At 36.6% G+C, this 114,591-nt stretch overlaps 2 protein-coding genes across 3 annotated transcripts; one reads left to right on the top strand and one right to left on the bottom strand.

The window, feature by feature from the left end:
• Nucleotides 1-9,595: 9,595 nt before the first annotated feature.
• LOC149835835 (uncharacterized) lies at nucleotides 9,596-31,945 on the bottom strand. Of its 2 annotated transcripts, none has more exons than XM_090008781.1 (5): nucleotides 31,665-31,933; nucleotides 22,425-22,591; nucleotides 12,053-12,122; nucleotides 10,123-10,192; nucleotides 9,596-10,047 (listed from the first exon to the last, which is right to left on the bottom strand). In XM_090008781.1, exons 1-5 carry the CDS (start codon nucleotides 31,834-31,836, stop codon nucleotides 10,017-10,019), a joined length of 510 nt encoding a protein of 169 aa, XP_089864907.1. In that variant the 5' UTR covers nucleotides 31,837-31,933; the 3' UTR covers nucleotides 9,596-10,016. The 2 variants fall into 2 exon arrangements, with proteins under 2 accessions (XP_089864907.1, XP_089864906.1); XM_090008780.1 differs by having other exon boundaries at nucleotides 9,648-10,039; nucleotides 31,665-31,945.
• Nucleotides 31,946-45,177: 13,232 nt separating this feature from the next.
• LOC149835834 (Pseudouridine synthase family protein) lies at nucleotides 45,178-107,675 on the top strand. Its single transcript, XM_090009661.1, has 17 exons — nucleotides 45,178-45,315; nucleotides 49,560-49,954; nucleotides 73,513-73,633; nucleotides 73,730-73,850; nucleotides 74,174-74,250; nucleotides 76,252-76,446; nucleotides 76,565-76,636; nucleotides 77,306-77,374; nucleotides 77,493-77,573; nucleotides 77,649-77,768; nucleotides 77,918-77,992; nucleotides 78,074-78,154; nucleotides 99,478-99,551; nucleotides 99,633-99,693; nucleotides 105,279-105,334; nucleotides 106,986-107,183; nucleotides 107,296-107,675. The coding sequence occupies exons 1-16, from the start codon at nucleotides 45,232-45,234 to the stop codon at nucleotides 107,065-107,067; spliced, it is 1,764 nt and encodes a 587-aa protein (XP_089865787.1). The 5' UTR covers nucleotides 45,178-45,231; the 3' UTR covers nucleotides 107,068-107,183; nucleotides 107,296-107,675.
• The last annotated feature ends 6,916 nt before the right edge of the window (nucleotides 107,676-114,591 follow it).

Genomic DNA, 114,591 nt, shown 5'->3' with positions numbered 1-114,591 from the left:
CAATGCTTCTCACAAGCTGAGCCGAGCTGAACCTTGAGCTACTCATCTTTTATGCCAGCCCTAGCAAAAGACATATTTTTCTTAAACAACACATTAATGTAACAGATTAGCCTAGGCACATTTCAGCTGGGAATACCAACGAGGTAGTAGTATCTCAAGTGGTAAGCGGGGTCCTGTGTCAAGCTAAAATTTTGAGTGTGTCACTGCACCCGATCCCCCAACCATGATGGAGGGATCAGGTGCAGTGGCACATTAGAGTGTGCAATATGATTTCACGGGGCTCATGCACTTTTTTTTTCTTTTTTAATTTTTATCCAAAGCAAGGAAACAGGAAAACCTCACCTTCTCACTGGTTCATTGTCATTAAACCCCATGTCTTCATTGCCCACGCACTCATGGTTTTGGACTCATGACGTCCTGTCAATTTGATGACTATTCACAAGTCAGTCCAACCAAGTAGCCCTACTAGGCAGTTCATGATCTTGCACTCACACACCTTGATCAAGTGAGATTTGTGGTGAGGATTGAATACGACTGATGAATGGTCTCACCCGCTCTCAAGTTTTTGGGTGCAAAAAGACCTTGTTAAATGTTCAGCGACTTACTTTTCTAGTTTTTTTTTTTTAGAAAATGACCATACTGTACAGCTAATTTGACCAAATTTTTAAAAATTATATAATTTTTTATATTCTCCAAATATCCAAAATCGAAAATATCCAACATCATTAGAACCTTTTTACCCTTCGCAACTATGAATTTAAGCCTTTTTACAATAAAATTATACCACACATCGGCTATCTCCAACATCCACTTAAATACATAATTACAAGGTTTTTTATGTGAATTTAGACCTCACAAACATCGCATAAATTTATTTACAAAAATTTGGTGAAATAAAACTACCAAAATCGCAAATATCCTATTGTTTCGCATATATGTCAATATTTTGCATAAATATAATTGTAAAACACCTCTTGCAAATATCATACTTTTTCGCATATACTTTTCAAAATCGCATAAATTTATGTGCAAAACTCTAAACAAAATTGCAAATATGATACTTAAATATTTGCAAAAATTTTATTACATGCATTTTTCTCAATAGTTGTGATTTTATCGAATCATATATATACACATTTTTGTTCGAGGGTTTTTTCTTTTCATTTTTGTCTGCAAAGAACTTTTTTGTAAAACCCTTGTGGTAATTCATTTTGAGGAGGTTGTGGTATCATCATTGTGATTCATTTTTTCATCTACAGGTTCAAAATGCGAGTTTCATACAATATATACGTGGGTATTTTCATGCGTATTTTTGCTTAATATGACAACCTACAATCTGAGGTGTGAACGGATCTATCTTGCGACCATTCAATATCCTCATGTGTATTTGTATTTGGTTGTTGCTATGAATGTTTTTTGTATGTTTTCTGGTGTTGTACTCAATGTCTCTAGCCACCGGATTTAACATTTAGGGCTTACTATGTTTATGGGTTTTTGCATAGAAATGTATATATTGTTGTAAATGATTTATGATTGTTTGTTTATCCTTTAATTAATATTTGTTGTTCTTGTGTTAGTGTAATGTGGATAGGGTTCAGTGTACACAAGTATTGAAATGGCTAAAGTATACCATCATGGTTGTTGTAGGCAGTCAATGATGGCATTTAAAAGAGCTAAAGTACATTACCATATGCCAAATTAAACTAATTAAAAATCATTAATGGTCACCAAAAATATTACCTTTAAAGAATTTATGGCTTTGATGTCTCTTAAAACTAGATATGCAGCAGACTTATTATAACATCTTGATCTGTGACCTTTGGAGTTCAGGTTCATGGGTATAACTTTTCAAAAAGAAATACCAAAGTAGCGCACAGAAATATGGCACAATTTTTTTTTTATTCTTTGATCAGACTAGATCTAGGCTGCACCCAGATCGAGTATGTCCCTTAATCCAACCCGACTCAGTTTGGGTTCTCACCCAAGGCGGTTCGGGTTGGGCTGAGTCAATCGGGAAATGAATTGTGAATGGTTGAGACGGCTTTTCATTCCTTTATTTCCCCACTAGCCCAACCATCAAAGGCGAGACGGAGGGTGCCCACCCTCTGTCTCGCCCCTTCTAGTTCATAGCAATGTCACCGATAACCACGGTGGTTGGTGACAACTGAGACAGAGGGCACCCCCCCCTGTATTGCCCTCTCTACCCCTCATACTAGAGGTGCAAGCTAAGACAGAGGGTGATTCCCCCCTCTGTCTCTCCCTCCTCACTCTCTCTCTCTCTCAATGGGGCATCGCCGGCAACCAACCTTCTTGTCGGTGGCTGCATGCCCCTTTCTCGCCTTCTCTTTCCTCTCTCTCATCAAATCAATAGAAAGGAGGTTGTTACCTATCAGTGGTGTCTCCTTCGATTGGCGGCAGCCCTTTTTTCTCTCTCTCTCGTTCGCTTAAACTCTCTCTCTCTCTCTCTCTCTCTCTCTCTCTCTCTCTCTCTCTCTCTCTCTCTCTCTCTCTGATCTAGTATGAGCAAGGAGACGCATGTGAGGGCTCTTGTTGAGCTCTCATGGTGGGTGGGAATAACTCTCCACCTCCCAAAAATCATGGGGAGGGCAAGGTTTATCCTCACCCCCTCCCGTAGGAGAGAGGGGGAGGTGGTTTCTCATTTGGAGGAACCATCTCTCCCCCCCACCCTTTTTTTAAAGTTTTGTTTTTTATATTTATCCTCTCAGCATAGTCGGGTCTGGTTGGGTTCGAGCCCACATGACTTGGCCAGGCTGAGTCTTACACTTATTGATTCTCTAGTCTACTTATTCTTCAAATAACCAAGAAATGTGGATAAATGTTAAGGAGGAGGATGTATAATCGATTTTAACCAGTAGTGATGTTTACTTTAAAGTCTCCAAAGTTAATGAAGAAGCAGTTAAACAAGGAGTAGTTGATCAATAGAATGATGTGAATCACGTGAAAAATGTGCATGTATCTCAGGCACCATCTATCGAGTTGAGTCCTTTGCCCATTATCCAAACATTGGATGATATTAATATTATACATAGAAAAAGAAGTGTCGGTGATCTTCATCATAATAATTTGAATGACATGCAGCCTTTTCGGGTATACGATAATGTTAGGTACAAATTATAATTTTGATATAATTTATGGTTATGATGTAGGTATGATAATGAATATGATATTTTGATGGTTAATCTTGAATCTTGGAAATGCAAGAATGATACATGTATAGAAGCAAATGAAGCGATAGATACAATGAATTTTGATTTAATTGTTTCAACCGAATAATCAATTAGTGATAACATCAATCATGTTGATAGTGCAGAATCAAATGATATCGATAATGATGAGTATACCATGTCGATAAGAGACCACAAAGACATTAATGACATTAGACAAATAAGGGCAAATGAAAGTGTTGCACCAATGGCATTAGAGAATGTGAATCCTAAGTTTTCGTTCAACAGGTTTTCATACAATAAAGAGCAATTAAAAAGCATTGAAGCAGAGACAACTAATTTGTATGAGCAATTGTATAATAAAAAACTTAATGATTATGAATAATTTCAATGGATATCAACACATTCAAATGATCGAGAAATTACTTTAGGCAAAAAAGTTTAATGATCTCTAGCACTACCACAAGTTTTTGAAAGATCATGTGATCAGGAATAACTGTAAAGCAAAAATCTTAAAGAGCTGCAATAATAGAGTGATGATCGTATGCACGAGAAACATTCATATGATGGTTGATTGCCCCTAGAAGATTCATTTCACACAGGTACGCGGAGTAAGTTTCTTTCAAGTGAAGAGATATGATAACGAGCATACATGTGGTGGATCATTGGACAACCTTGTAGTGAAGAAAGTGTCTTCCAAGTAGATTTCAAATATTATTCACAAACACATGCACGATAACCCAAAGATAACTCCAAGAAAAAATATAAATGATATCAGTCATGAAGAAGGTATGGAGGTTACTTACAAACAAGTATGGTATGGACAAGAACACACTAAGGTTGCATTATATGATTCATTTGAACGGTTCTTTAAGATGCTTCTCACCTATTTTAATCATCTGATGAATGCTAATAGAGGATCACTAAGGTATATTAAGATCGATCAAAAAGACCGATTTAAGTACATGTTCTTATCCTTCTGGCCAAACATCAATGGGTTTTTAAAAGAATGCCCTTCAGTCCTTATGGTAGATGACACATTAAAGGAAGATACACGGGTATATTGTTATCGGTTAATAGTATTGATCCTTGTGATGAGATATTTCTAATAGACTTTACAGTTGTTGATAAGAACTCTAAAGTGTCGTGATTATGATTTTTAGAGGTATTAAAGCACGAATTAATATGCTTCGATGAGTTTAGATAGAGAGAAGTATTAACTATTATCTCGGATAGGCATCTAGGTTTAAAGTATGTTGTCTCCCACACACAACCTACATGTCATGTTCGATTTTGCATAAAGCATTTGATGGAAAACTTTTTGAAGAAATTTGGTTCATCACTTAGTGCCCTTTGGTAAAGTGCAGCTTTAGCAACCACGAAATAACATTGCATTTATTTTCTTCACAAAGTTAAGAAACAAAGCACAGACGTATACAATTTTATTGTCACTGATGTGGATCTGAAACATTGGACTAACTATCACTTTCAAGCAAAAAGATATGACTACCTAATATCTACTATACCATAGAGCTTCAATTCATAAATTATTGTCATGCTTGACAAGCCCCTAATTCAACTTATTGAAAAGTTTTATCTTATGTTGATAAAATTGTTTGAGAAAAGAAAGATTGTAGGGCAGCATGTGATAGGCATTGTGGTGACAAAGGTAAAAGAAAAGTTAGTGGAACTAAAGAAAAGGCACAACAAATATGTGTACAAGTAGTGCATTGACTCTGACAACCCTACGAAGCCCACAACCAATCTCATGGTTATAATGTTGATATACAGAGGTGCTTGTGCTCGTATGAAGAGTGGCAGGTTAGAGGGATTCCTTGCAAACATGTGATCACATGAATTTTGTATGAGGGCAACCTTTTAGAGGATTACTGATATAAGTTCTTCAAAGTTGAATCATATCGAGTTGCATATAATTAATATTTATTTTTCGCGATGGCGGGTAATGTCTCCTATATTGCTTCACCTACTCTTATAATTGTCTATTAACCAATAGTGGTTTCTAAAGGAGGGTGACCTAACGTTAATAGACGGATAACAGAACAGAGGGATATTGTGCCATGCAAGTGCAGTGTATGTGATGAGTTTGGCCATAACAAATGACACCACAAATAACAGTAGTGATATATATTTAGTATTATTTAATAAATTACTTATTTGTGTGTATATCTAATATTTTTTAATTAATTACTTATTTATGTATATATCCAATATTTTTTAATTAATTATTTCTTTATGTATATATCTAGGTAGTTCGAGATGTATGATCGTACACGTTCTTACAAAAGAAAGAGATTAAAAAGGCCTTAAGTTTCGAAGAGCATGGAACAACCGATCGTACATGAGGTATAAGCAATATCTCAAATCATGTTTGTATATTTGATATTAATTATATATAATTTATTTTGTTGTTAAGAACGGATTAATGAGAAAGAAAAAGCTATAGAAGAGAACACCCCAAAGCCAAAAAAAGTATGAGTTTAGCAAATAAACTCTCTTGGCAAGTGACTTAAGTGTTAGTTTTGCATGTTAATTTGTTTATTTTCTTGTTATGTTTGTATGTAATTTTGTTTATTTTTTTGTTACCACACTTAATTTACTATGTAGCATCTAGCAAGATTCATAGAAAGACTCCAAGTGGCTCACAACGAGGATATGAAAATAAATAATTTGTCGAAGTTCCTTTACCTTACACCTTATTTCTCTATGAGTTATAAAAGTGATATTTATATTATTTTACTATCGATTAATAAAAACTAACTGGTAAACCTTGTATGTTCATAATAAATAGTCGCAACTAAAGGACAGCGAGATAGGGCAATCGATTGCTTGGAGAACAATGACTTGTCATATCATTTTCTTGATGCTAACAAACTATGTTTTTACACAACTTTGAATAGTTATAAATATTTTTTTACACACACAACGATGTTACAGTAGATTTATGTTGCAGCTCTTAATTAGTTTCAACTGGGGTAATGAGCACTGGGTTCTTTGAGAAATGGACATGAATGAAAAGGACTTCAGGCTATACAATTTCACGCTGAACACATATTTAGTAAATAAAAACCTCAAACAAATAGTATGATAATATAACTTACTCAATAGTGTACCCACTTTTTTTGTATGTTTGTTATCTCCTTTTCGTAAATATATGTTGCAGGTTCAGTTTTTTTAGTACAATTTTGGTTCAATTATTATAAAGATTGGACAATGTAGAGGATGGAGGGTTTTCCTCAACAAGAGAACGAGTAATTACTTTGCATTTGTTTGTTAATTTATTTTGTATATGTACATGTTTTTCACTTGATATTTTCTCATTTTACAGGTATGATTATGGTATGTTTGTTATATAGTATATGCAGTACTAGGGCAGAAAATAAAGATTGAATTTTATGCAGGTATGTGTTTATATGTCAGTTGTTCAGCAGTTTGATATGTTCATTGTAGTTAGTTGTTTGCTAATAAAAGGTTATTTTCAGCAAGATGTCATAGATATAAGGAACTGCATAATCAAGTCCTATAAGCACACGAAAAAGTGGAGACATCAGTTAGAGAGGTGTCGAAAGAGTTTGTCCAGCTAGTTGAGATGTGGACAATTATGCACCTTTGTAATAGATCAAGTTAAACTTATATTTATAATTTCATGGATCAAGTTAAATTTTGTAATTGAATATATTGAGCTAAACTTTGATTATAACTTTGTAATGAAGCTCATGTATTGAATGTAACTTTGTAATTGTTAAACTTCGAATTATCTTATTTCATGCAAACCAACTGTATTTAGTTATATGTTAATTATATTGACTTGTCTATACATGGAGAAACGGTTTTGCAAAACTATCCAATTTTTGCCAATCAATAGGATTTTCGTAAATATACTTCACGAGATTTAAGAACGAGTATGTGAACAAGTATGATTCGACAAAATTTACAAAAACTAAAAATATCGCATATTTGTTATAATTTTACAAATATTTAAGTATGATATTTGTGATATCTGAAGATTCGCAAATAACTTCATGCGATAGCATGCAATATATGCTTAAAAGAAAGCTATTTGCGAAATTAGTGGTAAGTATTCGCAAAAAGACTTAAATTCACAGTTGCTAAGGATAAAAGGGTCCTAATGATGTTTATGATTTTGGACATCCAGTGAATATCGAAAATTGCAAGGTTTTTAGATAATCGGATTAAATTAGCCATATAGTACGGTTATTTCCGAACTTTTTTTCTCCTTTCAGTTATCTCGATAAGAGGCTATTTAAATTCTATAATTTCTGCACGATTCGTTTCTGAGAATTTAAGTCTGACCATGTCGAGTCGCAAATACTTGGGTCTGAGGTTCTGAAACCTGCAGTTTGCATGAACTAAAAGATTTTGGAAGGAGCCCACCCAACATATGGGGCCCAATCATAGTGACAACGATTTAAAACAGGAAATAACTGCACTGAAAATCTCATGAGAAATTGATTTCTTTTTGTTTTCTTGTGTTTTCATCCAAAATAAACAAATTAAAAGATTAAAAACAAAAATATGTGAAAACCGAAAAAATACCGCAAGCAATAAAACAACCTATTGTCTCTTGCAACATAGCCGGTAAAAACAAAATTACACTAAAATGTTATTATCACGATATTTTGAAAATATCACAATATCTTGTCCATTTAAAACGGTGACCAAAGCATCACATTTCCTTTTCAATATTTTTGAAGTATCGCCCGTATTTGTTACCATGGGTTCAATCATACCATATGGTGATTATATTATACGGTTGACCACTGTTTTTTGACCTTTGACGGAGCTTAAACTTAGATGACCATTTGACTAGCTGTTAGTGCACATCTAGGTCATCCAACATCTCAGAACCCGATCATGAGACTCATGGTTTGTCTGAGAAATGAGACTCGTTTGTGTTTGGCTTGTAAAGGGCTCGTTTGAACTCATGCAAACACAGATTATAAATATTCAGCTCTGGTCATAGGAACTCGTTAAACTAGTACTAACATAGAATATAGATGGTTCAAGTGTTTGATTTGCAATCAATAAGTTTATATCCTTTGCTTAGAGCATAAAAACAGTGTATCATTTCATAAATGGGCTACTGGGTTTAGTAGGTTTGGAGACCAATTTCTATTATTTTTAACTTTAAAAAATATATTTTTAATGAGCCAACTCGAGCTCAACTCATTTAACTCCAAGATCACCATGAGCTCGAACGAAACTCGGTTCACCACAAAAATGGCCCAAGCTTCAAGAGCTTTGCTCAGTTTATTCGGCTCATTTACCGGCCCTGCATATGTCAGATAATTTACCAAAAATAAGACCTTTCTCAAGTTAATTTTCTTTGGGGGCATTTGGCTGCTAGGCCGAATTTTCCTAAAACATGAAGGGCTTGATGATGGCATTCCTAAAGTAACATTTTCATAACGCCATTTTGAGACCCCAAAATTTACTTCTGAGAAAATAAATTTCGACACCCCCATTTTTTTTCCAGAGACTCTTTGCAGAATGATGTTAACTTGTTACCCTTTCTCACCTCAACATCCGAAAATCGTAGCTGGCCTGGTAGATACAATTTTGAAAATACTGGATTCTTTGTTACAAAAGCCCATGAAATACAGGCGCCACCGCTGATGCGTCCCCGTCATTGTTGGAGCATCACCAAAAAGAAGCTACGGATGAAAAAACCAATGAATCCAAGTTCCAATTGTTACATGAAGGGGAGAGAACTCCCTTTCCCAGGAAAAAAAGCATACAGCTAGAAAAATCACCCCATACCGCTTTTCTTGCAAGAAGTGGCTTCCCTACCCCTCCTGGTGGAAAAGTCATTTCATACGAAATGGCCGAACCCCATGGAAAAATGCAAACCTCACTAGACTGCCACATAGGGCGTGCATGGGCCCCATGTTTCCTTGCAAGGCTGTTTGTTTTTCGCCTGCAGGAAAGGAAAACATAAGAAAATGGTTGCCTTTCTCATGAAGCAAACGGGCCCTAAAAGACATTTCACATCCCACCCGTGCCCTCAAAGAGGCCATCTCCAATGCGCTCAAGGTGGATTGTAGAGAGAGAAAGGTCATCCAAACACCAGTTTTTTTGCTCGAGAATAAAACCAGTTTTCGCAGTTTGGTTTGCTGTAGTTTTTTCACAAACAATTCGCACCTGGTTTTGTTAGGAAACCTGACCCGACTGACACTATGATTCAATAAAAGCATTACGGATCCTATTAACTAAACATGTTAGATTCAGTTTTGGACTTTTACTTCCAAATATGAATCTGATTAGCAAATCTGAATACATGTAAAACCATATTCAGCCATATATATGATTAGGTCAGAACCAAACATGTTGGACTCAGAACAGCCTGCATTCAAACTGCACCCGACCTGTGCAATTCGCCACTAACTCGTATTATCAAAGGATTAAGCAGAAGAAATGCAATTACAAACGTGAAGGCCCTACATAAATCATGAAACACTTTGACAGATCAAATACATAGCTGAAAATTTACTTCAGATAATATCATCCACCATAACAACTTGGTTTAAATAAACATTGCATTTCAAAAATGCAAATATGAACAACAGGCATCAGTATAGTATTGAAAGAAAAGCTTGGCTGGAATAATGGTGCTGCAACTCAGGCAGGAAGTCATCCCCCGGGGGCTTTGGGAGTAATTATTTACTGTACACTCGTCCAATAAAAGGTGCACCTGCTACTTAGGCCGCCTACGGTAAGGATAAAGAATGTCATCAAGACTATCCTTGATGTGGTTGCCTACCCTATACAAGTTTCTGACCACACTAGAAGCAACTAGGCTGCCATTTCTTGTGAACCTGCAGTACTGTCTGATAGATTCAGAATCTTATGCATGCACATGGCAAACTAGCTTGGCAGCAGAATTTTCATTCATGTATACCTGTTCAAGAATTCATCTCCAATGGAGTGTGGCGGCTTGTATGTTCGAGGCTGAGAAAAAACAGGGGCATCTGATAGAAAAATTAAGGGAAAAAAATTAGGTTCATATCGGCATATGGATGACCAAAGGGCTTTGTTTTTTTCATCATTCCACTACAACTAGGTCTTCATGGTAGAGCCCTATGTTCAATGAACCACGCAGCTTAGAAATGCCAATGCTCATCTCATTTAAATGCAAGAAATGGCTCAGATTATGATCCAAGAGTCACACAGTATCAACACACTTACTTCTAGAGACAAGCTAGAAAAATACTAGCAGAAAGATGCAAGAGCAGAAACTATATACAAAGAAAAAGAAACAAAAACGGTGGTCTTAAGACAAGCACCAGCTGCTGCATTTCCTGACAGAACAAAACATGTCAATCTTTCCAACAAACATGATTGGCTCCAGGTCACAGTAAAACATACAGCCTACTTATTCTGAACTCATGCCTTGCCTTTTCCTTTTTTATCTTGCCAGTTATCAATCAAATTCCAATGTAGCATCAATAAAAAAATACAACTGGAAAATCCCTGTAATGGTCATTGTTGTATAACATAGAGAAGATTTAGTTTCAACATATAGGAACCCCAAACACAAAATTTACAGTAGCAAACAAGACTAATTGTGAAGATCGCAATGATGACATGAAAGCAAGGGTGGCATTTATAGCTCACCAAGAAGATTACCAGATACAAATCAAAATACAGTTGTACCAAAACAACTATTGCAATCCTGACAATACGCACCATGTAAACAGAATGGCATGGTGACAAAGCCTGGTTTTAACATATAGAAATCACAAGTACCAAATATAAAACTGCAAATCGCTAAAAACTGTAAGAGCCCAAAAGCAAAAAGGATTTGCCAAGGACACCACAAAAGAATGGCCGGAAACAAATCAAACCAAACAATTCTAAAAGAAAATGCAAAAATTGGTAGGCAGATAAGACACAACATTGAATTTTGAACATTAAAATTACAAGTCTATTGGTGAAACAAAAATATTGAGTCTTGATGAGAAATTCAAAATCATCATAAAACCTAAACTACATCGTTTAAGCTTGAAGTTTCTCAAAACAAAGTTAGACCAAACAAAAAGTGAGAAGGGGAAGAAGGTAGCCTATCAAAATGGCACCAAAATGGTTGAAAAATCCTCCTATATTAAAGTCATTAATATTTCATTAGGAGGGAAAGAAAATGAATAAACTATAAGCATTACTCTTAAGTCAGCAGACAAACTGACTTAATCTAATATAAATACAAACAAGCCTTCACAGAAGTTAAATTTAAAAAGTTGTTCAAATCAAAGAGTTCAGGGAATTAAAAAAGAAAAAGAACACCAAGATCAACTAAAACTTTAAATTTAAAAAGTTGTTCAAACCAAAGAGTTCAGGGAATTAAGAAAGAAAAAGAACACGAAGATCAACTAAAACTCCATGGGAAATCTAAAAATAAAGTATCTCTAAAGTTATAAACTGATTAAAATTTGTGTCAAAAGACAATTTTACCTATTTCAAAAGAAAAAAGAGAAAGTTAGAATATAAAATGACAGGGAAATCCCAAATATGTTAAAAAGAACAAACTAAAATTTTGAAGTTCCAATATTTTAACTTCATATTATGTGTCTGTGAGTTTGGATGCAAGTAATTCGTTTGTTTGCATGTTTATCCTTTTTTTTCATTTTTTTATGATATATAAATCTTTATAGTTTATTTAAATTACTGCACCAATTATAATATTACATTTATTCACTACACAAAAGTATTTCAAGGATGAGACAAAAACATGTTTAAAGAAGCATGAAACATACAATGAATGAAAATAGAATGTGTCCGGTGATGAAATAAACAAAAAAAAATGCAGATAACTACTGAGTGATTTGCTCTACCTTCTTTGTTGCTATTGTTAATGTGAGAAGGAAGACGCTCAGTATTTGGAGCTGGTTTGTCCACCAAAAGCTGCAAAACAAACTTCAGCCTTATTACTTTTCAAACTTTAGAAATAAATAAAAGCTGAGACAACATGAACAGCAAAGAAAGAGACATGTTAACCTCCAGAGTCACAAAGCCATGAAAGAGTATTATAAATGAAGAACGCCAAAATTCCCAAACATAGCAAAAAATTCTAACATAAAATCAATAATAAAAAATTTGAATAGGAAAGAGTAAATGCAAAGAAAATAAAAAATCTGAAAAGCTATTCATCTGTAAGAACTTAAAAGAGGGAAACAGAAAACCACAATTTTACATGATCTATGTCACATGGGTACGGGTACGAAGGGTACAACACGGCAAGTTTTGAAATATATATACATATATATAATAACATTTTAAATGAAATAAATAAATAATAGTTTAAATGTGAAAAGGAAAAAGGGGTAAAATGATTTTTTTAAATAAGAGGGTATTTTAAAAATATGTGTGTGTGTGTTTGGAAGAATATAAAAGGGAAGGGGGTACTTTAACCCAATGTTGTCTTTATCGTACCGTATTGTATGATACGGTACAATATGTATTGTATCAATGCAAGAGATCGATACGATTGTACGATAGAGTGCTTGCATACCGTGCTTGAAGACTTAAAAATGGGCAAAATCGTGTTTTTATGTTTTGGGGGTTTTAAAGAGCTTTTGAGGTACAAAACTCTCATTTGGATAGAACATAGTAGATAGCTTCTCACGCACCCTAGGAGCCGTGAGAGTCGTGAGACCGTTTTAGGGGCCGATCTTTGCAAAGGCGAGAGGGCTTTGGTGATTTCGTCAAAAGTACATTTTCACCATTTTTTTCACCCAAAGAAGTAGGTTAAGGTAAAGAAGTGCATTTTCACCATTTTTCCACTCAAAAAAATGGTTTAAGGTAAAAAAATATTTATTATGAATAAAATTAAAAAGCTATCCTCTAAAAAATTTCTGCCTCGGGGGTGTTTTCCCCCATAACCCCCCACCACCTTACCGCAAAGTCAGATCTACGAAAATTAAAGATTTATATCAAGGTATAAATAAAGCTCCGCACTCCTCCAACAAAGATGGCATCAGATGACCCAACATGGCAATAGAGCATGCAAGTAATAAGTGAAAACCGATTGAAAATAGAGTTCAACTATTGCCATAATATTTTTGTTTATGTAATATGAAAGTATAAGTCCTATGACATGTTCTTAATTGCAAGATATTTAATATTTTGCATTATTCTTGTAAGATAGTTGATGTTTGATGATGTCTTATGTAGCTCATACAAACATAAATACTTCATATGTGATTTTATGATTGCATTTTGTGCATTTTATCATTGTTTCGGGTGTCATGATATTTTATAATTTTTGCTGTTTTTTTTATTTTTTTAGAATTTAAAAAAAAAATCAAAATATACATTTTTTTACGATACGATACACATCTTATTTTGGAACCGGCCGACACAGGTTTCAATACGCTACATACAACCTTGCTTTAACCCCCATTTCCACCGCCTCCCTCTCTCTCTCTCAAGTCAACACCCAAAAAAATGAAAAAACTAGTGTTTGGATCAAATCGAGATTGGACCCGACTTGGCGCAGGATTGGACCCAACCCGGTGCATACCCGCACCGCGTCTGGTACCCGTACCAGTGTCCTGCCATGTCGACATGGGTACGACGGGTGCAATGGAGTGTCGTTGTGACAGATGGTGATACATTTTTTTATGGACTAGATTTACCAAATAAAATTAAAAATTTACTAACACTGAATTACAATGAAGACAGTACAACAACAACAACAACTACGCCTTCATCCCAAAACAATTGGGGTCGGCGATATGAACCAACAAAAAAAATCCTTCTGGGTCTTCCACATGAATCCTTCTCCTCCAATCATTTCTATCCAATGCCATGTCCTCGGTGAGATTCAAAGCATTCATATCCTTTCCTATCATCTCCATCCAAGTCTTCCTAGGCCTACCCCAACCTCTTTTAACTAATATATTTTCTCATTTCTCCATCCTTCTAACTGGAGCATCATTAGGCCTTCGCCGAATATGTCCAAACCACCGTAAACGATTCTCTCTCATCCTATTTTCAATGGGTGCAACGCCTACCTTCTTACGTATCTCCTCGTTCTGAATCTTATTTTTTATTGTATTTCCACACATCCATCTCAGCATACGCATCTCAGCTACACTCATTTTTTGAATATGATGTCTCTTGGCAACCCAACATTCCGTACCATATAGTAAAGCGGGCCTAATAGTCATCCTATAAAACTTTTCCTTCAACCACAATGGCATTCTACGATCGCACAAAACTCCAGTTGTACTTTTCCATTTCATCCACCCAACCTTTATCCTATGATTTATATCTCCATCAATTTCTCCATACTTTTGAATGATAGATCCCAAATATTTGAAACAATCATCCACCAGTATTTCTTGCTCACCAAGCTTCACTACACTCCCATCACTACTTCGTTGCTTACTAAACTGACATTCCATATATTTTGTCTTACTCTTACTCAACTTAAAACCTCTTGCTTCCAATGTCTGTCTCCATAATTCTAACTTAGCATTAATCCTAGCTCTAGACTCATCAATCAAAACAATGTCATCAGCAAACAACATACACCACGGCACATTTTCTTGAATTGATCTCGTAAGCTCATCCATCACAATAGCAAATAGAAAGGGCTTAAAGCAGATCCTTGATGTAAACCAACCGTTATAGAAAAATTGGTTGTCACCCCTCCACAAGTGCGGACATTGGTTATTACTCCTTCATACATATCCTCAATTATACTAATGTACTTGAGAGAAACACCTTTCTTCATCATTGTCCACCAGAGAACGTCCCTAGGTACTCTATCGTATGCCTTTTCCAAATCAATAAAAACCATATGCAAATCTTTGTTCCTTTCTCTATTTCTCTCAATAAGTTGTCTAAGAAGATGTATAGCTTCCATAGTTGATCTTTCATGCATAAAACCAAATTGATTCTCCGATATCATGACAACCTTCCTCAACCTAGACTCAATCACCCTCTCCCAAAGTTTCATAGTATGACTCATGAGTTTTATACCACGATAGTTTGTTCAATCTTGTATATCACCCTTATTCTTATATAGAGGCACCAAAGTACTCTTCCTCCACTCATTACGCATCTTATTTGTCTGCCTAATCTTGTTAAAAATATTTGCCAACCATTCTAAACCTTTCTCTCCCAAGCATTTCCAAGACTCGATAGGTATACCATCTGGGCCAATTACCCTTCTTGATTTCATTTTCTTTAAAGTCTCTGCAATTTCTTTCTTTTGAATCTTACGCATGAAGTCACGATTCATCTCATGAAAAGGAATGGACAAGTCTCCAAGATCGTGGGCATGACTTTCATTAAATAGCTTATCAAAATAATATTTTCATCTCTCCTTAATCTCCTTATCTTTGACTAAAACCCTTTATGTTTCATCTTTGATACATCTAATCATACCCAGATCCCTCAATTTCCTATCTCTCATCTTTGCAAACCTATAAATATCCTTCTCGCCCTCTTTGATATCCAACTTGTCATAAACATCCTTATATACCTTATCCCTCGCGTTTCGAACTACTTTTTTAGCTTCCTTCTTTGCTATCATATGCTTCTTCAAATTCTCATTATCACGACTCTTAGATTTCTATAACACTCTCTTTTAACCTTAATAGCTAATTTGACATTCTCGTTCCACCATGATGTATCCTTACCTAGCGGTGCACCGCCTTTAGACTCACCCAATACCTCTTTAGCCACATTTTTCATGCCACCCGCTATCTTATTCCACATTGATTTTGAATCTTCCTCGAGGCACCAATCAGCTTCCTTAACTACCTACTCTACAAGCATTTTTTGTTTAGCTCCTTTTAGTGCCCACCACTTAATTCTAGGATCTATCATATGTCTATCCCTTTTGCGGCATTGTCTAATTCTAAGATCTAAAATTAAGACTTTATGTTGTGTAGCTACACTTTCTCCTAGTATAACCTTACAATCGATGCAACAACCCCTATCTCTCTTTCTAAGTAGGAAAAAATCCATCTGACTCGTATTAACCCCACTTTTAAATGTTACTAGGTAAGGCTCCCTATTCCTAAACCAAGTGTTTGCTAAGATCATATCATAGGACAAACCAAAATCTAAAATCCTTTCTCCACTTTCGTTTCTTTCTCCTATACCATAGCCTCCATGGATACTCTCAAATCCATCCCTACTAATGCCTACATGTCCATTAAGGTCACCGCCGATGAAAATCTTATCTCCATGAGATATCCCTTGTACTACTCTGTCTAAATCTTCCCCAAATTGACGCTTAATGGAATCATCTCAACCTACTTGAGGTGCATAAACACCAATAATGTTAATGATATTCATACCTAATACTAATTTAATAAGTAAAATCCTATCACCCTTCCTACGGACCTCAACTACATTATCTATAAACTCATGACTAATAACAATCCCTACTTCATTCCTATTCCTATTTATTCTTGTATATCAAATCTTATATCCCCAAGGGTCTATCACTTTTGCCTTCTCACCTACCCATTTGGTCTCTTGTAAACATAAAATATCAATCTTTCTCCTACACATAACATCTACTAACTCTACCAACTTACCAGTTAAAGACCCTATGTTCCAAGTGGCTAACCTAATTTTATGGTCTTGAACTATCGTCTTTACCTTCACCCGTCCAACAAAGTGAGGGAACCCTTGCCTATTTGACACCACACCCGGGCGCCGGTGTGACGCATTGCTTCCGGGCGACGACCTAGCAACCCTTTCCCATTTATCACTGCCTCGGGGCCTATAGAGTATAGTGCGTCGCTCAGTAGGGAACGCCCCAACGAAATTCTTATATTGGTTCATATTCATAGGGTATGACTAAGTTTTTTTTATGCTGGCTGTCACTGGCCTACCGCAACCCTCCTCCTTTATCCGGGCTTGGGACCGGCAGTGTATAACTAAACAGTTATACCAATTACAATGAAGAGAGTAAATTTAAAATTTCCAAACAATCCAAGGAGCATCCTCAACAAAACACTAATAAAGGTACGCACTTTAGAAATATATTCATCTAAGAATGGATGCCAAATTACTTCAAGAAAGGTTGACAGGTGGATAGTATCTCGGAGCATTTGTAAGAAACAAAAATTGTGAAGTACAGACAAACTCAACCAAAAATATAATTTAATTCTGTGATTTCTTAGAACATTCAAAGAATATACTCAATGAGGCCAATCAGGGCCAGATCCATTGGATCCAGTGGGTTCTAAAGCAGAAGGGATCAATTCTATTAAACAGGCAGAACATTTTCCAAGACTAACAACTTTGAGTTAATGATTATGTTTAAAATAAAAAATGCTAGTGAAAATTCTTATTTCCCTCATAGTGAACACATCATATTTGCCCACTCCAACAATGAAACAGCCAATTGAAGTGCATGTGCGTGTGTGTAGAGAGAGAGAGAGAGACCTAATGACCATTGAAATGTGTTCTTCCTAGAGTTACACCAATAAGTAACAGCAGTTAGCAATTTAAGAGCACCAGGATGACGGCCTAGACATTATTCTAGTGTGATAACCTACAAGGGATGTTCTTCAAACCTTTTCTTTTGAAAGAGAGAGGAAGTTCAAAAATATCAAGGATGTGTCAGGTAAGTCATTAAATCAGTTATTCAAATGCAAAACAGTGTTAGACGAAATCATCTGGATGAAAATCAATTTGTACCATTATTGTGCAATTAAAGTCCAAAAGAGGGGAATGCGAAATAAGGCCAATATCAAACCAGATAGTTTATAAGCTACATGAGCAACTGCCTCTCCATGCTTTACCTCTTTACCTCTCATGAAGTTCCTGAAGCACAAGCTTCGCAAAGATGAAATACTTGTGTAAGTCAATTAAGAACCTATTTAAAAAATGATTGCAAAGAAATATCTACTAAAATCCAACCAAAAGTTCGATTAGACTGTTAGAGTTATGGATCCAGACCTGGATCCAAAATCAATTTCAGCATCAAATGTGAAACCACATGTGGCACCATACCAGAAGTCTCCTGCAGATTCTATCACAGCATCAAATGTGGAACCACCCAACAAGACTCAAGTGATGTCACCTAAGGATAAGCAAGAGTAGAATCAAATGTGGAACCACCCAACAAGACTCAAGTGGCACCACCTAAGGATAAGGCAAGAGTAGCATCAAATGTGGAACAATCCAATAAGACTCGAGTGGCGCCACCTAAGGATAAAGCAGGTGCCCCAAAATGTGGAAGTAGACTCCCACAAATATGTAACGTGGATGTTGATCCTCATATCAAATGTAATCAGTTTACATATAGAAAACCCCCACACACGTTAAGAGTTGAGTGTGTGTAAGGGACTCTTTGTGGACGTAGGTGCTGTTGCACTGAACCACGCTAACTCTCCGTGTCTTTCTCTCTATCTTTTTTGTATTGTGTCTCTCTCACTCTATCTCCTGAGCTCGTTTATGGTATCAGAGCCATCTACAGGATCGCTCCTCAGTTATCCTAGGATCACACGTCACGTTGAAGAACAATGGCAGGATCCCCTCCAGCAGCCTCTTCTCAGATAAGTTCTGTCTCACTTCCTATGTTACCTGCTCCTACCAGACTGCAGTACTTTCTAAGTACTAAGTTATATATAGACCATTTTCTGTTATGGGAATCGCAATTCACTCCCCTTCTCCTGTCTTATGATCTGTATGGGTTTATCGATGGATCTAAGAAATGTCAGGACAAATATGATTTGTCGAGTGATGGGAAAACCCAAACTATGAATCCGGAATATCTGAGACATGACCAGCTCCTTATCAGTTGAATTATTTCATCTCTCTGAGTCCATCCATGCTCAAGTTGTCGGTCTGAAGTCTTCCTATGAGGTATGGAATGCTCTCAAATTTTTTTCTTGCTCAGTCATGTTCCAAAGTTTTGCAGTTAAAAGAACTGCATAACCTAAAGAAGGGCACTAAGACCATAAATGAATATCTCCAGAAAGCTAAAATGTCTCTCATCAGCTTCATGTGGCCTCACGGCGATGAAGATATGGTCCTACACCTTTTAAGAGGCCTCTCTCAAGAGTATGCGGCTTCTAAAACACGAAAAGAACCTGTGACTGTGGATGAACTTCACAGTCTACTGCTGATTGAAGAAGCTTCACTTAGTGATATAGACCATGATGATGTGGTGTCTAGTCCATCTGCAAATTTTGTGCAACACCAACCGCTTGGTGGCCAACCTAAGCAGTACCAAAAATAATAATAGAGGTATTGGTCAGCAAAGAGGCAGGGCTAATGTCGGATCTCAGTTGGGAATGGGAAAGCCCCATTTCCCGTAGGAAAATGTCGGCTAGAGTGAGAAATTTCCGTTGAAATTCTCTCAAAATTTGCTTGAGAGTCCAAAACTCTGCTGAAATCTCACGAGCAAGGGGCTAGGGCTACCAAGAAGCCTCAGTAAGTATTTTCTTCCATTCCTCTTATTTTATTTGCTTGAGAAATATTGTTTGTGCACATTTTCTAACCCACACTTCTTTCTTTGTTGGTTTGAAGTTTGAACCTTGGTGGGCCCACCACCTTGGCTTCTCACAGGTGCTCGAAGGTGTTCAAGGAAGCTGAGAAAGACAATTCCCACGAAAGAGTCTCAACCTTGATTGGGTTATATGTCACCATTTGGAAAGGAACGGCTGGATCTCCTACCAGAGAGCAATCACATAATTCTTGATACGGAAGCGAGTTTGTAAAAGAAAAATATTTGTAAAAACCTTTTAAAAATCAATAAAATTTTGTTTTGTGGATGTTTCTATCTACAAACCCTTGATTTGCATAACATATCCTAATCCTAGGCAGTTAGCCCAAGCCCCATCAGTGTCCATTTTTTATGAAAATCCACCACCACCATATGCACACTTGATTTAGATATGCTAGTTTGTTGAATGCCTAGTTCACCTTTATCAATAGGTAATGTGACTCCCAGATTACTATGCGAATACTACAAGTGAGGATGTTCCCATTCCAAAGGAAGTTATGCGTTATTGTTTCAATCCTAATGCTCATAATCCTTCTTCCATTTCTCTCTAGAGCAAAGCTATACAAGGTTCCTTGGCCAAAGGTGTTTCAAGATATTCATAGGAAGAGAATATCCTTTCCAACCAAGCATTTAGTGCTTCTCGTTACACAAACAAAGGCTTCATATCAAGCAATCCCATTTTTTCCAACAAGCCTACTTTTCCAATACAACACAATTCGGACATTCTGAAAAGTTGTGACAGATTATATTGACATCACGTTATCAATGACTGAAATCAGCATACAGCAAAAATTTACGGAAATAAGAAAAGAAAACAACAAATAAATGACTCAAAGCACCAGCCAAAGTCATGTTTTCCCAGACAGCCCCAAGATACCATCTTTTTCCTCTGTAACATCTCAAATTTTTTAAACCATAAATATTCTTAGTTCATCAATACAACCCAAATCTCCCATCTATTTGTAGCAGCATTATACTTATTTTGTTGTTTCTAACCAAATCTTACATAATCTGCATAATTCTCAATGATTCCATTTCCTGACCACGGTCTAGACATGTAGCGTAGGTACTTCTACCAGCCACTCATACCCGCTTTGGTACTCAGGTACTTCAAGTATGGGTCAACCGAGTTTTGGACTTGACTCGACCCATTTTATCTATTTCACGATCCAATCAACATTTAGATAACATTCAGGATCAAAAGAGTCCAAGGTTAAGTATATACTTTTTAGTATTAATTGTTAGTTAATTATATATGTTTTGGACCTTCAGTTCGTATCCACATTCCACAGTTTACAACTTCATGTGTAGCACACTTTGTAAAATATAGTATAGTTGGGCTTTTTTCTATGTTTATGTGTGTGTTCTATGTGTAGCACACTTTGTAAAATATAGTATAGTTGGGCTTTTTTCTATGTTTATGTGTGTGTGTCTATGTGTAGCACATTTTGTAAAATATAGTATAGTTGTGTTTTTTCTATGTTTATGTGTGTGTCTATGTGTAGCACATTTTGTATAATATAGTATAGTTGTGCTTTTTTCTATGTATATATATACCCATCCTTTTAGAAAATCCCATGTTGTGCCCTTCGCACCCGTGTCTTACCCTGCACCCGCACCCGTACCTGTGTGATATAGGGTCTAGTTATTGCCACCTGTTCCAATCATAATCTATGTTTTCCTCACCTTACTAAGATATTACCTTCATAGGAATGTAAGCATGAGATGAACTTCTAGGCTTGGCTCATTAGAGAGAGACTTCATGATGTCATAAAGCAACAGATACTGAACATCTTTTGTGATTTTGTAATTTGAGGATAATCATCAGGACTAAATAGCTTTACCTTGAAACATTTTACATGTTTGTGCAATGGGATCTCGTGTAAACTGGAAATTTTGCTACGCTATCACCTTTCTGTCATAAATAGTAGCAGAAACTACTACAACTCAAACTGGACTATTTTAATCTGTGATTGGAAGCTAATGCATCATAGTATTACTATTACCTTTCTCTAATTAATAATAATGTAAAATTAACTAGTAGTTTTGATCAAATGAATGCAAATGTGAATAGTCAACCTTGAATGTAGACCAAAGAAGAAAAGCCTAAAGATACTTAAGAAGTAACTTGACACACTCAGGATAGTCCACCGAAGTCAACCTGGATACTCAAAATCATTGTTGATGCAGTTTAACCCATGTTGAGAATTTGAAAAATTAAATATTTCTCTTTGTGTCATGTCCATGCAACCAGAGGAATCGTCTAATTGAACCAAGAACTTACTCGGCTCATGGAAACTCCTCATAAGTTGAATCAAGTTTTTGAATGATCTTCAGAAGAATTTGAAGTTTGAACTAGTTGTCACTAGGAATCATCCAATCAAACCAGGAAGGTACTCAGCTTAAGGAAACCCCTCATAAGTTGTGTTTTGTAATATCTTCAGAAGAATTTGAAGTTTGAAATGGTTGCCACTATTATATAGCTATAATTTAGTGGTAAGCAATCTTATCCAAAAATGATAAAAGAATTCCTTTGTTAAAGAGAATGCCATGGTCTCCTACAGCAAGAATTAATAACAATTCAGTCTACCATGTATGCCAAAAGGCAGAACTGAGCACTCAATTTAGTTTATCACTAACATGAAAAAGATCAAAATTCAGGACATCCTTTCTTAGGAAAAGCATTCAAGATAAAAGTAACCAAGTATCGTTTAGATAATAACCTCAATACCAACACAAAAGGGCAGCTCTGCATGATCTCCCGGTTGTCCAGACGGATTGTCTTTATCTAAGTACACAGAGTAGCCAACACATGCATACTTAAAGTCTGATAAGCTGCGGCCATCTTTAGAAGCTTCCATCTCAGATTCGCCAATCACATAACTAGGCACTGCTCACAGAAGTTGGAAATCACATAAATAGCAGAATGTGATAACAATAACAGACTATCTTCTTAAAAAGACTACAGTAAGCAACTCATTATATGAATGCACATAAGCATATACGCCTTTGAACACACACATATGCGGGGCATTTTATTTTAATTTGCATTATGGAAATATAGTGTTTGTGGGCCTATAAACAATTTTCTAGCAAAAGAATTCTATGAAACGAGCTAGCAAATCCACTTGACAGCAGTGAAAAACAGCCAAGTATTAAGTCCATTACTATGCAACAGAATCTAGTAAAAATTGCGAGAAACGAATTCCATAAAATATAAAGTATAAACCTTTAGCCCTTTTCAATACATAAACAGACCAAAATAGACAAATTTTCACAAAGATATGTTTGCAACATAATTTTTAAACAAAAAATGCACAGCCTGGACGTGTCGCAAAAGGTTTGCGAGTAATGTTCCAAACTTCCAAGTACACACAGATTCAACTCTCAGGGATTTGGGTCTCCAAATACACTAACGATGAGATGTAGAACATCCTGTATGAACAGTACACACAACTATGCATTGAAAAAAAGAAACAAGCAACTCATGACTAGCCAATTGTAATGAAATGGTGGTAGTAAAAACAATGTCACTAAGGGCTTACAAGCTTATAATCACAAAAGTGCAAAAGCACAACCCAATGCCACTAAGGGCTAACAAGATCGCACTCACAATGTGCACAAGCACAAGTCCACTAAGGGACAACACAAATAGCTAACAGAGGGAAAACACGAGTAAAAAAATATAGATCTTTATTGAGGAAATGCTTGAGTAAAAAGCATAAAAGAATAGAGGGGAACACCCCCTATATATATACACCACAAGGAGAAGAAGAGGGGCCATTGGGAGCTCCCAATAGAGTCGTTGGGGGGCAGAAATATGACTGTTGGGAATCCCAACGACTCTATGGTCATTTTGACCATAGAGCCCCCAATGGTTTTACAAAATAACAACAAATAAAAAAAATTAATAAATTGTTAAAAAATTGTTTTATTACATGTATATATAGAGATATACATCCAATGTATACATATATTTTAACACTTATCCTCAAACTTACAGTGAAATAACCAAAAGTTTGTTAAGGATGAAAATAAAACGAGGTGCAGAAAGAGCTTTGGTGAAGAAATCTGCATGATGGTATTCTTATGTGACATACGGCAATGTATACATAGTTCCTCTCAAATATTCATCTATGACATAATAGCAATCCATCTCAAAGTATTTTGTACGCTCATGGAAGGTGTGATTGATTGTAATGTAGATTGTACTTTTTTTATCACAACACAACTTCGAAGAAGTCGAGATGATTGCTCCCATATCTTTGAGAAAACTTCGCAACCATACAAGTTTCATTGTTGTCATAGTCATTGCTCGATATCTGGCTTCGGTTGAGGACAAGGATACCTTTTGTTGCTTCTTGCATCTTCATGAAATTAAAGAATCTCTTAAAAAAATATAAAAACATGTAGTTGAGATTCTATCATTGGGATTTTCTCCCCAATCAACATCAGTATAAACAAATAAATTCAAAAAGAAAGACGAGGATAGAAAAAGCCCTTTAGTGATGGTTTTATTGATGTATCTGATAATTCTTAACACAACACTCATGTGGACAGTAGTTGGAGCATACTGAAACTGACTGACAAAATGAATTGCATGAGTTATATCTTGTCTGGTGATGAATAAGTGAGTATCCCGATCAGCTAACAATAGGGTATAGGATCTTCAAGGAGAGTCTCATCTTCAAGATTTAATTTAGCATTAATCACTTCTGGGGTTTCTACTTTCTTGTCATCGGAAATTCCAGACTTGGCGTAAATATCAGCAGTAAACTTCATTTGAGACAAAATGTACACTTTGAGAGAATATAACTTCAATGCCTAGAAAATATCTCAAATAACCTAAGTCAGACATGTCAAAATTTTCTTTTAAAATATTTTTAATATCTCTAACTCATTGTTTGTCACTCCCAGTGATTATCATATAGAAGTATGACTACTTTGGTATTTATACTTTTAATAAAAAGAGCATTATCAGTATAACATGAATGAAAATCCAAAGAAGACATGACACTACTAAATCTATCATATCAGGGCTTTGGAGTCTATTTAAGACCATACAAGGCCTTCTTGAGTTTAAGAATTTTACCATTTTTAATCCTAACACCCGATGGAGGGTCCATATAGACCTCCTCACTTAATTTCCCATTAAGAAAAACATTTTTAACATCCAATTGATATATAGGCCATTTTTTAATTGAAGCAACTGCTATAAGGGTCCTAACACTAGTCATTCTAGCTAAGGCAAAGGTTTCCTCATAGTCAATCTCCTATTCTTGAGAATATTCTTTGACGACTAACCTGGCTTTATATCTTTTTAGGGTCCCATCACTCTTGGTTTTAACCTTAAAACCCCATCTGCGTCTTATAGCTTTCTTCCCTAAGGATAATGAAGTTACTTTCCAAGTATTAGCCCTTTTAAGAGCATCTAATTTTACATTCATTGTTTCAATCAATGTGGAATATTTTTAGCATCATTATAGTGTAATAGTTCATAGTAGGAATATAAGGATATTAAGCATGCTATATAATTTGGTGTCAAAGTATCATATAATACAAACCTACTAGGTGGAATAGAAACTCGATTGGATCGTATAAGTGGGGTTACTTCTATAGGGGAATTATGTGTATCTTTTTCTAAAACACTTGGAGGATTTATTTGCTCCCGTCGGGTGTACACTTATATCAGTTTATCAACAATATCATTACTTGATGGTAATTCAACAATTTCAGCATCTAAATGCTTATTATTATCACCATTCCTACTCAAAGAATCATCGTTTGAAGAAACATCACAAGAGGTTAATTCTTCTTGTGGCAAAAAATCAAATAAAAAGTTATAATTTACTACCTCTTTTTCCTTAGTTTTCTCAAGTCCATCCTCATTTTCTAAAAAGGTCACATCCTTAGAAATATAAAGTTTGTTATTCTTGAAGTCAAAACATATATAGCCTTTTTGGTTTACACCATAACCCATAAAGGCACATTCAATGGCTTTTGGGGATCATTTATCTCTTTTATGTAAGAGAACAAAGCACGTGCAACCAAAAATTCTCAAACGTTTATAATTGAGAATTTTTTTAAACAATGTTTCGTATGGAGAAACATTTTGCAGGGATGAAAAGGGTATTCTATTTATCAAGTAAGTTGATGTTAGAACGGCCACGGACCAAAAACTTTTTGAAATATTTTTAGAGATAAGTAGGGTCCTAGCGGTATCTATGATGTGTATGTTTTCTTTCGGCTAACCCATTATGTTGAGGAGTTCTTAGACAAGATTTTTGGTGACAAATTGTATTTTGTTTTAAATAATTTTAGAATTCATTGGATAAGTATTCTCGTCCGAGTCGGATCTAAGAATGGACATATTGCTTTGAAATTGATTTTTTATAATCATGTGAAACTCTTTAAAACAAAAAAAATACATCAAATTTGAGATTAAGAAAGTAAATTCACACATATCTAATCAAATCATCAATAAATGTAACATAATATGAATAACCTCTTTTTTATATGACCATGGAGGGCCTCCAAACATCAGAATGCACTAAGTCAAAAGGTCTTTTAGAGACATGTTTTATTTGGAAATGGAATAGCTTTCATTTTTTCGAAAATACAATCTTTGCAAATAAAATCTTTCTCATTACAAAAATTTTTCCCCAAAGGGAAAAGATACATTTTTTAATAGCTTGGATGTCCAAGTCTCTTATGCCAAGTTTCAATGTCTTTATCTTGAACATAGTTACAAAATGATTTTGAAGAGAGATTTAAATAAACCATGAAGTAAAGATCTCGCCTATGGCATTGCCCAATCTGCTTCTCAGACCGAAGATCCAGCACTAAGAAACCCTTAGATGAAAATGAGATTTCATATCCATGATCGAATATTTGAGAAACCGAAAAGATATTTAAATTTAAATTTTAGAACAACCCTAACTTTTGAGACACAAAAGTTTTGAGAAGAATCTAAGGTTTCAATACTTTTAATTTGCAAGAATGTTTCATCGACGGTAGAAACATAGGAACTTTTTGAATTAGCGCAAATATTAGATAGACTATTTTCATGTGGAGTCATATGAAAAGAAGCTCATGAGTCAAGGATCCAAGAACACATACCTGGAGGAGAGGAAGATGTTATCGCGGCCCCTGAAGTTGATGGAGACTTAAGTAGTTGTTGGAGTGCCTCCAATAGTTGGGTAAGTGAAAAAGTGTTTCCTCTTCTAACAGATTCTTCTTTCTTTGATATAGTCTCATCCACGAAAGCTACTTTGTTTTTGGACGTATCATTAAGTTTTGGACAATTTGGCCTTATGTGTCCAAGTTCATGACAATTGTGAAAAATGGCTTTCCTATACCCACCATTATAGTTATTTTGCCTCCCAAAGTGTGGAGGTTTGTAAAATTAAACATAATTGTGAGGTTTAGAGACGGCCAGTACTTCATCTCCCCCTTTAACCATACCAAGATGAGTTTCTTCTTCGCAAACTTCGGCAATCGCATCTTCCAAAGGAAGAGCTTTAGTTCTAAGGAGGAGAGAAGATCTTACTAGATCAAACTCGGGCCTAAGCCCATGTAAAAATTGAAAAAAATGTTCTTTTTCATTTGTTCTTTTCTTAGCACTACATCTTCACTACCAATCCATTTGGGTTCAAGAAGAGATAATTTGTCTCATTGTGGGCCTAGAGAGCTAAAATAGTCACGAACGCTTATTTCACCTTGTTAGATTATTTGTATCTTGTCTTGCAAGAAAAATTGTCTAACAAGGTCTTTTTGGGTATACATACCCTTTAAAAAGAACTAAGTCTCATTCGCTTTACGAAATTTGGCAATGTTGGCATATATCTCGAGCTCAACATTGTTCATAAACCATGCAAGAATCTTGGCATGGTAAATTTATCAATCATCTACCTTAGTTTAATGGTCTTGAATGAGTTTCACACGTGCATCACCTTCTAATGCTTTCTCTCGATCTTCTTCTCTTTTGGTGAGCTTGAGTTGTGGTTCCGTAATAGTATCTAAGACATACCCTCAAAGTTTTTTTCCTTTGAGATTGTTCTCCATAGTGGATGCCCACATTATGTAATTTGTATCATTTAGCTTGAAGGAGAAATCGATTTTGTGTTCATGCTTCATTTTTTAATCACCACGAACACGATCACTTTAAAGATGTTTTTTCTCAATAACCTGATGGTTCTGATACCGTGTAATGAAATAGCGGAAGTAGTAAAAACAAAGCCACTAAGGGCTAACAAGATCACACTCACAATGTGCACATGCACAAGCCCACTAAGGGATAACACAAATAGCCAACAAAAGGCAAACACAAGAGTAAAAAATATAGATCCTTATTGAGGAAATGCTTGAGTAAAAAGCATAAAAGAATACGGAATAACACCCCTTATATATACAACACAAGGGAAAGGAGAGGGACCATTGGGAGCACCCAATATAGTCGTTGGGATTTTTGACAGTTGAGAGTCCCAACCAGTGTTGTGAGAGGCGTACGCCTCAGAGGCGAAGCGTAGGCTCAACGCCTCGCTTCGCCTCATCGCATTTACAACCTTGCTTGAGAGTCTCACGTTGTGAGAGGCGTACGCCTCAGAGGCGAAGCGCAGGCGTTGCCTCATCGCATTTAACAACCTTGGTCCCAACAACTCTATGATCATTTTGACCATAGAGCCCCCAATGATTCTCTAAAATAACAAAAATAAAGGAAAATAAAATGTTAAAAACCAATTTTATGACATGTATGTGAAATGACTAAAATGCCCCTATAGAGCATTTACCAATATAACTATATGTATGTATATATAGATAGATATATACATACATGTATACATATATTTTAACAACAATCAGCTAACCTCAGTTTGGCCAGGAGGTGCTAGCTCAAAGAATACTCTCCCAAGAAAGAAAGGAATAGTTTAGTGATATCAAATTTGACAATGGAACTTATTGCTTATTATAATAGCCATTTTTCGTTATAGTTTATTATACAGCCATTTATTTTAGTGGTTAAAGTCATATCCACCACATATCATGATAATTGGATTTTAAAGGATTTAAAGAAAAACATATTACAACCTGTCATGTGGTCAACCACACCCATGGTCATATCTGTCCAAAATGGACTTGGTCAACTCTGATCGAGTCCATCTTGGACCCCCAAAAAAAAAAACCTATTAAAGGGGTACCTCAAGCTCCCCCATTAAGAAAAATAGGGAGGGGTACCTTGAGCTCCCCCCATTAAGAAAATAAGGGGGGTAGAGGTACCTCCAGCCCCCAAAGTTTATATATATATATATATATATATATATACCCTCCCTCACCCCCGCACCCAAGTTTTTTTAAAGTGCCGCATCGCCGCACCCTCACCTATGTGACATAGATTACAACACATCATAGTTGGCAAACTCGGCAAGTCAACTCGTGACTCGGCCAAGTTGACATGTATAGACCCCTAACCAACTCAGAAAAATAGTAAAACTCGGTTAGGACTAAACTCGACCAAGTTGGCCAAGTTTTTTTAGGCCCGGCCATGTCAGCATGAGTCTCATTTACCTTTTTTGTTTTTCAACAATAAATTTAGCCACTTTTTTAAGGCATCGCCCCTTCACCAAGTCTAATTAGGCATACAATTTAACCTTCTTTAATGGCTTTTTTTGTGGTTGCATGTAGTTTACGTATTTTCAGGTAGTTTTACTTTCTAATTATTTTGTTTTAATAAGCTTAGTCACCGTCCCCGACACCCAATTAAGCATGTCTCTTTTTTCTTCTTTAACTATCCACCGTCCCCCACACCTAAACACTACTCTTTTTCATTTTTATTTCACTCATGATTTTTTTTCTCTTTTCCTTATCGTATTTATACCTATAAATATAGCTTGCACTTTTTTGTAACCAAGAAACATTAAAAGTTTGAAATTACATGTGTTTTTCCTATTTTATATATATGTATATGAGAAATCCATATTTAAAATTAATATACTGGGTTTTTGTACTTATAAAATTAAAATATATTTTTATTTAAATTAACAAATATATGTATATTATATATTTATATTTATAATTATATTCCACATACATAAACACTTATATATTTTTTTGAGTTACATGTATTATTATATATAATGAAAACATACTTATATGTTATTTTAATAATAATACATGTAAGCTTGTATTACAAATTGCATATTTATCATTTATTAAATAAATTAAATAAAAACCATGACTCACCTAAGTCACCGAGTTGCATATGACCAAACAGATACTGAGTCCCGAGAATGCTAACTATGCAAGACATTGGGAATCTAAAAAAGTTCATCATTTGTAATAGTACCTTTCGAAAATTCATTTTTCAAGAAAATGGTGATCATCAATATTTTTATTTCTCACTAAAACAAGTCAAGATTTTCACAAGATAAACCACTTGTTTTTAAAAATTTTGGGAGACGAACCCCTTGTTTAGATGATTTTATAAATTGCTCCTTGCTATTTATACTTATTTTAAATAGCAAGTTTTGGTGTTTGGATTTATTTATTTATTTTTCTTTTAACAACTTTTTAAAAATTAATGAGAAGTCACCCCCTTATTCAGAAACCGAGTGGGGGCACCTTTCTTTTTTTTTCAACTACTTATTTTCTTCCACTCCACCCCCATCACAAATATCACCACCACCACCATTACTTCACCACAATCAAAATCACCATCACTACCATTATCACCACCTACCACCAGCACCACCACCACTACAACTATCATCATAATCACCACCACCACCACTTCTTCACACCATCATCTCCACAACCAACACCACTACTTCTTCACACCAACATCACCATCACCACCACCACTTCTTCACACCATCATCACCACACCCATCACCACCATTACAACCTCTATTACCATCACCAACACCAAAATCACCATCACCAATCACTAATCACTAATTTCTTTTTCTTCTTCATTCTAATTTAAATAGTTGGTGAGCCAAACATTCACTTGTTTTAGACAGAGAAAGCTGTGGTTAGGCACACCCCTACCAGTTATACAACCATACCATGGGTTTCGAACTTGCAACGTCCCAGCACAAGGTGACGTGCACTAACTGCTCCTGCCAGACAAAAGGAGCCCCTGTTGGTAAAGCCAAGCATTCACTTAATTAAAAGTAAAGGAAGGGTTTTATTTATAAATTTTGATTTAATTTATGCATGTAAACAATAAATCTAAAAATCCAAACAGGGCCGAAGTATTGCCTCCCAATTGTTCCTCTGTTGGTTAGACATTCACGCTATCCATTATCAAGCAGCCATATGGAGTATAAACAAAAAAGTAAAAGTGGTCATTTAAAAGCAGTAAAGCACCAAAAGCACAAACACTAAGATATGAACTTTTTTTTTCTCTATCACGAGCCAAAAACTCGAGATGATAGCGTTCAATATCATGAACAATAAAATCTGGCTCCCAAGAGGAATTCTTATATTAAAAAAGGAATGCCATATATGATATATGGCTAGAGCGCGGTAGCGCCGTGGACTAGCCTAATGTTCCATGATTCAAGATCGGTACCCCCAAATTTTAATTTTTGAACCAGGAAAGTCCATGGAATCGTGGCCGCATTCATGCATCAAAAAATGCCAGATCACGAATACTACAATTAAAATTAGCATCACCAACAATCATGCATCTCACATAAACATGCTCCAACCTGAAATGATAAAAAGAATCATTAGGGGAAAAACAAATAACACAAAAGCAACCACTCAGAATCGAAAACAGGAAGACACACAAATAGCAACATCACGAGACAAACGAACAATTTACAGAAATACCAACAAGCGGAAACAGGAAGAAAATATCAAAATTCGAGCCCACGAGCCAAAAAGAGACTAAAACAACCCAATTCATCAACCGCCCACAACAAATGCACATACATACATAGAGAGAGAGAGAGCCTGACCTTGAGGGAGGGCTCTGCTGACCCCAACGCAGAGCGGGTTTCCGTGGTTGGATTTCAAGAGGGAGGAGTAATAGAGGCAACCCTTGCATGATTTCCCCTTGTGGGTGCCCGCGGTGGGGTTGGGGCTGCGGCCTTCTCCCCCCTCGTCCGCCCTCTCTTCTTCTTTCCCCATTTTCTTCCTTTCTACCGGCACCCAACAAAACCACCAACTCTGACGAATTCCAAGAGGAAGATTGTAGGGTGTTGATGGGTTGCTCTCTCTCTCTCTCTCTCTCTCTCTCTCTCTCTCAGATGGTGAGAATTTAGGGGACGGAAAATGACATTTTTCAGGGGAGTAGTGCTCGTCTGTCCTGTACCTTTTGCATTGATCCAGTATTGTACCTTGAGCCCGTACCAGGTCATTCTTTGCCATCTTGAAATTTGGACGGTCTAGATTTTTGCCTTTTTTTTATGGGTGGCATCTTTCACCCGTTATGGGCCCATGTAGGGGTGTCAATGGGTCGGGTTTACCCAGACCAAACCCAGGTATGGTAACAAATAATAAGACCCGATTATGACCTGGGTCGGGACCTGAAGGTCTGATTAATACATGGATCCGAGTATAGTTTGTGAAATTTTATACCAGACCCGGGCCGACCCGAGTTCCCTGCAAATTTTCAATGTAAAAATGATAAAAAAAATTTATTATTTTATCGTGTGTGGTCCTGGTCTGGTTCATGTAGTTCTTATCGAGTTCAGGTATGGTTTTTCTTAGAGTAGACTCAATTAGACCCAAGTCCAAACCCGATATCATACCCGAAAATCTAATCCAAGTCTAGTTTCACTTAGGTTCAAACCAAACCCGACCCTTTGACACCCCTAAGCCTATGTAAGGAACTAGATTGGATGGTGGGGTCGTTCTCGTGCTGTCAAGGGGTTGGATTGAAGCCGAATTTTCAGGTATGGATATAAAAAGTAGTGACCCCAAAAAAATTTGGGTTGATCCGAACTCAATCTTAATAATATACAAGTTAGGTTTGTGCTATGAAATTTGCTAGGTAGTAAACTCGACCCTACTTTTTTTGTCAAGTACTTCACTTACTATATTTTCGTGACAAGGAAAAATCAAAACCCGATAATTTGTTGTTTGGGTGGGTTTGAATACCCCTTTATGGGTCGAGAATCTGACTCGTTGACAGCCTTAGGTAGTTCTAAAGGAAAGCGGGATCAAGGGTACCAGGTAGGGATGTCAGTGGATCGGATGATAACATCCAATCCCATGGGATTCGATAAAGGAAATCAAATCCAATTAAATATCACAGTGGGAGGTAGGGATGCACACCGAACCAAGCCCGCTCGGTTAAAGCTTGGCCTAGGCTTGTTCACTTTGTTAATGAGCTGAGGTTGAACGGGTGTATGAAGCTTGGATGAGCTATCAAGCCGAGCTTAAACGACAAGCTCTCTAAGTCTTGATTCATTGCAAACCCAATATATATAATGTCTTTACAAATAATTTCACTTGTGCATATAATGGATGGGGTGTTAGTCTTTTTTCCAATGTGTTGGATTCAAATATCATCTTTTGCGCCTTTTTTGGCTGAGAATTTTTAGTATGTATACAATTGTTTCAATGATCAAAAAATGTGCTTTGATTTAACACTGGGTCACTTGTTAACCTTAGAAAGGTTAGGGGATCAAATCCCTCTTTCACAAAATTTGTTTTTAATAGATCTTGTTGAAGCTTGGCTCGGCTCGAGCTCGGAACTGAGCCGAGTTCGGACAATGCCTTGCAAGCTCGGCTTTGAGCTCAAGCTGAGCTTGAACAAAGTCATTTTGAACCAAGCCAAGTTCGAACAACCCAAGCTTGGCTCAAACTCGGCTCGTGTGTATCCCTAGTAGGAGGTCCCTTGATGTCGTTCATCCATGCGACCATGGCAATGACACTTGTGAACATGAATGTGATGTTGAGCACCTTTTTTTTAATAAGAAAACAAAAAGCAAATTAACAATTTTTTTAAGAGGTTTGTGAAAATGACCAAATGACATGTTTTAATCGTGTGTATGTATTTGTTTTCTAACAATAATTTTTCAATCTAAACATCCCTTTATCTTTTGTGAAAACAATGTTTTCTTATAGTTGGCTTTTCCAACAGGTGTTCTTAAAATTTTCAATAAATAGCTGAATAATAAATAGCTGAATAATAAGCTTTCCCAAACTAAACGTTGTGAGGTACAAAGAACCACCTTCTAAGTTTGTCTGAGACAAGAAAGCTAAGGTTTGGAAGGAAAGAAATAACGGATGCCTAATTGGAAGAGTGCATTCTTCAAATCCTACCGAAGGCGAAAGGTACTACCTTGCATTGTTGTTAAATCATATTGTAGCACCTAATTCATTTGATGACTTGAAGACTATTAATGAGCTACATATAATGTAACGCCCCAAAATTTTAACTTAACTGTAACGCCCCAAATTTTTAACTTAAAAAATTTGAATACATTTTTTTTTAAACAACAACAGAAAAGCTTTATTAATCCCTCAGTCAAATAATTTGGGCAAATTATTTGACTGAGGGATTAATAAAGTTTTTTTGTTGTTGTTTAAAAAAAAAATTTATTCAAAATTTTAAAGTTAAAAATTGGGGGCGTTACAGTTATGGTATCAGAGCAGGATAAGAATATATGGTTCACGACCTTCCAGCGACCCTGCAAGAGCTTTGTAAGTAAATAGAATTTGAATTAAATTATTTTTATTGCTTGAACAAATTGTTTGGTTGCATGAATATCGAAACCCTAAATATATTGCTAGGAACACAATTAAATTTATGTTGTGATCAAGTTAAATGGAGAAACTTATGATATAATGTTTGCTCGACTAAATAACTTGAGAAGCTAGGTGTGACGATCTTCTGGATTCATTGAACAACTTGACTAGGGTGGTGACATGACAAACATCAACGATACAAGTCTTAGGGAACGAACTGCAACAATTGTTGCAGAGAAATAACCACACAAAAAGATGTGGCGGTCGAAGGAGGAAGTATAAAAAGGTGTCCAAGGAGAAAAGTTTTGTACTGGTTGGACAGAAGAAAAGGTGCCAGGAAGGCTACCAGAACCGCCAACAACAAAAGAAAGCGCTACACTCACTCGCCCAACGAATTTGTCGACGATGCAATCAAACTCATTCTCTCAGAGTTTGCCCTATCTATACATGCAAGTGTTTTAAATCCAGACAATCAAGACATGTTGCAAAGTTTTGCCCAAAGTACCGTCATAAGGAACAAGTTTGCATTCGGGACACGAGTGTTTGTTTTTACTGCAACAAGACAGATCACTTTATTCGTGAGTGTCGTAGGAAGAAAGTTGATTCAAAGAAGCAAATCGTAGTGAATAACTTCACCAGTAAGGCCTCAAACTCTGTGGATTTCCATAATACACATGTATGGGACGAACTCCTTCCAGGTAACATAACAACGGAGGTGGAAGATGCTATTCCAAAATTCAGGAGCACGAGTACTGCGAATGAGTACTTCAAGCAATCCATAAGCTACCTTGATGAAATATGTTTGAATGCATTGGGGGCTGAAGAAGGAAACACTCTGACAGGGTTTTGGCAACCAGAGAAGGTTAGTTTCACTAGTAGTGACAACAACAACCCCAACTCCAAGTCCGAATAAATGATAAGGAATTTCATTTAGCAACTAGAATAAATAGATACTTGGAGAAGTTTACTATTTATGTTCTTTAGAAATAAAGATGAATGTTTTGGATGGGAATCCCCATGGAATGGCTATAAATCTTAGCACCTAGATTTGATTAATGAGAATATTTTTTATCGTATGCATGGATAACTAAGATTTGTAGAAGGTAGAATTCACTAATTCGAAATTGAATCCTGAAACCAACACCAAACTTTAGATTAATCCTATCAAGAATATAGGATCTGACGAATCGAGATAAGATATGGCTTAAACCCTAAATCATATAGGAGTCAATTGGTATAATTAGGTCATATATCACTTCCTATAAAATAAAGGCTACACTACTATGGATTGAGAAGTGGGTTTTATAAGATTCTAAATACAAAAAAATGAGACCCAAGGATCAAATTCAAATTTGTTTGAAGTTTTCATTAGAATAACACACATACTACGGTCCCTTGTATAGTGATAAAGATACTTTAATCCAGTTGTTTAGTCCGTGTAACGAATTTTGAGGATGATTTTTTTTTAGGGGGAAAGGATGTAAAACCCAAGAATTTTAAGGAATTTTTAATAAATAAAAATGAGCATTTGCATGACACAATAGGATTTTTGTAATATTTAATGCGATTTCGATGCTCATGGGTTAGTTAGAGTGAACCCGATAACGAATACTAGAAAGGGTAATTGGATCCGAACCTTAGCGGGATCCAATGTTCTAACCTGATTTGCAAGGCAAATGTAGGAAATTCGATGGTTTCAGAATGATAGCATGAGATCCAAAGCACATTTAAGATGAGAGAGTGCAAGATTGGAGCAAACGGGAGAAAAATCCACGTATGTAACGGACGAGATCCGCCAACGGAGGAAAACATCTCAATAAGACATAAAGGGAATTTCTTTACAAAAGTAAACAACAACTGGTGTTGTGGTAGGACGCATGGTTGTAGGGAGCCATAACCCAAGTTCAAAACTCATGTTGTGCCCACGTAAGATGAAAAACATTAATCCACGTAAGATGAAAAACTCACCATGAGTTTTGAACTTAGGTTATGGCTCCCTACAACCATGTGTCCTACCACAACACCACAACACTACTTGTTGTTTACTTTTGTAAAGAAATTCTCTTTATGTCTTATTGAGATGTTTTCCTCCATTGGTGGATCTCGTCTGTTACATACGTGGATTTTTCTTCTGTTTGCTCCAATCTTGCACTATCTCATCTTAAATGTGCTTCGGATCTCACGCTATCATTCTGAAACCATCGAATTTCCTACATTTGCCTTGCAAATCAGGTCGGATCATTGAATCTCGCTAAGGTCCGGATCCAATTACCCTTTCTAGTATTCGTTATCGGGTTCACTCTAACTAACCCATGAGCATCAAAATCGCATTAAATATTACAAAAATCCTATTATGTCATGCAAATGCTCATTTTTATTTATTAAAAATTCCTTAAAATTCTTGGGTTTTACATATAAGGCATTCAAAGAAAGTGTAGTTGTATTGGGATTACTTAAAAGATGATGATGGCGTGATAAAAAGTATGAAAGAAGATATTGATGTTAGAAGATTTTAGACATGGGTAAAACATGATTGGTGTTGAAACTCTAAATAGTGTTGTATAGTATTAATTACTATTTATAAATGAATAATGACAGCATATTAGATTATGATTTGCCCTCTATGGTTGAACACATGTCAACAAAAGATGTTTTTGGTAGAAACATATTTGCTAATATTAATATTGATATTTTAGATGATCAAGTTTTATTACGATATATTAAATCTTGAACAATTAGTTGCATTTGATGTGATCATGTAAGTTGTAGAACAAAAGAAATATAACTTGTATTTTGTAGATGAACCAGTTGGTATTGTTGAATCTTTTTTATACTGAGCACTATAATTTTAAGTGCTAAGGATATGATGGTAATTATAATTGCATCTGTTATTCCAAATCTGTAACAAAACAATAATTTTGTAGAAATGGAGATCTGAAGCCTAGAGGCATGTTCTTAAGATCGCTATCTTTAGAACTTCAATCGCCCCACTTCGGGAACTTTGAAGAAGCGAAAAAGGGTTTTGTTTCGACTGAGTTCTCAGGATACAACTAGGCTTGAACCTCAAGATAGTCACTGCTTCGCAAAAACAAATGATCTCTCCCACACCAGAACTCTGCAAGCCAAAACCGGGAAGAGATAAAGGAGAAAATTGGAGAGTCATAAATTTGTATCTCTAAAAGATGAAAGAAGGAAGATATTTATAGATTTCTTAGAAAGATCAGAATGTTTTGCGATAAATGAGATTAATGGCCATAAATCTGACGGTTTGAAATAAGAACGAAAAAGGTCCTTGAACGGTCACCCACCTTTGACTGTGCTCAAAGGCCTTCAAAACTGTCCAACAGTCACAATGCACCATAAACGCATATTAAAGCTTTTAAAAGGCCAGACAATCTGAAAACTGAAAGGTCAAAATGAACCTTTGCACCTCATACGCACATCGCACCGCTGCGAGCGTGCGAAGTGCAAAGTGCACTATCAAAACATTACATTGCGCCTCAAGCGCACTTGCACGCCCACGTGTGCGCAAACAGCACGTCCGTTCTTGCACGATGTGCAACAACGTCCGCAAGCCACCCCAAGACACATGGATTACCAAAGTAAAGAATAAAGAACAAGCCCTCTATTTAATCCACCAGAAAGACTTATTTCTCTTAGATATGTGACTAAACTTATTAAAGCACTTTTGGTGGGAACAAAATCACCAATTTTAAAACTTTTCTAACAGCATCATCTTGGGTCGCTGCTATTGTTTTACCACATGGTTGTACTGCTTGTTTTAATAACCTTTATAGGTTGTTAAAACCTCAATCTGTGGGATATCTAAACAACATGGATTTGCAGCTGCTTTGAAAATTGTGACGAAACACCTATGGTTGGTACACTTTTGAAGCATTAAACAAATCTTTAAAAGATATCTTATATTGTTTATGGTAAGAAAGTTATTATTTTTTGAGGTAAATTTTGACATGTATTATAAGTTGTTCCTAATGCACTAAATAGATAAATAATTAAGCAATCACTTTGTGGATCTAAAGTGTGGCCTTATGTGTATATTGAGGTTATCAAAGAATTGCGAGTGATTACTAATGTTGGGTTTATAAAATATTTTCTTAATGCGAGAAATGGTTTCAATAAACTAATAGATGAAAACTTGATTCTTGTATTAAAAAGATTGTTGGTAGATGTTGATGACGATTTTATTGGATTATGCAGACTTATTGATGTTGTTTATGAAGGGATTGAAACAAACTACTTTGACCACCAATTGTTAATATATCGTAGAATTTTGGCTATAACAAATAAAAATATTGATCTAATCAATGAACAAATGTTGACCCGATTTGATGGAGATAAAATAATATATTATAGCTTTGATAGTGTTTTTGAGAAGAATTAGCATTTATATTCGAAATAATTTCTAAACACTTTGAATCTATATGGGTTTTGGCTGCCTAAACATGTACTAAATAAATGATGTCTAGTTGTGTTATTATGAACTTTTAACTCAACGGATGTTTGTGTAATAGAACAAAGTTAGTATGCCATAATTTTAATACAAATGTAATTGAAACAGTTGTTATGACTAACTCGAAAAAGGAAAAACATGTGTTTAAATAAAGAATAACTTTAAATATTGAATAAAACATTAAAGCAAATGTACCGTTTATGCAAAAGTAATTTTCTATTAGACTTGCATTTGGTATGATAATAAATAAAGCATAATGACATGATCTCTAGAGTTGGCATTTGTTTATCAACGCCAATTTTTGCACACGGGCAACTATTTGTTGCATTGCCACGTGACAAAGATTTTAAGACAGTAAAGATTTATGTTGGCAGATACAAACAAAATTATGAAAATGAGGTGTATATTGAAAGTATTGTTTATACTAGAATTTTGTATATTTGATAATTGCATTGTATTTTTCATTTAGTTCAAAATAAATGTTTTAGAAATTATGCAACTTCTTCTATGACGATGAGGTCATTGAGAGAATGTGTTATGAGGAATGGGACGACTTACATTATGTCCAAGATGGTCGTTCAAAGCATTGTAAACTTGCGTTTATACCTTTTTCTTACTATTTTAATTGAAATGTCTATTGTTTTGCAAGGAAGTCATGTCTCTTGTGTTGTTTTTATATGTTGACACTTTCACTTTGATCATTATTAACAATTGGCGCAGTCTATAAAGTTAGAAACTGTGAAACCAAACCAACAACTACTGATTATGTTTATTTTTTTGTTCAAGTATTACTGTTGTGAAGTTGAGTGATTTTTTATTTAATCCTCCACAATGTAAATACTCTTTTGTTGCATTTGATCCACTTAAAAGTTATAAGGACAAATGTGTTGTGAAAGGTACCATTTTCCACTTTTTAACTATGTATTTAGTGTATACAACCATACATGTATGAATTATGAACCTCTTTGATCTAAAACAAATACTATAGGTTTTGTATTGCAAGTTGAGTCAATAAAGAAATCAATTCAGCAGAGAACACAGTACAACAACAACAACTACGCCTTCATCCCAAAACAATTGGGGTCGGCGATATGAACCAACAAAGAAAATCATTATGGGTCTTCCACATGAATCCTTCTCCTCCATTCATTTCTATCCAATGCCATGTCCTCGGTGAGGTTCAAAGCATTCATATCCTTTCTTATCACCTTCATCCATGTCTTCCTAGGCCTACCCCGACATCTTTTAACTAGTATATTTTCTCATTTCTCCATCCTTCTAACTGGAGCATCATTAGGCCTTCGTCGAATATGTCCAAACCACCGTAAACGACAATGGGTGCAACGCCTACCTTATTAGATATCTCCTCGCTCCGAATCTTATCTTTTATTGTATTTCCACACATCCATCTCAACTACACTCAGCAGAGAACACAGTAGCGAAACATAATATTGAGAATGCAATCAGGTCGAGTTTCTTAGCACTGGTGATTTTCATGCTGGCCAAACAATGCCTTTATTCATAGCACACAGACAGGAACTCTGCGTAGGTCGACTTCCAGCCGTATACTCGCGCGGCCGCCCAACAGCGCAGCAACAGCCAGGGAAGGTAAACAGTGGGGTAAGGGATGGTCGATCTTTCTTCACTCATGTTTCTCTCTTAGGATTCAAAGGTACACAAAAACTGCTCAATCAGTTTTTTAACAACTGGGGTATTATAAGGAGGATAAAGGGCATTCATTGGAGAAGAGAGGAGAGGTGGAGAGATGTTGGGGAGCAGAAGAAGGATGTGGAGATGAAGGATGATGTCTGCAGGTGAAAAGAAGGACGAAGGAGAATGATGGAGGAGGGAGGTGGTATAAAGGGAAAAGGCGGAACAGAGAAGGGGGAGGGGATGAGTCAACCTCCCTCACTCATCCCATTTTCCATAGGCGGGTCTGGGTTTGGGATCCGACCCGCCTGAACCAAATTTGGGCCTAAGAATTCGTCCAGGCTATTTGGACGGATCTTGGGTCCAGGTTTTCACAAAATGGGTCAAAAAAATACAAAATAAGCTACCCTGTTCCTGCATACACCATCTAAGCTCAAAATAGATCCTAATGGTCATTGAAACCAATCCTATGAAATATATATATATATATATATATATATAGTACAAATCTATGCAAAATATCTTGGTTATGATCGAATACGCTTCAGGTGGCTTCCGGGTTTCTCACGCTTGGTCTTCGTACTCGATTTCAGTGGTATGCTTTCCTAGAGCGTGTCTTCAACACACTTTCCTCAAGGTCTTCTAGATGTCCTGCATCAACTACCCTCGCTCACTATTCCATTCGCCCAATCGAGATGAATATATCAACTGAAACACCGCTAAAAGGGTGAGCCACCTCTCCTCTATCAAATGGGTTTTCAAACATGACAAGTACTTGAGAACCAAATTTTAACTGTTTTTGCTGGGGCAAAGCCTACAAAAATGGAAAATTACGACCTCCGAGGTCACCTGTCCAAGATCATTATGCCAATATCTGTCATGGAACTAACAAGAGTGTCATCTGAATATTGCAAAACATTAGAGGATATTTCAAACAAAGTCAAAATCCCTCCCTCTACAGAACCAGAGAGTTTGGCATCATTGCGGTCCCAAGTCATGACCCAAGTGCTTATCTCCTTTTCATATGAAAACGCTCCAAAACCTGTGTTTCACCCCCATACAAAAGCTCTACATATCATCGTATCAAGGGATTTTTTATTCTTAACTGTCTAGTGTGTGTGTGGTGGTGGTGGGGGGTGGGGGTGGGGGAACTCAATATCACCCTTTCAGAATTCAGAGATCACTACATCCAAATTAGTGGTTACAATGGGAATGTTAATTTTGGAAGTAGAAATTGGTTCAATAGCTCACCAAACTCTATTTCATGTTGTGGATATTCTAGTGTCCTACAACCTACTGTTGTTTAGATATAATTGTATAAGAGTAGGTCAAGATCTCATTGACCATCCCATAGTACATCATACATATATATTTCTCAAGCAAACAAAACATACAAGTTTAAAACAATTTATAACATTCGTAGTATGCATCAAACACGATTTACACACATTCCTAGTAGTTATATGTGCACCATGTATCAAATTCATACAAACACACAAAACAATATAGTATGCGTAAACCAAAGTATGATAGCACACATTGCGTACATATTATACATTTATAAGTGCATGGGCATTCAAATCCACACACAAGTGTACCTGCAACAAACACACTCCATATTCCGCTAACTACAATCATGATCTCCGAACTACAACCACAAGAGTCCTAGATATCCACAATTAAGTTAAGTATGTAAGATAACTTGTATTTGCAATTTATTTAGATATTTAGTGCAACAACGTCATACTTACACAATTAGTGCCTAAACATGCTCTCTATAAGTTTAGTTAAGGTATCTTACCTTAATAATATGAAAAATAATTAATTAATACCCAAAAGACTAAGGGGTTTCGAAGTCCGTAAATACCGCTACCTAAGCAATACAACGAACCTTTCGTGTGCGATCGTAAATGCCAAAAACTCAAAAATAAATATCAATTATAATAAGATTAGCAAAAAATAGCAAATTACCCTATAAACCATTACCAAGAGCCACATGACACACAAATACACTCCAATAATTTAAAACCTCCATCAAAAATATATTTAAATATAATATATATATATAAATAATATTTATAGTCCAAAATAGTTCTATAAATACAAATTATACCTTGATTGACTTGAATAAACAAATGTAAATGTAATATATTAATAAATGAAATTCAAAAGCTAGAAACATATTTCTAATTTAGAGATAAAAAAATGAGTTCTTTATTTATTAACAATCTTTAAAAATTATGGGTTTTACATGGTTTCAGCAACACCTCCGTGTAGGTATGTCAGTTTAGGGATCAAGCCTTGAGAAGGTCAGAGTAAGGGCAACGATAGGGTAGGCGTTCTCTCTAGGGCTAACACTTAGACAAGGAATTTTTTGATCCTCCAAGTTCTAGATGTTAATCCCTATTTATAGGAATCACATATGAGATATAAATCAAGGGTTTTATGGATTCAAACCAACCTAAATGGATTCATGCTTATCTCAAATAGGTGATAAAGCTCATCCAAAAAGAGTCTTGCTTGAAAACTCGTAGAAAGAGTTTGTGTGTGATTGAAATATGCCTCTTTTGAGGCTTATCCTTATTCTCCAGAGGACGAACAACAAAGAGAATTGTTGTCTTGTGTTGGATGGCAAAATGGTTGGTCATCCCGGCACTGGACGACAAAATCTTTGTCGTCCCAATGCTGGTCGACAAAATGTTTTCCATCCCCAATCTAGTTTGTTGTCCCCAAACTTTATGACAATTTGCAAACATGTTTTTTGTCCTCACATTGAATGACAAGCCTAGTTTGCCGTCCCGCACTGGACGACATACCATGTTGGTTATCCTGAGAGTGGGTGACAAAACCGAATTTGTCATATCAGACTAGATGGCAAAACCTGTAGGGTAATTTAGCATGAAAATTTGGAAATTTATTTAATTTTGAGTGTTTTTGACATTTTGGTGAGATTCCCTTACAATTCTAAGGATAACACTCAACTATTTAGGGTTTTCCCTAAACTAGGGTTGAAAATGACTAGGTTTTTAGATTTTCACCTTGAAACCCAAGGACATTAGCATTTGGGCATCATGAAAAAATGGTGTAAGGATAACATGTAACCCTATTAAAAAAATTAGTCTAATTTGTATCTAAATGGATTTTCAAGCAAACACATTAATGTAGATGGGTTTACAATTTATCAAATCCAAGCCAAAACTCTGATTAGGGATCTAAATGGTTTGGATTCAGGTCAGATGTGGCCAATACCATATTCGAGTAATCAGATATTGGTCAATATGTGTCGGAACCAGATGTGGGTTTGGATAGAGAAAAGTTAATGTCTTATCAAAAGTTTCACATGCAACCGAATATGGATATCCACCAACCTGGTAGCAATTCTCAAAACTGTATCCAGATCTAACTATAATTGGTAGAGTTTTGGCTTACCAAATCTGATTAAACGGATCCCATCCATACTCAATGTCTAACTTTAAATTTTACACCAACTTAAAGCAAGTTTGCTTAAAATTTGACCTGTTTATATTTGATTTGATTCATAGAACTCATGAACTCATACAGGCATGTAATTTCGGTCATTCATAAATCCGACCAGAATTGGAATCAGATTGAGTCATGCTTGGGTTCAATCATTTCGACCCGTTTTATGAGCGGGCCTGAAAAACTGGCCCAAACCCGATTCCTGTTAAGTTAAACCCCTGAGGTAGGGCTGTCAACGGGTCGGATCTAAGCATTACTGAATCCAACTTAATCGGAATTGGATTCGGATGAGAAAAGATAAAACAGAATCCAGATCCGATTAGTCTAAAACCCGATATTTACACTTAATCGGATTCATATTTTAATGTAAAATTAATACCAAATATGAATGTGTTTTTTAATCTGATCTGGGTTTGGCTACCAAATCCAACTAATAGATTTCAGATTCAGGTCGGACTCGGTTGACATCCCTACCCGGAGGGGTGGGAATACAAACAGGTCCGACTCGGTTTGGATCTAGGCATTACTGAGTCCAACCTAATTTTTGATTTGGAGTATGATAGAATCAGATAAAATTGAATATGGATCTGATTAGCTTAAAACCTGACATTTACACATAATCAGATTTGAATTTGGGTTTTAATGCAAAACTCAATGCCAAACCTGATTCCGATTATTAATTGGATCCAAATTTGGCTACCGAAATTGGAATCTGTTTGGGGTCAGATGTCAGGTTACATCTGACCCGTTGACATCCATTGAAGGGCTATGTTACAAATAGAACAAAAAAGACCTAACCAAAGATGCACGTACGATATATGCAAATTTCGTAACTTTTTGATATTTACGACACAAAGATATACATTTTTCACAATGTTCATGACAAATAAATTTTGATATATTAAAAAAACGCATATTTACTGAAACATTTTTGTTGATGACGAAGAACCCTCGCCCAAGTGCGGAAAACCCCAGGTGGGGCCCCACGACCACCTTGTTTTACGTGGCCTAGCTTGGAAAGCTACGAACACATCCGTGAGCCAGCGGGTTTGATCGGGTGCTTTCATCTCAGCACCCTCACACCCACCCACCTGGCCACGCGGGGACACCTCTGCGTTAATGTAATCGTGTCTCCAGGACCAGCGTGCGTCCCTGTGACTTGTTCAGGCACCACCACACTCATCAAAAGGCGGTAGGCAACCGCCGAGAAGGAAGAGAGAGGGAAAATGGACGGCCCCGAGTTTTCTGTGGCGAAGAGCGCCATCGCTTCCCTACCCACCCACGCAGTGAAAGATCTCTTGTCCATCGGGGTACCCTTCTCCTTTTTCTCATTCTTCTTATTTTTCTTAATCTGATTCAACATTCGAAAGAGACGTTTCCAGTCATTTGTTCATACCCACAATGCATATTATTTTAGAAGTTGTGTAGTTAATACATCGTATATTGTTTGACGGTGGTAATCTTTAGTGCTACTATGCGCTTGCGGTGGCAGCGTTGCTGATTTACTGCTATTTGGTGGGTGTGGTTGTGGTGGCATTACACAAGATGGGAGTTCAAATTACATGAATACATGTTTCCTCTGTTCGTTTTGCATTGATTCTTAGTTGTACTTCAATGGGTTTGAGGATGGTTGGTTCCTAACATCTGGGACCAGTTCTGAATTTTGATCTTGCTCATCAGTGAAATTGGAAAGCCATGAGCAAAGCATCATCATTATTACAAAAAAGAGGAAGCTGAATGAGAACGCCATAACCTATGCATTACTCGGGAACAGGGGAGGAACCCGAAAAATTATATAGGAGGGGCCGGATATATATAAATAAATACTGGCTACTAATAAAGGTAAGGAACTAATGAGTATAAATCACTCTTTTCTTAAAAAATTTCTAATTTTTTGTAGATCAAATGTTACGAATGTGATCTACATGGCTTGTTTAGTAGGAAACTTGTTTTTCAATCATGTGATGATGACAAGTAATTAGGTTTTTAAAGGGAGGGGCAAAAAATCAATGGCCCACAATGCGCCAAAATTATCAAAATTACATTTTTACATCAGAAAATCAGGATCCAAGGCTTGATCCTTAGCAAACAAACCTTGATGAACACATCTATGTGGTTAAATTCAGTCGATACAACTTGCACCTATGATTTCTAGCTCATTAGTTCCTTACCTTCATTAGTAGTAAATATTTTCCCTTATATATATGTGTGTGTATCAAACCATCATCTTTATTATAAAAAAGAGGAAGCTGCATGAGAACACCATAACCTATGCATTACTCGGGAACATGGGCGGAACCAGAAAATTTATATATGAGGGGCCGTATATATATATATATATATATATATATATATATATATATAGTGTAATACATCTGTGCTAAATGAAACATGCTAAATGTTTTTTTTGGCTTTTCTGTTGTTTTTTTTGCAGTTCCGACCCTATAAATGTGTTGGGCATGATCAATTTACCAGGCACCCACACCTGGATCATGTGTTTTCGATAAAAAATGATATTTGGAGCCTAAAAAATTTATAAAGATTTTGGACCGTTGATCTTTTGAACCTTATAAAACCCCACCCATGTGTCAGAGACCCGGAATTGAACGCTTCAAGAGCTGATCCCTATAAAATCAAGTACATAGATCTCATCTGTATGGTCAAAATTTAAAAATAAAACAAAAAAGCTTGAAAAACCCATTTAGCATGTTTCATTTAGCAAGTATATATATATATATATATATATGAGAGAGAGAGAGAGAGAGAGAGAGAGAGAGAGAGAGAGAGAGAGAGAGAGAGAGAGAGAGAGAGAGAGAGAGAGTCTGCCTACACCGTTAGGTGCTTACGGCAGCCTCCACCTGCACACTGTCCATTGCGCTTGTGATGGATGGTGCATTTTTTATTTTTTTGCTGAAACGGTCTTTAGAGGCGAATAGCGCCTGCCGCTAAAGCCTGTTTTTACGAGCGTGTCATGCACACCATCATCATGGATGGACGGCGCTGGGGAGGAGGCTGCCGTACGCACTTAATGGTGTAGGCAGCTACTTCTCTCTCTCTCTCTCTCTATATATATATATATATATACACAGCCCCTCCTATATAAATTTTCTGGTTCCTCTCCTGCTGGTATGCATGTGTAATCCTTTTAAATGATACCAATCTCCTTTGCTCAAAAAAACTTGTTGAATTGATGAACTTCCATACTTCATATTGTGTACAGTGCAGGATATTTTGTGCACTATGATAACTGTATACTAAAATGCATAGTTTGTATGTTTAAATGCACACCTGCATTTGAATTTATGTGTTGACCAATATGCTTTATAGACTTGCTAGTTCTCATATTCTAGTGACTATATATATGAGTAATGTGTAAGTTCCCGACCATCCCAAACCCTTTTAAAAAACACCATTGCTGTATTTGATGCTTAATCCAAAAATGTAGATTCACTTAGTTGTCATAGGCCCTAGGTGGAGCCTAGGCGGTGGGCCCCTAAAAAGGCCTAGCCTAGGCGGTGCATAAAATAAAAAAACATAATAAGAAACGTGTATATTGTCTTTTCTTTCTTCTTTTCCTCCTCGAAGAAGAAAACAAATGATATGTCTTAAAAAAAAGCCTAGGCGGTGACAACCTAGGCGGCAATATAGGGGCCCCACCACCAGACCTGGTCGCCCAAGCGGTGGGGCTGCACCTAGGTCGCTTAGATTGCCTTTGACAACTAAGCTTATTCATTAAGAACCATGCTTTAGATGGAATCCATTTAACAAGAATTCTTGATCTTTAGTTAATCAAGTTTTTGGTATAATATGAACCATTGATTTTTTTTGTTAAGCTAAAAACACATATAAACATGAAAAATGTTTAATCCAATACATGTTTTCTACTAAATAAAGCATAGAGATCACATCTATGCATTTAGATTAAGTAAAAAAATACATGTAAATATGTTTTTTAAAGGGGTTTGGGACGGTTTGGGACGATCGGGGAGATAAATAGTCTGGAACTTACACATTACTCTCTCTATATATTTATATTTATATTTATATGGTTAATATTTGGTACTATTGAAGGCACAAAACTATTGAGTATAAATCACCTTCTATTCATATTTTTTAGACTTTTTTTTTTGTAAATTGTACCTTATGAATGTGATCTACAAGTTTGTTTAGCAGAAAATGAGTTTTGAATAATGTGATTGAGACAAGTAAGCAGGTTTTTTAAGGACTTCAAAAATCAATGGCCCACAATGCACTAAAATTTTACAACTAAAAAAAACACGTTTTCAGATCGAAATTGCATGATCCAAGGTTTGATCCTTAGCAAACAAACCACGTTGAACACATCCATGCGGTCAAATTGAGTCAATTAAGCTTGAACCTATGATTTCCAGCTCAATACTTCCCTGCCTTCAATGGCACCAAATATTACCTCTTATGTGTGTGTGTGGTCTCATCAATTTCCTCACATAAAAAAAGGCATAAACTGGTGAGGTTGGTTCCAAATCAAAAGGGCCATTCACTCTCTGCAATTTGGCTGTCATAAAGAAAAACTTACTATAGCTGGCCTTCTGGCTGGATATCTAAGATTGAGTGAATGCTCCAGTTTAAGCACATCTACAATTTGACTAGTGCCGTTCTAGTATCATGTTGCACAAAAATTTGTAAGTGAATCCATTGGTTTCACAACCAAGTTCACACAAGATGGTGCTGCATCTCCTACTTGATGTAATGAAACAAGGTACAATGGAACAATAGTGAAACAAACACAATGCCAACAAAGGGCTTTAATAAACTCACTTAAGGTTGGTCACTAATGGACCAAATACAATCTCAAAAGAGATAAAAATATCAAACAACACAAGAGGCATACAAGCCTATAAGATGGAAAAAAACTCTAGAGAAAACCCTCAAATGCTTTTAGGAATAACAAGGGAGTGAGGCTCTATTTAGCATTGTGCTTGGCTGACAATACTATATATTCTTCGGATATATGAGCTGCTCTCCACCATGCCTTAGAAAAGTCATGCATGTAGACTTTTGTCTGCTGAGATCATCCTTGATTTAACCTTGTTAACAAATATTCATGTATAAAAAATACTTATGACATTGCATCATGTGCAACTTATAAAACAGTTCGATGGCATGCCGGGAAATGATGATTTTTGTTGCATGTTCATTTGCATTGCTTATGAGAGTATGCAACACTATGCTTGCTGATTAAAGCATTGCCTTAGAATAAGATCCTGGATGCCAATAATTTTTCTGTACTTTGAACTGTCATTGATGTGAGTAACATGTTGGTTCTAAGTTTAAAACTTTTACCTTTTTAGTTAACTACACGAAAAATCTTGAACACAAAGCTTGAGATATGGGATTTTACCTTTCTCATCACATTTTACATGGCTATTTAGTTTTTTGCTTATTTCATCCGAGTGGTTATGCAGGAAAATGCATACTAATGTTCTGTTATTTTATACATGTGATCTCGATTATCTAAAGAAGCATGAATATTTTTCTGGTTTTCATGTTTTTTATAGTATTGTGTTTGTCGCAGATCTGCCCTAGATGCATATTCCGTTTGTTTGGGGTGAAAGAGAAGGTCTATTCTTTCTCCTTTCTTTCTACATCATTTTTATGGTCAGTTCTTGAAAGAACAAATTCCCTCATGACAACAGCAAAAGATAGCATCATTAAGGACGAGCTTACAAAAATGACTGCTACTTCAGAACTGGAAATAACAAATAAGCTGTGCAGTATCTGCCTTGGAATATTGCAGCTTTTGTATATTCACAAGAAAGAGCCAGGCTCGATGAGTGAAGAAAACATTCAAGTTGATGACCTTGCAGTTTTGGTTGCCGACTTGGTTAAAAGTGATGGCTATGAGAGTGATAGCTTTTTGCTAGAAGTCTCTGTACCATCTGCTATTATGACAAATGAACAAATTATCTGGTAATGAAACTTCACATTGTTGAACAACCACTTGCATATTTTTGTAATACTGAAACCTGAAGTTTGATAGCCAACTTAGTACTGTTAACTGGCCTAATGTTTGGGTCAAATCTTGAAGTTATATGTATCTGGCTTGGGGAGTACGATCACAAGAATGAAGCACAAACAGATTGATGGGCCTGCACAAGCAGTGCAGCATGTGGTTTAATTCAATGCCGAACCTATATGTACTGGCATTGTTAAATGGTCTACAAATATGATCTTTATTTATTTAGTAAGAAAATATATCAGATTAGAACATTTTTTTATGTTTAGAAGGTTTTTACAGATACCTAGAACCAACAACATATATTGCTCCAAAGCTTTTCAATAAGAATAGTCAGGTTTTCTCATTGGAATAATTTGAACCAAAGCATGTTTTCTAGCAAGCAAGCAATGGTAAACACATCTACAAGTGCAACTTATACAAAAAACACCCACGACCATGACTTTTCAAACCAGTTAGTACCTACTTATTATTGGCTTATTAGTTATTGCAACGCACATGTGTGTGTTACATACCATGAGGGTACTGTATTTTAGAGAAAGTCATAGTTGCAGGTATTATTTAGTCAACCAGACCCTGTGGATTTGTTATGTTTTTTTAGTCAGAAACATGCTTTGGATCTAATTCTTTGGATGAAATAGTTGATTTTTTTTTGTTATGAAAGTTTGGTGCACTATGGACCATTGATGTTTGGATTCTATTCAAAACCTGTCTACACATGGAAACCTCTTAAGCCTGGTGGATAATGCGAAAAGAGCGCCTTGTTTGACTATCTTCCTACTTGATTAAGATGATTCCATTCATATGAACCTTCCACCAGAAGCTCCATAAGAGACATTACTGGGAGACCTCCTTTGCTTTGCTTGCTTGGTACACTTTTTCTTGCTACTCCTTCGATGGACTGATAGCGCACTGAAAAGTAACGAAGTATGAAGAAAAAGATGCACTTTTCATTGAAGCTGACATTGTTAGTATCTTCTGGGAACGATCGAGAAAACCCTATGAAAGCTATGTACTCTGTCTGAAGGAGAATTAACACTGATGGGGATACTGATATTAGTATCACTAAAGGGGAATTTGTTTCATGCCCTTTCACATGAAAGAGAGCTTTCCTATGAAAGAGGCTGTTTTTAGCCCCTTTCCTAGAAAGGGTGAAACAAACATGCCCATGAGAAATATGTGGTGGGACCTGTTAAAATGTAACATATATATAATAATATTATTATATATATTATGTATATTTTCTATTTTTTATTTCATTTTCCTTTCATTTTTAATGTAATATATATTATCTAGTTCATATTGAACTAGATAATATAGTTTGGTTAAGTTCCAATCGGAACTTAACCAAACTGTCTAGACGGCTAGATTTCTAGCCGTTGGACTAGTCCAACGACTAGAAGGGAGAGCTCCTTATGAGCTCTCCCCTTTGCTCTTGTATAAATAGGGGTGCAGCCCCCTCTTGTATTTTCATTCATTGTAATGCTTTTCAAGCATCCTTTTACACTATGTCACACGGACTTGGCTAGGGAGGTGCCGCACCCGAGTCAACATGCCCTGACACGGGTGCGGCTTTGGACTCGGTCAACGCCGAGTCAGACTCGGTCAACGAGTCGAGGCCGAGTCCGTCCACATTTTGGACTCGGTCAACTTTGACAGAGTCCAAAAATGTCCATTTGTCACTAAAAAAATAAATTTTTTATATTTTTTATTTAAAAAAAAATATAAAAAGTCACAGTGCACAGTGGACTGTGCTGCAGTCACAGACTGTGACTGTGCACACTACACAGTCACAGTCACGAACTGTGTTGTGTCTGTGCACTTTTTATATATATATATATATATATATATATATATATATATATATATATATATATATATATATATATATATAGCCGAGTCTCCGTGCCCAAAAATTTTAAAATTGCGCCGCACCCGTGTCGCACCCGCACCCGCACCCATGTGACATAGCTTTTACATAAATAAAATTATTTATTTATGTGTGTGTTGTTCCTATTTTACCCTTTTTAAGGGCTTTTGCGTGGAGTGTCTTTTAGACACTTCTTTTGAGCGTTCCAAGGGCGTTCGTTGAAGATCACCATTTCATTACAGGACCCACATAATAAATGCAAAAGCAGCTTTCTCAAAATGTGTTCATACCCCTCCCCGGGGGAAAACAATTCCTTCCAAAGTGGCCCTTTCAAAGGAAAGAGACTTCCTTTGGGTAAGTGTAACAAACCCTCCCTAATACTACTGATAATAATCAAGCAGAAAATAGTGATCAAGTAGAAGAACATGAGATGGCCTTAGATATGAGCCAAGATGATGGACATACGTGCTTTTTTTATATCGTGATGTATTTTCAGATATTAAATATGTACAGTATATAAATTAGGACTGATTTCACACATAAGTACATTTTGTGACCTTCTCCTTTAAGAGTTCAAGAAAAAGAACAAGATCCTTCCTTGAGCTTAGTCACTACAAGGAAGGATGGACAACTAGCTAATTAGACTTGAAGATCATGAAGTTATAATAAATTAATGTAACACGTTGAAGTAAATGAACCTTAGGCAAGCAAGATGATGCCAAATGAAAAGGGCTACTTGTTAAATCTTGCTATCTTTGATAAAGATATATTAATTGTCCATCTTCCAGGGAAGTAATTTGGGGAGGAGGACCACACCTCATGGGAAAAACTTTGCATGATTAATTTCTTAAAAACTACTCATCTTATACAACTTAGGGATTAGAGAATCCCATCAATAATGTAACTTCTCTTGAGAATTGACATTCTCCTTGGAAGTTGTTTCACTTGGCTTGGCTGGAGGAGAGGACCCATTATCTAGAACTTGTTCCCAGGAACTTGTAACTGATGTGTAGGAGAGGATTTTTTTATAAGGTGATGGCTATTCTCCATTTGGTAGTTGATTTGGCAGGAATAGTTTTATTTTCAAGGGCGTATTTGAAGATCATCTCACTTTTCATGGGCACATTCAAATGATGATTTGGGCATCTGTCCATTTCTTCGATATGCAATTTTGCATTTTTCCTTGATCGGGTTTGTAAAGGTTTTTCTCTAACCTACTCTTAGCATGCATTTTAATTAATTCTGTCACGAACTGATGTGTATGCTTTAGTGAGCCACTTATGGGCAAGAGAACACTTTGAGAATGTGACCTCTTATGGGTCAATACAAGAAAAAAGATAAGCTACTTATGGGCTGAAAACACTTATAAAAATATCAAATATTATTAGGGAATAACCCTTAGAAAAACACACAATAAATGAGAGGGGGCAGACCCCTTCATATACAAGTGAAGGCTCATAGAGAGCCGAATTCTAGCCGTTGGGTAGGGTCCAACGACTCCCTACCTAATACCAAAAGTCCCATCAAGGCTGGGATCTATTACAATAAAAGAAATAAATAGAAAATAGAAAGATAAAAATGCAAAGACACTTATTTCTGTCATACACGTGAAAAGACCAAAATACCCCTGAACTATAAATATACAAAAATGTGCAAACATCTATGTCACATGGGTGCGGGTACGTGTGCGACACGGGTGCATCACAATTTCAAAAATTTTGGACACGGGGACATGGCTATATATATATATTTTAAAAAAATACATATAACAATAATAAGATCCGACCCCGATACCGTCTTAGATCCAGACCCATCCTGAGTCCAAATTAATTTTAATAAATGGACAAAAATAGACTCGGTCATAGTTGACCGAGTCCAAAATGTGGATGGACTCGGCCCCGATGCATTGACCGAGTCCGACACTTAGTTGACCGTGTCTGTGTTAAAATATAGTATGCGTATGGATCTGGATCCAGATCCATACGCACGTTAAATATTCTAACACATGCTCAATGCTGTTTCATTAATGGCATTCCTGTAATATTTCTGTAATTTCAACCATTGTATATTTGCTTATTTATAAAGCTTAGGGCTTGGAGGTCGTGTTAATGTGCGCTGCCCCAACCATTGTGCATCTCCCTCCTCTCTCTTTTTTCTTTATTTTCTGCAGTGAAGGCTGAACCCCACACAGAATCTTATATGGTATCAGAGCCCAGGTTGCGGAACCCTATCAGAAGTGTGTTCAGCGAGATCTGAAGATCTCTAAAGGAACAATTTTTGATACATCTCTTCGTCTATTCTTCTTCTTTTCTGGTAACTTCTGCTACTCGTTCATTTTTCTGATTCTCGTTCATTCTTCTTCTTCACAGTACTCATTATAATCACCATCTGTCTCTCTTCTTCATCATTAACGTCTGCAGTTTTCCTTTTCACCATTAACGTCCTTCGACATCAACGACTGCAGTTTTCTCCTCTTTGATTCGTGTTTTCCCTCTTTGATTGCAAACAAATCTACTGCAGTTTTTAAGTATTTTTTGATTTATTTCCTCTTTGATTCCTCTTTGATTACAGAAGTTTCCTTTTTATTACTGTTTAGTGTTTACTATGCGACGCCTATAGACATGTTATAACAGTCTACAATCTCGATTCTGCAAAAAAAAGGCATAACAATTTACATCTATTGGTAGCACGGGTGCATCCCTTATTGAAGTTCTATTGATTGATTAAGTGATCTCCAACTTTCTTTTCTTTTTTTTCATTCGTCTTGTTCGTTTATTCGTTGTCCCATTGATATGGATTACTCTTCATCATCCACCTTGTCCTCCGGTCCCTCTGCAAATTTCTTAAGTCAGCTTATTACAAAAAAACTTACTCTAATTTTTTGACCTGGAAGAGACAAATACTTCCTTTTATACGGAGTCAGGATCTCGATGAACATCTGGATGGTTTGGTTCCTATACCACCACAGTTTATTTTGCAGGAAACCAACAATGAGAAGGGTGACACAATTACTATTTCCTTTAAGAATCCAGAGTATACAGCCTGGAGGAAGCGGGATCAGTCTTTTGTTGCTTATATTACGTCAACACTCTCTCAAGAAGTGTTGGTTACTCTTTCAGGTGATTGCACCGCGGCGGATCTGTGGAGTAAGTTGTCTCAGACATACTCTCAGATATTAGAAGCCCGAGTTATGTACTTAAAAAATGAGTTTCAAAGTTTGAAGAAAGGCTCCATGCCAGTCATGGAATACATAGGCCACTTGAAGAGTATTACTAACCAATTGACGGTTATTGTAAGTGCTATTTCAGATAAAGATAAAGTTCAACAACTCCTCAATGGATTGAGCCCTGATTTTGACATGTTTACCACAACTTTGTCATGCCTTCCTCACTTGCCTACTTTTGACGATCTTCAAGCGAAACTTCTCCAGCATGAGATGATTATGAAACAAAAAGCAGAAGGAAATGAATCAGCTCGTTCTCATTCAGTTTTGGCCATGGACACTTCTGTCGATTTTGGATGAGGGAATGGAGGGCATCAAGGAGGCAGAGGCCGCATACGTTTTGGGCAGGGAGGACGTGGTATCTTGCCTACACCTAATATTTCTGGTGTTTTTAATACAGGGAATCAGAGGAGAGTGCCCATTTGTTTCTTATGTAACAAAAGAGGACATGTGAAAGCTGATTGTTGGTTTAATCTACAAAATAGAGGAAAAATAAACAAAATTGAAAATAAGTCAGCTACTACTGTGGACACGAAAGCGCCATCTACAGATGTGCAACAACTTTTGTTATCAGCGTTGTCACAGATGACGATCAAGCAAAATGAACAAGGCGAGTGGTATGTTGATTCCGGTGCTGCCACTTATGTTACGGGTAATGCCGGTAAGTTATCTCACTTATTGCCTTATTCTGAAAAAGGTAGTATAGTTACGGGAGATGAAACTTATCACTCCATTAGTCATACTGGCAGTGCACATATCCCTATGTCAAAGTCCTCACTTCACTTGTCTAATGTTCTCCTTGCTCCTAATATTAAAAGAACATTGTTTCTGTAGCTAAACTTGTTGACGATATGAATTCTTCTGTCGAATTTACTCCCTCTTCTGTTTATGTTAAGGATCTACGAACGAAGGAAACGTTCGCTAAGGGGGAGCGACAAGGAAACATATACGTCTTCAAGGATATTCCCTCAATGTCTTCGCCTTTAGCCCCAGTCCTTCAGTTGAAGTCGTCCAAGCATTCTTCAGTGTCTTCGCTTTCAGAGTCTTTGTTTTTCCCTTCATTGAAAGTTTTTAATTCATCTCATTGTAATAAGCCAGATATTTGGCACAGTCGTTTGGGCCATTGTAGTCGGGGCTTCATTGAAAGTCTTGTATCTGATGGTCTTCTTCCCGAGTCTAGTTTATGTTCTTTTTTAGATAATAATAACTGATCCTCATGCGAACTCTGCAAAAGCCATGTTCTTCCGTTTCATATTATTAATAAAAGGGCTTCAAAGCCATTTGCGATTATTTGTTCCGATATTTGGGGACCCAGACCTATTCCTTCTCTTTTCGGTAGTCGTTACTATGTTATCTTTATTGATTCTTATTCCCGTTATACTTGGATATATTTCTTGAAACATAAGCATGAAGTTTTTCAAATATTTCGGGAATTCCATTCGATGGTCAAAATAAAGTTTTCCTATGATATTGTGCATTTACAATGTGATGGTGGGGGAGAGTATTCATCAAACGAATTTATTGTCTTTCTTCGGGATAAAGGAATAAGTCGACAAGTTTCTTGCCCTCATATCCCTCAACAAAATGGGGTTGCGGAAAGGAAACACAGGCATATTGTCGAGAGTGCGATGAGCATGTTACATGATAGCAATGTGCCCGTTAGTCTCTGGACAGAAGTTTTTCACACATCTGTTCATGTCATAAATCGTCTTCCTATGGCACTTCTGGATCAGAACTCTCCATATTATATTTTATTTGGGCAACATCCCTCTTATGATGAGCTGCGTGTTTTAGGTTGTGTATGTTATGTACATATTGATTTATCTTTGCGAAATAAGTTTCAGGACAAGGTCGTTAAGTGCAGATTCGTTGGGTATGTGGATGAATACAAAGGCTATCAATGCTATGACCCTACTACAAAACGTATTAGGACCTCCAGGAATGTTGTTTTTGATGAACAAAATTTTCAGGTCAATGCCTCTGAAGAGTTGCCATCTCGAGAAGTAGAGGTATATGATCCATGGATGAGCGCAAATCTTTTTGCTAATCCAGGAGAAACATGTCAGGCGAATTGTCCTTCCTTCGACTTGAGTAGGGGGTTGGATGACTCACAGATGCGTGTTGAACCATCTCCAGTAGAACCACCCCCAGTAGAACGCTTCTCTGGACTGATATACACTAGACGGGACAAAAATATAAAGCAGAGGAATGTGGAAAGCATCGCTAATGATCCGACTCAAAGGCCGTCACGCATTAGGCATCCTATTCAACGATGGGTGAGTTATGAAACCTTTTCTCTTGATTTCCAGTTGTTTATGTCTCAGCTCACAAAACAGGATGAACCCACTTGTTTTAATCAAGCTCTTCAATCGCGTCATTGGACTGAAGCTATGAATGAAGAAATGAAAGCACTTCATGAGTGCCAAACTTGGGAAATAGTACCTTGGTCAGAAGGAAAGAATGTAGTTGGCTCAAAATGGGTTTATAAAACAAAGTATAAGCCTGAAGGAAGTATTGACAGATATAAAGCGCGACTTGTTGCTCGGAGATTCACACAACAATATGGTGAAGATTACGATGAAACTTTTAGTCCGGTAGTCAAAATGGGTACAATTCGTGTCATCATATCCCTAGCAGTCGACCGAGGATGGAGGCTTAGCCGGATGGATGTTAAAAATGCATTCTTGCATGGAACTTTAAAGGAATAAGTGTATATGGAGCAACCTCCTGGTTATGCCGAGAAGGATCCTACTGCCTGGGTGTGCAAACTAAGGAAATCTCTGTATGGGTTGAAACAGGCGTCCCGTTCTTGGTTTGAAAGTTTCTCTATGCAAATTCAAAGCTATGGTTTTAGAAGATGCTCTCTGGACCACTCGCTCTTTATTTACCAAAAGACAGACATCGTTATACTTCTTCTTATATATGTTGATGACATTGTGATCACTGGGAGCTCAGATAATCATGTGCAAGACGTGAAACAGTTTTTAATGAAAACTTTCAAGATGAAAGATTTAGGGGGAGTTGAGGTACTTCCTTGGTGTGGAAGTTGACAGGCAACAAGACACATTGACATTCATGCAACAAAAATACACTCTTGATCTTCTGGAAAGAGCCGAGATGACGAATTGCAAACCAATCAGTACTCCGAGTGTATTACATCAAAGGCTGAGCTCTGAAGATGGCCATCTTTGTATCAACCCAACAACGTATAGAAGCCTCGTGGGGATGCTGCAGTACTTGACCTTTACCAGAGCTGATATAGTTTATGCTGTCAATCAGGTATCCCAGTTTATGCATGTTCCAACGGAAGGTCATATGGAAGATGTGAAGCACATTCTACGCTATTTAAAAGGAACTATATGAGATGGACTTGCTTATCGCAAGAACGATAACCTGCATAGAGGGCATGAACTCATCACTTATACAGACGCAGATTGGGCAGGGGATCCAGATGAGAGACGATATGTCTCTGGATATTGTGTATATATTGGACACAATTTAGTGTCAAGGAGCAGCAAAAAACAAAAGGCAGTGGCACGGTCGAGTACAAAGGCTGAATACAGGTTGATGGCTGCAGGCAGGACAAAAGCTACATGGATTAGACACCTATTGAGTGATCTTGGGGAGACAATTATTCGATCATTTCTTCTATGTGACAATCAAAGCGCAATAAACATTGCATGTAATCCTATTCAGCATAGCAGAACGAAGTACATTGAGATTGGTCAACATTTTATACGGCAGAAAGTCGAGATGAAGGAGATAGAACTATGTCATGTTCGAACAGAAGATCAAGTGACAGACTTGTTTACCAAGGGGTTAACAGGACGCCAATTTTGGCTATTAAAGAGCAAGTTGTACATGCTCCAAAACCACATATAACTTGAGGGAGGGTGTTAAAATATAGTATGCGTATGGATCTGGATCCAGATCCATACACACGTTAAATATTCTAACACATGCTCAATGCTGTTTCATTAATGACATTCTTGTAATATTTCTGTAATCTCAGCCATTGTATATTTGCTTATTTATAAAGCTTAGGGCTTTGAAGAAAATAAAATCAAGAAGGGCAGTTGGCCCAGATGGTATACCTATCGAGGCTTGGAAATGCTTGAGAGAGAAAGGTTTAGAATGGTTGACAAATCTTTTTAACAAGATTTGGCGGACAAATAAGATGCCTAATGAGTGGAGGAAGAGTACTTTGGTGCCTCTATATAAGAATAAGGGTGATATACAAGATTGCACAAACTATCGTGGTATAAAACTCATGAGTCATACTATGAAACTTTGGGAGAAGGTGATTGAGTCTAGGTTGAGGAAGGTTGTCATGATATCGGAGAATCAATTTGGTTTTATGCCTGGAACATCTACTATGGAAGCTATACATCTTTTTAGACAACTTATAGAGAGAAATAGAGAGAGAAACAAAGATTTGCATATGATTTTTATTGATTTGGAGAAGGCTTACGATAGAGTACCTAGAGACGTTCTCTGGTGGACAATGATGAAGAAAGGTGTTTCTCTCAAGTACATTAGTATAATTAAAGATATGTATGAAGGAGTAGTAACCAATGTCCGCACTTGTGGAGGGGTGACAACCAATTTTCCTATAACGGTTGGGTTACATCAAGGATCTGCTTTAAGCCCTTTCCTATTTGCTATAATGATGGATGAGCTTACGAGATCAATTCAAGAAAATGTGCCGTGGTGTATGTTGTTTGCTGATGATATTGTTTTGATTGATGAGTCTAGAGCTGGGGTTAATGCTAAGTTAGAATTATGGAGACAGACATTGGAAGCAAGAGGTTTTAAGTTGAGTAAGAGTAAGACAATACATGAAATGTCGATTTAGTAAGCAACGAAATAGAGATGGGAGTGTAGTGAAGCTTGGTGAGCAAGAAATACCGGTGGATGATTCTTTCAAATATTTGGGATCTATCATTCAAAAGTATGGAGAAATTGATGGAGATGTAAATCATAGGATAAAGGTTGGCTGGATGAAATGGAAGAGTGCAACTGGAGTGTTGTGTGATCGTAGAATGCCATTGCGGTTGAAGGGAAAGTTTTATAGGACGACTATTAGGCCCGCTTTACTATATGGTACGGAATGTTGGGCTGCCAAGAGACATCATATTCAAAAAATGAGTGTAGCTGAGATCCGTATGCTGAGATGGATGTGTGGAAATACAATAAAAGATAAGATTCGGAACGAGGAGATACGTAAGAAGGTAGGCGTTGCACCCATTGAAAATAAGATGAGAGAGAATCGTTTACAGTGGTTTGGACATATTCGACAAAGGCCTAATGATGCTCCAGTTAGAAGGATGGAGAAATGGGAAAATATATTAGTTAAAAGAGGTCGGGGTAGGCCTAGGAAGACATGGATGGAGGTGATAGGAAAGGATATGAATGCTGAACCTCACCGAGGACATGGCATTGGATAGAAATGAATGGAGGAGAAGGATTCATGTGGAAGACCCAGAATGATTTTCTTTGTTGGTTCATATCGCCGACCCCAATTGTTTTGGGATGAAGGCGTAGTTGTTGTATAAAGTTTAGGGCTTGGAGGTCGTGTTAATGTGCACCGCCCCAACCATTCTGCATCTCTCTCCTCTCTCTCTTTTCTTTATTTTCTGCAGTGAAGGCTGAACCCCACACATAATCTTATAGTCCGCCCCGTGTCCGAAGCCGCACCCATGTCCGCACCCATGTTGGGGTGTATCGACGCGAGTCTATGTCACATGGGTGCGGGTGCGGGTGCCGGTGCGGGTGCGGGGATTCGGCACTTCCAAAAAACCCAGGTGCGGGGGTGCGGCAGGGGCAAAAATGTAAAAAATTATATATATATATATATATATATATATATATATAATTTTGAAGTTTTAACAGTTTAACATTTAACAGTAAACATTGTCATAAACTCATAATATGATTGATCATGCATGCAGTATATCAACCTAAATATCAAATTATCAATCAAATAAGTAAAGCAATTACATAAATCGACCTAAATATCAATCAAATAAGTATTGCATAAAAGAACTAAATTACATACCAAAGTATATCCTGATGAAGTAATGGATGCTAATAATTTTCTTCTTCATCATCAAATGCATCATTAGAAGGAATACTGGGCTCAGCTAAATCCATGTTTGTTACGTTGAATTCATGTTCTCCCTCGAAGTCACACTCTTCTGGGTTTACATCCCAAAATTTGGATGTTCCTTGTCTGCATTATAAACCCAATTTGAAAATGATAAATACAATACAAGTATATTTAAATGAAAATTAAGAAATAATCAAATAACTAAGAGAGCAAATTAGTACCTGTATTCATCATTGCTTCGCGAAAGTAATCGAAGATTTGAATGAACATATACTAAATCCTCTGCACGCTTGCTGGTGAGTTTATTTCTCTTCATGTTGTGGATTTGAGAATATGTGCTCCAATTTCTTTCACAACAAGATGAACTAGCAGGCTGCGATAACAATCTTAATGCAAGACATTGCAGAAGAGGTGTTTCTGATCCAAATGTTGACCACCATGTGATAGGATCTATATTATCTTCTTCTCTCGCGAATAATGCCGGTGCATATAATCTCGAAGATGAAATTTTTTCAAACTCTTGTGTGACTTGATGTAGAAGATATGCTTCTGGAAAAAGTCTTGTCATACACATATTTCTATGTCTTGATAGCTCTGGGTCTAAATTTGGAGGGACACGACCAATACCACCAGCCCACCACTTATTTGCATAATATTTTGGATTAAGAGAATGTGCCATGCAATGCAAATGAGTGTTGCTCTTATCCCATCTTCTGACTAAAATTGAATGAATATGATTAAAAAAATCTGAATCATCCAATGCAAAATTTTTTTCTTCATGCATGAAAACTATAACTTGTATTTTTTCAATTATATTATCCCACATTTCATAAACTCTGTGAAGCATGGGCTCATCCTTATCAACTTCTCTTAACATTTCCCAAATAGGTTGCGTAAATTGAAGGAAGTATACCACTCTGTCCCAAAACTCATCATCAAGAATGAATTTCTTAATTTCTTGAGCCTTCATATCATCATCAACACGATAGAATGTCCAATTTTCATCAGTCACTATGTTAATCAAAGCATTCTTCACTCTTTTAATCCTCTTCATCATCACAATGATGGATGCAAAACGTGTTTCAGCGACCTTCAACAATTTCAAATCAGAATGCCTATTAAATATAGCATTAGCACGATGGTGGTTAACAACAAAATTCCTAATGCTTTTGACATTTCTTTCTAAATCTTCAATCCATGAACATAAAGCATATGCTTGTGAATTTTCTTCTTCTTTAGGGCTAGATTTAAGTTGTGTGCTACACAGGGAGTCCAAACAATATGAGGGTACTCACTCTCCAAACTCAACGCTGCACTTTTACAAACCGAAGCGTTGTCTGTAATGATTTGTACCACTTTCTGATCACCCACTTCTTTTATCACTTCTATAAACAATCCCTTCAAATACTCTGCATTTTTATATTCCCCAGATGCATCAACTGCTTTCAAGAATATTGGGCCACTAAGCGAACAAGCAATGAAATTGATTAATGGACGCCTTTGAATATCTGTCCATCCATCAGACACAATGGAAACTCCATTTTGCTCCCATGAATATTTTTTAATTTCTAACAACCTCTCCACGTTTGCCCTCTTTTCTGCAAGAAGTGTGGTTCGTATTTTTTCTGAACTTGGAAGCACATAACCACTCAAATTACAATTTGCCAAGGATGTAACTAAATCCTTCCAATAAGGATTTCTAGCCGCATTAAATGGGAGTGAACCATAATAAAAATACCTCCCAACTTTTCTATCCAATTCTTCTCTTCCATATGTATTGAATGCTGCTTGTATCGTTCCTCTACCTCCTAGATTGACTTTTCTTTTTTTTTCAGCATCTTCTTGGTGGCTTGCAAATGACACATTGAGTGCAGAAGAATCGGCCATTGCCTTTATCTTCTCATATTCTTCTTGTATTTTCTTGTATTGCCTTCGCATTGCCTCATCAACTTTTCTGCAAGCTGAAATGCCATGTCCTGGTATCTTCAACAAATGAGCCTTCACTCTTGTGTAAGACCCAACAAAATCTTTTTCGCAGAGCTTGCATCGAAATCTTTTGTTTCCACCACCTCCTTCTCCAGTTTTTGCAAGTTTATCTACATGTATCCATAGTGGCCCCACATCATCAATCCCACTGCAACTATCAGCAAAACTAGCAGCAGAACTCACATGTTGGGATGAGGATGACGCAAGTCCTTTCCCTTTATCCGTCATTTTTATCCTGAAAACACAAAAAAAAAAATACATTACAATTTTCAAATCAATTCGAAAACACAGGGAGAAGGGGGGCTCAGCCCCTCCCCTGCCAACCCAACAAGAGAGCGAGAGCGAGGGGGGCTCGGCCCCTCCCCTATCGACCCAAAAAAAAAAACAGATGGGGGAGGGGCCCCCTGTCGACCCAAAGAAAAAAAACAGATGGGGCTCGGCCCCTCCCCTGTCGACCCAAATAAAAAAACAAACAGATGGGGGAGGGGCTCGGCCCCTCCCCTGTCGACCCAAAGAAAAAAACAGATGGGGGAGGGGCTCGGCCCCTCCCCTGTCGACCCAAAGAAAAAAACATATGGGGGAGGGGCTCGACCCCTCCCCTGTCGACCCAAAAAAAAAACAAAAACAAATGGGGGAGGGGCTCGACCCCTCCCCTGTCGACCCAAAGAAAAAAACATATGGGGGAGGGGCTCGGCCCCTCCCCTGTCGACCCAAAAAAAAGAGGTAGATGGGGGAGGGGCTCGGCCCCTCCTGTGCCGAAAAACGAGGGAGCAGGGGAGGCTCAGCCCCTCCCCTGCCGACCCAACAAGAGACCGAGAGAGGGGGGGGGGGTGTGCTCGGCCCCTCCCCAGCCGACCCAAGAAGAGAGTGAGAGACATACCTGCGAGCCGAGAGGAGGAGCCGAGAGGAGGAGTCTGGGAGGCGGAGCTGGGGGCGGCGACGCTGGGTGCGGCGACGCTGGGGGCGGCGACGCTGGGGGCGGCGGAGCTGGGGCGGCGATGGGAGAGCTCGAGCTCAGGGGGAGAGAGAGGAGAGATTAGGGCAAAAAAAAATTTTGCCCTAATCCTCCTCCTTTTCATCGGGGGGAATTTTTTTTTTGCCCAAAAAATGTGGACAAAAATGACCCTGGGTGCGTTGACCGCACCCAGGGTCGTGTTGACCGCACCCGCACGCGATCCCGCGTCGCGTCGACGCGGGTGCGGCATCTGTTTTGCCGAGTCCCTGTGACATAGACGCGAGTGCGTCAACCTTTTAGCCGAGTCCGTGTGACTTAGGTAAACATATATATATATATATACATATATGTTTATATTTAACAAGTGCTTGGTTTTATTACTTATTTTAGTAGCTTGTATTCAATATGATTTCTCATGACTCTTTTCATTTTATTTAGGCCTTTACCTTTCAAGTATTATTCAATAAAAACAGTATGACTCCAAATTTCTTTGGACGATATTCTTCATCCATGTACTGATCATGTTCTGAAATTTATTTGGTAAGTCTTATTTTACCACTATTAACTCTCAGACTACAAAAGATTTTGCACATTGCGAGTATGCGCCAACATATTGCAATTGCACTGTACCTGATGCAACCAAATATGAACTTATCACCATCAAACTCTAGGTGACTGAATAGTGAAATACCAAGAAGATAGAACCCTCTTTTAGTGTAACCAATCTATGAGGCATTGTTGAGGGTAGCATTATCTACAATTTCAAAGATCGCTAAGATTTCCCTTGCCTTTTTGTTTTAATATTTAAAGTCTGTTTGAACCAGTTCTGTTGAACTGATGATCTTTTCGTTTAAACTTCCATATGTCAAAATCTGTATGTTTCCTGCTTCCTATTTCTAGTGTAATTGTGCACGTCTTTTAAAATGTACTATCCTTGGCTTCTTATCTAAAGCATATGCTTAGTTTGCAGAGCTTGACATATGAGGTATACTAAAATGTACTCTATTAACAAAGTAAACGAGACATGGTATTGATTTGTCATTTTTGCTCTTAAATCCATTGAATAAATAGCAAAATACATTTACACCACATGGGATAAGTGTTAGAACTCATGTATGAGGGTTATTTTGTCCTTTCACCTTTATTGTAGTATGTTGTAAATGTATTATATATTTAAGGGCATTTTTGTAATACCACATATAATTCAGCTTTCAATATAAAGTAAGAGGTGATGTCCCAGCCAAGGTACAACCTCCAAGTTATTTCCAATCTTTTTCCTTCTCTTCTTTTCTGTGTAACATGTCACGCAAACTGAGGCACACTGTATGCAGTTTTCACATGGTATCAAAGCGGGTCGATATAGAAACATCAGGTCGTGACATCCTTTTATCTGTTTCTCTCTTTTCTTTTAACCATATCTGATCACGTCAGATCATATCTGATTTGTCTTTTTGTTTCAATTGTTGTTTCTTTCTTCCTTCTTCTTTTCGCCAAATCTGATCACGTCATATCAAATCTCTTGTCACCACATCTGATCACGTGAAATCAATTTATTTATTTTTAGATCAGATCTGCTGTTCTTTCATCTGGAACAGATCTGATTCTCTCAATCAATTTTGTTTTCTGTGCAAGCCCTAATTCAACACGTCTTACTTTCCTTTTATTTACCTAAAATCTGTATTTTCTTTTAATTTGAGGTTTTCTTTGCCGATTAAAGTTATTTCTACCTTAGTTGTTATTAGATCTGAATCAGATCTGTTTCTCCTTCATCAAAAAAACATGAAAACCCCTTTCCGTATTCTTTCTTCACCTTTTTCTTTTTTCAACCCAATAGTGTTTTGCTTAATATTTGGTGAATATCAAGTAGTCATTAGACTACATATTCTTTTCTGAATCTACAGGTATTGTTTCCAAAAATAAAAAAAAGGACAGACCTGAGTGAACAGTTTCAGATTCAGTTTTAGATTCCAAATTTCAGATTCTGATTTAAAATTTGTGTCATCGATTTTCATTCCTTTCCAATGTCTTCTAATTCTCTTACTTCGTCATTTTCAACTAACTTGTTTATGAAAAGTTGGATGAATCCAATTTCATAACATGGAAAAAACAAATCATTCCATTCATATGCAGTCATTACTTGATGGGACATCTCAATGGATCCACAACTGTGCCCTTGGAATATGTGCTTGTTACCAAGGAAAAGTCAAAGGAAAAAGAAAAAGAGATAGCGAAAGATGCTGATTCTGTGCAGGTAGTTTATATAAAAAATCCTGATTATATTACTTTGTTAAAAAATGATCAAATGATGGTAGTGTCTATCATGACCATGCTTTCGAGGAAAGTTCTTCTACATACCTCAACAGGAGTTACAACGAGGGAACTTTGGGAAGTTTTGCATAGGTTGTATAAGCAGATATCTACTGCTAAAGTGTATCACCTCAAATCTGAATTCGGATCGTTGAAAAGAGGAAGTAGCAATGTGGCGGATTTTCTTGATCGAGTGAAGTATATTAGAGATCAATTGGCAGCCATAGGTAGCCCTGTGACAGATGAAGATGTGTGCATTCAGACCCTTTGTGGATTTGGTGAAAAGAAGTAACTTTGATAAGATTAAATCCATGCTATTTGATTTTGAATCCAATTTCGGCATCTCAATAAATATAGATGATTCTCATCCGATTCATGAAAGTGATGATGGCTGCCATCTCAAACCGTGGACGAGGAAGAGGCCGAAGTCAATATTATAACAGAGCTACAGGGATTCTTCCTAATCCCAATGTTTCCAACATGAATGGAAATCATTAGAATGTGATATGCCAGATATGTGGAAAACGGGGACATTTGTGTTCCAATTGTTATTTGAGATATGTTCCAACGTATCGTCCTCCCACAATCCCTTATCCAGCGCGTTTTCGCCAGTTTGCACCACAGGCCAGCAGAATGACTGGGGGAAGAGGTCCACGTCCGACAACTTTTAATGCAGCAGCTGGACCCATATCTTCTCTTTCAGGACAAAATCCCAATATGGATACCTTGAGTGCATCGTTCTCACAGGTTGACATGCATGGCATTGGAAACTCTTATGGTTCCCTATGGATAGCAGGGCAGTATCAGGAGCACATTCCAGTGTGACGCCTGTCAGTTGAGCAAACATCACAGAAGCTCCTTTCCTTCTCGTCAGAGTCCATCGAGTCAAGCAATGTTTGAGATTTTGCATGCTGATGTATTGGGACCTAGTAGAGTACCTAGTCGATCTCAGTTTCGTTATTACTTAGTTATTATTGATGATTTTTCCAGATTGTCATGGGTGTTCTTAATAAAAGAAAGGTCGGAGGTTGCCTCCATTCTTATGTCATTAGTCATTGAAATAAAGACTCAGTTTCATTCTCTTTTCAAGATTATCCGCACTGATAATGTTCTCGAGTTCAAGTCCAATGAATTGTTACAATTTTATCGAAATCATGGTATCCGTCCTCAAACTACTTGTGCCCATACATCTCAGCAAAATGGCGTCGGTGAGAGAAAACATAGGCATCTTCTAGATGTAGCTCGTACTCTTATGTTGCAATCAAATATGCCACCCTCATACTGGGGGGATGCTATCCTCACTGCTTGTTATCTCATTAATCGTTTGCCATCTTCATCTTTGGAAGAACAAATCCCTGTTCAAATATTCTATCCTAATGCGCCACTGTTCCCGATTTCTCCCAAAGTATTTGGATGTGTTTCCTTTGTTCATAAACTTGGACCTAACCGTGATAAATTATCTGCCCAAGCCATCAAGTGTGTCTTCCTTGGATATCCAAAAAATCAAAAGGCTACTAGTGTTATGATCCCATCTCCCGTCGAGAGTATGTTAGTGCAGATGTATCTTTCTTTGAATCTGTTCCTTATTTTTCTACCACTGCATCCAGACTGCATGTTGAACAGGGTGATTCCCTACCTCTTCCCATTCCTCCTTTTCCCTTGGAGTCGTTTTCTAAGACTATCTCTCATTCTCAGTATCCCACACTTGCTCGGTATCATGATCCTCCTCTGGTGTGCACTCGTAGATCACCACCTAAATCAGCACCTACACCACTCGAAGTAAGTTCTCCTGAAAATATTGAGATGTCTAATGTTGATGATGATAGACCTATCGCTCTCAAGAAAGGTAAAAGACAATGCACACTATATCCTATCTCCAAGTTTGTTACTGAGGCACGACTTGGGGTCCACTTGAAGAATTTTATCTCTGCTTTATCTGCCACTTCTGTCCCACTTAATCATCATCAAGGGTTATTAGATCCTAAGTGGAAGCAAGCAATGCAGGTTGATATGGATGCTTTGCTCTCATGCGACACATGGGATTTGGTTGTTCCTCCCACTGATGCAGATATCGTTGGATGTAAGTGGGTCTACACCATTAAGTATAATTCAGATGGCTCAATCAAAAGGTACAAGGCCCGGTTGGTCGCTAAAGGATATACTCAAACATATGGAGTTGACTTTTTTAGGACCTTTTCTCCAGTAGCCTGTCTTGGGACTATTCGGTTGGTCATATCTGTAGCTGTCTATGTCACACGGACTCGGCTCAAAGGTCGCCGCACCCGCGTCGACACGCACCGACACGGGTGCGGACACGGGTGCAGCTCGGACTCGGTCAACCCGACCCTGGGTGTGGTCAACGCACCCAGGGTCATTTTGGTCCATTTTTTGGAATTTTTTTTTTTGAAATTATTTTTTTTTTAAATTTTCTGGGCTACAGCTGTAAGGAAAAAAACCCATCACAACTAAAAAACCTGTACACTTTCAAGTTTTAAGTACAGAATGGGCACAACTCAAGTTTTTGTGGTTTTTTCCTGTATGAAGAAAGTGAATTATTACAGTGTATGAAGAAAGTGCCCAAAAGTGAATTATTCCTGTATGAAGAAAGTGTACAGAATGCCTTCACAACTCATCACCTGTCCCCTAATGGGCACAACTTTGACCGAGTCTTATATATATATATATATTTTTTTATTTTTTAATATATATATAGCCGAGTCCCAGTGTCCAAAATTTTTGAAATTGCGCCGCACCCGCACCCGCACCCGCACCCGCACCCATGTGACATAGGTAGCTGTTCATTATGGATGGAGTTTATGTCAGTTAGATGTGAAGAACGCCTTCTTATATTGGAGATCTGTCTGAGACTGTATACATGCAGCAACCTCCTGGGTTTGAGGTTCAGGGGGAGTGTAGCAAGGTGTGCAAACTAAAGAAGGCTATATATGGTCTTAAACAAAGTCCTCGTGCATGGTTTCAAAAGTTATTTGAAATTATGTCTGCATTTGGCTTCAACAGGTCATCTTCAGATTACTCCTTGTTTATCAAGAAAACTTTTGTTGGTATTGTGGTTATGGTTGTATATATAGATGATATTATTCTTACAGGGAGTACTGCAAAGGACATCTCAGACATAAAGATGCATCTTCAGAAGCACTTTGTCACAAAAGATCTCAGGTCTCTTAGATATTTCTTGGGCATAGAGGTGGCCAGAAACTGTGAGGGGTTAGTTCTATCACAGTGAAAGTATGTTCTTGACCTACTGCAGGAAACATGGATGTTAGGTGCTAAACCAACAAATATACCAATGGATCCTAAACTGCACATGTATGATGAAAAGGCAGAACTTATTGACAATAGAAGTTTTAGATCCTTGGTTGGCAAACTTTTATATGTCACTGTAACACGACCAGATATCTCCCTAGCTGTGAGCAAGATAAGCCAATTCATGGACAAACCTACTCGAGTGCATTGGCAGACAGCTATGATGATTCTCAGGTATTTGAAATCCTCTCCTGGAAAGGGATTGCTATATAAACAAAGCCCCAACCTGGATATAATTGCATACTCAGATGCAGACTATGCAGGGGCCATCGATGATAGAAAGTCCACCACAGGGTTTTGCGTGTTTGTCGGAGGAAACTTAATTACTTGGAGAAGTAAAAAATAAACTGCGGTAGCTCGTTCCAGTGCTGAATAAGAATATAGAGCTATGGATCAAACAACTCCTCAAATGATGTGGGTTAGGTCCATTCTAAAAGATCTACAAGTGGTGATTCCATCCCAAATGTTGATGATGTGTGATAATCGAGCAACTACCTATATAGCTAACAATCCAGTATTTCATGAGAGAACGAAACACATTGAAGTTGATTGTCACTATATACGTGACTTAGTGCAGGCGGGGCATATTTCTGCTAGTCATGTGACTTCTGAAGACCAAGTTGTAGATGTCTTCACCAAGCCCTCACAAGTGCAGGGTTCTCAAGATGTTGCAGCAAGCTGAGCATGATAGATATATATGCTCCAGCTTGAGGGGGAGTGTTAAAAGTAATATTCATAAAGCTGGGGGGTGGTCATACGTAATTTAACATAATTACGTATGTCTAGTTGTAATCTCGTGCAACCTAATCACCTATTTAAATAGGTGATTAGGGTTAATGAAGGATCTCTCTCTCTCTCTCCCTCTTGTCTCTCTATAACAGATCGTAAAGGAGGTTAGTCGCAACAGGGCTGATGACAACATTGAGCGATATAAGGCAAGGCTGATCGCAAAAAGATATACCTAAGAACATGGTTTGGATTTTGATGAGACCTTTAGCCCTGTTGTGAGGATGGACACCATTCATGTTGTTTTATCCTTTGCTACTACTTACGGATGAAGCCTTAGTCAAATGGATGTGAAAAATGCATTTCTCCATGGCACTTTACATAAAGAAGTGTATATGGAACACTCACTTGGGTACCCTGAGGCAGATGCTAAGTACTCCATTTAAAGAAGGCTATATATGGTTTGAAACATGCATATCGTGCGTGGTTTGAAACTTTTAATGTTGTTCGCTCTTTATGCTTCATTCAAAGTCAATGCGACTACTCTTTGTTTGTTCATTCAGATCACTCTCACATTACTATCATTCTTGTCTATGTAGACGATCTTGTCATTATAGGCAGTGATCCAGGAAGAATCACAAAGCTAAAATCCATGTTCAACAAGTGGTTTCATATGAAGGACTTAGGTCCTTTGCGGTATTTTCTTGGCATGAAAGTTGATCAAACCAGTAGCTCTCTTGTTTTGTCTCAGTGAAAGTATGCCATGGGTATTCTTTCTTGCTTTGGTATGGTGGACTGCAAACCAACACAGACTCCTATTGCAGTCAGTGTTATGTTGACTGATGATAATCCTCAAGATCCTATGTTGCCACACCCAGAGTAGTTTCACAGTCTTGTAAGATCTCTCCAGTATCTTACCTTCACCAGGCCTGACTTAGTATATGCCACAAATCAGGTCTTACAGTTTATGCAGTCACCTAGACTTAGTCACATAGAGGCGGCTAAGAGAATTCTTCGCTATGCAAAGGGCACGATCAACAATGGTCTTGTCTACAAGAAGCGTCCTTCTAACCACCATGTTGGGTTGAAACTTGTCCTTGCTTACTGTGATGCAGACCAGAGTTACCGGAAGCGCCTAGGCAAAAGGGGAAGCGCGCTTCCCCGAAGCACGCTTCGGAAGCGCGAAACGTCGCGCTTCCGAAGCGTGAGGGGATGCGTCCCCCTTTTTTGGGAAGCGCGTTTCCCTTTTATGGGAAACACACTTCCCATTTATGGGAAGCGTGCTTCCCCCACGCTTCCCCCTCGCTTTCCCTCGCTTCCCCATTTTTTTCATTTTTTTTCGCTTCCCCCTCGCTTCCGGTTCGCTTCCTAGGTCGCTTCCGAGACGGTTCAGAATTTTCTTCTAAGTGGCTCACGCTTCCCCGCTTCCTAAATTTTTGAAAGTGCCTCGCTTCCCGCTTGCGCTTCCCGCTTCCTCGACTGGTAACTCTGATGCAGACTGGGCCAGTGATCTCTCCACCAGATGCTCAGTCACCGGGTATGCAGTTTTCTTGGGCTAGCCGGAAACAAAAGATTGTTGCACGGTTCGACACTGAAGCTGAGTACCGAACAATGGCAGCCGTGTCAGCAGAGGTGTTATGGACTAGACATTTGCTAGTCAATCTTCGTTAAAGGATTTCCCAATCGCTTTTCTTTTGCGATAATCGAAGTGCAGTTGCTATTGCCACCAATCCCGTCCATGGGAAGATGAAACGTGTAGAATTTGATCAGCATTTTGTCCGCGAAAAGGTAGAGAGTCAAGAAATTCATTCACTATTTCTCAGGGGAGTAGATCAAGTGGCAAATCTTTTCACCAAACCACTCCCTTGCAGCATTGGTTTCTTAAAAGCAAACTGCCCATGGTTATTCAAGACCCATGCATAGTTTGAGGGGGGCTGATAGAACTCACGTATGAGGGTTATCTTGTCCTTTCACCTTTATTGTAGTATGTTGTAAATGTATTATATATTGAAGGGCATTTCTGTAACACCACATATAATTCAGCTTTCAATATAAAGTAAGAGATGACGTCCCAGCCAGGGTACGACCTCTAAGTTATTTCCAATCTTTTTCTCTCTCTTCTTTTCTGTGTAACAGGGCATGCAGACCAATATGCAGTCTTCACAACAATTAGCTTAATACAGGTGATACCACTGAATAGCTACACATTGGAATGGATAGTAGGAAAACGTGTGATTATAAATGCACATTTTCATTCCTTTAAGTACAACTGTAGGATACTTGCCATGTTGAAAGGGAGGGCAGCAAAATCCATTTGTTTTGGGCTATGTTGCCAGGACCTAAGCACGGGGGCATGGTACAATCAGATACAAGGAATGAGTTTTGGAAGAGTAGGACATGAGAACACAGATCCTTCAATCAACCACACATAGATGTATAAAAGAAAAAGAGGGAAAAGATTGTGGTTAAGTGTTCTACTGTGCTTTTAACATCCATTATTATTATCCAAAATTGGACCGATGCATCCTGATATGCTCAAATGCCTTTCACAATGTCCTCATGTTATGCCTTATGTTGGATGTCGTATTTCCTGACACTAGAACATAATTCAGGAAGGGACATCTTGATAACATGGTATCTGGATTGAATGATAATTTTTTTCCCTAAAAGGGATAATGACTAGTTTATTTTTGTTATTTTCTGAAGTTAGATCACTTCGGAATTAAATGTTTCGATGGAAGTTGGATCATGAAAAGTAGCTCTGTCTGCGAGAGGTTAGCGTTTAGTTTAGAAATGCGTTTTGTCAAAAATTTACCATTGCATAATTTTATTGAGCCATGTACACAAGACATGCAGAATTTTCCAATAATGCAGCATGTAGTTTTACTCAAGGAAAGCTCTTTGTTCTTGGCCTATTAAAAAATTCTATATTTAGAGCTTTGGTTATCCAATATGCCCCTTTCTTACAGCATAATGGTCCAATGTTTTGTTGATTGTATTTTGCTTTTGTAGGTCGTACATGAAAAGTAAATATGGTTCAGAAGATTGGTTCCATCAAGCATTTAGTGCTGAACATCTTTCGGTGAAGGATGCTTTGAAATTGTCAATAATCAAGTCACTTGAGAATCTATTGGTAGTTTGTTAAGCACAAAGCTTTTTGTTATTGTCTTGGGTAAAGCTTTCACTATACCACTTTGGCATCCAATAAAACTTGAAAGATGACTTGCAGGCTATTAGATCTGCTGCTAGCTCCTTTCGGATTCGTATGACATACACACACAAGTATACCTCGACTGAGCTCACAGATTATCTTCATATGGGGCTACAGGGTTGCAGGAATGGGAAGTTAGGCAAGTTCTTCATTGAATATCTTTTAAAAGCTTACTTGATAATCTAGGTGATGCTATGTTTTTGTCCACTAGCTACTGAAGTGGCCACTTGTCAGCTATTCTATATTGTTTACTCTTCTGAATGAATACTCTTTGGTTGGATTCAAGTGAAAAAGGGCATCTTCTCTGAAATTTTGGATAGTCTTTGTATATTTGGACCCTATAAGGACTTGATTTATCTATTTGGCAGCAAAAGGAAAAAGGTGGTCTTATCTATATACAGCCTGTCAAACCCTAAAAAAAGATCAAACACCTTTTTTAGTTCTTCTTTGTGGTCCTTGAAGCAATGCCAACATTTGATATGATCATGGGGCTTGATCTTTCTGCTGCCTACAGAGGAAGAACTATGATGCTGAGAGAAGTAAAATGTCACTCAAGGGTCACCACATTTGCTTACATTTTTGAAATTTGTCCATGATTCCTTATTTCTTGGCTGTATTTTTCTTTCCTGGGTAAGCATAAGCAATGACATCCATCCTACACTTCATTGGTAGTATCAAAACCCGTAAATGTATTTCCAATGATGATGTTGAATTGTTGATTGAAGAAGCCAAGTCATAACAAAATAAAATTTTCTATTTTTCCAATAAAAAAATTTGAGATCACTTTGTGAGTTACTTGACTCCTCTATTGATAGATTTTAGATTTCTTTTTTCCGCTAATTGGAATATTTATGGGATGGGACTCCTATCACAATTCCCTCTTGAAAATCATTGGTGTGGAGAAAACTTTGTCTATTACTTGTAGAGAAGGAATCTAGCCAAGAGTTTTTTTCTCATGCTTGATGATCTATTACCAATTGCCCCTAGTGCAATTGGTAATAAAACCACACACCCCTTTAACAAGTGCTACTTATGCTCAGTAATCTTCCTAAGAAAATATATTTTTGACATTTTGTGCTCTAATTACTACCAGCTAAATGTTCCCTTCATTCTATGAGTCTATAAGAAGCTTTTTCTTTATTTTCTGGTATCTATTGTCCTTGATTTTATAGTTTTTACCTGCAGTCGAACACCTTAAATTTTTTTTTACAGAGACACCTAGTTGAGGAAAACTGGTTGGTGAGAGCCCCTATGGCTCTGATAGCATGTTTGTAGGGTTCTTAGAGCATAAATGCATTGGAAGAATTTAAAGAGTCTAAAGGACAAAAGAAAGGTAAAGATGGGAAAGAGAAGAGACAATGGAGATGCAGAAAAAAAGGTCCGGAATGGGGAATCATAAAATGTCTATAATGCCTTTGCAGGCGAATCTATGAAAACATTCAACCATCTCTAACTGATCAACTGTAAACATCACAAAAAGGGCTTCTACATGCACACTCTAAAACGTGTCTATGAGGTTAAAAGTCCGAGCAAGTTCTCACATGCTTTTCATTCAATGATCTTAGTCATATCAAAATCTCTCATGCTGTTCGATCACTTTTTGAAGATCTTAGTTCTTTGATGCATTCTCTAACCCTGCTTTGCGGTCACATGTCTGTTGGCCGCATAATATTTCATCATGTCTAATGCAAATGAGTATCTTGCTTTTGTTGTGGTCAATGTTGTGTCAATAAATTGTAGTAATCTTAAAAATGACTTTGTTAATCTCATAGTCACAAATATCAGTATCGGCTATATCTCGGCAAGTATGTTTCTTGCGATATTATAGGTTTGGTGATAAATCTCAGGAAAACTGAGGGCTTAATTTTTTTTAAAAATATATGAAAATAATAAAAATAACTGAGAAAATATCAGGTTTAGAGAATAAAATGCATATATAATAAAAGAAATATGTAAAAATATAAATGAAAGAATAAAAACATATTTAAGATGTAGAAAATAAATAAAAACAGTAAAAATAATTGATAATGTCATGATATTATCACTAGAATATCGTGGTAGTCCTGTGCAGAGTTACTGGAAGCGCCTAGGTAAAAGGGGAAGCGCGAAACGTCGCGCTTCCAAAGCGTGCGGGGAAGCGCGCTTCTCTTTTATGGGAAGCACACTTCTCATCACGCTTCCCCCACGCTTCCCCAATGTTTTTCATTTTTTTTATATTTTATATTTTTTATTTTTATTTTTATTTTTTCGCTTCCCCCTCGCTTCCGGTTTGCTTCCTAGGTCGCTTCCGAGACGATTCTCGACTCACTCCTAAGTGGTCCCACGCTTCCCGCTTCCTAAAATTTTGAAAGTGCCTCACTTCCCGCTCCCACTTCCTCAACTGGGAACCATGGTCTTGTGATCATATCACGATATAATCAAATTGAAGATATTTTCAAAATATCACGATGTTTTACCTATAATATCGGTTGCTGAAAATACTGAAATAATATCATGATATTTTGAAAATATTGCTGACATCTGTGACAGGTTAATCTTAGTCCATCTTTTGTACATGTGATACTGAGTCTTTTTTAGTCTGTGTACATAATGATGTTGATACTCATGAAATATTAGGTACGGGAGGTGGGTACATGAAAAATTCTGATGATCAATCAGTTTCAATGGTCCATTGTGATTTTAATCCATTAAAAGATCATTTGCCTACTGGTTCTTCTAAGTCTCCATTTGAGAAGGTAGCACTATTTTTCCATTCCTATATTTAAATGTCATCCTTTTCTTATCTTATGCGCAAATTGTATTTAGACAAAACTTGGGTCACTTCATATCTTATTATATTATTTGACTTTCCAGGTGCAACAACCATGTCAATTGCAAGTAGTTTGTTACAGAGCGCCTATTTATATTGGTGGGAGGTACCTTAAGGTAAACTTGCAATTTTGTGTGTGTGTGTGTGTATATATATATATTTGGTATTCCCAATAAAGCCATATTGTCTGGTAGAAAGTGAAAGTTGCTGATATTATTTACTCAATTAGACAATGTGGATGTGTTTTTTTATTGGTTTGTTTAGTAAGAAACATGCTTTGGATCTAATTGTTTTAATGTAAACATTTTTCCTTATTGTGAAAATTTTGATGCATTGGAGGCCATTAGTTTCCTTTGGAAACCTGTGTGCACATTAAAAGTTCTGAACTCAGTACATGTTCTTTACTAACAAAAAAATAAGGACAACATCTGTATCATCAGATACACAAAATATCACTGGGGCTGTTAGTCTGTATGGTACTATCAAGAGTACCAAATGTCACACACACACACACACACACGTGTATGGGGACTGTTAAGAGGAGAATTTCTTGTATACCGCCTGCCCTTGACATTGTGGTGTGAAAACTTCACTTTAATTGATTTTTAAAAGCAAAAAGAATTCACCAATCTAGTTTAATACTATCCTCTTGTTCTTTCTTATTATGTATCAAACCGTGAAAATTGTTATGGTTTTCTTTATCTAGCATGTGCAGTTTCTTTTTCTTTTTCTTTTTATTTAATTTTTGTTAATCTTCTTAAGGCGCATGTTTTCACCTATTGCAGTACTCAAGAAATGTTAGCCAGACACGCTGGATAGTTGATGATGAAAGAATGGGTGAAGCATCTGTAGAAGTATGCTGTTATCTTGTTCTCACTTGACTTAAAACTTGAAATTAGCTTTTGTTGTCTGGAATCTACATATCTGTTAGTTTTGGATATTTTCACTTTACTTTGGTTAGTCTTAATGCAGGAGTTAATTGGAAAAGTTGTTCTTATCAAATTAAGGGCTGATAGTTTCAAGTTTCATGCTGCTGGTAGAGAGGATATTGATGTATGAGACACCTCCTTTCTCTTTTTGTTATGTGATGCTTTAAGTAAGTTGCTGGTTGACATTTTTATTGTTCAGGTACGAATGCTGGGTTCTGGTCGTCCTTTCTTGGTTGAAGTTATGAATGCACGCATTATTCCCTCTTGCCATGATATCAAAGAAATAGTGCGTGAAGTAAACAATGCTAGGCATGGATTGGTAAGTTGGAATTGTATCAAATTTTAACTGTTTACCATGCAGATTTGGATTGTCTTAGGATGCTGGTGCAAGAAATTCCTTGTGGTTGCATTTTTCTTTTCAGTTTGGTTCACCATGTAAATTTCTGTTGCTTCATGTTTTCTTAATAGATTAGGATAAAAAATGTCAAAGTAGTTGGCAATGAAGCATGGGACCTTATGCGTGAAGGGGAGGCAGAGAAGCAGGTTTAGTCTCCCCTTCTTTGTCTGATTTTATTGTTTACTTTATTTTCATGTCTGATTAGATAAGTTATTGTTATCCTGCAGAAGCAATATGCTGCCCTTGTGTGGATTTCTCGTAAACTCACGGACAAGGATCTGGAATACATTTCTAGCATCAAAGATTTGGTGAGATTTTGTTGGTATATGATTGAGATCATGTTGGGTAATCTGAAGTATGATCTCATCCTGTCTAATGTTTTTTACTTATGAGGCTAATCTTTGGGAGCTCTGCCTATGAAAGACCTCATAAGATCAACCAGCATTGGCATCCAAACTTGGGTTTCATTAAATTATAGGACAATTTATCAATACATGCATGTAAATCAGAGGTTGGAAACCAAAGTATCCTCAGCACACCAATAATTTGCAACAATGCAAATTACTAATAATGGACAAATTTTCAAGCATTAAGAATGGTTACGTTCTTATGTTCAATTCAGGAGTCAACAAGAAAATGTTTGCATAAATTAAGAATTTCTGTAAGAGGGCATGGTTAAGATAAATTTATAAGAACTTAATGATGCTAATTGAAAAAAAGAAAATTTAAGGATATCAATGTTTTGGCAATGATGTCACTCTAGAAACCTTGTCTTATACTTGAACTTGGAGAATGCTTGATGAACCTCCATGGGTCATGGAATAAAGTGTTGTAGCATCAGCCACATGAGCAATTCAGGTTAGCAACCTATTACAAGCTATCAAACGGATATACTAGTGCCAATTTCTCATAACTTGATCCATAGATATTGAAATTGGAAGTTTGTGACCTTTTACAAGGTTATCTTTAGGTTGGTTGCTATCGGCTGATTCATGGGGAAAAGCCAGACAATATGAACTGAAGGCTAGTTAGCAGATTCTTATTTGAGTGAGAAATTTGATTGATTGTATAGCAAATTTATCTAACCTATTTATCAGACACAATAAGTTCACTTCTGTGATGTGATCTTATAGTTTGTCCCTTGATTAAACTTTCTTCCAAAGAAGTTGTCAAGGGGGTTACTGGAAAGTATGCCATATTCTTAGATCTCTCCATTAGTCTGTTGCTTTTTCACAAGCATGAGACCTTTCTCCGATTTCTGATGTTGATGTCAATGATGATAATGTATCTTCTTTCAGAATTCAGAATGACTTCTGGCAGTGGTTGTGCGACTTTGTTCCTTTCTTCTATCCATTTTTCTTTCTAAGCTTGCAATAATATGAGCACGAACGTTGGCTCAAACATTAGGATAACTACATCGTGAACATTGGCTCAAACATTAGGATAACTACATCGTGATATAGAGTTGTGACCAGTGTTATTAAAAGCGCGCCTCAAGGTGCAAAAAGCGTGCCTCGCCTCAAGGCGAGGGCCTTTGTGCCTTGAGGCGCAAGCATAAAGTGCAAATGCCCCAAGGCGTGCGCCTCATACGCCTTGAGGCGCACGCCTCGGGGCGAGGCGCGCCTCAAGGTGAGGCGTATACAGATCTCTTTTGCAAAAAAGGTTAGTAAATTATTTGTTTTTCCTCAAAACAAACATTGATAGTAAGAATCATGTTTGTAAGCCAAACATGGTAGTTCCCAAAGGATTTAGCCATTTTGAGTTCTTCGGTGATGAAAATTCCGGTACTAGAGTGTCCGCCATAGGAGTGCTCCCGGCGAGATTCATCCACTCACTGCAAAGGACACAGAGAGTGTGATCAGAAAAGAACCCAGTTTTTCTTGGCATTGCCGAAACATATAGGTGTTGTCAAAAAATCGGGTGTCACCCAGAGTCATCACGAATTGTCGACGAAAGTAAACCCTCCAAAGCGGTTTCAGCAATCGTCAAAAACCACCACCTGTATTTTGGTGGTCTGTTACTTGGAAAAAGGGAAAACCCTCATTCATAAGGAGAAGAAGAGGGGCAGTTGCATGGAATCGGCATGTCAAGGGTATCAAAACGCTTGACAGAGTTTTTCTGCTCAGTTCGACCTTCAATTCGTTGAAAAATCTTGGTCTTGTCGAAAAAACAATTTCCCCTCTTCTCAAAACCCTTCAATGGGAACTTGAGGGGGGTCGATTGAGGGCCTCTCTATCAGAGACCGAATTGCCAGAAGCAATTCGAGTGCCATTGTCTGACGGTACATCACCGAAAGAAACCTCACTTAGGGACTAGTTTCTTAAACCTCACCAAGGTGGTATCCCATGTTGGGGTCCTATGTCAAGCTCAAGACCCAGGGTCGAACCCCAATGTCACATGGGGCTACCGTTGCTTTTACACAGGTTGCGGCACGTAAGGCTGGGTGGTCGTGTCCCCAACCTAGAGTTTTATCTTGTAGGGAGGCAGGCCCGCTAGTGACTCAGTTCTCGGAGAGGGTTTCTTCGTCATAAAAAAAATTGTCCTTTCAATTTTAGTCCTTAATATTATTATTTCCTATGTGACTATGAAAAATTTAGAATAGAGGTCCTGTTTCTGCTATTTTCCAAAACAGATCTGTATACTGAATTTTTGCAATAGCCGATTTTCTTCTTGTTGGTTGTTGCTTTATCAATAAAGCAATTTTTATTTATTTATAATTTTGAATATTTTTTATAGTTTTTTTTTAAATTTTTTTAAAAAAATTGAGCCTTACGCTTTACGCTTCGAGGCTTACGCCTCGCCTCAGATTTTGGTGGAGCGCCTCGCTACGCCTCAATGCTTTTCACAACACTGGTTGTGACCTACAACATGACATTTGAACTAATACAACCCACCACAAATTACGAGCTTATAAAAACTCCATTAAGTAATCTCTTTATAGACTCAACCGGTTTGTCATATCACCATGCCAGATCTTTTTTTTCCTTCATCCATCAGTAAATCTAACTAAAAACCTTGTAGATCTAAGCAAATTTGAGAGATTTGTTACCTCAAAGCCTTAAAGAATGAATGAACCTATGTATATCACCCTTCTTTGCTGCAATAACAGAAAATCTACCCCCTATTTGTTAGAACAATTGAAGGGTAAATTCATAAATTCTGAAAGTGACATCTTATATTGGGCCTATTGGTAATTTCCATGTGCGTTCACTATGTTGTGATAACAAGAGTGCAATATACATAATTGACAACCATACATTCCATGAAAGAACCAAGCATATCGAAATGGACTGTCATTATGTGCGTAAAAAATTTCTGAAGCTCACCATTACTCTACCTTACGTTACCTTCGAGTATCAACTTATAGATTTCTTCACCAAGGCGCTTCCATCACTTCGATTTTATTTTCTTCTTGACAAACTTTCGGCCTGCTTTTGCACTTCCACGACACCAAGGAGTCACCTACAAAAACACACAAGCCAGTAGTTGAGTGTCAATCGTTTGAATTTCCTCCCCAATCCGAGTGAGAATAAACAATCAACTCTAGAGAAAGAGGAGGATAACAAAAGACCTCTAGAGGTAGAGGTTTGTAAATATCTAACAATTCTCATCATAACACTTATGTAAACTGTGGTGGGAGAATGTTAGAATTGGCTAGCAGTATGAACTACATGCGCAATATCAGGCTTAATAATAGTTAAATAAGTCAAGGCAATCATTTGGTGATATAGAGTAGGATCATCTAGAGGTGTCTCATCATCAATCTTCATATTGACATTAATAACTTCAGGTATGCCCACCTTTTTTTCATCAGTAATGCCCGACCTTTCAATAATATCATTTTGAGAGAGCAAGTATCCCTTAGGAGAATAAGCAACCTCAATTCCAAGAAAAACCTAAAAAATCTAAGATCAATCTTCTTAAAATATTTTTTAAGGATACATTTAATATACTTTACTTCCTACTTGTCTGCACCTGTAATAATCATTTCATCCATATAAAGGGGAAGTATGATAATCCCTACATATTTCAATATAACAAGATTTAAAACCAAGCTTTAGCATAACAAAACTAAAGTGATCATACTATGCTTTGGGTGCCTGTTTTAAATCATAAAGAGCTTTTCTCAATCAAAGTACTTTACTAGTGGGGAGTGTTAAAATATTATGTCTCTTTTAACTGTAAACTGAAATACCCATCAGGGGTATTTCAGTCTTTTTACTCAATAGGTGTCAGCCACCCTAATGGGCACATTTTTACTTTTTCTTTTTTTATTTACTTTTGCCTTTTACACATTTTTCTTTTTACACTTTTTTTCTTTTTGACTGTTGTGAAAGGGACAACTCCATATAGCTCTTGGAGCTGCCCCAACAGTCACAAATGTGACCGTTGGGTGCAACTCCAACAGTCATATTGAGCTGCACCCTGTGGCTTCTTTTTGCATTATAAATAGGCCTTAGTGGCCCTTGTAAACATATCTTTTTTTGTGAGAGCATATGCAATATCAATGCTTTTGTAAAGCCCCTCTTGGGAACTTATAAATTGAAGTTCATTTTGTTTCATGCTTTTGTGCATGTGTATCCGTGCACTTGTGAGTGTTCTCCTTTGTGCCTTTGTGCACTCTTTGTATTTCTTGTATTGTGGTGTTACACACAATCTCTTTTTGTAGAGATTTTCACATGGTATCAGAGCAAGGTTGTTTGGAGAAAGAAATTGGTGTTATTCTTCTCAATATCAAGTGCCTTGGAAAACGTGCCTTCAACTTTTTGGTGATTGGAGTGAAGACTCTTCTTCATTCAATATTTTAGAAGATTACTACAACAAGAAAGATTTAAAATCTTATTGTGGTACGTATTCTTTTCTTTCTTCTTTTCTCTCTAATGGGTGAGAAAGACTCCCATTTTTCTCTTGGTTTCAAGCTAAATGACTCAAATTATCACGTGTGGGCCAGAAATATGGAAGCTCACATCAAAGGGAAGGGCTTTGGGGTTACATTCATGGCTCGATTCCGGAACCAGAGCCTAAAATTACTTTGGTTAAAGAAGGGGAAATCAAAATCCTTGAGGGAGATAAAAGAACTAATGCTCTTGAGGAATATAGTAGGAAACATGAGGAATGGGAAATGAAGAATTTCAAGATCTTGTCTTGGATTTTCTCTTCCGTTGAGACAAGGATTAATGCCAACATTATAAAGTTTAAAAAGGCTTCTCAAACGTGGGAGTATCTTGAGAAGATGTATATTTCTAGGGACTTGTCCCATAAGTATTATCTTCAAAAGAGAGCGTTAACTCTTATTCAAGGTGATATGTCTATAAGAGAGTATTTTGCGGAACTCTCTTCAATTTGGGATGAGCTTGCCATGCTTGAACCCAAGTGAAGTGGAGAAGCCATAGAGCTTCGTCATAAGCAATTAGAAGAAGACCGATTCTTCAATTTTTTGAATGGGCTAAGGCCCGAGTTTGAGCAAATAAGATCTTCTCTCCTATCCTCTTTTACCTCTCCCTCTCTTGAAGATGTCTTAACTAAATTAAGTGGAGAGGAAACCCGTATGAGCATTATCAAGCAAAATCCTAGTGTGCTTGCAATGTCCACAAATCAAGAAGAATGTGATGGTGTTAATGCCGTTTCTAGACCCGGTAACAATTTAAGAACATATAGACCCCCTCATTTTAAGAATCAAAATCAAGGTAATCAAGGAGGAAGAAGAGATTATAGCAAAATCTCGTGTCACTTTTGCAAAGAACCGGGTCATATCAAACCGGTTTGCCCAAAATAGAAGAAACTTCTAGCAATGGCAACTACATCTCAACCATCCAAAGAGGAATCTTCAAAAGAAGCTCTATGTCTCAATCAAATTGTGGAGGCTCTTCAACCTCTTCTAAAGTGAGCTATTTCCGGTGCCGCCGTATCCACCTCTTCTTCTCCAGGTAAAACTTCTTGGCTCTTAAATTCGGGTGCATCCTTTCATATGACCCCAAACATTTCATCTCTTTCCGAGTATTCTAAAAATGTGTCACCTTCTTTTGTTTCGACCGCGGATGGTACTTCTCTCAAAATTAAGTGAATTGGAAATTTTAAAACCCAAAACTTCTTTATTCCAAAAATTAGACTTATACCAAAATTAAATTTAAACTTGCTTTTCGTTTCTCAACTCACGGACCTTGGGTGTAACATTCAATTCTCATCTAATAAATGTTTAATACAGGATCACCGATCCGGGAGATTGATTGGGGAAGGCTCTAGGAAAGGAGACTTGTACTATGTGGAATTTCTTCAAATTCCTAAAAACACCTTTTGTAATGTGGCCCAACATAAAGACATAAATGTTTGGCACAAGAGACTTGGTCATCCCAACATTACCAAGTTATCCTATCTACATTTTGTTAAAGATCTTTGTAAAAATACTTTCTCTTGTAATGATTGTATTCTTGGAAAAATGAGAAGTATATCTTTTGAACCAAGAACTATGTTTAGTACTAAACCTTTTGAAATTATTCACTCGGATGTTTGGGGACCGACACCTGTCATATCCAAAGGTGGTTTTGCTTATTATGTGATTTTTGTGGATGATTTCTCACGATATTGTTGGATATATTTTCTCAAACATAAACATGAAGTTTTTTCATGTTTTAAACATATCATATGATGATAAAAAATCAATTTAATAGTAATTTAAAGATATTTAGGACCGATTCCGGAGGTGAATATCTCTCTAATGAGTTTAAAAAATATCTTGAGGATTGTGGCATTGTCCATCAAAGATCGTGTCCTAAGATCCCACAACAAAATGGTTTGGCCGAAAGAAAGCATAAGCATATCATTGAAACCACTAGAATCCTTCTCATTTCCCAAAATATTCCTAAAAATTTTTGGGCCGAAGCAGCTCTTGCTTCCGTCTATCTTATCAACCGACTTCCATCCAAAAATTTAGATAAAATTTCTCCCTTTGAGATTCTATATGAAAAGAACCCGATTATAATAGGTTGAGAGTTTTTGGTTGTAAGTGCTTTGTTCTTACCGATAAAAATGATAAACTCTCACCAAAAGCCATTCCTTGTGCTTTCCTTGGCTATTCGGAAACTCAAAAAGGTTTTCGATGTTATGACTTTAAGAATGATAAATTATATGTCTCAAGGAATGTAACTTTTTTGGAAAATGATAGTGGTTTTGAAAAAAATGAATCTCATTTAGAAAATGCCGATTAGTCCTTTCTTTTTGACCTTTTATCTAAGGATGATGATATCTCTAGTGATGATGAATCAACATATAATAGTGAAAATGAAATGGTTGTGATCAAGAATAACTCTAACCCTTCTACCCCTCAAGAAGAAAATGTATCTAGAGAACCCATCACTTATTCTCATAGAGATAGAAGCACCTTTAGGAGTGCTATTGAACTATATAGTGAACCTAGTGAGACTATTTCCACTCATGATTCTCATCCTAGGAGAACTGAAAGAACTAGAAGGACTCCCTCTAGATTCGTATCTTTTGATTCTTTCTCTCCTAAATATCGAGCTTGTTTGAGTGCCATTCACTCTTATTTTGAACCAATTTTTTTTTGGAGAAGCCAAACAATGTACTGAATGAAGAGAAGCCATGAAGAGTGAACTCAAAGCTCTTAAGAAAGCTAACACTTGGGAATTTCAATCTCTTCTCAATGGCAAGAAAACTATAGGATGTCGATGGGTGTTCAAGGTCAAGACTAAGAGTGATGGTTCTCTTGAAAGGTATAAGGCTCGTCTTGTAGCTAAAGGGTACAACCAAGAATATGGGATTGACTATGAAGAAACATTTGCTCCAGTAGCTCGTATGGTTACTGTCAGATGTCTTATCACTATTTCTTCAATTCGAAAATGGAATATTTACCAAATGGATGTCAAAAATGCTTTTTTAAATGAAGATTTTAATGAAGAAGTTTACATGGATGCTCCACCTGGTATGAAAATCCCTAAAAATAAAGTTCTTCATCTTCGTAAAGCTCTTTATGGACTGAAACAAACACCCAAGGCTTGGCACGATAGGTTTAACAATGTAATGACTGAAAATGGTTTCACTTCATGCTATACTGACACTGCATTGTTTGTTAAGAAATCTGTGCAGAGATTGTTATATTATTGTTATATATTGATGATATGTTAATAACAGGTGATGATATCAAAGGAATTAAGAGCATTAAATCTATTTTGACTTCAAGATTTGAAATGTCAGACTTGGGATTTCTGACATATTTTTTGGGAATTGAGGTTGCCTATTCTCAGAGAGGCTATTTTTTGTCTCAAACTAAACTTGCTTGTGAGATTCTTGATAGATCAGGAATCACAGATGACAAGGTCTGCGAAACTCCTGAAATAGTAGGTTCAAAGATGAAGATTGATGATGGATTCTCCTAAAAGATCCCACACCTTACCGACAACTGGTTGGATCCCTAACGTATCTCAGCATTACCAGGCCTGATATTTCTCATGCAGTACATGTTGCTAGTCAATTTCAACATGCACCCACTACAGTCCATATGAGCGCCATCCTTCGTATCATCAGATACATAAAGGGTACAGTAAACAATGGAGTATTTCTATCTTCTACGTCTGAATTAAGTTTAATTGCTTATACTGACTCTGATTGGGGAGGTGACACAAATAACCGTCACTCCACCACTGGTTTCTGTATTTTTTTAGGTGAATCATTAATCTCTTGGAGATGCAAGAAGCAACAAAAAGTATCGCTTTCATCCACCGAAGCTGAATATAGAGCCATGGCATCTACTACCATGGAGATTGTTTGGATTCACAACTTGTTGGAAGATATGAATATTCAAGTTCAAGGGCCTACAAAATTATATTGTGATAATAAAAGTGCAATCTACATTGCCAAAAATCACACATTTCATGAGCGCACGAAGCATATCGAGATGGACTGCCACTATGTTCGTGAAGAATATTTAAGAAAAACCATTGACCTTCCTTATGTGACATCAAAATATCAACTGACAGACTTCTTCACCAAGGCACTGTGTTCTCCAAGATTTAACTTCCTTCTTGGCAAACTTTCGATCGTGACACCCTAAGTTTGAGGGGGAGTGTTAAAATATTATGTCTCTTTTAACTGTAAACTGAAATACCCATCAGGGGTATTTCAGTCTTTTTACTCAATAGGTGTCAGCCACCCTAATGGGCACATTTTTACTTTTTCTTTTTTTATTTACTTTTGCCTTTTACACCTTTTGCTTTTTACACTTTTTTTCTTTTTGACTGTTGTGAAAGGGACAACTCCATATAGCTGTTGGAGCTGCCCCAACAATCACAAATGTGACCGTTGGGTGCAGCTCCAACGGTCATATTGAGCTGCACCCTGTGACTTCTTTTTGCATTATAAATAGGCCTTAGTGGCCCTTGTAAACATATCTTTTTTTGTGAGAGCATATGCAATATCAATGCTTTTGTAAAGCCCCTCTTGGGAACTTATGAATTGAAGTTCATTTTGTTTCATGCTTTTGTGCATGTGTATCCGTGCACTTGTGAGTGTTCTCCTTTGTGCCATTGTGCACTCTTTGTATTTCTTGTATTGTGGTGTTACACACAATCTCTTTTTGTAGAGATTTTCACAGGGACTTCATATCCAGGAGGTGAATCCATATAAACTTCTTTTTTTAGATTTTCATTTAAAAAAATAATTTTTACATCCATTTGGTATATAGGCCAACCTTTAATAACAACAATAAGGGTTTTAACTGAAGTCATCCTAGCTACTGGGGCAAATGTATAATGCCCCCAAATCCCTAACTTGTAATCTTTTAGGAAAAATTTAGATGCTTTGCAATCAATTCTTTTTCAGAGTTTAAAATGGTAGTCAAACGAAAAAATAGTGTTTGAAATAACAAGTCAACGGACCTTGGGCGCATTACAGGTGAACTTTCCTTTGCACAGTAGATTTGTATCTCCATATAAGCATTGAAATCACATAGATTCAAAACAAGGTTTTTGATAATTAAAGTTTATACAAAAGAGAAATTTCAAAAGAAAACCCTTATCTAGAATTACAAAACGTGCTCAGGAATGAAACATCAGAGAAAGAGTGGGATCTTGATATCATCACGTCATCGCCTGTCATACCGACCTAATCATCACTTATACCCCATAAAATGGGTTAGACTTATAAAAATCTGGTAGGTATATAGATATCAAAATTCAAAACAAGACTAACATATCGTTGTTCCTTTCGTGATGTGCAGTTCAGAATAAGCAAAATGAGCATGATAATCTTGTTTCGATAATTACCTGTCATGAGGGTATGCATAGGAAAAACGTAGAAACAACTGAGATTGCCGTGGGTTTGTTATTCCATGTATTTTAATACCCCGAATAACTAGTTGAGTCCGCTTTTAAGGGGACGGCCAATGACCGATAGAGAATTCTTCAGAGGCCACTTGTTTAAGAGGATGCATCCATACTTTTGCAGAAGTCATTGGGACTTACCACCTAGGACAATTTTTGGTAGCGCAGTCCCTAACTCCAATGACTGGGGACACTGAGTCATTGCTACTCGAGGTGCATAGTTGTTAACAACGTGTTCATCGGAGTTTTTATACGATCTTATCCTCTCTCTTGACGGAATCAAAGAGACGAATGGGTATGTCAGGTTCTATTTTAACTGACAACCCATTCTACATGCTCTGGTCTTCAAACCAAATTGAGCATCTTGCCTGTGAAGGCGATCCTCACCATTTATGTATTTTTTTTAATTATCGTGCATTTTTACACTACGAGGTTACTTTAAACCTCCCGTCCAATCATCGTAGTACTAACATGCCGTGCATGTCTGATAGTACCGCTACGATGAGAGGGATATCAGTTTCTCGGAAAGAAACCCCAACTTTTATTTAGAAATTTCATTGTTTCGTACTTTAGACCGGAGAATATCCGGATCATTTCGGATAGCAAAGAGAAGGGCCGAATGTACATACCACCTAGGGCTACGTAGTCGAAGCCTTTCCGTTATGTAGGTTTGAGGAAAAAACTCAATTGCGAAAATGCAAACGCCAAATACTTATTTTTCTTTTTGAGACAACAAATAAGATGAGCTTGAAATTTCGTATGTAAAACCTTTTTAAAAATAGACTTGACAAGGATGCGCAAATCTGCATCTTTAAATGCATGCGTAATCTGAAGTAGGCAGGAGTATGCGTACCTTATAAGGTTATATATATGTGTATAGAATACATATATAGTAAAGTATAAGCCTGTGCACATTACAACGCAATGGCAAAGTAAATGATATAAAGCAAGACCCGATATGCGAAACTACACATCGAGCAAAACAAACTGCATAAGCGATGCATGATGTACGAAACCGTATATCGGCTAAATAAATTGCATAAGCCATGAATGATGTACGAAATCGTATATCAGCTAAATAAATTATGTAAACAATGCACAATGTACGAAAGCGTACATCAACTAAATAAATTGTAAAGCAATGCACGATGTACGAAACTGTATATCGGCTAAATAAATTGCGTAAGCAGTAGCCTGTGCACATAACAACACGACGTCAAAGTAAATGACATAATTTTAAATGGACAAGAATACGCAAAACTACATCTTTAAGTTAAAAGCATATATATATATATATATATATATATGAATATATATGTATATATTAGTTTGAAGTATTCCATCATTTGTTCTCTTATGCAACTTTTCCCTACCTCGGAGATGGTCGGTCTCATTGACGATTCCGAGCATAGATTTTTAAGGGCTTGTGCTTTGGTAAGCATGTCACGTCCGTTGTGTTGACATGGAGTGCTAAAAAGTTTACGTTAAGCTTCATAAAAGATGGTATTAAAACTTTATTGTGACGATAATTGCATCATAGGGGTCAAACCCGAACCCAGTTTGAGTCGATCGGACAAAGCCAGGCTCGGTACAAGAGGCGAGGGTAAGGCTCGACTGAGTCGGGCTCAGTTTACTAACTGAGCCGTCTCGGTCTGAAAGTGGAGACCGAGCTGAGCTCGGTTCTAGTCGAGCTTAGTTCGGCTGGCTAAGCGACCAACGGGTGGGGGGTGGGCTCAGTGGTCAGGCCGAGCCTAGCCTGGTCCCAACCTTGCGACAGGACCGAGCCTTGCTCGGTTCTTCGGCAAAAGGGGGGCAGGGGCTACAAGGGAGCAACAGGGGAGTCAACACCCCCTGTTGGTTGTCCATGTAAAGTAGCAACAACCTATGACTGCTGCTGAAAAAAGAGAAGGAAGAGGGTGCTGGGCACCCTTTGTCCTAGCGAGCCAAAGCCACCGCCACAGATGGCTCTGGTCAGCCGACAGAAACAGAAAAAAGGGGGAGGGTGCTCGGCACCCTCCTTTCAGGTGAGCCAGAGCCACCATTGCAGGTGGCTCTGGTCAACCTTCAACACTGAGATAAAAGAAAAAGGGAGGGTGTCAAGCACCCTCCCTGAGGGTGTCAAGCACCCTCCCTTTAGGCGAACCAGAGCCATCCTCGCAGGTGGCTCTGGCTTTCCTGCCGCATGGGCAGAAGAAAAGGGGAGGGTGCTCGGCACCCTCCCTTTAGGCTAACAGGGACGGTGAAGGAGGAATAGGAGACACCCAAGTGGTGCCGCCACCTCAAAAAGGGGAGCAACGACACCCAAGTGGTGCCGCTGCTTCTGACAAGGTGGCAGCACCAGGCGATGCTGTCACTATCGAGAAGGAGAGGGAAGAGACATAGAGAGAAAGAGAGGCGGGAGGGCGGCGCCCTCCTGTCAGCAACAGAGAGACGAGAGAAAGAGAGGCAACGTACTTGAGGGAGGGAGCATGGCCTCCATGCGCTAACGAGAGAGAGAAGAAGACGAGGGGGGGGGGGGGGGGGTAGAGGCGAGATGGTCGGGGTTCTAGAGAGAGAGAGAGGTTTCTCGTTTCAAAAAAAGAAACCCCCCTGGGGGGTTTAAGTAGCCCACGGGGCGGGGGGGGGGATCCGGGTTGGATCCAAAACATAATTTTTTTTAAAACGATGAGTATTACAAAATGTCTCATCATAGTCTATTTCGTATTCTTGTTCCTACCCTTTGGCAATTAACTAGACATTGTTTCTTTCTAGGGTCCCATCACTCTTAGTTTTGACTTTATACACCGATCTACAACCTATAGTTTTCTTATCCTTAGGCAAATCCGAGACTTCTCAAGTCATGGATTTTTCTAGTGCTCCTAATTCTTCATTCATGGCTTTCACCCATTCGGGACATTCTTTTGCTTGTTTATATGTGGTAGGTTCAAAATACGCCAAAATTCTAGCTAGACAAGCTCTATATTGAGAAAAAAAATTCATATGAAACAAATCTATTAAGGGGTCTGGAAGTCCTATCTGATCTTTTGATTGTTTCAGTTTGTTGATTTTCTAAGGTAGAGTACCTTTCTAAGGCATTTGGTTGACTATCATTGTCACGCCTTTTATATTGAATTATGTTAGGTCCTTCAGTTTCAATGCTTTCACCATCCTGGTTTGATTGAGGTTCTTCAACTCTATCATTCTCATATGAAGAATTACTTACTTTTAGTCAATAATTCAAGCAAGAAAGAATACTTAGAGTTTTTCTCAGGCACATTTTGAAAAAAACTTTTATTTTCTAGAAATCGAACATTCATAGATATATATAGTTTGTTATTTTTGAAATCAAAACATTTAAATACTTTCTGAGTTTTTCTATATCTAAAGAAAGCACTTGGTATGACTTTAGGAGAGAGTTTATCATTTTTTTCAGTGAGAACAAAACACTTGCATTCAAAAGGTCTTAATCTAAGATAATCAAGAGAACCTTTAAAAAGTTTTTCATAAGGAAAAATGTTTTGAAGCTTAAATGACGGAAGTCAAACATGCTTCAGCCCAAAAATGTTTTGGAACATCTTTTGCAATTAAAAGAGTTATAGTAGTTTCAATTATGTACTTATGTTTTCACTCACCTAATCCATTTTGTTGAGGAGTATAAGCACATGATCTTTAATGAACAATTCCATTATTTTCAAAATAAGTTTTGAATTCATTTGACATAAATTTTCCCCTAGAGTAGAGCAGAAGATAGAATTTTTGGTTTCAAATTAATTTTTGATAAAGTCATGATATTTTTTAAAGTTCTCAAAAACCTCATTTTTTGTGCCTAAAAAAATATATCCATGAGTATCTTGTATAGTCATAAACAAATATTACATAATAAGAAAAACCACCTTTAGATAAAATAGGAGAGGGTCCCAATACATCCGAGTGCACTAATTCAAATGATTTAGAAGAAAAAAAGGTTCTTTTTGAAAAGGAGAGAGCTTTCATTTTGCCAATAATACTATCCTCATAATAAAATTTTTTATTCTAAAATTTGCTTAAATGAGGTACATGAGACAATTTTGAAAAACTAGGATGTCACAACCTTTGATGCCATAAAACTAAATTTATCTTTTGAATATTATAACAAAAATTGCTTTTTGGAAGAAGAGGATGATCCATGTAGTAAAGGTTTCCTTCTCTATAGCCTTCCCCAATTTGTTTTCTGGATTGGAGATACTGACACTGTTATGTTTATTAAGAGATCTGATGTATGTATTGTTATCTTTCTTCGCTATGTTGAACACATGATCATCACTAGAGTAGACAAACAAAGAGTTAGTTTTATTAAGAATATTTTAAAACATAGCTTTGAAATGACTGATTTAGGCTTTCTTAGATACTTTTTAGGGATTGAGGTTGCATATTTTGCTCATTGTTATTTTCTAACTCAATCCAAGTTTGCTTTTGCATAGACAAGTCTGAAATTACAGATGAAAAAAGGATAGACACTTCTGAAGTGATAAATGCAAAAATGAAGATAGATAATGACACACCTCTAGATGATCCTACTCCTTACTGCCAAATAATTGGTGCCTTTACATACTTGACCATTACCAAACCTGATATCTCACATGTAGTCCATACAACCAGTCAATTCCAGCATTCCCCTACCACTCTGTGCACATGAGTGCCGTTATGCATATCATTGGATACTTTCAAAATTTTGTTTATAAGGAGATTGTTTTGTCTTCCTCCTCTCCACTAGAATTAATTGCTTATAGCCTGTCACACGGACTCGGCTAAGGAGGTGCCGCACCCGAGTCGACACGCCCCGACACGGGTGCGGACTCGGGTGCGGCTTCGGACTCGGCCCGGACTCGGTCAACGCCGAGTCGGACTCGGTCAACGAGTCCAGGCCGAGTCCGTCCACATTTTGGACTCGGTCAACTTTGACCGAGTCCAAAAATGTCCCTAAAAATTCATTTTTTTATATTTTTTATTTAAAAAAATATATATAAAAAGAGGCACAGACTGTGACTGTGCTGCAGTCACAGACTGTGACTGTGCACAGTCACAGACTGTGCACAGTCTGTGACTCTGTGACTCTGCACAGTCACAGTGCTGTGGACTGTGCCTGTGCACAGTCACACAGACTGTGCTGTGGCATTTTAAAAATAAAATAAAATAAAATTATATATATATATTTTGCCGAGTCCCCGTGTCAAAAAATTTTAAAATTGTGCCGCACCCGCACCCGCACCCATGTGACATAGCTTATAGCCTTATACTAACTCTCATTAGGGAGAAGATCCTAATAATAAAAGCTCAACTACATGTTTCTATGTGTTTGTAGGTGACTCATTGGTGTGTCGTTGTTGTCAACCGAAGTCGAGTATCGTAAAATTGTGTGGTTGAGAAGATTATTGAAAGACATAGGAGTGCATATGCAATCACATTCAAGGTTATGCTGTGACAATAAAAGCACTATCTACGTAGCCGACAATCACACGTTTCATGACTGCACTAATCATATTGAGATGAATTGCCACTATATTCATGAAGAGTATTTGAAGAAGACCATCATCCTGCTTTATGTAGCATGGGAATTTCAGTTGACCAACTTCTTTATGAAAGCTCTTCCTTCTCTCTGGTTTCATTTTTTGCTTGACAAACTTTCGATGATTACACAGCAAGTTTGAGGGAGAGTGTTAAAGTATATATATGTGCTAACATATATATATATACATATTAATATATGTATATATATTTATATATATATATTTATTGATATAATAAGTAAAAACCATTAAGGGTATTTTAGTCATTTCACCTTATATAATTTGTTGTATTCATTAGAGGCACTTTAGGGTTTTCTTATTTTTTGTATTTTATTCTTTTAGCAAAGGCATTATAGACCTTATAATGCCCTTGAAATAAAGTTGTTGGGAGTGCTCGCACTCCAATGACTCTAATTCCTCTTTTTTGTGTATAAATAGGGGATGAATCCCCTCTTGTATTCAAGGCTTTCTCAAGCCCTTCTCTCGTAATATGATCCTATATTTTTATGTTTGTTGTTTGGCCTCTAAGTGGCTTATGTGATTGTTATCTTATATTGATCCATAAGAGGCCTTTGTGTTATTTGCTATTGTATTCTTGAACCCATGAGAGACACTCTCTTGTATTACTTTGCCCATTTCATTACAACGAGCTCCTGAAATTCCAAGTTTTAAAAACCCTAAATCTTACACCCCAAGCTTCCAAAATGACTTAGGGGTGTGTTTGGGGGTAAAAAACAACCCTTATTGTAATGACCCCAACTCATCACACTTGAAAAGTGATTTTTTTTTAAAAAAAATTACGGAAACCAAAACCCAAGGATCCGGGGCACCACAGACTTCACACATTTCAAACCATAAGGGATCTTATATTGAACCAACAATAAAAAAATTAACTTTATTAACCAATATTCAAAGTTCAAGAGTGTAATCAAATTAATATATAAAATTATAGAGCCACACTGACCCCAAACAAAATATCAGAAGTAGTCACGTAGTCTCGTAAGCTCCATATGGTAGACGTCCTCATCAGTGGGCATCGAATCTTGTGAAAAACATAAATAGTACTGGATAAGAATCAAAGATTCTTGTACAAATTCCTCTAAAAATCCAAATAGGCAAGAAACAACGTAAATTAAATTCATGCAAGTTTTTAGAGAAAATAAACTACAACTATCTCATAATCCAAATAATCATTCATGCATTTAACAATAATTATTATACAATAACAAATATATTTCACATAAAATAGAACATGTAAGAATGCATGAACTAATGTAGAACAATAAATATGCCTGATTCCAATGCACATGCATGAATAACTTATTAAGTTATTATCCGAGTTTTCTTTTGCATGCATGTCTCTATTAAATGCACACAAATTTAGTTTCACTTTTTATTAAAACCTGTGGATAATCAAAATGGGCACAACAATTCTCGAAGTTCAAGATAGGTTTTCAGTTTTATCTTAATACACAATTTGTATTTTATTATTGGGTTCCACACTTGTTCTTCGACTGATATCAGGAATCAACACCATCCATCGAAACATTAAAAATCAACATCTAATGTCGGGATACCATAAAAATCAACATCCGTTGATGCCACTTTTTTGCTATACTAATAACAAGTGTATCTACATCACCCCCCAAGCAAAGTGACTGAAAATTCGCTAAACCGTGGTCGGGAGGTGAACCATCATATCAGGTTCAGGGGTACAATCTCACACGGAGTTTTATTATCCTCACAGTTCCCCAAAATTGTCGTCCAGGATTCCCATACTGTGGAAGGGACGTCTAGGAAGAAAAACATTAATTACACTATTTTATCTTTTTTTATCTTTTTATCAAAAGACATGTTCTTTTCAAAAGATTCATTTTGCAAATCAACATGCAAAACACAACATGGGACCTTGGCCCATTACAAAATTTAACAGTGCAATCAATTTAGAAAACCAATAAGTTTCAAATGGACTTTGCAATGCATAAAATAAGATTTAGATAAACATCTGCTCGTGGCCCACACGGCCTACAATGGTTCACATCTGATCACCGATGCATCTTATGCAAAAATCCACTTTGAACATGTAATTACACAATAATTCAACATGTCTACAAATGCACATTTATTCTCACACAATACGAATGTACATATAGAAACAATTTACATATGCATATGAACATATGCTTGCAACATCCATTTTGTTTTCATGATTCATCTTATGCATAACATGCATATGCTCATGTTAATGCAACATCAATATTACCACAAAATTCACGTGTTCATAATATGCATATTTATGCGAACATAATGTTAGATTTCATGAGCCTATATAAACAACAACATTTTTGCTAATTCGGGCATGCTCAAGATACAAAACATAACTACCGAGCCCGAGGCTATGCTGCCCGCACACGGAACAACACTAAGAATCTATTCGCAGTCGGCTGGGCTTAGACAAAACAATCACGGCCCAAACCGATGACCATATGCAGTCTCAATTATTTTCTGCACATAATAGTGATGTATGTGACTACTCTTTACAACACTAAAACATATATTTTTCTGCACCAACCGAAGATACATGTGATGACACTTTATGAAGCCTAAATAGTCATGTTACATACATGTATTTTCGATGATAGGAACAATCCAATGAACCGTCCAATGAATATGCACTTCAGTCATTTGAACTACAAAATGAGCAGTCAAATGAACAGTACTGTAATCTTATGAACAGTCTAACGGACATTCATATGAATATGCACTGCAGTCATTTGGACAGCAAAATGAGCAGTCAAATGAACAATCCTGCAATCATATATAAACATACATAGACAGTCATATGAACCTGTATTTTGATGACAATTTATAAGCATGAACAATCATGTATAAACATGCATTTTGGTAACACTTCATAAGCATAACCAGTCATATATAGCATGCTTTCCGGTAACACTTTATAAACATAAAGAGTCATATATAACATGCATTTCGATTACTTTTAATGAAGCATAACAATTACGTATAAACCTGAAATTTGGTGACACTTTATAAAGCATAACAATCACATATAAACATGAAATTTGGTGACACTTTATAAAGCATAACGATCACCTAAACAGTCCTATGAAAAGTCATATAAACAATCTGAAAAATAGTCATATAACAGTCCGAAAAACAATCATATAATAGTCTGAAAAACAATCATATAACAGTCCGAAAAACAGTCATATAAATCTGTATTACTGTTGCAGGAATATGTATATAAACATGTAAGTTCAGTGACACCTCTAAGGCATGCACATATATACGAACATGTATTTTGTTTTCAGGATTAATGGCAGCCTTATGGACCAGATCTGCACATGGGTGGAGGTCGGCATATCTGTCCGTGTGCAGAACTGGACAGTTCTGTCCAGATCTGTTCTGGTGCAGGATCGGACAGTTCTGTCCATGTATAAACATAACAGGTTTGTACTCAAGAACATGTAAAAAATATTGTTTGCCCTTTTTTTTGCATATACAGAAAAAAAATTATTACACATCAAATCTGTACATGAAAACCAAAACCCCTACGTGTTTAATGCATAAGGAAAATCGTCCTTCATAAGGGCAAATCGGTACCTCAATATATATATATATATATATATAAATCATGTTTTCACCATTCTTTTCCACCAAAACATTACATGAGTATGACTTAAGCCGTTTCTCCCTATTCAAATGGTTAAAAGAACCTGTACCTTTGTTGAGAGACGAAAAAGAAAAACCGGAGATGCGTTGGATGATCGAAGAGGAATAAGGTCCTTTCTTTCTCCTCTCCCACGATTTTCCTTCTCTCTCTTTCTCTTTCTTTCTCCTTTCCTCTTTCTTTCTTTCCTATATTTTTTTTTGAGTTTTTATAGAGGATGGAATCCTCTAGCGGGTGACCCCCCTCTAGGGTTATCTCCGACCTCTTTCCTATATTCTCTCAAAATTTGTTGACTTTTCTTACTTTTTACTTCTTTTCTTTTTTTTTTCTTTACGTACTTACCTTTTTGTTCTCTTAACAAATTGGACTCTTCTAGAGACCCTACTTATTTGATAACTACCATATCTATAATTTTTTTTGGAATTAATTAATTATTAATATTTAATTATTTATTTATTAATTAATAAATGTCCAGAAAGTTTCAAAGGGTGCCTTACCCCTCTAGGAGTCTTTTTAACTTCAAATTTCCTTAAATTAAACCTTTATACTGAATTTAAAGCTTTAATTTCGTTGGACTTGGATTTTGGATCTGGATCTTGAATTGGACCATATCTTAATTAATGTGGGTTTTGGATTGGGTCCAGATCCATATTAACTTGGATCATATGGATTGGATCCGGTTCGATCCAATCCGGACCCGGTCTCATCGAGGCGGGCCTTTTTTGAAAATGCAATTTTCGGGCCAACCGTAACCCGAATTCAAAAAAGTAATATATCGATGGATTCAGAATTTTAAGGCGCATCAAATGATATATAATTTGAATTTCGCCTGAATTTAACCCAAATTTTGCTTGATTTTAAAGGGCAAAAATAAACGTTTCTATCATATCTTGTTTGGCTCGTTTAGGTCTTGTCAATGAGATTTGGGCCGAACCCAGATTCAATTGACGCTACCTAATATCGAGTATTTTACCAATTTTTCTACAACACAGCCAATTTTTCTGAAATCTCAGAATTTAACATAGTATAAAAACACATGATATTACACTTATAAGTGGAAAAGCTTTGGCCAAAACTAGCCTGACATTCTGAAAAATTGTAAAAAGTATTACCCGAAAAATCTAAACTTTCATAGTATCATTATTTTACGATACACTCCCAGATGATCTGTATCATACGGTACATAACTGTTCATCAATTACATTGGGTACAATATTAATACACCCCTGAAACTAGTTTAGAGCTGTACCGTGTTGGGTTTTGCTGTAAAAAATACTATATCATAATGTATTGCACAATAAGTTACGACTTTTATACTACTGGTTTAACAAATATTACTTTAATCAATATAGGTGGAAGGAGATTCCCTTTCTGTTCTATGGGTTGCTGATGATGTCAAGATTCATTTTGTTTTTGCAATGACATTCATGGAAGTTTGAGATTTGCATGTGGGCAGTTCAATGATTTCTTGGCATGGACAACCTTGCATCTATTTATTACGTTGGATATGAATTTGGTCATTCATTTTAATAATAATATGGCATTATTTCATGAAAATTGTCCTGGAAACATAAGGATATCCTAGCATAACCTAAACCTTTTACTCTTTAAGTTGTCTTTTGTAAGTGTAATCTAATATTAGAACTGCTTATACGCTTCATTTGATCAAAGCTGATGGGAAATCATCCAAAGACCAATGATCAAGACTGGAGACTGCAAATTAATTACATGTGGAACTCCTCTTTTTCCTTTTTTTTTGTCTTGGATTATTTTTATGTGATGCTTATTCCTAAATATTTTGACCATCCATCATCCATAATTTAGAACATGTTCTCAAACCCTTGTAGAATATATCTGTTGCTGTCGGATTGGTATTGCAGAGTTTGACTTTTGTTTCCAGTGCATGCATACTGAGTCATTTAATGACTTTCCAGATGCTTCCTTATGTTTGTCCTGGTTTATGGATACTCCCTTATGCAAACTTCATTTTTATCCTGATAATGTCAGGTCATAAATTTCAATATGCAATTTTAATTCTTTCAGTCTAACCTGGACAATCCTTTTGCTTTGATTTCATGCAGGAAGTCATTCAGAGAACTCCAGTTAGAGTTCTGCATCGTCGAAGTCCTCTGGAGCGTAAACGATTAATTCATTGGTACACTACCTGTAGTTATTTCTTGCAGAATATTTGGCGTGTGTTCACTGTTATGACCAAAAACTTCTTGTGTTCTAAAAGGATGATGGGCCAGAGAGTTGGTGGTAACTCGGAATATTTCATGTTGCATCTGTGCACCCAGGTATATGTAAATCTTTGAACAATGTCAAACTACTTTGTGTTTAGGTATAGGACCTACTTCACTATCATGTCTCCATATGATTTTAGCAAACGAGAAATTGTTTTATTTTCATGAAGCTGCTATAAGAAATATCTGGTAAGATATAGACAAGGTGGTGATTCCCCTATCAAGAATGTTGTATTTGGTTAAATAAATGATACCAATAGCAGGATGGTAAAATACTGGCGGTTGAAATGAGAATTATTTTAGTTACAAGTAGAAATGAGAAGCATAATCTTTATTGTCTCCGTCCATCATAGTCTATTGACAGTACTATATGTAATGAAACACGCGGAAATACAATAGAGGATCCAATATGGTTCAACAAGAATATAAAAGTGCACAAGCACTAACTAATCCACCAAAGGATATTACAATCCCAAAGGAGAACTATAAAAACATAACAAGGGCTACTAAAGGCCAACACAACATAAAAAAATATAATTCTTGATGAAAATGCTTAGAAAAGCATTGAACACTACAAGGGGTTTGAACCCCTATTTATAATACAAGAGAGAGGGAAGGGGGCAGCCCAATTAGTCATTGGGCTAGTCCCCAACGGTCATATTTACATGGGTAAAATGACTGAAATACCCCCGATGGGTATTTCAGTTTACATAGAATATTAAAAAAATATTTATATATATATGTATATATATATATCTAATATATATATATATATATATTTACATCAACATATAATTTAACACTTCCCCTCAAACTTACGGTGTGATCATTAAAAGTTTGCCTAGAAGAGATAAAGACTAAGGTGAAGGCAAGATCAGGCCTTAGTGAAGAAATTTGCAAGCTGATATTCCAAAGTTACATAAGGTAGTTCAATGGTTCCTCACAAAAATTCTTCTTGTTCATAGAGACAGTCCATCTCTATATGCTTGGTTCGCCCGTGAAAGGTATGGTTGCTTGTAATATAGATAACACTCTTATTGTCACAACACATCTTTGAAGGACTAAAAATGATTAAGCCCATATCTTTGAGAAGATCCCTCAACTAGATAATCTCCATCGTTGTTGTTGCCATGACTCTATATTCAGCTTCTGTGAATGACAAGGAGACCTTCTGCTGCTTCTTACACCTTCAAGATATAAGAGAGTCTCCTAAAAACACACAAAGACCCATAGTTGAGACTATCATTGGGATTACCTTCTCAATTTGCATTAGCATAAGCAATTAACTCTAAAGAAGAGGATAGAAATAGCCCTTTGGCTATGAAATTCTTGATATATCTGACAAGTGTAACGACCCCAACTCGTACCCATAAAAAAGTAGCATTTTTTTTCAAGTGCGAAAACATTCCCAGAGACACAGGGCCTTTACAATTACAACACATCCACAATCGCCTTGTGGTTTGTGGCCCCCACAACTATTGCCATTAGCACAACGAAAGCATGGTGGGTCCCACTGCCACTATTGCATCCGCCTTGTGGTTTGTGTACCACCTTGGGTGCATCGAGTCTGACTCAGTTTCACTAAGCCAGCTCAGCGGGACCCTACCAGCCCTCCCTCGGTCTACCTTGACAGACGCAACCTGGCTGAGCTCAGCTAGTATCGAGCCGGACTTGGTTTGGCCAACTTGCTATGGGTTCGGGTTTGACCGCTGCGATACGACCGTCGCCACTTTCGTCAAAATCGAATAACTTAACACAGTACAATAAAAACCATTTGCAACGTACGACATCAGCACAACAGACAAGACTCTATATTTTTGACACGGTTACCGAGGCATATGTAATATTATAACCTATGCTCAGAATCGTCAGAGATTCAGACCATCTCTGAGGTAGGAGAAAGTTGCATGCAAGAACAATATCGGAACACTTGTAATATATACACTATATATACATGCTTTTAATTAAAGGATGCAGTTTTGCGTAGTTTTGTTCATTTTAAATTACGTCATTTACTTTGCCGTCACGTTATAATGTGCACATGCTCCAGCTTTCTGTAATTTATTTAACTCGATATGTGGTTTCACACATCGGACTCTGCTTTATGCCATTTACTTTGCCGTCGGGTTGTAACATGTATAGGCTCCTAGTTTACGCAATTTACTTAGCCCATTGTACGATTTCGTACATTGGGCCTCGCTTATGCAATTTATTTAGCTTAATGTGTGGTTTCACGTATCGGGCCCTGCCTTACGTCATTTACCTTGCCATCACGCTGTAATATGCACATGCTTATGCTTTAATATATATGAATTCTATATACATATATAATTTTATAAAGTAAGCAGTTTTTTGCATATTCCAGCCTGCTTTAAATTATGCTAGTATGTATTTAAAGATGCAGATTTGCGCATCCTCACCGAAACTTGATTTTTTGATAGATTTCACATGCGAGATTTCAAGCTTGCATTTTTCGATGTCTCAAAAAGCAAAACAAGTGTTTTGCGTTTGTATATTTGCAACATCCAGAAATTTCATACATAGCTTATCCCAAGTATAAAGCAATACTCCCTTGCATACTGGTATCAATGTTGTCACGTCCGTGCTTACCGGACAAACTCCCTGGCATTGAAAGGTTCCTTTACACACATTTCTAACCTCTTCGAGCTTTAAAATGAGTTGAGATTGGCATGACTCAGGAATTGGCAACTGAGTTTTCTCTTTGAACCAACATAACAAAGTGGCTTCGACTACGTAGCCTTCGATGGTACGTACGTCAGGTCCTTTTTTCTATTCGGAATGACTCAGATATTTTTCAGCCTAAGGCACATGATATCGTAATTTTCAATGTTGTGTCTAAGGTTTCTTTCTAAGAAACCAATATCTTTCTCATCGTTGTGGTACTATCAGACATGCACGATATGTTAGTACGACGATGATTTGGACTAGAGGTTTATGGTAACGTTGTAGTACGACAATGCACCATGATTAAAAGAAAATCATATAAATGGAGATGATTAGCTTCATAGGCAAGATACTTGATTTGGTTTAAAGGACCAGAGCATACTAAATGGGTTGTCAGATAAAATAAGACCTGACATACCCATTTATTCTTTGGTTTTGTCAAGGGAGAGGATAGGATGATACAAAAACTCCGATGGACAAGTTTCTAACAACTATGCTCCTCGAGCAGCAATGACTCGGTGTCCCCGGTCATCGGAGTTAGGGGACTGTGCTACCAAATATTATCTTAGGTGATAGATCTCAATGACTTCTGCAAAAGTTCGAATGCATCCTCTGGTAACAATTGGCCTTTAGGGAATTCTCTCTCGGTTATTAGGCCGTCCCCTAAGGAGAAAACTCAGCTAGATGTTCGGGGTATTAAAATACATGTCATAATAAACCCCCAAATAATTTCAGTTGTTTTTACGTTTTATCCTGTGCGTACCCACAAGTCAGTAATTATCAAAACAAGATTACCATGCTCATTTTACTTATTCTGAAACTGCATATCGCAAGAGGAATAACACATATGTTAGTCTTGTTCTGATTTTTGATATCCATGCACCTACCAGGCTTTCATAAGTTTGACCCATTTTATGGGATGCAGTTGATGATTAGGTTGATGCGGTATATGATGACGCGATGGCGTGACGATATTAAGCACTCATTATCTCTTTGTTGTTTCGCTCTTAAGCACGTTTTGTAATTTTGTATAAGGGTTTCTTTTATAATACCTCATTTTGTGTAAACTTTAATTATCAAGAACCTTGTTTTGAATCTATGTAGTTTCAATGATTGTATGAAGATACAAATCCATTGTGTAAAGGAAAGTTCGCCTGTAATGCACCTAAGGTCCGTTGACTTGTTCTTTCAAACAATGTTTTTCACTGAACTACTATTTTAAACTCTGAGAAAGGATTGATTGCAAAGTTTCAATTTTTTCCTAAAAGTTTACAAGTTTGGGATTTTTGGGCGTTACAGTCTATGTATAGGGGTTTGCCCGGAATCGGACATGGATCTAAAATAGACCAGTGGGGTGATGCAATAGCATTAAATTATATAAAAATAATAATTATGTATATGCACACATAACTTGAAAAAAAATCCCTGACCAGTTTAAAGGCATTGGGGTGCTTGTTACTCAACTGATTTAAAGGTACCGAAACACACTGAATGGGTTAACATAAATAAATAGAAATTTGATGTCTTACCTGCTGTGGGTATCTTTGGGCTCATGCCACTACGATAATATGGTTTGTTTCCTATGTGGGTACTTGGACCATTAAGGCATTGGGTGAAATACTTGCTGGGCACCTGTGTGATCAATTAATAAAACTCTTGATAATGAAATTAATAAAATAAATAACTTATTCAGACTTGGGCTTATCTTGGAGAGAGTAAGTGATACAAAACTTTGGGGACAACTGTGTTATCATGCTTCAAGTGACAATGACTCGTTGGTCTCCAGTCTTCGGAGTTAGAGGGTTGGACTACTAATTTGTTTTAAGTGGTAAATCTAAGTTCTTCTGCAGAAGTTAGGGATGCATCTTATTTTGTTTGGCCTTTGGGAGTTTCTCTCGATTATTATACCACTCCCTTTGGATTTCAGTTTCAGTTAGTCACTCGGGTTAACAAAATACATATCATAATAAACCCCTGAGTAGTCTCTTCTGTTATAGTTGCCTTGACTTACGAATACTCGGAAGATAATAAATAGAGAAATACAATTATTATATTTTGTGCATTTTATTTTATGTGGAACTTGTCTTGTATTGTGCTAGAAAATGCTTGTATCAATCTATGATTATTTATGTATCTTGAATGTGATTTATGAAATTAATTATCTCATGTGGTATTCATCTAGTCTTGTCATGATATAGAATTGTCTTATATATACTGATATATGTAGAATTGCACATCCTTGGTACTTAAAAAAGTATCACAAATTTGGGTTAAAGTTTTGGGGCATTACACATTATTTTTCAAAGATGATTTTTTTTTTGTAATTCTGAAAATTTTATATGTGGAAATTGTATTCTTGGCAAAATAAAGAGATTATTATTTCAAGAAAGAACCTTTGTTTCTTTCCAACCACTTGAGTTAATACATTCGAACGTTTGGGGCCAACACTTGTGGTTTGTGTATTATGTGATTTTTGTAGATGATTTTACAAGACACACTTGGATTTATTTCTTTAAACACAAGTTTGAAGTTTTCTCACATTTTCAGATATTTCACAATTTAGTCAAAAACCAATTCAAGAATGATATTTTCATCTTTCGCACTGATTCAGGGGGAGAGTTTTTATCAAAAGAATTTAAAGACTGCGTAGATTTAAATAGTATCAACACAAAATCTTGTGTTTACACTCTTTCATTAATAAATTGCCACCAATAGCACAAATTTATGCCTATAAATGTGATTTCCTTTCTATAATCTATAAATGGCTTTCGTCGCATCTTTTCACAATCTGAAACATGCTTTTCTTGATATTGTCATGTTACTTTTTATTTACTGTGAGAAAAATATTATTTCGTCATTTCTTATGCTCAGCCAAAAAGAAAATTTGCAGAAAATTTATATTAACTTTCTAATGCAAATTACTTGTGACAAACAATGAACTTGTGGAAATGCAGGCTGGAACTTATATAAAAGAATTCGTTCATGGAGATCTTGGGCGTACTCATCCAAGGTATATTAAACAATTCAATCTGCATAGTAGACTACTTTGTTGGCAAGTTTTCTTTTTTTTTTTCGGGGGGGGGGGGGGAGGAGGGGGGGGGAGGAGGGGGGAGGGGAGGGCAGAATGGTGGGGTCAGGTCTGTGTTATGGTGCAGATGAGTCACAAATCTCTAACCTTGATCCGACCTCATCCAACCCATATTTGTAGATGTGTAACTTATATCTATGCTGATTGGATCTGGTGCATGGTATTGTTGGGTCTTGTTGGACATGTATCCAAACTTGGCTAAACATAGTTCGACTGGATTGGTGTTGGAATTGGGTTTGAAGTGGTCTGTTTTTCCATTTATTTATTTTTAATCAAATCTAACCCATTCTTGTAAAGTTGATGTGGATCTGGATCTAGGAGTTGAACTGGACCAGATTTTACAGAAAACAGATACATGATCTAAGCATCTGACCCATATCCAGCCTGTTGCGTTTTGGGGGTTATGGTATTCGTCTTTATATTAAGAAAAAGTATACCACGTAATCCTCTTTTAGTTATTTATATGAATAAATGCAAAGCACTTGTTTCCTTAAATGATTGGCAATCTGTTGTGAGCTATATCATCTTTTCCTCATTCCCAACTGGATTAAGACTCTTTGCAGCATCAGATGTCTCTCATGCAGTTGGTCATTTCAACCATCATGACTATTGTTATGCAGCTTTGAGTTTCATGCCTCTCATATGGAATATGTGCTACTGAACAAAGTGTTATCAGAAAACATGATTTCTATGGAAATTGCCATATACCATTTAAATTGAGGGTCACGTGGGCATGAGCATCTTCAAGTATGCATAGGCAAGTTAAATTACACACAGAAGCACTAGTGCAATCATATTGCTTGAAAACATTATTGATATGCATTATTTGCTTGTATTGATGAAACAAAGTGGAGTTGTAGCTTGTAAGCCAGTTCTAAATCTGAAGTTCTAACATATTAGCAGCATTCTCAAATGGTTATGGAAGCATGCGGACAAAATTATAACTGCAGATGGGCAGGAAAAATATCTTTCCAGTTTCCACTGGTGTGCCAAATGCAGGGCCATCTTCATCAATAAGCAGAACAGGGCAAGTATGGTGTCAAAAGTGTTCAAGGGGCAGGACATAGAATTCCTTGAATCTACTATCCAAGGAAATTCAAATGCACCCTTGGGAAGTTGGTTCTCACCCAGAGATTTCAAGTTAGTCCTAACATTGGTAAACTTTGTATAATGATTAAAATAAAAAAATTTGTACCATATAGGATTCATAAGATTGTTAAAATAAAAAATAAAAAGAAAAGAAAAAAGAGAGCTGCAGAAAAGAAAAAAGGTGTTATCCAAAAGAAAATAGAATAAGTGCACAACAAAATCCAAAACTGAATACATTAATCAAAACTAGTAATGAAAACAATGGAGCTGATGGACCTAAATTAACAATATAATAATAAATGAGATCAACAGTAGAGAAAACTAATGTAAAAATAACTAGTTAACTATGAACCTATAAACCACAAAATTTTTGTGTTCCAAAATTCAATGTTGATATGCACAACTACCTGACTCTTATCTTTCTGTGTACGCTACAGTAGCTGTTATGAATGTGTTTCTGTAATCTGACTTAGGCGTTTTGCAGCATGGGTTCCATCTTAGGATGCAGGGCAGAAATTCTGCAGCTTGATGTCACTGATGTTAAGATAGACTGCTTCAATCAGTAGTTAGTTTAACCAAAGCTGATTGGAGTATGTATGTCACTATCATCTGTTACACGGTATGCCAAGATGGTATCAGGGTTCCGAGAATTCTGTGATAGATCACTTGAACAGATAATCAGGTGAATATCCAATGACTGACTCTAGCAAGTATCTCGAATAAGTTAGCTGCTGCGAAACCTGTAACCCTTTTCATGTTTCTTGAAAATATTATTGTTTTCTGGTTGGTGGCAGTACAACAGTCATGATCCAGCACCTGTTTCAATCTTTTCTGGAAGCTGACAATGCAGGCTGGATGGAGGCTTTTGCAGTTACATCCATTCTCCTGCAAGTTTGAAGTATCAAACATTAAGGCGTGTTATTGTGCAGTTCGAAGCTTCATGATGGTGACCTTTCTCAACATGGATGATGAATTCTGAATATAAAATCATGGTTGTGATTAAATTGTCTTTTCTTTCTTGTTTTATGAAGCATCAAGGTTGTTCATTTGGCCTATGAATGGCTGTTGTTTCTTATAGATATTCAAGGTTCATGTGATCGTAGCTTCGAGTGAGGTAACTGATGCTAATACACTTGCAAAAATTGCTTCTAGGTTCTAATGAATGTGGTCTTGTGAACAGAGGATGCTCGGCTCAGTTCGTGTAAGCTCGTAAGAATATGACATGGAGAATTTAAGTGCAATATTTATTGGAAAAAACAGTTTTGTATCGTGTAAGCTAGTAAGAATATGACAGAATTCAAGTGCAAAAATTATTAGAAAAATCTGTTTCGTACAGCTGGTTAGATTCTATGGCATGCAAGAGAGGTTTGACGATCAAATCCCATAACTTTTCATTTCTTACAACTTTTTTTTACGCTAGCCAGCTCGTGGCTTGGCTCATCTAATGCTGAGCCTGAGCTGAGTTGGTAAACAAGCTGAGCTCAGCTTCGTTCAACTCATTTACCAGCCCTCCCCGAGATCCTTTGGTTATGATAGTATCATGAGAAAAAAAAACAGAAAATAAGTATGGGCAAATTGACACGTTTTTCGAAATGACCTGAAATTTCTGCTATTTTTTTCATGTCCAAAATTGCAAATAATCAACTTAGTTGGGACCTTTTTACCCTTTGCATGTGTGAAAAGACAAAGTTTTGGATATATTGTTCCGTGCTTGTTGGCTAGTGCAAACTCTCACTTAAATGTATAGTCACACATTTTCTTATGTGGACTTCATGAAGCTCGCATAAATTTATTTGCAAATATCCGGTTAGAGTGAAACCTTGTCATCACATATATCTTACCTAAGTTGCATATATAATACGAACTAGATTGAAACCTCTAACATCATAAATATCATACTAAACTGTATATATCTCATAAAGTTTGCATAAAAATATGTGCAAACCTCTAGTTAAATTAAATGTCGCAATATTGCGAATATCATACTTAAATATTTGTAAAATGATGACATATATGTGTTTATCCCTAAATATATGCAGATTTTTTGACAAACATGCCGAAACATTGCATATATTTGGGATGAATATTGTGAAACTCGTTATTTGTTGCGAAGTTTGTGTAATAAATGCAGCTCTTCACTACTATAAAAATTGATTGTATGCACTCCAAAGGTTATTTTCACATAAACTAGGATTCTTTGTGGTCCTCAACAAGTGGTCCCCAATCTACTTTCCTTCGGCCATAAAATATTATGCGATATTTGTGATGTTCAGTTTAATTGGAGGTTCCCACATATTTTAATGCAAACTTTGTTAGATATATTCAGATTAGTAAGATATTTGCAATGTTAAAGGTCTTAGTCTAATCACTTATAAATTTGTGCGATGTTCGTATTATATATTTGACTTAGGTATGATATTTGCGATGTTCGATGTTTCAGTCTAATCTGATGTTCACAAATAAATTTATGTGTGCTTTGTGAGGTCTATATAAGAAAACATGCAAATGTCTATTTAAGTGAGTTTGCACTAGCCGACAAACAGAGCAATATATCGCAAAACTCCATATTTTTGCACATGCAAAAGGTCCTAATAAAATTGGATATTTTTTGGACATGGAAAGAATAACGAAAATTTCAAAGCATTTAGGGAAACGTGTCAATTTGCCCGTACAGTATGGTCCTTTTTGAAAAAAAATGTTCAGCTATTCGACCCTGAATAGCTGTGAAGAGATTTTTTTTGGGGCATTGTAGTTTCTCACAAATTTGAAGAAAAGGGTTACCTCCCTTGCTGAAAAGTCAAAGCTGAATGTATCCACAATGGGCAGGGAGAGGAAATTTTAGAAAATGAACATAAATTATTAATGATAATAAAGTATACACTTCAGCTTTAGAAATTACAAAATGCACACCTCAACATTTTCATGGCGAATGCAACTTGAGCCTCTTTCCATCAATGTTGCAGTCACATATGTGCTGAAATTACCATTTTACCCTTAAATCTGCAAAAACTAAAGATTTCTTCACGTCTTTGATTCTCTAAAAAACAAAAAATGAGTGATGTCCCAAAAACCCACCAAATGAAAACCGAGTTTTTTTCAAATTTTGGAGAAAGCTTCTTATCTTTATAGAGGAAGACTTGATCAGCCGTGGCTATTTCGAGAGAGAAGTAAACTTAGTCTACACTTTTCTGTTCACATTCTTTCCCATCAACTCAATCAATAGCTATTATTTTTCAAAAAAGATTCTTCTCACAATCCCTCATGATACCCATGAGCGTTGATGCAAAGTGAAGAAGCTCTCTCTCTTTCTCTCTCTTAGAGTCTTTGTTATGCCATAAGCACCAACCTTTTCTCCATAAAAAAGACATTCTACTGTTCAGGAAGACTGAGAGTTTCCTTGTTCTCTCTTTGTCTCTACTTTCTTGAGTGAATTCATTTGGGTGTTGAAGAGAAATGATTGTTGCAGGTCAAGTCATCCCATGCAAAGTTGGATTTTTTCTTCAGAATTTAAGAAAAAAACTTTGTTTTAATTTGGTGAACTTTGTGGGTTGAGACTCGTTATTTTGCCTGTAAAATATTCTAGCAAAAGAGGAAAAACCATGAGAAACTATTAGTTTTTACTTATTTTGAGGGTGAAATGCAACACATATCTAACTCCAACATTCACGGAAGAAGCTCTAGAAGTCCTAGATTTGTTTATTAACCATAAAAAAGTTTAGGTGTCTTTTTAGCAATTTCCAAAACTTAAGTGTATATTTCATTATTATTGATAATTCAAGTGCATTGTTGAAAATTTCCCTATTTCTGAAGGCCCTCTATAGCAAAAAATCTTTTATAATTACGATGATCATTAATCGTCATCATTTTTAAGATGATAATTATCATTGAGTTTAATCAATAGCCGACGATAATTATCATCGAGTTTTGATTTTTTTTTTTGAAACTAACATAGCCGACGATAAAAATGGTTGGCTATATTTCTTATAGCGATGATAATTTATCGTCAGTTATATTAGTTGCAAAATAAAAAGGGATCTAATTGACGATAAAAGCGTCACCTACATTCATTATACCAATGATAATTTATCGTTGGTTATGTTAGTTTCAAAATCTAAAAAATAGACATCGATGATATTTATCATTGATTTTAAATAAATATAGCCGACAATAATTTATGGTCGGTATTAGTAATATAGCCGATGATGTTTATCATTAGTTACATCCCTTCTTTTATTTTGAAACTAAGATAGCCGACGATGAATTATTATCGCTATAAGAAATATGGGTGACCATTTTTATCATCAACTATATAAGTTTCAAAAAAAAAAAGAATTGGATATCGTTGATGATAATTAATCATTGGCTATGTTACTTTCAAAATTAAAAAAATGGATATAGCCGATGATAAAACTGATCGGCTATATTTCTTATACTGACGATAATTAATTGTCGGCTAAGTTACTTCTACAATTAAAAAAAATAGATATAGCTGAGGATAAAACTTGTCGGCTATATTTCTTTTACCGATGATATATTATCATCGCTAATAGATTACAAATAATCAATATAATTTATTTCATTGAGTAAAAAGTGACTTTAAATGAAAAAAGACCATATTTCACAGAACTATCAGTACCAAGCTTACTTTCCCAATAAGCCACAGGAGAATTAGTTTTATTTTTGATTTTTTAATTAACTCCCTTGTTAATAGTGTCAATGCAAACATACAACTAGATTCAAGGTTCATATGCAACAATATTCATGGCACTCAATGCATGCTTTCGATTAGTCTCTACCATAAAATTAATACAAGAATGCAATCAATTTGCATGTACACAATCAATGTAGGCTAATCATTAATATTTAGGCATGCCCAATACAATCAATAGTGAAATGCATTTAATTAACATGCATATCAGTATAATATCCTATTTAAGCATCAATAAACATGTTGCACAAAATAAAATACAACCCAACATTAATACATGCCGTACTGTGCAATTAGGATCCCTATTAACCCAATTTTGGAAAACCCATCAAAAATCATAGTAACCAAATTTAACTCTCAAACGTTTACTGAGATTGCCCCGTTATCTTAGTAATATAGTCCAAAAAATAGAATTATAAAATTCGTAGCAATAAAATAAGGAAAATTTTGGGACTGAACTCTGTTCAAAAATATATCAGACAATTTCTATCAACTGCAAAAATTTATTTTGGTTTAAGGAAATTGTCAAGATTTACAAAAACATCTTTTGACAACATTCTTTTTACAAAATCTTGTTATACATGTTACCTTTCACCCAGATTTTTTTATAATTTATTTTTATTGGTTTTGATTAGGGTTTTAGAGCTTTCAAAATATTTAGTCAGAATGGTCCAGATAATAGGGCAAAAAATCTTTGCTCTGTTGCAATGGACGTGTCGGCCTCAAAATAGAACCAAACAAGATGAACTAAGATTCTAAATTCAAGCCCTAGATGTGTAAAACACTTCAGTATTTTTAGTTTTATTTATTGTCCTAGTTTTCATAGAGATATTTATTTATTTTTTAGACTGGTCTGAACAAAAATGAGGACAAAATAACCAAGATTCAAACTCATGCAAGATTAATTAAGCAAGAACAAGAATCATGGTGAAACTTGTGCAATCATGATTTTTGAATGTTCTAAACACATTTATAACATTATACCATACCTCTTTGATCATATTTATGCTAATTTTGCTAAAATATTAACAAACATAATTCAAAAATCACAAAACCTTGATTTCATCTATGTAAGAATCATAAGTGATATAAAATAAAATAAAATTATGGATTATTTATGTAATAACATATTATTTATTCATGTTATATATGTCTTAATCTATCATATATGATCAGATTAACTTTCTTTATAATAAAACATCAAAACCCTAAAATATTTTTGGCAAAACCTTCTTTAAAATGATTTTCACGTATTTTTAACCAAGATCTATGCTAGAGACATATTTATGGCATGAAGGTCCATGAAAAAACAGTCAAAAACATGTTTCTCGATTCATTATTTATGCTGAACAATCAAATAAAATCCAGATTTATCTATTCACACGATTTTTGCTTTTTAGGGTTTCAAAACTAGTTTTTTCCAAATCGTTTTCTCAAAACCAATCTTCCAAAATACCGTTTTGAGTTTTCAAAAATCTTTTTCATGTAGATTTAATACATATAGATGTTCTAGGCATAAATTACATGAAGATCCAAGTCCTGAATAAAAAAGAAGGTATGCTAATGCATCCCAAAATCGAGCATCATAAAAGTAAAGATTTTCTATCGAAAACACACTTACCGCAATAACACCATCGCTTTTTCTTCCTCTCGTTCCTCGTTTTGGGTTGGATTAGACCTTCACCAAGGTGGTTGCAGTTCTCTAATGGAGGTCTAGACAACTTTTAGGGTTAGGCGAAAGAAGAAGATGCGAGGAAGAAGAATAAATAGATGCACTTTAATAGGGAGAGGGAGAAAGAACTAATAATCCTTCTTATGAGGACCTTTATTTATGGATGGGCTTAGGCAAGAGTCTTACGTCTAATATAAGAGGATAATATCTATTAATCTTTTTTATTAATAAAATAACTAAATAAATCATGTGTCCTAACTTATTAAATTTTAAAATTAACTAAACTAGCAAAGAAAGGTAGGGTCTTCTTACCTCGCTTGGGCTATAGTGACATGGTAACTTTTCAAGAGGCTCATAGACCCAAAGACTCAATAAAAATTGACGTTTAAATAGTCAATTTTATATCTCTTAAAACATAGATCATCATGGTAGTCTTATATTTAATCGTGTGCGCATAAATCGACAAGAAAATTTAGTCGATGCCAAAAAACATTGATTTTCGACATATAATTAAGAACTTTGGTCGATGATAAAATGCTTAAATCAATACCAATTTGGGTGTGTAGATAGTCAATTTTGATGTCCTTGAAATGCGAAACATTAAGGTCAAATACGATTTAATAGATGAGGAACCAATCGGCCAACATTTCTATCAAAACAACAGTAACGTTGTTCGGAGCGTCCGACCCTGTGGGTCCAATCCAATGAGATCAAATCTAAATATCTTGAGTTATATCTAATCCAATCAATCCCTAATTAGATTTAAATGTCATAGATTATATCCAACCTAATTGGGTTGGATCCAAAATACAGTCAGTTTAATTTTAAATAACCAATTTCTAAAGTTTATCTAAGTTGGAAAACCCAAAATAGAGGCTGGTTAATTTTAAAAATCACATTTTCTAAATCAATCCATAATTGAAATCACCAAATATGATCTCCTACAGCTCACATTGGACCTAACTAGAGTCCTAGTTCAATTTAAACTTTTAAATTTTGCTTAAATTTAACTAATTTAACTTGAATTTTGCTCAAATTTAAAAGTTAAAACAAATTTTATAGGTGTTATATTCTACTTTCCTTAAAAAAATTTTATCCGCAAAATTATCATTTTTTAAGTTTTCAATTGCATAAATAATTTATATCAAATAATAAAAGTATAATTAAATTAATAAATAATTAAACCTACTTACCGAGCGATGCCAGACTACTGGACGTGTCATAAGCCAATAATTTCATACCGCTTTGATACCATTTTGTAACACTCCAAAATTTTAGCCTTAAAATTTAAGAGAAAACTTTTTTTTTCTTAAAATAACGAAAACAATATTTTTCATTTGGTTAAACATTCTGGGCATGTTATAGTACAATCAATTATCATAACTGAATTAAAATGTGAATATTAAGATTTAATTTAGTTTTAATAATTTAAAATACATATCAAAGTATTTTGATAACAATAATTATTTTTTCAAAACTATCCCCAAGAAAGGAAGATTGACTCTCCACACCGCCCAAGCATTTCGCATCCGCTATGCAGATAAACATCATAATTTACATGAAACCACATAAAATGGGCCAGACTTGTGAAAGCCTGGTAGAAAATAACATACTTGTTTAAATGCACGATATCAAAATACATTCAAACACAACCTTATATATCAATCATGTAACACATATCTTAGTAGACAATAACCACAAATTCATGCT

This window comes from Nuphar pumila, chromosome 6 (genome assembly GCF_984573655.1).
Source record: "Nuphar pumila chromosome 6, dmNupPumi1.hap1.1, whole genome shotgun sequence".
Classification (NCBI taxonomy): Eukaryota; Viridiplantae; Streptophyta; class Magnoliopsida; order Nymphaeales; family Nymphaeaceae; genus Nuphar; species Nuphar pumila.
Note: the sequence above shows the minus strand (reverse complement) of the source record. Positions and strands in the feature narration are given on the sequence as shown.

Excerpts from the sequence above, each read along its gene's own strand:
- LOC149835835 (XM_090008780.1), bottom strand. The coding sequence starts at position 31,836 with ATGGGGAAAGAAGAAGAGAGGGCGGACGAGGGGGGAGAAGGCCGCAGC. Across the intron at positions 22,592-31,664 it reads CAGCAGAGCCCTCCCTCAAG|TGCCTAGTTATGTGATTGGC; the intron begins GTCAGGCTCTCT and ends TTCTGTGAGCAG. Across the intron at positions 12,123-22,424 it reads CCTTTTGTGTTGGTATTGAG|CTTTTGGTGGACAAACCAGC; the intron begins GTTATTATCTAA and ends TTTGTTTTGCAG.
- LOC149835834 (XM_090009661.1), top strand. The coding sequence starts at position 45,232 with ATGGACGGCCCCGAGTTTTCTGTGGCGAAGAGCGCCATCGCTTCCCTA. Across the intron at positions 76,447-76,564 it reads CTAAGTCTCCATTTGAGAAG|GTGCAACAACCATGTCAATT; the intron begins GTAGCACTATTT and ends TTGACTTTCCAG. Across the intron at positions 77,769-77,917 it reads ACAATGCTAGGCATGGATTG|ATTAGGATAAAAAATGTCAA; the intron begins GTAAGTTGGAAT and ends TTTTCTTAATAG.